The 139602-nt window shown below is 53.0% G+C and overlaps 5 protein-coding genes and 2 pseudogenes across 5 annotated transcripts in view; 4 read left to right on the top strand and 3 right to left on the bottom strand.

The window, feature by feature from the left end:
* The window catches only part of LOC134148655 (DNA polymerase epsilon catalytic subunit A-like), a 3430-nt pseudogene extending 332 nt beyond the window's left edge, over positions 1-3098 (bottom strand).
* A 35131-nt stretch (positions 3099-38229) lies between these two features.
* Positions 38230-58805, bottom strand: LOC134148787 (DNA polymerase epsilon catalytic subunit A-like). The gene is given in 29 exon segments (XM_062591283.1): positions 38230-38244; positions 38431-38537; positions 39306-39369; positions 39456-39596; positions 40009-40152; positions 41089-41271; positions 41636-41854; positions 43645-43789; positions 44099-44191; positions 44624-44772; positions 45740-45885; positions 46610-46756; positions 46896-46997; positions 47410-47542; positions 48130-48237; positions 49464-49676; positions 50077-50190; positions 50803-50935; positions 51754-51873; positions 52619-52704; positions 53023-53038; positions 53040-53131; positions 53623-53730; positions 54327-54488; positions 55115-55207; positions 55842-55887; positions 56203-56279; positions 56589-56724; positions 58801-58805. Coding segments are annotated over 29 exon segments (3297 nt in total).
* An 8949-nt stretch (positions 58806-67754) lies between these two features.
* Positions 67755-93543, bottom strand: LOC134148786 (DNA polymerase epsilon catalytic subunit A-like; annotated as a pseudogene).
* Positions 93544-98073: 4530 nt separating this feature from the next.
* Positions 98074-104533, top strand: LOC134148785 (kinetochore protein Nuf2-like). The gene is given in 8 exon segments (XM_062591282.1): positions 98074-98234; positions 100237-100313; positions 100952-101013; positions 101537-101634; positions 101876-101949; positions 102877-102973; positions 104292-104354; positions 104516-104533. Coding segments are annotated over 7 exon segments (489 nt in total). The 5' UTR covers positions 98074-98234.
* Positions 104534-112494: 7961 nt separating this feature from the next.
* Positions 112495-121279, top strand: LOC134148784 (adenylate cyclase type 10-like). The gene is made up of 18 exons (XM_062591281.1): positions 112495-112672; positions 113294-113398; positions 113525-113563; positions 114095-114238; positions 114692-114900; positions 115179-115275; positions 115603-115691; positions 115984-116175; positions 116412-116533; positions 116989-117065; positions 117389-117578; positions 117874-117926; positions 118320-118473; positions 118809-119001; positions 119564-119650; positions 120042-120325; positions 120875-121011; positions 121116-121279. Exons 1-18 carry the CDS (start codon positions 112495-112497, stop codon positions 121277-121279), a joined length of 2514 nt encoding a protein of 837 aa, XP_062447265.1.
* Positions 121280-126588: 5309 nt separating this feature from the next.
* LOC134148783 (kinetochore protein Nuf2-like) lies at positions 126589-133975 on the top strand. The gene is made up of 9 exons (XM_062591279.1): positions 126589-126594; positions 126691-126767; positions 127220-127448; positions 129449-129525; positions 130143-130204; positions 130728-130816; positions 132070-132166; positions 133636-133756; positions 133872-133975. The coding sequence occupies exons 1-7, from the start codon at positions 126589-126591 to the stop codon at positions 132112-132114; spliced, it is 585 nt and encodes a 194-aa protein (XP_062447263.1). The 3' UTR covers positions 132115-132166; positions 133636-133756; positions 133872-133975.
* Positions 133976-139225: 5250 nt separating this feature from the next.
* LOC134148782 (P2X purinoceptor 2-like) overlaps positions 139226-139602 on the top strand; it is a 10140-nt gene continuing 9763 nt past the window's right edge. Inside the window, exon 1 of the mRNA XM_062591278.1 lies at positions 139226-139335. Coding sequence (XP_062447262.1) covers positions 139226-139335 — 110 coding nt within the window. The remainder of the gene's footprint in view (positions 139336-139602) is intronic.

The following is a 139602-nucleotide window of genomic DNA, read 5'->3' as shown; positions in this document are numbered from 1 at the left end:
CAACAAAAAAAGACAGCAGGACAAGTTCATCACATCACTGCTGGAGCTGGTGGTTTGTACGGAGCAGCCACTCAATAGTTTCCAGCAGACAGGCCACGCTCTAGTGCCAAGCAATGCTCTGGAAGATGTTGATGTGCTCCATGAAGATCTGAGGGGGAAGATACCAGTGAGGGAGGGCTGCCCAGCACACCTCATGCATGAGCCAGGGAAGATGGAAGCTGGAGGGGACAGGGGGGAGAAGGCCAGGCCAGGAGAAGTTCTGCAAGCTGGTCAGGCAGGACTGCCTGGGTTGAGCACAAAGCAACGAATAAACAGCCAGAAAGCACAGAGAGATGAACTTGTGCCAGATGGGCTGAAAGGGACAAGTTATCACTGGGTTTTTCACTGGCTATTACAGAGGAGCTGCTGGCAGGAGGCTGGATCTGGTGGCAGGATGCACACATACCTGGGAAGAAATGGTGAGGGCAAAATCTCCAGCACAACCGCAGTACACAGGCATAGGTGTCTCCTTCACACCATGACACTTCTTGCACACCTAGAGGCAAAGGAGTTTTAGCTGGGATAGCAGACAAGGCTGAGCAGCTCAGTCCTTTGACAGGGCTCTCTGGGGAGACACCACTGACATCAGGTCAATGGGTCAAGCCTCAGCCAGCCAGCAAAAGGCTGCAGCTATGTGCTGAGAAGAAGTGGAGAGCGCTCGAGCCAAACTCTCCTCATCATATCTCCACTGCATCACATCAGTCAGAGAAGTAAGGTTGGGCTGCTCGGTTTCAAGGAGCAGAGAGCAGCTTCAGCCCTCCTGCTGCAGCCTGCCACATCAAGGGCAGGCTCCCGCAGCACGGCCGCCCAGCACTCATCAAGTCCTGCAGCAGGTAGGCCATTAGCTTCTTCTGCAGCGCTTCCACCAGTGCCATTTCATTGGAATCCGAGTCATACTGGGCCTGGCAGTTGGAGCATACCCAACTGGGCAGCACTGACCCATCCGAGGGGCAGAGAGAAGGGAGATGAACACCAGTGTGACTCTTCCCAAGAGAAAGCACGGTGCAGCCTCAGCCCTCGCAGCCTAACAAGAGCATTCAGAGAGCCCCGAGTGCCAGGAAGCCATAACCAATTTCGGGAGGGGATAAAGCATCAGCCAAAGCACCAGCACACCTCAAACTGTCACAGGCAGCTAGGAAAGGGGATGAGCAGAAAATAACCTTGAAGGGAGGTTTATCGCTGTCATGGAACCAAGCACACCTTCAAAGCAAAAGGACTGAGAGAGAGAGAAAGATGGACAACATGTGAGTGAATGACAGGCCGAGAGCACAACCATGCTAGGGCCTCTGGTGTCCCCAAGAGGGACTTCATGCATGCAGCCAGGGCAAAGGGGATTTCCTGGGAAAGGAAGGCTGTACCTGCAAGAGGGCAGGGTCCTTGCACAGGTCCAAGTCCCTGCAAAAATTGCACTTCCTGCAGATGACTTCAGGGAGCATGTAGGAGCAGCAAGGGTCCCGAAACTGGGCTTCTTCTGAGAACTCACCCACCTCAATGAGGCGCAGCAGGTCCCGGCGCAGTTTGTTTACTTGGTTAGTTATACTGGCATCCAGGGACAACACCTACAGGAGACAGTGTTAGGTAAGGCCACCAGCAGAGAAGACGGTCCTCACGGGGACTCACTCTGATGCGAGTGCTAGCTGGGCAAAACAAACTGATTGTAGAATTGCAACAGATTCTTAAAAAAAAAAAAAAAAAGAAGAAAAAAAAAAGAAGAAAGCACAGCCCACCCCACTAACCTTGTAGATGTATTTGATGAACTCTAGAGCTGGGTTGTTGAGTGGCAAGTAGGAGCCAGGTAGCACTGAGAACATGTCTGAGGGCTCAGTGGCATTATGGGAACCAGCCATCTTCTTCTGGATCTTCTGAGTGACGGTGAAGAAGCTCTGCGTGAGCTCGTTGGTCACATAATCCTGTGAGAAAGTGATCATGCCTGGAGAGGAGGAGCAGAGAGAGCTCTTGAGCCATATGGAAGCATATGGGGACAGCAAGGTGGGCAGCTCTCTTCCTGCTGCAGGACTGGCCCAGCAGTGCTGCACACAGCTCTCCCATGGCTAACTGTGGCTAACCGTACTCACCAGGCATGGCTCCCGTCTCTCCCAATGCCTCCTGGGACACCTGGCTCGTGGCCCTCCTCTTGATGGGAGCGCTCCCAGGGGCATTGTGCTGCAGCTCCTCGCTCCTCCTTCATGCTGTGGTACACAGCCACAATGTAGGCTGCAGAGACACATAAGAAAAGCTCCAGATGCAGTCCACGATGGGAGAGTGGCACAAGCGCGACTGTGCTTGTCGACTCTCCTGGGGCACCAATGACTAATCAGGAACTAGTGACCTTCTTCCCCTCTCTGAGAGAGTTCACACTGGTGCTGAAACCACCCAAACAATGATATTTACAGACATGGAGGTGGTTCCTTCTGTATCACATCCAGCACAGTGCAATCTTTGACTGTAAGGGGTTCTTTGGATCAACATCAGAACCTTCTCAGTAGCACAGAGAGCTTCAAGAAGCTGTGGGGAATGCTGTGCATATGGCTTGGGCAGCAGCAGGGTGGGGATAGCTCTAATCACCAGAGGTAACATTCAAAGTAGGACCAGGCGAGCAGCAGACTGCACTCACCCAACACAATCCTGAGGAAGCAGTTCTGACAGGAGGCAGCCTGGGGGAGAAACTGCACGATGTTCCAACTATTCTCTAGCAAGTCCTCCACATTTGCTTCTCCATCCTCCTCCTCTTCTTCCTTGTCCTCCTCTTCCTCACTGTCCTCATCCAATACTTGACTCTTGCTAGAGTCCTGCTGGAATGGAGCACAAGCCATGCCCAGGCTTTCGGTTGGTGATGTCGTAGCAGTTCCCTATATCCAAACCAATAGCTCCCTGCTCAACTCAACCCACTGCACCCCTGTCTCTGCAGGACTGAGCACTTCCCATCTCTTACCTCCCCAGAGTGGACGCTAGAACGCACTCTTCCCTTGATACCTTCGTAATTTGCTGGATCCATCCAGAGCAGGAATTCCCAGCAGTGGCAGAAGGAAATAGTCAGAGAGTGAAAGATCTCCTTTGAGTGGATGCTGGAGGCAAGAGACTGCAGTCACACACAATGTTGGCATCTTCCCTAGCTAATAACCTTCTCCATGGGAGGCAATGAGGAGCAGGCGATGTTAGCAAGAGAGCAGTTCACTTCTCACATCCAACCATGCTTCAGCAAATGGACTCAGTACAAAAGGCTGCAGAGCAGTCATTAGCAGAACTAAGGGCTGCAGAGGAATCATACCCACGCTTCAACTGCCTCTTGTGTCAAGATGCCTGTCTTAGGAGCCTACACATCATAGTATTCTAGAGACGCCTGCTGGATCACATCAAAACTGATACTCACGCTGGAACCTTCTTCCATGTCATTGATGTGATGGGACTGTAACACTGTGTTTACAGCCAAGCTCTGAATATCCGGCTCCAGACACACTGTGAACAAACACAACCTGTCAACGGGCAAGCAGGGCAGAGAACCAGCAAGGACACAATCCCCTCTCCAGGTATGATGAATGCACCCACTTGCCAGGACTTTCCACAAGTTGTAAGAGCTCTTTACAGGTCTTGCTGCATCTACCGAGTGCAACATCAAGATATTCATATCAGGAAATGGTGAAAGCCTATATGGTACTGCAGCAGCATGGGAAACCGTGCTGCTCTCCAGACTGCCACACACCTTGTATTACAGGCTTTAAAGGACACTTTTGGCACATGGCCAGACCTCTCCCCTCTCTGGCTGTGATGCTATGTATGGATGGCCCCATTCACTGCACAGCTAAACAGCATAGCACCTTCCAACAAAACTTGGATCTACTTCCGCTCCAGGGGCCACCAGCTTTTTCTGGAAACTGCAGCAGACGTGCTCAGAAGAACTATCAGTCAGCTTGTTTTGCATCACAGAAAGATTCATCCTAGCGACCACCAGAAGTGATCTTCTGAATGCTGCTATGAGAGGCCACAAACTAGGAAATAATCTGTATTTAAATGCCTACCTGCATTTTCTTCTATTGCATACAGGACCTTCTATCCCCAGGAGATGCCAATTGCATATATCCTGTCCAGATCATCATTGCTCAACTTCTGAAGCTGTCAGCAACTGCAGAACTGCTCAGATACTCTTCTGCCACTGCAGCCATTCTTCTCCTGAGCTCATGGAAGAGCACTTAGCTCTGCTCCCACTCAGTGCTATCCTACCTGTGGAGTAGCAGCCAGGGTTGCTTATCTCCACTGAGGCTCTCTTGTCAAACTCCATAACTAAACGGTTATCATCAGCCTCTTTACCCCCCAGCTCTGGGCGGGCCGTGGGTGAGAGCCACAGCAAATGGTTGTGGCGACGGACGTGGCGGGAGAAAAACAGGTCAGAACCAAAAGGTAGACATGTCATCAGGGAGATTCCCAATGGGGATGTGGTAATATCTGAGGAAAGGAAAGAGGTACAGTCATCGGCGTAAACACATCAACAGAAGAACTGTGCCAGCATCATATTTGCTTGTCCCAACAAGGGCAAAAGCACAGAGGGTGAAAGCATCTGGCCTCATCTTGGCCTCAGGCTCCCGCAATCTCCCTTTCCCACCCAAGCACGAACAAAGTAACCTCTCTAGGGGAATGTGGCCACCTCAGGCACCTGCCCTCCTCAAAAGCCTGGGATAGGCATGTGTCCAAGTTGAGGCAGTGGCGGATCACGCGGCAGGCTGCACGGCGCTGCCAGTCCAGGACTGAATAGCTGACGGCATCTGTTACTCGGACAGGGACCAAAGGAAACTCCTCGATGATGGGAATCCCACTTGCCAGTCGTTTCAGGTCCCAGTTAGACTGCACAGCAAGAAGTGTGGGGCCCCGGCGCTCATCCTACACAAAGGAGGAGAGGACATGCCCTGCTACATCCCTTCAGCCGGCACCTCTGCTCAGCAGGAAACCAGCTGTGTGAATGAGTGCTCACATGCCCCATTCCTGTAGTGGTCCCTGGTCCTCCACACAGTAGAGACAGTGTACTCAGAGTCTCTTGAAGCACCTCCCACTGAATAACCAGCTCCACAACTGAGAGCTGGGGTTTGGGGGTATGATCTAGCCTCACTGCTTGCATTGCGCTATGTAAGCTCACCCCAGGCAAGCCAGAGCCCGCAGGCAACATCCATTTTTACCCTTCAACTTTGGAGCACTAGCTGTGTGCAGAGAGCTATGCTTAGAGGCTGCTTGAACTGCTGGACCAATGCCTTCCATGCAATGTTTTCCTCCTCCCAGGTACCTGCGCTGACAAGGTCTCAGTGGGGACCTTCCTCATGCCCTCAGCTCATACCTTGCAGCCCTGCAGGAGCCGCTGAATGGCTCTGTAGACTGTCTTGAGGTCGGTCTCAGCACGCACTTCAAAGGTGTGCTTGTCTGGAAGCAGTAGTTCTTCGTCCACTTTTTCCAGCACAGCACTGCACAGCACAGTACATGTTGGTGAGGTTTGGCATCTGGTTGCTGCGTACCTGTACGAAATGCAAACGTGATCAGAGGGAACAGGGTTCAAAAGAGACAGGCTCCAGGCTGCAAATTTCAAGGAAGCTCTTTCCTCTACACATCACAATGCTTCACGTGACAGTTGAGGAACAGACCTGCTTGGTACACTTCAAAATACGAGAATCCCTGCTGCACAGCAGTAGACATCTGTGTCTGTGCAAAGAAACCGCTCAGCTCCAAACCGCTGCCTGATCCCCTTGCGTTCCCTCCCAAGCCTTTAAGCCCTACTCTTACCGTGTCCAGCACGAACACTGCAGCTTTGCGCTGAGAGGGGATGAAAAGACCAAAGAGAGCTTTGTTGCCCTGGGAGCTCTGGTAGAGGTAGATGTGGCGAATACTTCCTAGAGACACAGAGCAAACATGCAGCATCAATAGTATCTTCAAGCTATTTGGTCCTGGGTACACAGACAAGCCTTCTCCTAGGGTGCCTTACCTGGCTCCAGCTAAGTAAACTGAGCCAGAGAGCGCATTTCCAGGTGTTCAGTGTCAAAAGTGTCAGCCTCTCGCCCTGTGAGGTGTCTGACAAGCTGCCTGCTGACCATGCACACGCAACCCAGCTGGATCAGGGCTCAGAATAGTAACGGCACCTGTCGTGACAGGGACACTCAGATAATTCTCAAGCCACCAAGTTTTGAACTGCTTAACGAATCAATATCTTCATTAAAAGCAGGCATCCCAGCTGCCCATCTTCATTTCAGACTTACAGCATTAGAAGCACTAGTACATTTAATCTTGGTCTCACTGCTTTCGTATGTCTACTACTGAATACAGTTTAGGTTCTTCTTTGCTCTTTCTGAACTTTAAAAAGTGGTATCCTATCCTTCTTTCTGGAATACAGAGGTTTTATCACTGCACCCTGGCCTATGTACATGCCACATGCTGGGGTTTTCCTCATCTTTACTCGAAAGAACTCCCATACCTTTGCAGTTCAACTGCTAGCAAGACGGTTCTGGTTTGGTTTAGAGGAAACTCACTCTTTCCATTCAAGTGCCATCTTTTCCCAGAGTCTCCTAATTTCAAATAAATCTAAACCTCTTTCCCCTAAGGGGTTGGAAACCAAACAAGTATCTTTGCTCATATAAAACTGGGCACATTTCTGAGAAAGCTACTCGAGAGGGTCTTTCGTTTTAGCGTCTTACTAACTTGTTTCATTTTGAGCTCCCATGCCTCTACCTGTGCCATTGGTACACAGACCAGTCAGCTACCACTCAGCACTCCTTAAAGGATGAGGAAGGAAAACGAGCACCTGGAAGGGTTACCTGAGTCTCATACACTCCCTCAGCGTCTGGAGCAGACAGGTCTGCATTGATTTCATTGATGTGCTCTTGGTACATGTCTTCAGGGACTGAGTAGTCGTAGAGATTGTAAACCAAGTTTGAGCAGGGCAAGATCCAGTTCACCTGCCAGGAAAACAGACACACTCAGCAGGGCACCTTGCTTCAGGCCGTGCTCCTCCCAACAGCAGGGGAATCTTAAAGGGCAGCAAGGAGTTGTAGTTTGAGCCAGCCTTATGTTTCCAGAAACATGCTGACTCAGGAAGCAATCTAGCTGCCGGTGCTGGTCATTCCTAAGGCAGTTAGCAGGATTTATGCTTTGTCCACATTGCAGTAACTGTCAACCTGCTTTCTGGTCAGGCTGAGATTAGCAGCTGGCAAAAGGGACTGCATTAAGGCGCATTAGCAGGGCTGGACAGGGAGGTCTTGTGAGGCAAACTGCCTGTAGTATCTGCCCGCAGTGGCTAGAGCAACTTACATGAATTCAACCAGCTGTTTTCCCTTGTAGAAGCAGCAGGGTCAAAAACATGACCCCCACCTTCCTGTAGAAAGCTCCCTCCTCTGGTTTTGCAACGCGCTGATTGACATAGAACACTCTTGGGATGCTCAGTCTGATACAGTGCAGGTCGCTTCTGATCACTGCCCACAGCCTCAACAAGCCAGCCTGGCTGCTCTCAGCACTCTGCAGGACAGGGTGATTTAAGTTAGCTTTGCTGGAGAGATGCAACCCATTCTTAGCTCTTACATACACGCCATGGAGCACTTCTGGGATCTTCAAAGGCTCTACTACCTATGTCTTCGTTCTCCAAATAAGGAGCAACTGGTGACCACAAAGACAGCAGTGGACCCACAGATTCATTGCTCTCAGCTCTGGCATCTCCACATCCTGCTATTGTCCTACCGGTACAGTGAAAAAAATCATCTTGCCAGAGGAAACGTCAGAACATGAATGAAGACAGCTCTGACTGATCTGCAGGCAGCACGTTGCATTGTGCTTCTGAAGGGAAGAGGACACCTGGTAAAGGCTCAAACACATCTCTTAGCTTTGGGCTAGCATTAGCTAACAAATTCATGCCATTGTCTGACTTTAGCCAAAGCATTTGGACATGCTGGATTAGGTGTCCCATCTCCAGCTCATGGTTACACACAGAGTCAAAGGCTGCATGTGACCTTAAACCAAACAAGACTTTTCTGGAAGATGAGAAGTGTCACAACAAGAGGCTGGGTCTCAGATAGCAGAGGCAACCAAGCATAACAAGAAATTAAGAAAATGCTTGGATTGTACCATCAACTTCTTCATGCTCGCATTGACTAAATCTAGGATTCAAGGCACACTTGCCCAGCTCCTCAGCTGAGCTTGCCCCACACAGGCTCTACATAGAAGTCCCAGATTTGCAATCAAGCACGATCATTTGAGGACCTCATTTCCTTACAAAGCTTCTCTGAGCCTGAGGCTCTGCAGTCCCACATGACCTTCAAGGAGGTAAAAGTAAAGTAGGATTGAGGTTAGCTGTCCCTGAAGTTCAAGGTTTGACTACAGGTATTGCAAACATGAGGCACAGGGCACTGAACTGGCCTCTGTGAGGGGTTAAGAGTGGGCCTGCCTTGCTGCCTGGTACCTGCACAATCTGCCAGGGCAAGTCCAGGATGCCGCGTGCCGTCCTGTACACGTAGCTGCTCAGTCCTTTGGAGAGGGTATCACGGATTATGCCTCCGCCTGTCATCACTCCACCATCCTCCAGGCGCCGCTTCTTCCGATGCTCCTGGTGCTGCCGAGCCTGCAGCTCCCATTTCTTCTTGTGCTAGCACAGCCAGACCAGTTGTTCTTCCTAATCAGAGAGAGAGTACATGAACAGGAACCACAGAAATTAGCACGCATCTCCTACACATGAGGATCAAGCAACATAAAGCCAAGCCCTTCCACCTTCAGACCCTGATCATGTTACTCGCATAGCTGTGAAGTTGCCATTGGCCTGACTTTCTCTGCTAGTGGGACTCTCCCGGTAACATTTCCCTTTGTAGTTTTCAGTCATAGAAGCGCAGACGGTTTCAATAAACATACAGCTTGCTACGCCCTGTTCCCTAGCTAGCTAGGCAGATGATCATACTCCTAGGATGTTTCCTGGATTCCTCCTGCCCAGTCTACTTCACTTACCTTAGTAGTGCCCATGGCAGCAGGTGGGTCCAGGATCTCTCGCCAGGACTGCGACAGTTCCAGATACTGGAACATCTGCTGGCTTTTCTCTGCCGTACGGACCCGCTTCAGTTTATTTGCAACTGGAACCAACAGCTGAAGGGGCTTAGCAGCTCCCAAATCCTCTATGTCTCCAATCTGGGAGCTCGGTGTTCCCCCCTGGTGCTGGTTAGCAAGGACCTGAGAGAAACGACAGCAGGAAGTTTTGGGTGCTGAGGACACAGTATCAGCAAGAGAGGCCCACCAGCACAGCCAGCTCCTTTCTCTCACTCTTATTACCTGTCTCTTGCCTTCAGAAGTGAAGAGCTCATTCATTTTCTTTTGTCTGTGCACTCCCCGGAGTCTTCTAGCTTGTGAGACTTGGAACAGATCTCTGAGATCAGCTCAAACAGCTCTCAGTCAGGCATGTTGGCAGCCTGAAAAAAGGAACAAGGGGAAAAAAATCACTATCAGGAACCTAATGATCAAACCTCGTTGCTATTATATACATGGAACATTTAAACCGATTGATATGGCTGTCTTTATGAGGAGTTTGTGAGCAATCTCTGCTCCAGTTGCCAACACGACCTATGGAACATAGAGATCACGGACATGAGGTCTGCATCAAAACTCCTGCTGTGAATGCAATACTTTGAAATGATGTTGTACGGCAAACTCTTAGTGGGCCCAGCTCTGTAGTGCCAGATGCAAAATACAAAGGGGAAGTGCTCCCAATAAACTCCCAAGCAGAGCAGTCGCTCCGGCTTTTCATCTCTCCTGCTCCCCGGTTTGAGGCTCTGTTTTCTGGCATTGTCTCTGCTCTTGATGGTTATTTTAAAGCTAATCTCTTCTGGCCTCCTTAGAAAAGATTCTGCAGGCAAATGGTTCTGCCATCCTCTGTCTCAGTGAGTGGCTCTAGAGAAAGTCCTTGGTGCAAGAGGGCCACCACGCTACCTCTGTGAAAGAGGTGACTGGAGGACAACGCTTACCCACAATTAAGCGGTAACAGCTGACAAAAGTGCTGTAACAACAGGTCTGGTGCTAAAAGACCCTAAAGAGCAGCCCTAGAGAATCAAAGAGGCAGAAATTACATACAAACAGCCATCAGAGGCACAACGGACCAACCATTCTCTTCAGACAAAGTCCATCCTCCCTACAGTGTTAGGGTAGCTTTGACCTTCTCTGGCCCCAACCTGGCAAGACAGACATGCAGGGGATGCATATCCTGCAAACCCTACACTCACCTTGCTCTACAGTACATCCAACCAGTAATCAGCCACCTTGGCTACAGAGGCAGAGACCTCCTCCAGTGTGGTGCCTTTCAGAAAGGCCTCAAATACAGAAGACTGGAATATCTTCACCAACTGCAGCTCTCCCCATTGCTTCACCTCAAACCCTTTCAGTTCAGCCAAGGATCCATCTTCATTGAAGACTGCATACCTAGGATATAGACCAGCTTTTGCACAAGCTCTGTGCCAAGGAACACATCTCCCAGGATGCTGCTTACTACCCTCCTGCCAAAGTACTTCTAGTATTGCCAAACCAGGCAGCCACCAGGTAAATTAATCCAAGCTGTGGGGCTCTGGACTACCATGATCTAGGCATATTTACACAGCTAGAGACAATAACATCATGAACTACTTCACCTCCAGCTGCAAAAGCACATCAGCCTCTGCCCCCAACTTGCCAATTCTAACTGGCAAAATGTTCTTAAATGCACACAAATAAAGGGCAAGAAGTGAGAGTCAAGGTTAGAGGAGTAGAGAAGTGAAGTGAAATACTAGGAAAAGCCTTATACAGGAGAATGAAGCTTTGTTTGGAAAACAGGAGGGGACGCTGGCAAAATGGACTCAGAGGAAACCGGACATCGCTATCGAAACAACTATGACAACACACTGCCCTCTTTTTTTCTGTCGTGTTTCTTGGATTTCACATGCCTGCCAATTATTTGTATGGCTCAATACAACCATCACAGGAAGCTTCAGTGGAACAGAGGTGAGACTCAAGCGTACATTGCTTTGTCACCCCTCCTCCAGGCAGTCTTTTCTTCCTCAGCTGGCAGCGGTACCTGCCAGCCACCTCCACATTACTGCTCTTTCCACTTGGAGAGTGAGCAAGAAATAAGTGCACTTGCTGACATCCCAAGAATCACAGGAAAAAATCTAGGGCCCCTGAGATAAAGACTCCTATGAGCAGAGTTCATTCAGTGCTTGACATCCTCTTGACTTCTGTGACAGACTCCCTTGGCATGCTAAGGCACTCACAGTGGATGCTGGAGTTCATCCAACAGAGACATTCAAGCAGAAACAAACATAGTCTTGTACGAACAGAGAGTGCTGGAGGACAGTGACAGTATTTTCTGAACCCAGACCCAGGTCTGTGGGCAGTCCTCTCGTGATTGCTCGTGCTCGTATTTAAGCAGGCTGCATGAGAAAGTCAGTGAAGTCAAGTGCAATTGCTTTTCTATACCATGATGGCACTGGCAAGATCCACTCCTTCCCCTAGATGGGGATTAAAGTGGAAACCTCTGGGAAAAGTATTACTAGAGGTCTGTAAACTTGAGAGAGGGACAGACAGAGATTAGTGAATTTAAAGAGAAAAGATAGAAAGAAAAATCAAAGTTTGCCTGCGCATCTCAGAACCAAACAGGGAGACCATGACTAATCAGAAAGTTTGAGAAGTGCTGTTTTACTGTTATCTTCAGAAATTTACTGTCAGATGTGTCAATTAAGGCCAGGGCATAGCTGGATTCAAAGACTGATCTCATGCAAGGAACTTGCCGTTTAAAGACAGCATGATCTCGGTGGTATGCAGCAACAAGCAAACCAAACATGCTGCCAGCTCCAGAGGACTGGCAACATGCGGCAAGGACTAACACGCCTCAAATGTAGTCAAGGAAAAGGATCCTCAATCCCTTCCCTTGGGGAAGTGGTGATTTTTCAAGCTTTGAACTCTTACCTTTTCTTCAGCTTCTTGCCCTCCTCCTTGGACGCTGAGAGGATCATGGCCAAGTAGGGCCAAGTAGGGCCAAGTTTGAGCTATGGGCTGTGCAGGGCAGAGAGTAGCTGTGTAGCAAGCAAAGCTGTCAGCCCCAACGTCCTGCTCATTACACAGGCGACCAGAGACAAAAGACAGGCTGTCCTCTGGGCTGAAGCCAACTCCGAGAACAAAGATGCATACTCCACTGCCAGTAGAGCTACTCCCTTCACAAGAACTGCCTGATTGGCTTGCAGGCCTACAGAAGGCTAAAACATTTTCTTCCCTTTCACTGTTTTTACCAGACTGTACAGCTGGCTGGTACAGATGCCAGACTCACCTTCACAGGGATGTTCAGCATGGCACCTGGGTAGCAGATTGTCACCTTCGGCTTCTTTGCGTTGGTTGACTCGATGACAAAGTTTTCCGGGAAGCTGTTGGGAAGCACACACCAAATCCCATCTCTATCCAGTTCTAGAGGTCTCCTAAGAACGGAAGGCAAAAAAGACAATCACAGCAGCCCTCAGGAGATCATTTTCCTTTTCCTTCCCTGTGATACTTCAGGAAATCGCACACCCTGAAGAATCACCTATAGACAAACCCTGCCATTCATCGTCAATGCTACAGGGCCTTGTTTAGCAAAAGTCCCTGCTAAGGGGACTAATAAATAAGAAGTCATTAGTAGGAACAAAAAAAAAGTGTTACAGGGATCACCTATCATCCCCCTTGTGCTTCGGAAGCACGTTAACAAGGTGAGAGCCTCACTAGAACAGCTCTGGTTTACAATGCTCCTTGCTGGAGGACTCCAGCAACGACCACAGGTGAGACTCACCCTTTACGCATGACATAGCCATAGAAAGAATTGAGGACACACTTGTGTGCCAGCTGCAGGGAGTCATAGAGGATTTCCATATTCTTGCAGTGCTTCACTTCAGAGGCATCGCCTGTCTCCACAGCCGCAGACAGCTTTTTCTTCCACACCTGATGGCAAGAGGCAGAGTCAGGACAACCCTACATTCCACTACAGGCAGTACCAATAGCCAGATATTCCCCCCACCTCAATCCTAATATGACACTGTGATCCTAGAACAGTATCAGTTATTAAGATAATTCCTCTTTCTTTCTGCTCTTTCTTTTGCATTTGAGGGGGAAGCGTTGGGCACAGGCATTATGCTATATTATGGAAGAGTCTTGCAGCATCAACTGTAACTCACACCCATAGTTAGAATTACCTAATCCCAGCAGAACTGCCATCCTACATCAATTCTGTCACACCACGTATTGTGCTGGCAAGAACTAAATGCTTGCAGCAAGAGATTAGATCGAGACTAACAGCAGAACCATTTCAGCAGAAAAGGCCTCCCAGCCACCTCCGTGATTCATGACAGAACTAGCAAGAACTGCAAAGCAAATGGCTCTTTATTAAACTCTTCCAGAGACAGAGTCCCAGCGTCTTGTCATTTCTTTCAATATATTAGCAACTACATTTCAGGCTCCTCCCTCTGCCACAAGACTCCAAACATTTGAGAACTAGAACATGCTGCTTCTTTCTCCTAGAATCAATCACTTCTTAGCCTAAGATCAATTGTTTCTCTGCTTGTCTCATCTTTCTCTTTGAAAAGTACCCTACACTGAACACAAACCAGATCACAAAATAGTTGAGCTGAGGATTTTCTAGATCCAGTAAAAGCCAAAAAAAAAAAACAGCTGTTTTCTTTCCCAGCACTGAAAGTGATTGCATCAGAGAGCTAGGAACCACTGTGGCAGCAGCTGTTTAGGATTCAGCAGGGGAAAAACCTGCACTTGCACCAGAGCTGTCAGGAAAGCTAATATTTCTTATTGACCATAAAGATTGAGCAAAATGATCCTTTAGGGTTCAAGTTTTCAGTGAGAGGTGAGGACCTTCTAGCTTTGGCAGCACAAATAAAACAGAAATTCAAGCCCAGCACCTCATGCAGCCCCTTGAACTCACAGCGACGGTCTCTGAAAGCTCGTACAGTGTCTACATAGAAAGAGTTCTCTCGCTGGCAGATGGTGGTGACACGCTCCTCCACCTTGGTGACGTGGATCTGCTCATAAGCCTTGCAGCAATAATCTAGTAAAGGGAATAAATAGAGAAAGCCTTCTCAGAGATCAGTGTCCCACTATGAATGGGAAGGATGAACACAATGGCATCGGGCAAACCACACAGATCCACAGATCTGAAGCTTTCAAGGCACCAGTCTGAGAAAAATTCCATCAATGCAAATAAACATCATACCTAGGAAAGCAAGGAAGCAGACCTGCTACACAGGCAAGGGGAGGAAGATACTAATGTGGGGAGAAACAGCACCTCTCTATAGAGATGCAGAGGTGTGTGTGGGAAATAAATTGCCCATGAGGGCTCATCCACAAATTCAGGCTCTGCTCAGAGCCCCCACTAGCTAGATGCTTCTGCTGAGTAGTATCACTTTAGGAGCAAAAAGTGAAAGGATATCGAAACGTGTTTCACTGGCATGCTTAATGAGTGCTCATTAAAGAACAACAACAAAAAACCCCAAACAAAATATCACCTTTCATGTGTCTCAGCTCAAATACATGACTCTCAGTGAGAAAAGAGAAACACTGAGACAAAAAACAGCACTTGCCTCCTCCTCAAAAAACGTACAGGAATTGGTTGGGATCCTAGGGGAAAACTGTTGCAGCATGAAACTGAGATCAAATTCAGTCTGAGCCAGCAAGAACTAAGTAGCCCCAGACCTGAGAGACAAGTAATTAATGACGTGTTTGTAGTCTAGGCAGCAAAAACCTGCTCCAGATAATGCCATTTATTTTCACCTGCCAGTTGCTTCTTCTCATACTTGGCCTGCTCTTCACGGCAAAGCTCGTGGAACGCCCGGGGTGCTCCATCTGGATACAGAGGAGGAAACTTCTCAGGCTCCAGTCGTTGCTGGATGCGGTGATACTCGCTGCGGCTTGCAGGCACTGCAAAGGAACAGCAACTAGGAGCCTTCCAGGGGAGGAACAGGAAGCGGTCTCTGTGTCTTCAGCTCACGCTGCAAGCTCTATCCATGCTGCAATGCAACAGGGAACTTGACAAAGCAGACAGCAGAATTACACTTACTGAATTCTCCTCTCCACTGCCAAGTCATCCGGCGCTGACGATTAGCACCTGGCTTGTTGAAGTCACAGGCAGCACATGTGGCCTCATCCACCATTGCTGAGGGCTGGACACAGGTCAGACACACCCATGTTAGAGAAAACAGAACTGTCTCTAGTGACATATGCCAGAAGGAATCGATGTTGGGTACTAGAAGAACACAAATGTGAACATCACAGGGGTGATGTTCAGTAAGTTTTCCTTTCTAGAAGCTTTTCAGAACACAAGTTACAGCAAAAACAATGACTATTCTTTGGAAGAAGCCAGCTAAAGCTATTGCTCTACCTTGGACAGACCTTTCGGCTCTGTACACCTGGCAACTGTAACAGCCTGACTGGATTTCAAACCGAGCCTTATTTTATCCCCCTGTCCAGGGCAGAAAGTTTGTTGTTTGCCGCTAAGGGGATCAAATCGGAGGGACCTCCTAGACCATCTGCAAGACAAAACAGAAAACACCTTCCTGACTGGACTGAGGTTACCCACATGCAACCTGTTGGTCAGAATGATGTTGGGGTACATGGCCCCTACATCTAAATGGTAGATAAGGGGGCATTCAATTCCGTTAGGAACATCCTTCAAGGAATTCAGCTTGACTTTGATTTCATCACAAGCCTGCAGGGAGATGTAAAAAAGTAAAAGTCAAACAAGAAGGAATTAATGATGCAGTCACATACGCACTATATTTGGTCCTTTACTTCCGACATGCACAGAGACACCTGCCACTGATTCTGGGGAACACAGGAAGAGTATGAAGAACTAAAGGAACAGGATTAAGAAGAGTGGCAGCGGCGAGTCTTCTTTAGCCACCAATCTTTAAGGTTTTCTTTTGGACCTCCAAGGTAGGTTTCATCTACACTGCAAATGTCTACAGATAAGTTTCTCCTGTCTCTCTCCATGGAGTATAAAATGAGTCTAAACAGGCATCTTTAACATGTGGTGTCTCACCAGACATATTCAGGATGAGAAAAATCAGCCTTGCCTCCAGCCTATGCCAGTTCTTTATTAATATGGGAAATAAGGCACAGATGGACATGGGGCAGAACTCAAAGCTGAAGAAAGTTGTTATACAACACCAGGCTTGGACCTAAAGGACCCAGGCTTGCCTAAAGAAATGTGCTGCAACTCCACCCTCACAGTTCTGCTCTCCCTGGAAAGCCCAGTCATGCCTCTGGCCCTGCAGGCTGAGGCAGGACAACAGACCTCCTGGAAGTTGGTGACTTGATCCAATGGCAAACCTTCTTCCTCTTCGACAGCATGCCGGAGCGTCTTCTCCACATGCTGCACCAGGAAGTTAAAGGCAGCAGGATTCTGCAAGGATACAGGAATGATACCGAGACCTCTTCTAGCCCTGACACCCATCCTCGCACACTGCCCAGGGAAGGGGGGCAGGGGGTGACAGCTTCTGCAAGATTATCCATGCTCCAGCGTAGCTTCGGCGATCTTTGAAAACAGGCTCACTACTTAGCAGAGCATGTCTCAGTATGGGTAGAGAGCAATTCATCTCATCTGAAGGGCAGATGGCTGAAACAGGTCAGCTGAATGGCATCTTGAAATGCCCCTTCGTTCAATGATCAGCTCCATTGTCAGCAGGCAGATAATGTTGGCCAATTAGCTGGCCTGACCCCACAGCCAACTTGAGCTCTCTAGAACTGAAGGACGGTGGCTTTCTGCTAAGAACCCTACAACTCACAAAAGCCTACACCACTGGCACTAAGGCAAAACACAAAGCAGAGAAGAGATGGTGGCTGCTCCCCGGCCCTTGGAGTTCTCCTGCAAAGGAGGCTATATAGGGCAGCTAACAAGAAGAGAAGATTGCATGCATGTTCCAGAGTGCAACACTTATGGGGCTGACCTAGCAGTCAGCTGCTCACACATCTAAGGCTCTAAGGGGCCAAGGATTTAGATTTAAGATCCTTCTAAATTCACAGTGCACGTTCTCTTAAGATCATTTACGAGATTAAGGCCACTAAAATAAGCAGCACTGAGGTGTGGTGTATCACACAGCAAAGATGGAAGTTGCCTCTAAAACTTACAATCTAGACAGTAGCACCAACCAGAAACAGGTAAAAGAGGCCAAAAGAAGCTTGGCTTGAGTGGGAGAAGGACAAAGATATAATCCTGATGAGACAAAAACAGAGTCATCTCTGCCAACAACCACTCGCTCAAAGAAAATCAAAAACCAAAAAAAAAAAAACCCTCAACCAACCAATAAACAAAGTAAACAAACTCACACAAAAGCAATGAACCACTCTCCTTGCTGTAACACTGTCTTTACCCAATAGCCAGTCTGAAGTCATGAAGAGCAACTTCTCCAACCCTTCCCACCTAAACTCTAAGCAGGTTCATACACTCAAGCCATAAATTAGGTATCAGTTTTATAACAGGTATTGCTATTGGGTATCCCCCAAAAGAACAGAGGATGGTAATTCCAGTTGGAGGGTTATTCCCTACTGCCATGTTCTCCAGAAAGAAGAGAAAGAGCATCATTGCATTACCATTTTAAAGTCTCTGTCGCAACACCCTGATTGTGTCCTTACCTTTTTAAAGCGGCAAGGGATGTCACTGCGAAAAACCCCAGGTTCCAGAGCTTCCACCTGGCCTCCTACATACGTCTCCGAGTCCAGCACGTGGCCATCATCTGTAAGTTTGTTGAACTCCTGCTCCTGCTTGTTGCGGAAGATGATGTTGGCGTGATAGGCCTGAACCATCAGCAATGCCTCACACAGTGTCCCAGAACCTTTTCTTAACACCTGTAAAAGACAGACATCAAAAACTGGACTTAGAAAGAAGTGCTGTAAAGGGTGCTGCTGGAATTAGGCTGGCCTTATCACCACATCATTGAACTTAAATGTCTGATTTGGTGCCCAACATGATGTGTTTATTCAGGCAGTATTGAAGCCCAAGGCAAGAAGGAGCACAGTAAGGAAACAAAACCAACTCCTTCACTTAGGCTACCCATAACTGGTCTATGGAAAAACAGCTATGACTGCTGTACTGCAGAAAGGAAGCGCATTTGGAGACTACTTTCCCTCCTTTCCTTGGGAAAAACTATCCAAACTGTAGAAATTAGTTCTATTGCCAGTGTGTCACTGTTGCATGAAGCATGCAGCTCTCTGCCCAGAAAAGAAATTGTTTCAGGCATGCACTCACCTCATCAGGCTCCATGGGAAGGATGGTGCACAACGCGAAAATGAAAGGGTGCACATACTTCATATACATGTAATAGGTAGCAACTGCATCAGACACCAAACAGGTGGCCAGAGTCTGTTGAGGAGAAAGACAAATCAATCCCAGTCACATTTAATACAGCAGTTAACACGTACAACGGGAAACAACGAAAGGTTGAAATCAGCAGGAAGATGCAAAAGGTATATTTCTGCATACAAACATCCCAGCATGTAAAGAGTTATCAGTTGGCTTAAGACGACATTCTGCTTTAACCTGAATTACATAAGCCAGCTCCGAATTAGCAGAAATGGGGAAGATGAGCTCACTGCCACATATCCGCACAGATGCCACTCCGGAGTGGTCAGGAGGCCACTCTTGGCCTACAGAGATCTCCAGGGCTTCGGCAGAAACCTCATTAAGGTGTCTCCTGGACACTAGCAAAGTACTGCTCCGTTGCAATGCCCCGAGTACTACCGTTTTGCAGAAGTGTAAATAACACAAATATACAGTGCAACGCCAATGCCAGAAACACATCAAGGAAATTCTATTCTTCCCTAAGCTTAAGTTCTTTCAGGTGTCTGAAATTCAGCAAGATACACTGACAACTTCTCAAAGACACTGCATTAACTTAAAGGATTTCACAAAGCTCTAACTCAAAGGTTCACTAATATTGCAGATGCCCAGAGATACAGCACCGGGTGGGAACACCTGAGGCTCCTCTGTAGCCGTCCGGCACATCTCTTCAGGGTCCAGCTCCACTGCATCATAACCCAGTTTTGCTTTCGCTGCTGCTTTCAGGTTGTGACTTCCCACTGGCAGGTAACTCTCTCTCTTCACCCACCTAGACAGAATAATGAAAATGCCAGTCTACGAAGAGACAGCCCTGCACTTCAGAAAGGGCTGCTACGTACAAAAAGATCTGGATTACTCTAACAGGGAAAGGTGAGAGCAGAACATCCAAGTGCAGTGGAATAAGAAGCTGCACAGCTTTAGACAGTCTGCATATCTACCCATGCTCTTAAATCCTGACTCGTACAAATTCTGCTATTCAAATCATTTCTATTGCTCAGATTTTTCTCAACCCTCATACTTCAGAGACTTCAAAGATAAACGTTTAAACACAGGAGGAGGTATCAGCAGGACTGCAAAGAGAGGCAGTTGTTTTCCAGAGTCTGGACACTGGTCCAATGTGAAAAAACATTCAAGTCACAACTGCCAAGACAGACAGCCCTCTCCTGTACACACACACACACACACACACCCTTTCTTTTCCTCTCTGTGCTAGGCAGGCTGTTGGGTTAGAATATGGCCCTGTGCCCACTACAACGGTTTGGTCTTATCCTGTCCTTTTACCTGCTATCCAGGACAGTTCTCAAACTCCCAATGACAACCACCAGCAGACTCTATAAACAGAGTTAGTCGTTCAGGCTAGTGTGGGCAAGACGTAACTTCTGTACATAATGGCACACAACGGAGTACCGAGTAGAAGCAGCACAACCAAAGATGGGGGTGCTAGTCCTTTCCTAGTAAGATGTAACTCATGATAGCAGTGCACAGAGATGGAAAAGGGACAGTATTCAAATACATCAACTGTAGGCATTTTATACAAATTTAACAGATAAAGATGCAGTTATATGGTACAGACGCAGCATTCGGTACCTCAGACAATTCATGTGGATGCACTGCGGGGCTTTGTACTCTCCCTGGCTGCCCTTCTGAAATCCAATCTCCTGATACATATTAATTCCATGAGCTGCTGCTCTTGCTTCCACAAAAGGCCTGAGGAGAGAGACAATGCAGAAGAGAAGAAACAAAGCAGTCCCTTTCCTCCACCCCATCCCCACCCCAAGGGTTTCAGAATTGCTTTCTTGTAAGCTACTTAATGAGGAATTTTTCTTGTGAATTCTCCTTTGCTCCAGACCTTACCCGTGAGAGCTGGCCACAGGGAAAACTCCCTGTAGGGCAGAGCTACTGCAAGAAGGAAGCTGCTTGCTTACATCCTATACCAGGAGGCAGAACATTATGATCGAGTTTCCCTCGCTCCCCAAAGGCTTGGCTGCTCTGGTCTCCCTATTGTTCTGCAGTTCTCTTTTGACACTTTGCCTGTTCTCCAGTTACTGAGGTCATCCGTGTACAAACATTGCCAAATCAACAACAATCTAGAAGCAGCTCAGCAATCCCTGGACCAATTGATGGGACTCTATAGAAGTTCGTATTTCAAAGCCAATAAACATAGCTCTGCTCAGGAAAAAAAAAAAAAAAAAAAAGTTCTGAATTCCTCCTCCCCCTCTTCGACAGTCCTCTGCAGGCTGGCAATCCAAGACTCAGCCCAGCACTCCAGATAAAGAGCACATAATCAGGATGTAAACAGGTTCCCAAACTGGCTGGATAGTCTGCGTAGATAAGAACGCATGTGGCCGCTATGTGACCTCCAGACAAAGGACATACAGGCTGGTACCCAATCTCACCTCATGGCCTAGACAACATTTCCTTTTAGAAACCAGGTTAGTTTTCATTCCTGATCTTACCAGTCAAAGAAGTCTCCATCGTATGTGACAATGATAGTAGGTTTGGTCTCCTGGACATGTTCAAACCGCCTCTGCATTAAATGAGCCTAGTATGCAACAGAGGATTAAAAAAAAAAACCCAAAACAAAAAACATCTCCCCCACAAACACAAACACTCAGTAAATTCACCTCCTGCAGGCAGGCACTGGATATAATACAACTGATGCAGTCCTTCCCCTCTGCTCTTGACCTAGCTAGAACCCGATCTGCCTCATCATCACACCATGAAATGAAAGCATCACCAGCACCGTGACTGTCCGCTGTGCTCCCCAAAGATACACTCTATTGGGTGATAAGCTCTCTTTGGCCTACAAGAGACCAAGGCAGATAAAAAGCAGCCTGATTTCCCAAGTAGAACCTACTTACCTCATCTGGTTCATTAGACACAGGATGGACCCTCACACTCCGGCTTCGGAGTAAATTCAAAGTCCTCAATATCCTCACAGACAATCTCCTTGTTTGTGATCAGATAGCCCTAGAGAGTTGACAAAGGAAGAGTTACTGAGGACTCAGATCCCTGCTACACCAGGGACAGGTTCCTGAACAACCGGAACACACTGCCTAAAGGATGAAATAGTCTTCCATCGATGCGATAATCCTTGCACAGCTTGATACGTAGAGCTTTTGTCAAGTGGGAACGGCTCTTTGGAGGTCACCTTCTGAACAATTGCTTACAATCACCTAAAGGGTGCCAAAAGGGAGACAACTTAAGGACTATACTCTCCAAATTACTACTGCCCCTCAAAGGGGCACCAGTAGCCTTACCTGGGTTCTCCAACATACAAAACGAGGAAATCCTTATGCATCATTCAGACTAGACTTCAATTTTATTTCCACAGCCATTACATATAGACCAAGCAACTAGCAACAAAGCAAGCCAGGGACCAGACCGCCAAAGGTGACATGCTCGTTTGCTGTCTAGCATTTTGCTCCAAAGCATGAAGAAAAGAACTGTTGTTCCATTACCTGCCCATCAACCACGTAGGAGATCATCGTGATCCGGTCTGCCTCTGCATCAGGAAACTTCAAAGGGAGTTTGGTAGTTTCAATGTCAAAGGCGAGAACAACCGGATCCTGAATATGACCAAATACATTAAACTCAAATCAGCTTTAGAGTATGATTTAACGAGCAGTTCTCATTAGATTAACAACTAATTTACCTAAGTAGGTTTATGCACATCTCAGACCCAGCAGGCTTGACTGTAGGAGACAAGGTAGCAACAGTGGTACCCACTGATAACCAAACAACAAAATTCATTAACAGGAGAGAACGGAATAACAAAAGCTTCTCTTTAATGCAACAACCCCCTTCGAGAAAGAGAGTCATCAGGATTGACAGCACGTGAGGAAACATTGCGCAGGCAAAAAACACTTATTACCTCTATGCCTTTATAATAAAGGTTTCTTATGGCATTGGATTTATAAAGCATAACAACGAGTTTAAGAATAGTTGGGCACCCCAGGAATCACCTGGAACAAATGATGTACACCTCTCAGTTGGGCAGGAAGTGCTCACTTCACTAGATTCCTCTTCCTTTGAAATGGTTCAACTGAAATCAGACATCAGGTGTAGGAAACCAAAGAGAAGATTGGAATTCTCATTTGTACTTTTTAGTCTGTGTGACTAGGGGAATCCTAAGAAGCCCATGGGCCAACCATCCTAAGGAGACCTCTTTCCTTGACAGCATAGACGTATAGACATCGCTCGCCTGGTCTCGCTCTCTGTTTTTCCTCACAGCAGGAGAGATCTCTTTCCGCACCTTCACCAAGTCCTCCACCACGTGGAAGGATAACTTAATGTAGTTCTGCTTAAGACCCACCAAGTGATTTGGCTACAAAGCAACAAGACAGTGCCAGCTAAGGGTGGAAAAGAGTAATGAGGGAAAGGGGAAGACTGCTAACAGTAAGAAAGCGTTGGAAATGCAAATTATACTGGCACACGTGGAAGAACTGGCCAAAGAAGAGGTAGTAATTGGATGGAAAGACTAGGAGTGAGAAGAGATGCTAGCAAGCACCTAAGACAGCGAAGAACATGTGAGCTATGCCAGTTCACACCAAGGGCCATCTTGTCTTGTTGTCTGTTTCCAAGCGCAATCACCAGTACACACCCAAGAAAGAGTAAATGTATAGTATCCCCCTCTGCCACAACACTCTTAATCTCCAACCATTTCTAGCTCAGGAAGTTTCTTGAGCATCCTGTGAAAAAGACTATGTGCTGGAGCAGAACATATATTTTATTTACTATTACTATAATAAGCAATTACTATCAATAAGCAATAATTAGCCTATTCATGATATGCAATGCAAACAGTGCTTGAAGATTAAAGGTAAGCATACTGCTTCCCTTTACTGCTTAGCCCCTTTCTACTCCACTTGAGCTCGAAAGAAAGAAAGAAAGAAAGAAAGAAAGAAAGAAAGAAAGATTAGTTATTCAATAGTACAGCAGGCAGAGGAATACTGACCAGATCCAAATCTTCTTTGGGGACAGTTTCCAGCTTTGAAATGTTCCCTTGAAACTTCTTGGAGAGGAAGGATGACACTTCTCGTTCACAGCCCTGCAAAGAAACTGGAGAATGAGCAACAAAGCCAGACACTTCTCCAGAGGAGAAGACAAGCTCACAAGAGGTTCTGGCACTAGTGTCCTCAATTGTGAGGGGAGGACACGAGGCTGTCCTGAAATCCTGGCCGTCTGGAAATCTGTTCCTTCACACTGGGGCTCTCTTTGATCGTCAATTCACAGCACCGTCAGAACAAACCCAGTTTTGCAGCACGAGCAGGATCAAGATGAGATGAGAGGGGAAATTTACCCCTGTTTGGGCTTAGAAGAAGTGAAATAGGCTCCAGAGATCAATTTTAGGACAAAAAAAGAACAGGAAAAATATGACAGCTCCTTGAAGGGATAATTCATCACATAACAAACCAACCTCCCTCTAAGAAACCTTAGTGCAGCCACCATACTGATACAGCTGCTTCCCATCTCAGGTCTTCTCTAACAGCTCTGACAAAACCACCAACAGAAGCACTGGAGCTGTATTTTTCTCCTACCAACCCAAGAAGATGGTCGGTCACAAGGCCTCTCAGCTGACTGGGGGACCCTTCAAGTCAAACCTGCCCTTGTCTCTGGGACCTCGGCCACTAGTTTACTCAAGACCCCACTTGCCAGTGCGCAGCTTCCAAGTCCATACTCGCCCTCTGGGTAGCGATGTAGAAATACGGCTTATAGGGCAGGGCCACCCAGGAGAAATCAAAACCGGTGAACATTGCGCGACCCCGCAGCCAAGGTGAGAAACCAACCCAACGGTTCCCAACGGAAGCAACGGGCACCGCGCTGCCCTTGCTGCGCGTTGCTGGCATTTCTGCACCACACACACATCCCTGCATCTCTGCAGCACCCACATTGGCCCCCAAGGGTCCCAGGTGGACCCAGCGTAGGGCAGACAGCGCTGCTGCCTTGTGGGTGATGCCTGGGGCCCAGAACAGCCAAACCGGTGGGGGCAGGCAGGACGCCCAGCCCAGGCACCAGCGCTGCGCTGGAGGAACGGGATGCACCTCGAAGCGGCTCCCATCCTCCGGGATGAAGTAGTCCACAGCGCTCACCAGCCGCCGGTCCTCGCCCAGCACCTCCGTCTGCGCATGCACATGGCCTGTTACGACACACGACCCCCCCCGCCCCCTCCCACCCCAGTCCTACCGGGTGCCTGTCGGTGACACCTCCCCTGCCCCAGTCCTACTGGGTGTCTATTGGTGACACCTCCCCTCACACCCAGGTCCTACCAGGTGCCTGTCGGTGACATCTCCCCCTCTCGTCGGTGACATTCGCCCCCCGTCCTACAAGGTGCATGTCGGTGACCCCCCCATCGTTGTCCCCCCTAGTCCTACCAGGTGCCTGTGGGTGACACCCCCCGCCGGTGACATCCCCCCCCGGCCCAGTCCTACCGGGTGCATGTTGATGAGCCAGCCCGTGCGCTCGCCACGCTCCGTGGGCCGCTCGAAGCCGAACAGTGTGTCCAGCCGCTCCGTGCGCTGCGAGCGCTCCGGGCGCCTGAGGGAGGACAGCGAGGAGCCATCGTCCCTGCAGGACGCCGCGCCGCCAGCCGCCGCCCAGTCCCCGCCGCGACCCACCCCCTCCCCACACACACACCTCCCGCTGCCGCCTGGCCCCGGTGCTCACTGCCCCCCCCAGCCGCCGCCGCCGCCGCCGCCCGGCTCCGCGCCGCCCCGCAGCACCATCCCGCCGCGGCCGGAGCAGCCCCGCGCGCTGCCCCCACCTCCCGCCAGCGGGAAGCCTGCCAGCCCCGCCTCCCCAGGGAGAGCACCAATCAGAGAGCGGCACCGCAGCCAATGGTCGCTCTCTTCCTCGACCTCTGCCCCGCAGCACGGCGGCTGCGCTGGCCACGCCCCTCGCGGCACCTTCCCGGGCAGGCCCCGCCCCTGCCCCGGCTGCCGCTGCCGCTGCCGCGCACGCGCCTGCGCGGGGGCGCCCGGCGCGGCCCGACCCGGCCCGGCCCGGCCCGGCGCGGTGCGGCCTGTCGTGGGGCGGCGGCGCTGCGCGGGAAGCGGCTGCTGCTCCCGAAGCGGCGCCGTCACGGGGGCAGTTGCGGACCGGCGCCGCCGTCTTGGCCGCCTCTCCAGGTAGCCCTCCGGCTGCGAGGGAGCTGGGAGCCGGCTGCGCCCCCGAGGAGCCCTGGCCGGCCTTGAGGCGCGTGCCGGGCTCCTTGGGCCGTGCGAGTCTTCCTGCCTGGAGGCCGGACGGGCTGCGGGGAGCCGTCGGGGGCCGAGGCGCAGCGTGCGAGCTCCGTCCTTGCTGCGCTTTGGCGGGGCGGGCTGAAGCCCTGGCGAGCTGCGCGGAGCAGGCCTGGCATGGGCTCGGCGAGCCCGGCCCGCCCCGTCTCGCTGAGGTGCCGTCCGGCCGTTCAGGGCGCGGGAGGGAGCTGGCCGCTGAAGCTGGCTGGCTTGCAGTGAAACAGCAAGCAGCACTGCGGTCAGTCTGTGGAGTCACTGCCTGGGAGAAGAGAAGAGGGGCAGGTGCTCTGCAGGGACCCTAAAAAAAATGTCTCAGACGTCGGAAAACTGCACTGTGGAGGTCGTGCACAGGAAGCGCTTTCTGCACGGCTGTACGAACCGTGTGTTTGGGGTTTTAAGCATATGCAGTGTGGAAATCGGGAGGCTCCTGGGAAGTTTCTTTCTGGGCCCCAGCCAGCTGCGAGCCGGCACTGCCAGCTTGAGCAGCCCGGATTGCGTTGTCCTTCTGTGGTGCTCGGGCGGTGTTGGGAGCACGTAGGAAGCACCGCTGCCTTTTGCCCAGGCTGTGCTCTGTCAGCGGCCCCTTGGGCACAGCCCCTGCTACTAAAGCAAGCCTCTTCTGTGTTGGCCGTTGCTAAGGCTTTTGTAAATAAACTAGGAGGAGCACACTGTTTTTTTGAATTTCCTTGTTTGTATTCAGTTGAACTTCTTGAACTGGATCCTTTCTAATGACCCAATACTAGTATTATTTTAATAAGAGTGTAAATTACCAAAGTTGTTGTTTTTTTCCAGATATGAATGTCATCATTATAAGATAGATGGGATGTGCAGGGTTTGTGCTTCCTCATTATAGTTAAATAAGCAAATATTAAAATAAAGAAAAATGTGGGGAGAAAACAGGTAGTTAACATAAATCTGATTTTAACCAAAACTGTGACCATTGAGTTGCTGAGGACTTCTCAGTGGGGGATGTTTTGGAAGGAAGGGCACTTTATTTCTCTCTCCCCAAACTGTACTGCCAGCCATCTGTTGATAATTATTGTCCAGTCTCTGCTGAGAACTTGTGATAGTTAATATTTCCTCACCGCTTGAACAAATAAGCGATAATCACTGCAAGGTACTTGACCACAGGAGTAGAAAGATGAATAGCGTGGAAGAGTCAGTGTATACCTTGGTTTGTGAAAACAGCTCAGTTTTCTATAAGTGATTATGACAAATTCAAATTCTTGAGGACTTGGAGAATGAGTACATTGAGTTACATAGTATCTCTGGAAAACATAAGTCAAAAGATCAAAATTATCAAAAATCTTAAAAATTCTCCATTCCTGTTTGTTTCGTATTATTTTTAATTTACTTTATCCTTTCTCAGAGGAAATATTGAATGTTTATAGCTAAGCTGGGGATAGCTCACTTCATTGCAATGTTTATTCTCTTAACCTGTCAAATCTTTATAGTTTTATTGAGCCCTATGTAACAGGAGAGCAGAAATCATTCACTCTGGTTTAAAAATGGCCTCTGAAACTGTCCAAAATCATTGTTGTGATTTTTTCTTTTTTTCAGTTATGTTAATAATACATACTAATAGGCTATGCCTTTAGTTCAAAGACCTGTAGGTTTACAAATAACAGCTCTTTCAACTTTGTAATACTCTTGATGTGATAGCTTCTAAGTTTGTCTAAGAGTGGTCTGGGAATCTTTTTTTTTTTTTTTTTTTTTTTTTTGAGGCTTCACAGTTGGACTTTTTCTATCTCTACAGTGACAATCTCTGTGTTTTTTCCTAACACGTAAAACTCAAGATTTTAAAAACTTATTTCTGGACCCACAGAAAACTTCAGATCTTAGCTCTTTGAAAACTCACTCCCTTTCAAAATGCCACAGAGTACGTTTTGCTGATAGCAAGAAAAATGTGTGTTGCTATTGAAATGGCTTTGGGTAATTTGATCAAAATGTCATCAGGCCTGATCCATTTGAGTGTATACTTTATGCTTATTTTTTGGTTATTAACTTTCCTTTTCTTCATAGGTTTCAGTAGGTACAAGTCCTTGACGGCTTGCAGCACCTTTTCCAGAGGAAATGAACTGGGCAGCGCTGGTGTGGGCATGAGAAGCGTCTCAGGGCTCCTGGGACCTCAGAGCCCTGCCCTGAGGTGAGGTGGGCCTTGGGAAGAGGAATGGAGAGGATGGCGGGTTACAGAGATGTGTGGAGCTGCCAGCAGAGACCCCAGGACAGTCAGTGCGGAGCTGCACGTGGACGTGATGTTGGTGCCTGTAGCTCTCCTCTGCCGCTACCAGTTTGTGGCAGGGATCCCCCTGCCTGCCTTGGCCTGGGCACTGTTTGGGGGCTGCTGAGTGAGGGATCACGGGAGGGGAGATGTGTGGAGACTAAGCGGAGCTTGCTGGCGGATGCAGAGACGTGGGGAATGCTAGTGAGCACAGCTGCCCCTGGCTCAGTTCCCATGCCAGGAAATGGAGAAGAGGGTTGACTGTCTACTCCGGAGGACACACCAAGGAAAGCCATGCTAGTGTAGGGCCACCGCAGGCACGCTTAACGGCTGCTTACCCCAGGCAGCTTGCAAGGGCTGGCACCCATGCAGAGATGGGGAAGCACATGGGGTGCCCCGTCCCCTCTGCAGCCACAGCGTAGGACTACCAGGTGCATGTCCTGTTCTCATCATGTCCCCCATGACCCTGCAGGGGCTAGCAGTTTGCAGTGCTGTATGCAGCTGCGACCATGACTGCACCCCTGGCGACATGGACATGTTGGACCACAGAGAGCTGGGCATGTGCAGGGACAAGTGATCTGTGCAGCACTGCACACTGGGCAGGATCCCATTTGCCAGGAAGTTCAGCGTTGTGTGTTCGTCCTCACAGGGCAGAAGACGGCGCTGCGTGCCCAGTGCTGGCGGCACCGAGAAGAGCTCTGAAATGCTGGCTTGGTGTCCAGCAGAGGAAGTGAGTGTCTGGTATGGGCCCCAAAGATGGGTCGTGGCACTGGGGAGGAGAGTCCTCTGCTAGGATGGTACATGCACCAAAAGGCTGGCCCATCTTCGAGGTCCTGTTGGACACCAGGGGATGCTCTGGGCGGGACACCTCTGAGGGTGCTCTTGAGAGGTTTGGCCCCTTCAGCAACAGGCCATGGCCTAGGGAGGGGGTGTCATGGTGCAGGGATGCCACTTCCCAATGGCAGCATGGGAGCGGACTCTTGCCCTTTCTGCAGTGACCTGGGACAAGCCTGGGGCAGCGTGGGGCGCGTTGACACAGAGCAAGGGGCCGGCAGGCATCCTGGGCCATGGCCCGGGCACGGCCCCGCAGCAGGAGGCGCAGCTGCCCTGGGGTGCTGGGCACAGGGGCTGCAGCAGGGCCGGCAGCCCCGGGGCCTTGTGCCACGCCGACGCCGGGCCGGCAGACGGCTGGCAGGGAGGCTGCAGCGCGTCCCCGGGGCCCCCATGTCGCAGCACTGTGACCCGGCAGCGCAGTCACAGTGCTCGCGGCACGAGCAGGGCTATAAGGCGCCCGCGCCCCTGCCGCTCTGCCAGGCTCCGCAGCCGGCTCGCTGCTGGCTGCCGCCCAGGGCCGAGGCTCTCTGCACGCTGTCCTTGGGCGCAGACGCACCCACCGCCACGAGGGCAGCAGGGCTCTCGACGGCCACCCAGCGCGACGTTGTCGCAGGACGTGCGGGGGCACTGCTGCCTGCACCTCAGGCCGCCAAACGATGGACGTGCTCAGCAGCTGCACCTCCCTTTGGTATGGAGACCTCTTTGTGGCCTTCCTCTGACCTTACTGCCAGCTCTTGCTTTGCACCTTCTCTGCCCTGCTTTGGTGCTCAGAGCACTCCCTGCCGTGGCCGTGCCCCGTGCCTCGCAGGCTTGGAAAGTGCCTATGTCTGCTGCTTCACTCCCTAACACTGCCTAACGCTGCCTCCTGTGCCGGCTGCCTCTTCCCCAACACAAATAGGCACGACCAACCCCTTCCTCCTGCAGCCCTTGACCCCTTCCAGCACCGGCTCTAAGACTGGCTCTTTGGCTTGCCTCAGCCTCAGAAAGACTGTGGATCCTCTTCCTCTTCCGCCTGGCACTCCTCCAAGGACGCACAGAGCAATACCAAGTGACAGCAAGGTTTTCACAGTGTTTTCACTCTCAGGAGAGCAGAGGGAGGTCAGCATCTGCCAGCTCCAGGTCTCTTCTAAGCTGCCTCAGCTGAGCTGACGCAAAGGGGCCAAGGCAAGCAGGCTTTCTGCTTTTATTGCTGTACTCGTGTGGCGCTGCTGGGCACAGCTGGCCTGTGCATGCCTCCTGTGGGAAATGGAAGTGACCCCTGCCACCACTGTCAGCAGCCATTCTTGTGCGAGCGCAGACTGTGCCCAGGCATTTGCTCAGGGGCAGGCAGCGCGCTGAAGCTCACAGCTGATTCAGCCCTTGTGCACCATCCGATTGTGGAAGGTTTTCTGTTGGAAGAGCTCGCTGGAGGCCCTCCGATCCAATCTGTGCTCCGAGCAGGCTCGGATTCAAAGCCGGATGTAACTTTGGTCTTTCAGAGACCGGAGCAAGCCCTTGGGAGTGGGAGAAGACCCCTCACACGCACCTCAAGCTCCGCAAGGGCTCCAGGCCTTTTCAGCTGGAGATCAGTGGAGAAAGTTAACTCGATGGCCCGCAAAGAGCAAGGGCATCCATTCTCGGAGCCGGAGACCCTTCCAAAGATCCCCATGCCTATCTGCTTTGGCGCCACATGCAGCACCCAGGAAATGCAGGCCATGCGATGCGAAGATGCTCCAAGTGCTCATCATCAGTGTCATAGGTCTCAGGCAACACTCTGGAGCACCCGGCCAGCTGGTCTCCTGCAGGGCCCAGGAAAGAGCTTTTTCCCCCAGGCTCTATCAGGTCTGGTTTTTGCGTTTTATTTCTTCCTTTTTTTATTTTCTTTCTTTTTTTTTTTTTCTTAAATTTTGCCATCCTCGGGAGCCCCTAAAGTGGCTTCAGTTTGAGAGAGAGAGGAAAGGAGCTGGGCAGCGCTGGTGTGCCCCGGTGGGCGTGAGAAGCGTCCCAGGGCTGGCCGGGAGGCAGGCCTTGCTCACATGCGCAGGGAACAGCCGATCGCCAGCTTTGGGGTCAGGAAGGAATTTTCCCCCAGCACAGATTGGCAGCAGTGCCTGGGGGTTTTTCGCCTTCCTCTGCAGCACTGAGCACGGCCCACTCCCAGGGCTCCTCGGAGCCCTTGCAGGCCACTGCTTGCCTGCTCTTGCAGCACCAAGACACCAGCTGTGCCCTGCAGCTCTCTCGCTCTCTGCCCTGGGGCAAGCTCAGGCACTTCCATGCATTCCATATGCTTGGGCTGTTCTGCCTTGTGCAAAACAATGTGCGTTTGCAAAGGCTCCGGGCTTGATGCTGCATCAGGAAGCAGCTGCCGCTTGTCAGCTCTCTCTGCATGTAATAAAAGTGCAATGCTTGTAACCTCTGCTGGCTCTGCTGTGTGTGTCGTGTGAGTCGTGGCTGTGGCCTGAGAGCTTTGTTGTGCAGCTGTGCTGTGAGGAAGCGCAGGTACCCTGCTGCCTGCAGGATCTGTTGTGGGGCTTGCAGGGTTGCTCTGCACCGCAGGGAGTTTAGCCCAACTCCGCCCCGGTTGCATAACCGGGCTATGACACTGCGCGCGTGTGCAGATTTATTTTGGGGCCCACATTGACTTTGGGGTTCGCTATTTCATTACTCTTCAACTTCAGACCTTCTGGTTGACTGTTTCTCACAGTTATTCTGTGGCTGGAAGCCACCGGATCTGTTCGCTGTTCTTTCTCACAGATTTCCAGGACCTTGTTAGTTACTTATTCATATTCTGCTTAACACAGCGGTAGTGTTCTAGACACCCAAAAGTTACCGCAGGGACCGTTCCCACCAAGTATCATGTAGTATGGATACAAAAGTTGCAACACAGACCGTTCCCACCAAGTATCCCGTAGTACAGATGCAGCACTCTGGGTCCCAGAGGCGAGGAGATCTCTGATAGCGCCTTTTCCTGTCTTCCTTCAGAAGGGCTACCAGGAATGGGAGACAAGCCCGCAGAGCTCTGTCCTCACCAAAGTCAAGGGCATGACACAGTCACCAAGCAAGGTGTGCGATGTTGCGGTGTACATAGCCCACAACCACCACCACCCCCGCCTCCGCTCTCCCCACACACACACACACGGCCGAGGTGAGGCTCCGACCTGCCTTTCTCCCTCCTCTTCTCTTGTCTTGCTTGCTTTGGGTGGCCTCTTGGAGCAGTAGATGAGCAGCAGACTTTCTGCAAGGGCTTCCCAACTGCTCCTTCATCCAGATGGACCCAGCAAAGGAAGCTGTCGTGTGTGGTGGTCCCCGCTGCCTGCATCGGGACTCCTGTTTTCCCTCCTCCAGGCCCAGCACTGTCCTTGGCTCCCGATGAGGCAACCATAGCTGCGTCCCAGACACATTGGGACTGCATGTTAGGTCACCTTTGCAGTGCTGTGCGGCAGGCTCAGCGGAGCTTGGCACGTAGCACCGGGCAGGGCCCTGTGGCCTTAGCCAGGCAGGTGCGCCATGCTCTGCCTGCCCTGACAAGCAGCGTCAGGCCTCTGTGGTTTTGGATGTTCAGGGCGGGAGAGGGCACTCTCAGATCAGGTCAGGGGAGGCTCTGACATTCACCTCCTTGTTTGCCAGGGCTATTATTGCCAGCTGCAGCTTCTTGTAGCAGAGGGCAGATCAGCTTTGTATTGCCCCAAAGCTTGCGGGAAACAGATTGGACCTTGCCAGACTCTGCAAGTGAGAAGCGGGAAGAAGAACGTGCCTTTGATGCTGGGCTCCGTCGCGGAGGAGAGGCACTCTCTCAGCTTTTCGTCTTTCGAGGCAACCGCATGACTTTGGTGGGGCACTTTCAGATGTGGCAGCTGCCCCAGGCCTGTTGCGTGGCCAGAGTGGAGATGGCCTGGTGCACTGGGGCAGGATCTTAGCTTTTTCAAGGGGTGCCATGAGAGAGAGGATGAATTTGCGGTGGTTTTGGCCAAGTGCTTTTGAAATTACCAAGCTGGTCTGTGGAAGAGCTTGGGCTGGCCTCGAGCATTACCAGTGTGGACATGGCTTGCAGCCGCCACCCAGCATCACCTGGCCAGTGTGTCAGACCTGCTTGATGGCCTCTCTCGCACAGAGAGTCTCGGAGCCTTCCACTATCCCCAGAAGTCTTCTCCCAGAGATGTTGAGCCAGATGAATCCCCTCTCGGTGGCAACAGTGAGGCCACATCTGGAATGCAGTGCCCTGTGCAGGGACCATGAGAGCTGCCAGTAAGCTGGAGCAAGTGCAGCAGAGCCCATGAAGGTGGTCAGGGCTGGAGAACACAACCTAGGAGGAAAGGCTGAAGGAGCTGCATTTGTTCTGTCTCGGGAAAGGATAATGAAGGGGGATCTAAGACAGTGATCCAGCCCCCGGAGGAGGCTATGGAGGCAGACTCTTCTTAGAGGTGCTCAGTGAAGGCACGAGAGGCAGCTGGCCTGAGGTGCCCCTGGGGCAATTAGGACTGGTAGAAAGGAAACTATTCTTGTGCCTGAGAGCGGTGCAGCCCTGGGAGAGGCTGCAGAGAGGCGGGAGCCCTGTGTCCTTGGAGAGGTTCAAAACATAGCTGGACAAGGTCCTGAGCAGTCTGCTTTACGTGGAGTTAGCCCTGCCTAGAGCAGAGGGGTGGACTAGAGGCCTGCAAACCTCCTGCCCACCTCAGGCTTTCAGCAATCTGTGATTAAAAGCAGCAAGAACCCGTGGAGAAATGACTTTGAAGGCAGAATGCTTCTTGCTGTTGCACTGAAGCGGATCGGAGCTTTCAGGAGGCAGGTGATTTGGGGATAGTGGTGACCCTGGTGTGAGGACACAGCGCTGGAGTTTTTCCCTGCCACTGCCATTCTCGACAGGATTTGGTCGTTTCCAAAGAGCAAAGGTTGGCTCAAGCCGGTTGGGTACGTGGGACAGCAGCTCTGCCCTGTGTGCTGCCTGCAGAACCAGCTCCAGGTTCAGCCAAGTGCTGCCAGGGGGTGCTTTCCACAGCAGTGCAAAGTCACGGCTTGCATGTCCCTGTGTGAATAGGCATGTGTACGTGGTGGTACGAGCACAGGTGTGAACCTGTGTGCACTGTCCCAGTGTGTGTGTGTGCCCCCTGTGTGCGTGCATGTGCAAATGCATGTGTGCACAGCTGCACGTGACTCTCCATGAGAATGCATGTGGTCTCATCTCCATGTGCGTACGCTTGCATGTCCCTGTGTCAAAGCATAGCTCTGCCTTCCTACAAATACCATCATCTCTGCTGGTTACTTCGTAGGGCGGCAGCACCTTCCGCATCCTTGCGTGGGTGGAGGTCAGCCCTGCCCAGACGATAGAGCCCTGCCCTGAGGTGAGGTGGGCCTTGGGAAGAGGAATGGAGAGGATGGCGGGTTACAGAGATGTGTGGAGCTGCCAGCAGAGACCCCAGGACAGACAGTGCGGAGCTGCACGTGGACGTGATGTTGGTGCCTGTAGCTCTCCTCTGCCGCTACCAGTTTGTGGCAGGGATCCCCCTGCCTGCCTTGGCTTGGGCACTGTTTGCGGGCTGCTGAGTGAGGGATCACGGGAGGGGAGATGTGTGGAGACTAAGCGGAGCTTGCTGGCGGATGCAGAGACGTGGGGAATCCTAGTGAGCACAGCTGCCCCTGGCTCAGTTCCCATGCCAGGAAATGGAGAAGAGGGTTGACTGTCTACTCCGGAGGACACACCAAGGAAAGCCATGCTAGAGTAGGGCCACCGCAGGCACGCTTAACGGCTGCTTACCCCAGGCAGCTTGCAAGGGCTGGCACCTATGCAGAGATGGGGAAGCACATGGGGTGCCCCGTCCCCTCTGCAGCCACAGCGTAGGACTACCAGGTGCATGTCCTGTTCTCACCATGTCCCCCATGACCCTGCAGGGGCTAGCAGTTTGCAGTGCTGTATGCAGCTGCGACCATGACTGCACCACTGGCGACATGGACATGTTGGACCACAGAGAGCTGGGCATGTGCAGGGACAAGTGATCTGTGCAGCACTGCACACTGGGCAGGATCCCATTTGCCAGGAAGTTCAGCGTTGTGTGTTCGTCCTCACAGGGCAGAAGACGGCGCTGCGTGCCCAGTGCTGGCGGCACCAAAAAGAGCTCTGAAATGCTGGCTTGGTGTCCAGCAGAGGAAGTGAGTGTTGGGTACGGGCCCCAAAGATGGGTCATGGCACTGGGGAGGAGAGTCCTCTGCTAGGATGGAACAGGCACCAAAAGGCTGGCCCATCTTCGAGGTCCCGTTGGACACCAGGGGATGCTCTGGGCGGGACACCTCTGAGGGTGCTCTTGAGAGGTTTGGCCCCTTCAGCAACAGGCCATGGCCTAGGGAGGCGGTGCCATGGCACAGGGATGGCCTTGCACAGGCCATGCCAACAGGGACCATTTTGCTCCCGAAGCCATAATGCTTAGGTCTCTCCACAGTGAGTCCCTGGCGAAGATGGCACCACAGTTCCCCATCCTTATCAAGAGGAACATCCACTTCCCCTGCTTCGGCTTCTCCAAGGATGTCCATGTAGAAGAGATCAATGTGGGGCCTAGGGATGGAGCAAGTAGACCAGTGGGTACCCAGGCTGCCATGTGTGTACAGGGTATAGAACAAAGTGGAGAGCAATATAGGTGATGCTAAGCAGCTGAGTGCAGGTCAGGCCCTGCTGCTGGGACCAGGACAGCCTTGCTGCAGCAGCAGTGCTTTGTAGTCAGGTCTTTGGCATAGTGGGGAGAAGGGGGCCACCCTGGCCCTGCACTTGCATGTGTGTTGTCTGAGTGTGTGTGTGTGTGGAGTGCAGCCAGATACCTTCCTGAAAGTGCAATGGTGGATAGCACAGCCATTTCCCGTAACAATTAGGTACCAGAGGAATGAGTGTTCACTGACAGCAGGAAGATGTGGTTGAAATACGTGGACAAGCCTGAAGGATGGAGAGGCAGGAGTGGAGCTGTGCAGGAGCAGTGCCATTTGGCAGCTGGAGGAGATGCCGGCTTTTCACAGGGGATCCCTGTTCCTAAGTTGCTCCCAGAATGACGGAGGTTGGAAGCACCTCTGGAGATTGCCTAGTTCAACAGCTGCTTAAAGCGGGGTCACCTAGAACAGGATGCTCTAGGCCAAGCCAACTCGGGTTTTTGGTATCTCTGAGGGTAGAGACTCTCTAACCTCTCTGGGCAACCTGGTGCAGTGTTTGATCACCCTCACTGTAAAAAAAATGGTTGTTCTTAAGTTCAGACACAATTACTGTATTTCAGTTTATGCCCATTGCCTCTCATATGATCACGGGGCACCACTGAGAAGAGCCTGGCTCCATCTTCTTTACTCTTACCCATCAGGTATTTGTACACATTGATAAGATGCCCCCGAGCCTTCTCTTCTCCAGACTTAACAGTCCCATTTCTCTCAGCCTCTCCTTACATGAGAGATGCTTCCAGTCCCTTCATCATCATTGCTGGACTTGCTCCAGTAGGTCCATGTCTTTCTTGTACTGGTGAGACCACACCCATACACAGCACTCCAGCTGTGGCCTCACCAGTGCTGAGGAGAGGGCAGTAATCACCTCCCTCAACCTGCTGGGACAGGATGTTTTTTTGGTGCTCAGCTGCTGTCTCTGTGATACGGAGTTCTCAACCCTTACTCCATCCATCTATCCTTCACTCTTGCTTGCCCCTGCCTCCACTGAGGAAGGTGGTGATGATGAGGATGGTAATTATTGAGAAAGAAGGAGCAGGAATGCTCACACTGGTGGGTAGATATGGGGCATGTGGCCTTGCAAAGGGAGCAGTTAAAGTCTTTGGGAACAAGAATCCCTTTGAAAATGCCAGCATCTCGCCAGGTAACTACCCCAGGGTTCCTCCTCTTCCTGCTCTCCACCCTCCTGCTGTGCAGGCCATCGCCTAGTCAGTCATGTGCATTTCTGAGTGCCTGCATACATCCACGTCTGGTATGTAGTTCTCCTAGGAAATCCTTTCACCGTTCATCAGCTGGGACCATCAGTGATGACATGGATACCAATGAGCAGAGCTGGGGTTTAATGTTTCGTTTGGGTGCTTCACGATATTAGGAAGAAAATTGAGGCGTATTGGTGTGCTGCTCTATGCCATGGCTCTGGCTTTGTCTCCCCAGGGGCAACATTCAAGCTGCTGAGAGCAGTTACTTGAAAAGCTGCACCTTCAACACCACCTCTGCCCTTTGCTGCCCCATCTTCAAGCAGAGCTTCATCGTGGAGCAGGCAGGAGAGAACTTAAGGGAGCTGGCAGAGAAGGTGTCATGTCCTGGGAGGATGGTCCTCCCAGAGGGCCCAAGGTCTTGCTGGCTGGGCACAGGGCCTTCCCTCAGCACCTGCTCTAGTGCTTGGTTCCACGGGATCATCACTCACACACTGGCACTGTTGAGACTCAGAGGCAGCTGCAGGCATGGCCCCGGGCCCTGCTGCCCTGCCAGTATGCTGCGGGGGCTAGCTGGGATGGGCTGAGGGCAGTGGCAGCTTAGCCAGCCTCAACAGCTCGGAGCACAGCACATCCACTGCAGCCCCTGAGCAGTCCTTTCTGCCCACCTTGCGCATGCAGAGCCCTGCAAGGCTCCCAGGCCCAGGGTCTCTCTTACGAGGCCCCTGTGCAGAGGCTGGAGAGCAGGAGGCCAGCTGGCAGCAAAGCATAGACTGCAGGTGTGCCTGTATCACTGCCAGGACTGGCAGGTTTGCTCCCCCAGTGGTGGGGACTCATTCACACACTTCGGGAAATACTAAGACATTGCCAGGGGAGGGAAGTGCACCCAGCATTTGGTCTCCAGCCCCATCCAGCCCTGCTGCCTCTGCTGCCCTTTTGGGAGTAGATAATTCCCATCCAGGGAAGGAACTCAGCACTGTTCCATCCTCCCTCCAGGCTCTGCCTCCCTTGCTCAGCCCCAGCACCCTCCAGACCCTAGAGGTCCCCCACTCTGCATCTGGGAATGCTCCCTGATGCCTAGCCATGCTCCCAACTCAGCTGGAAAGCCCACTGCTGGGGCAGAGCTCCCCTGGGTAAGCAGCCTTGCAAGCAGTGCTGCTGGCTTCCCTGGCAGGGCCGTGTGCCCCAGTATGGTGGCATTCCCGGCCTTTCCCAGTGGGTGATGAGGATGACAGCTGTGCTAACGCCTGAGTGGGGGGAAATGCCGTGCCATGCTTGCTGGCTTATCATGCCCATGGCCAAGCTGTGTGCACAGTAGTGCTGTGCCCCGGGGTCAGCATGTCATGTAAATGAGTGCTCACATGCCCCATTCCTGTAGTGGTCCCTGGTCCTCTACACAGTAGAGACAGTGTACTCAGTCTCTTGAAGCACCTCCCACTGAATAACCAGCTCCACAACTGAGAGCTGGGGTTTGGGGGTATGATCTAGCCTCACTGCTTGCATTGTGCTATGTAAGCTCACCCCAGGCAAGCCAGAGCCCACAGGCAACATCCATTTTTACCCTTCAACTTTGGAGCACTAGCTGTGTGCAGAGAGCTATGCTTAGAGGCTGTTTGAACTGCTGGACCAATGCCTTCCATGCAATGTTTTCCTCCTCCCAGGTACCTGCGCTGACAAGGTCTCAGTGGGGACCTTCCTCATGCCCTCAGCTCATACCTTGCAGCCCTGCAGGAGCACATCACAATGCTTCACGTGACAGTTGAAGAATAGACCTGCTTGGTACACTTCAAAATACAAGAATCCCTGCTGCACAGCAGTAGACATCTGTGTCTGTGCAAAGAAACTGCTCAGCTCCAAACCGCTGCCTGATCACCTTGCGTTCCCTCCCAAGCCTTTAAGCCCTACTCTTACCGTGTCCAGCACAAACACTGCAGCTTTGCGCTGAGAGGGGATGAAAAGACCAAAGAGCGCTTTGTTGCCCTGGGAGCTCTGGTAGAGGTAGACGTGGCGAATACTTCCTAGAGACACAGAGCAAACATGCAGCATCAATAGTATCTTCAAGCTATTTGGTCCTGGGTACACTGACAAGCCTTCTCCTAGCTGGAGCCAGGTAAGGCACCCTAAGTAAACTGAGCCATAGAGCACATTTCCAGGTGTTCAATGTCAAAAGTGTCAGCCTCTCGCCCTGTGAGGTGTCTGACAAGCTGCCTGCTGACCATGCACACGCAACCCAGCTGGATCAGGGCTCGGAATAGTAACGCCACCTGTAGTGATAGGGACACTGAGATAATTCTCAAGCCACCAAGTTTTGAGCTGCTTAACGAATCAATATCTTCATTAAAAGCAGGCATCCCAGCTGCCCATCTTCATTTCAGACTTACAGCATTAGAAGCACTAGTACATTTAATCTTGGTCTCACTGCTTTCGTATGTCTACTACTGAATACAGTTTAGGTTCTTCTTTGCTCTTTCTGAACTTTAAAAAGTGGTATCCTATCCTTCCTTCTGGAATACAGAGGTTTTATCACTGCACCCTGGCCTATGTACATGCCACATGCTGGGGTTTTCCTCATCTTTACTTGAAAGAACTCCCATACCTTTGCAGTTCAACTGCTAGCAAGACGGTTCTGGTTTGGTTTAGAGGAAACTCACTCTTCCCATTCAAGTGCCGTCTTTTCCCAGAGTCTCCTAATTTCAAATAAATCTAAACCTCTTTCCCCTAAGGGGTTGGAAACCAAACAAGTATCTTTGCTCATATAAAACTGGGCACATTTCTGAGAAAGCTACTCGAGAGGGTCTTTCGTTTTAGCGTCTTACTAACTTGTTTCATTTTGAGCTCCCATGCCTCTACCTGTGCCATTGGTACACAGATCAGTCAGCTACCACTCAGCACTCCTTAAAGGATGAGGAAGGAAAACGAGCACCTGGAAGGGTTACCTGAGTCTCATACACTCCCTCAGTGTCTGGAGCAGACAGGTCTGCATTGATTTCATTGATGTGCTCTTGGTACATGTCTTCAGGGACTGAGTAGTCGTAGAGATTGTAAACCAAGTTTGAGCGGGGCAAGATCCAGTTCACCTGCCAGGAAAACAGACACACTCAGCAGGGCACCTTGCTTCAGGCCGTGCTCCTCCCAACAGCAGGGGAATCTTAAAGGGCAGCAAGGAGTTGTAGTTTGAGCCAGCCTTATGTTTCCAGAAACATGCTGACTCAGGAAGCAATCCAGCTGCCGGTGCTGGTCATTCCTAAGACAGTTAGCGGGATTTATGCTTTGTCCACATTGCAGTAACTGTCAACCTGCTTTCTGGTCAGGCTGAGATTAGCAGCAGGCAAAAGGGACTGCATTAAGGTGCATTAGCAGGGCTGGACAGGGAGGTCTTGTGAGGCAAACTGCCCGTAATATCTGCCCGCAGTGGCTAGAGCAACTTATATGAATTCAACCAGCTGTTTTCCCTTGTAGAAGCAGCAGGGTCAAAAACATGACCCCCACCTTCCTGTAGACAGCTCCCTCCTCTGGTTTTGCAACACGCTGATTGACATAGAACACTCTTGGGATGCTCAGTCTGATACAGTGCAGGTCGCTTCCGATCACTGCCCACAGCCTCAACAAGCCAGCCTGGCTGCTCTCAGCAATCTGCAGGACAGGGTGATTTAAGTTAGCTTTGCTGGAGAGATGCAACCCATTCTTAGCTCTTACATACACGCCATGGAGCACTTCTGGGATCTTCAAAGGCTCTACTACCTATGTCTTCGTTCTCCAAATAAGGAGCAACTGGTGACCACAAAGACAGCAGTGGACCCAAAGATTCATTGCTCTCAGCTCTGGCATCTCCACATCCTGCTATTGTCCTACAGGTACAGTGAAAAAAATCATCCTGCCAGAGGAAACGTCAGAACATGAATGAAGACAGCTCTGACTGATCTGCAGGCAGCACGTTGCATTGTGCTTCTGAAGGGAAGAGGACACCTGGTAAAGGCGCAAACACATCTCTTAGCTTTGGGCTAGCATTAGCTAACAAATTCATGCCATTGTCTGACTTTAGCCAAAGCATTTGGACATGCTGCATTAGGTGTCCCATCTCCAGCTCATGGTTACACACAGAGTCAAAGGCTGCATGTGACCTTAAACCAAACAAGACTTTTCTGGAAGATGAGAAGTGTCACAACAAGAGGCTGGGTCTCAGATAGCAGAGGCAACCAAGCATAACAAGAAATTAAGAAAATGCTTGGATTGTACCATCAACTTCTTCATGCTTGCATTGACTAAATCTAGGATTCAAGGCACACTTGCCCAGGTCCTCAGCTGAGTTGCCCCACATAGGGTCTACACAGAAGTCCCAGATTTGCAATCAAGCACGATCATTTGAGGACCTCATTTCCTGATAAAGCTTCTCTGAGCCTGAGGCTACGCAGTCCCACATGACCTTCAAGGAGGTAAAACTAAAGTAGGATTGAGGTTAGCTGTCCCTGAAGTTCAAGGTTTGACTACAGGTATTGCAAACATGAGGCACAGGGCACTGAACTGGCCTCTGTGAGGGGTTAAGAGTGGGCCTGCCTTGCTGCCTGGTACCTGCACAATCTGCCAGGGCAAGTCCAGGATGCCGCGTGCCGTCCTGTACACGTAGCTGCTCAGTCCTTTGGAGAGGGTATCACGGATTATGCCTCCACCTGTCATCACTCCACCATCCTCCAGGCGCCGCTTCTTCCGATGCTCCTGGTGCTGCCGAGCCTGCAGCTCCCATTTCTTCTTGTGCTAGCACAGCCAGACCAGTTGTTCTTCCTAATCAGAGAGAGAGTACATGAACAGGAACCACAGAAATTAGCGCGCATCTCCTATACAGGAGGATCAAGCACCATAAAGCCAAGCCCTTCCACCTTCAGATCCTGATCATGTTACTGGCATAGCTGTGAAGTTGCCATTGGCGTGACTTTCTCTGCTAGTGGGACTCTCCCGGTAACATTTCCCTTTGTAGTTTTCAGTCATAGAAGCGCAGACGGTTTCAATAAACCCTCAATAAACCCCCAGCTTGCTACGCCCTGTTCCCTAGCTAGCTAGGCAGATGATCATACTCCTAGGATGTTTCCTGGATTCCTCCTGCCCAGTCTACTTCACTTACCTTAGTAGTGCCCATGGCAGCAGGTGGGTCCAGGATCTCTCGCCAGGACTGCGACAGTTCCAGATACTGGAACATCTGCTGGCTTTCCTCTGCCGTACGGACCCGCTTCCGTTTATTTGCAACTGGAACCAACGGCTGAAGGGGCTTAGCAGCCCCCAAATCCTCTACGTCGCCAATCTGGGAGCTCGGTGTTCCCCCCTGGTGCTGGTTAGCAAGGACCTGAGAGAAATGACAGCAGGAAGTTTTGGGTGCTGAGGACACAGTATCAGCAAGAGAGGCCATCAGCACAGCCAGCTCCTTTCTCTCACTCTTATTACCTGTCTCTTGCCTTCAGAAGTGAAGAGCTCATTAATTTTCTTTTGTTTGTACACTCCCTGGAGTCTTCTAGCTTGTGAGACTTGGAACAGTTCTCTGAGATCAGCTCAAACAGCTCTCAATCAGGCATGTTGGCAGCCTGAAAAAAGGAACAAGGGGAAAAAAATCACTATCAGGAACCTAATGATCAAACTTCATTGCTATTATATACATGGAACATTTAAACCGATTGATATGGCTGTCTTTATGAGGAGTTTGTGAGCAACCTCTGCTCCAGTTGCCAACACAACCTATGGAACATAGAGATCACGGACATGAGGTCTGCATCAAAACTCCTGCTGTGAATGCAATACTTTGAAATGATGTTGTACGGCAAACTCTTAGTGGGCCCAGCTCTGTAGTGCCAGATGCAAAATACAAAGGGGAAGTGCTCCTAATAAACTCCCAAGCAGAGCAGTTGCTCCGGCTTTTCATCTCTCCTGCTCCCCGGTTTGAGGCTCTGTTTTCTGGCATTGTCTCTGCTCTTGATGGTTATTTTAAAGCTAATCTCTTCTGGCCTCCTCAGAAAAGATTCTGCAGGCAAATGGTTCTGCCATCCTCTGTCTCAGTGAGTGGCTCTAGAGAAAGTCCTTGGTGCAAGAGGGCCACCACGCTACCTCTGTGAAAGAGGTGACTGGAGGACAACGCTTACCCACAATTAAGCGGTAACAGCTGACAAAAGTGCTGTAACAACAGGTCTGGTGCTAAAAGACCCTAAAGAGCAGCCCTAGAGAATCAAAGAGGCAGAAATTACATACAAACAGCCATCAGAGGCACAACGGACCAACCATTCTCTTCAGACAAAGTCCATCCTCCCTACAGTGTTAGGGTAGCTTTGACCTTCTCTGGCCCCAACCTGGCAAGACAGACATGCAGGGGATGCATATCCTGCAAACCCTACACTCACCTTGCTCTACAGTACATCCAACCAGTAATCAGCCACCTTGGCTACAGAGGCAGAGACCTCCTCCAGTGTGGTGCCTTTCAGAAAGGCCTCAAATACAGAAGACTGGAATATCTTCACCAACTGCAGCTCTCCCCATTGCTTCACCTCAAACCCTTTCAGTTCAGCCAAGGATCCATCTTCATTGAAGACTGCATACCTAGGATATAGACCAGCTTTTGCACAAGCTCTGTGCCAAGGAACACATCTCCCAGGATGCTGCTTACTACCCTCCTGCCAAAGTACTTCTAGTATTGCCAAACCAGGCAGCCACCAGGTAAATTAATCCAAGCTGTGGGGCTCTGGACTAGCATGATCAAGGCATATTTACACAGCTAGAGACAACATCATGAACTACTTCACCTCCAGCTGCAAAAGCACATCAGCCTCTGTCCCCAACTTGCCAATTCTAACTGGCAAAATGTTCTTAAATGCACACAAATAAAGGGCAAGAAGTGAGAGTCAGGGTTAGAGGAGTAGAGAAGTGGAGTGAAATACTAGGAAAAGCCTTATACAGGAGAATGAAGCTTTGTTTGGAAAACAGCCAAAGCCAACTCCGAGAACAAAGATGCATACTCCACTGCCAGTAGAGCTACTCCCTTCACAAGAACTGCCTGATTGGCTTGCAGGCCTACAGAAGGCTAAAACATTTTCTTCCCTTTCACTGTTTTTACCAGACTGTACAGCTGGCTGGTACAGATGCCAGACTCACCTTCACGGGGATGTTCAGCATGGCACCTGGGTAGCAGATTGTCACCTTCGGCTTCTTTGCGTTGGTTGACTCGATGACAAAGTTTTCCGGGAAGCTGTTGGGAAGCACACACCAAATCCCATCTCTATCCAGTTCTAGAGGTCTCCTAAGAATGGAAGAAAAAAAATCACCATCAGGAAGAGAATGGAAAATATGCCAAAGAACTGTTCTCTGTCCACAAGTCAGGCAGAGGCAGTGTCCTTTCTGCAAAGGAAGTCCTAGTCATACAACACCAGTTGCATTAATAAGCCATGGCAATGTCAGAAACCTGAATCTCCAGAACACCAGAGCTTCCACTGATTAATCCCACATCTATCCCACTGCCCCTCTTCTCTGCCAGTCAAATTCTGCCCTTACCCATCTGCTCACACTACATACAGGAGAACCTTTCTTCCTCAGCTCAGCACATACTCACCCAATCTGCTCAATCAGCTCCCTAGCCTGTGTGATCATATTTGCTCCAATGAAGCACACAATCCCAGCCATTTCCATGGAGTACCAGTAAGCTCTGTGAATGGAAGAGGGACAGTCAAAAGGCTGCAGTGCTACCTCTTAAGCACAGCTGTTGGGAAGCGCATCAGGTCGTACAGAAAATAAAGTCTCAGGGCAAAAAAGACAATCACAACAGCCCTCAGGAGATCATTTTCCTTTTCCTTCCCTGTGATACTTCAGGAAACCGCACACCCTGAAGAATCACCTATAGACAAACCCTGCCATCCATTGCCAATGCTACAGGGCCTTGTTTAGCAAAAGTCCCTGCTAAGGGGACTAATAAATAAGAAGTCATTAATAGGAACAAAAAAAAAGTGTTACAGGGATCACCTATCATCCCCCTTGTGCTTCGGAAGCACGTTAAGAAGGTGAGAGCCTCACTAGAACAGCTCTGGTTTACAATGCTCCTTGCTGGAGGACTCCAGCAACGACCACAGGTGAGACTCACCCTTTACGCATGACACAGCCATAGAAAGAATTGAGGACACACTTGTGTGCCAGCTGCAGGGAGTCATAGAGGATTTCCATATTCTTGTAGCGCTTCACTTCAGAGGCATCGCCTGTCTCCACAGCCGCAGACAGCTTTTTCTTCCACACCTGATGGCAAGAGGCAGAGTCAGGACAACCCTACATTCCACTACAGGCAGTACCAACAGCCAGATATTCCCCCCACCTCAATCCTAATATGACACTGTGATCCTAGAACAGTATCAGTTATTAAGATAATTCCTCTTTCTTTCTGCTTTTTCTTTTGCATTTGAGGGGGAAGCGTTGGGCATAGGCATTATGCTATATTATGGAAGAGTCTTGCAGCATCAACTGTAACTCACACCCATAGTTAGAATTACCTAATCCCAGCAGAACTGCCATCCTACATCAATTCTGTCACACCACGTATTGTGCTGGCAAGAACTAAATGCTTGCAGCAAGAGATTAGATCGAGACTAACAGCAGAACCATTTCAGCAGAAAAGGCCTCCCAGCCACCTCCATGATTCACGACAGAACTAGCAATAATTGCAAAGCAAATGGCTCTTTATTAAACTCTTCCAGAGACAGAGTCCCAGCGTCTTGTCATTTCTTTCAATATATTAGCAACTACATTTCAGGCTCCTCCCTCTGCCACAAGACTCCAAACATTTGAGAACTAGAACATGCTGCTTCTTTCTCCTAGAATCAATCACTTCTTAGCCTAAGATCAACTGTTTCTCTGCTTGTCTCATCTTTCTCTTTGAAAAGTACCCTACACTGAACACAAACCAGATCACAAAATAGTTGAGCTGAGGATTTTCTAGATCCAGTAAAAGCCAAAAAAAAAACCAGCTGTTTTCTTTCCCAGCACTGAAAGTGATTGCATCAGAGAGCTAGGAACCACTGTGGCAGCAGCTGTTTAGGATTCAGCAGGGGAAAAACCTGCACTTGCACCAGAGCTGTCAGGAAAGCTAATATTTCTTATTGACCATAAAGATTGAGCAAAATGATCCTTTAGGGTTCAAGTTTTCAATGAGAGGTGAGGACCTTCTAGCTTTGGCAGCACAAATAAAACAGAAATTCAGGCCCAGCACCTCATGCAGCCCCTTGAACTCACAGCGACGGTCTCTGAAAGCTCGTACAGTGTCTACATAGAAAGAGTTCTCTCGCTGGCAGATGGTGGTGACACGCTCCTCCACCTTGGTGACGTGGATCTGCTCATAAGCCTTGCAGCAATAATCTAGTAAAGGGAATAAATAGAGAAAGTCTTCTCAGAGATCAGTGCCCCACTATGGATGGGAAGGATGAACACAATGGCATCGGGCAAACCACACAGATCCACAGATCTGAAGCTTTCAAGGCACCAGTCTGAGAAAAATTCCATCAATGCAAATAAACATCATACCTAGGAAAGCAAGGAAGCAGACCTGCTACAAAGGCAAGGGGAGGAAGATACTAATGTGGGGAGAAACAGCACCTCTCTAGAGAGATGCAGAGGTGTGTGTGGGAAATAAATTGCCCATGAGGGCTCATCCACAAATTCAGGCTCTGCTCAGAGCCCCCACTAGCTAGATGCTTCCGCTGAGCAGTACCACTTTAGGAGCAAAAAGTGAAAGGATATCGACACATGTGTTTCACTGACATGCTTAATGAGTGCTCATTAAAGAACAACAACAAAAAACCCCAAACAAAATATCACCTTCCATGTGTCTCAGCTCAAATACATGACTCTCAGTGAGAAAAGAGAAACACTGAGACAAAAAACAGCACTTGCCTCCTCCTCAAAAAACGTACAGGAATTGGTTGGAATCCTAGGGGAAAACTGTTGCAGCATGAAACCGAGATCAAATTCAGTCTGAGTCAGCACGAACTAAGTAGCCCCAGACCTGAGAGACAAGTAATTAATGATGTGTTTGTAGTCTAGGCAGCAAAAACCTGCTCCAGATAATGCCATTTATTTTCACCTGCCAGTTGCTTCTTCTCATACTTGGCCTGCTCTTCACGGCAAAGCTCGTGGAACGCCCGGGGTGCTCCATCTGGATACAGAGGAGGAAACTTCTCAGGCTCCAGTCGTTGCTGGATGCGGTGATACTCGCTGCGGCTTGCAGGCACTGCAAAGGAACAGCAACTAGGAGCTTTCCAGGGGAGGAACAGGAAGTGGTCTCTGTGTCTTCAGCTCACGCTGCAAGCTCTATCCATGCTGCAATGCAACAGGGAACTTGACAAAGCAGACAGCAGAATTACACTTACTGAATTCTCCTCTCCACTGCCAAGTCATCCGGCGCTGACGATTAGCACCTGGCTTGTTGAAGTCACAGGCAGCACACGTGGCCACATCCACATTGCTGAAGGCTGGACACAGGTCAGACACACCCATGTTAGAGAAAACAGAACTGTCTCTAGTGACATATGCCAGAAGGAATCGATGCTGGGTACTAGAAGAACACAAATGTGAACATCACAGAGGTGATGTCCAGTAAGTTTTCCTTTCTAGAAGCTTTTCAGAACACAAGTTACAGCAAAAACAATGACTATTCTTTGGAAGAAGCCAGCTAAAGCTATTGCTCTACCTTGGACAGACCTTTCGGCTCTGTACACCTGGCAACTGTAACAGCCTGACTGGATTTCAAACCGAGCCTTATTTTATCCCCCTGTCCAGGGCAGAAAGTTTGTTGTTTGCCGCTAAGGGGATCAAATCGGAGGGACCTCCTAGACCATCTGCAAGACAAAACAGAAAACACCTTCCTGACTGGACTGAGGTTACCCACCTGCAACCTGTTGGTCAGAATGATGTTGGGGTACATGGCCCCTACATCTAAATGGTAGATAAGGGGGCATTCAATTCCGTTAGGAACATCCTTCAAGGAATTCAGCTTGACTTTGATTTCATCACAAGCCTGCAGGGAGATGTAAAAAAGTAAAAGTCAAACAAGAAGGAATTAATGATGCAGTCACATACGCACTATATTTGGTCCTTTACTTCCGACATGCACAGAGACACCTGCCACTGATTCTGGGGAACAGAGGAAGAGTATGAAGAACTAAAGGAACAGGATTAAGAAGAGTGGCAGCGGCGAGTCTTCTTTAGCCACCAATCTTTAAGGTTTTCTTTTGGACCTCCAAGGTAGGTTTCATCTACACTGCAAATGTCTACAGATAAGTTTCTCCTGTCTCTCTCCATGGAGTATAAAATGAGTCTAAACAGGCATCTTTAACATGTGGTGTCTCACCAGACATATTCAGGATGAGAAAAATCAGCCTTGCCTCCAGCCTATGCCAGTTCTTTATTAATATGGGAAATAAGGCACAGATGGACATGGGGCAGAACTCAAAGCTGAAGAAAGTTGTTATACAACACCAATATGTGTGCACAGGACCCAGGCTTGCCTAAAGAAATGTGCTGCAACTCCACCCTCACAGTTCTGCTCTCCCTGGAAAGCCCAGTCATGCCTCTGGCCCTGCAGGCTGAGGCAGGACAACAGACCTCCTGGAAGCTGGTGACTTGATCCAATGGCAAACCTTCTTCCTCTTCGACAGCATGCCGGAGCGTCTTCTCCACATGCTGCACCAGGAAGTTAAAGGCAGCAGGATTCTGCAAGGATACAGGAATGATACCGAGACCTCTTCTAGCCCTGACACCCATCCTCACACACTGCCCAGGGAAGGGGGGCAGGGGGTGACAGCTTCTGCAAGATTATCCATGCTCCAGCGTAGCTTCGGCGATCTTTGAAAACAGGCTCACTACTTAGCAGAGCATGTCTCAGTATGGGTAGAGAGCAATTCATCTCATCTGAAGCGCAGATGGCTGAAACAGGTCAGCTGAATGGCATCTTGAAATGCCCCTTCGTTCAATGATCAGCTCCATTGTCAGCAGGCAGATAATGTTGGCCAATTAGCTGGCCTGACCCCACAGCCAACTTGAGCTCTCTAGAACTGAAGGACGGTGGCTTTCTGCTAAGAACCCTACAACTCACAAAAGCCTACACCACTCGCACTAGGGCAAAACACAAAGCAGAGAACAGATGGTGGCTGCTCCCCGGCCCTTGGAGTTCTCCTGCAAAGGAGGCTACATAGGGCAGCTAACAAGAAGAGAAGATTGCATGCATGTTCCAGAGTGCAACACTTATGGGGCTGACCTAGCAGTCAGCTGCTCACACATCTAAGGCTCTAAGGGGCCAAGGATTTAGATTTAAGATCCTTCTAAATTCACAGTGCACGTTCCCTTAAGATCATTTACAAGATTAAGGCCACTAAAATAAGCAGCACTGAGGTGTGGTGTATCACACAGCAAAGATGGAAGTTGCCTCTAAAACTTACAATCTAGACAGTAGCACCAACCAGAAACAGGTAAAAGAGGCCAAAAGAAGCTTGGCTTGAGTGGGAGAAGGACAAAGATATAATCCTGATGAGACAAAAACAGAGTCATCTCTGCCAACAACCACTCGCTCAAAGAAAACAAAAACCAAAAAAAAAAACCCTCAACCAACCAATAAACAAAGTAAACAAACCCACACAAAAGCAATGAACCACTCTCCTTGCTGTAACACTGTCTTTACCCAATAGCCAGTCTGAGGTCATGAAGAGCAACTTCTCCAACCCTTCCCACCTAAACTCTAAGCAGGTTCATACACTCAAGCCATAAATTAGGTATCAGTTTTATAACAGGTATTGCTATTGGGTATCCCCCAAAAGAACAGAGGATGGTAATTCCAGTTGGAGGGTTATTCCCTACTGCCATGTTCTCCAGAAAGAAGAGAAAGAGCATCATTGCATTACCATTTTAAAGTCTCTGTCGCAACACCTTGATTGTGTCCTTACCTTTTTAAAGCGGCAAGGGATGTCACTGCAAAAAACCCCAGGTTCCAGAGCTTCCACCCGGCCTCCTACATACGTCTCCGAGTCCAGCACGTGGCCATCATCTGTAAGTTTGTTGAACTCCTGCTCCTGCTTGTTGCGGAAGATGATGTTGGCGTGATAGGCCTGAACCATCAGCAATGCCTCACACAGTGTCCCAGAACCTTTTCTTAACACCTGTAAAAGACAGACATCAAAAGCTGGACATAGAAAGAAGCGCTGTAAAGGGTGCTGCTGGAATTAGGCTGGCCTTACCACCACATCATTGAACTTAAATGTCTAATTTGGTGCCCAACATGATGTGTTTATTCAGGCAGTATTGAAGCCCAAGGCAAGAAGGAGCACAGTAAGGAAACAAAACCAACTCCTTCACTTAGGCTACCCATAACTGGTCTATGGAAAAACAGCTATGACTGCTGTACTGCAGAAAGGAAGCGCATTTGGAGACTACTTTCCCTCCTTTCCTTGGGAAAAACTATCCAAACTGTAGAAATTAGTTCTATTGCCAATGTGTCACTGTTGCATGAAGCATGCAGCTCTCTGCCCAGAAAAGAAATTGTTTCAGGCATGCACTCACCTCATCAGGCTCCATGGGAAGGATGGTGCACAACGCGAAAATGAAAGGGTGCACATACTTCATATACATGTAATAGGTAGCAACTGCATCAGACACCAAACAGGTGGCCAGAGTCTGTTGAGGAGAAAGACAAATCAATCCCAGTCACATTTAATACAGCAGTTAACACGTACAACGGGAAACAACGAAAGGTTGAAATCAGCAGGAAGATGCAAAAGGTATATTTCTGCATACAAACATCCCAGCATGTAAAGAGTTATCAGTTGGCTTAAGACGACATTCTGCTTTAACCTGAATTACATAAGCCAGCTCCGAATTAGCAGAAATGGGGAAGATGAGCTCACTGCCACATATCCGCACAGATGCCACTCCGGAGTGGTCAGGAGGCCACTCTTGGCCTACAGAGATCTCCAGGGCTTCGGCAGAAACCTCATTAAGGTGTCTCCTGGACACTAGCAAAGTACTGCTCCGTTGCAATGCCCCGAGTACTACCGTTTTGCAGAAGTGTAAATAACACAAATATACAGTGCAACGCCAATGCCAGAAACACATCAAGGAAATTCTATTCTTCCCTAAGCTTAAGTTCTTTCAGGTGTCTGAAATTCAGCAAGATACACTGACAACTTCTCAAAGACACTGCATTAACTTAAAGGATTTCACAAAGCTCTAACTCAAAGGTTCACTAATATTGCAGATGCCCAGAGATACAGCACCGGGTGGGAACACCTGAGGCTCCTCTGTAGCCGTCCGGCACATCTCTTCAGGGTCCAGCTCCACTGCATCATAACCCAGTTTTGCTTTCGCTGCTGCTTTCAGGTTGTGACTTCCCACTGGCAGGTAACTCTCTCTCTTCACCCACCTAGACAGAATAATGAAAATGCCAGTCTACGAAGAGACAGCCCTGCACTTCAGAAAGGGCTGCTACGTACAAAAAGATCTGGATTACTCTAACAGGGAAAGGTGAGAGCAGAACATCCAAGTGCAGTGGAATAAGAAGCTGCACAGCTTTAGACAGTCTGCATATCTACCCATGCTCTTAAATCCTGACTCGTACAAATTCTGCTATTCAAATCATTTCTATTGCTCAGATTTTTCTCAACCCTCATACTTCAGAGACTTCAAAGATAAACGTTTAAACACAGGAGGAGGTATCAGCAGGACTGCAAAGAGAGGCAGTTGTTTTCCAGAGTCTGGACACTGGTCCAATGTGAAAAAACATTCAAGTCACAACTGCCAAGACAGACAGCCCTCTCCTGTACACACACACACACACACACACCCTTTCTTTTCCTCTCTGTGCTAGGCAGGCTGTTGGGTTAGAATATGGCCCTGTGCCCACTACAACGGTTTGGTCTTATCCTGTCCTTTTACCTGCTATCCAGGACAGTTCTCAAACTCCCAATGACAACCACCAGCAGACTCTATAAACAGAGTTAGTCGTTCAGGCTAGTGTGGGCAAGACGTAACTTCTGTACATAATGGCACACAACGGAGTACCGAGTAGAAGCAGCACAACCAAAGATGGGGGTGCTAGTCCTTTCCTAGTAAGATGTAACTCATGATAGCAGTGCACAGAGATGGAAAAGGGACAGTATTCAAATACATCAACTGTAGGCATTTTATACAAATTTAACAGATAAAGATGCAGTTATACGGTACAGACGCAGCATTTGGTACCTCAGACAATCCATGTGGATGCACTGCGGGGCTTTGTACTCTCCCTGGCTGCCCTTCTGAAATCCAATCTCCTGATACATATTAATTCCATGAGCTGCTGCTCTTGCTTCCACAAAAGGCCTGAGGAGAGAGACAATGCAGAAGAGAAGAAACAAAGCAGTCCCTTTCCTCCACCCCATCCCCACCCCAAGGGTTTCAGAACTGCTTTCTTGTAAGCTACTTAATGAGGAATTTTTCTTGTGAATTCTCCTTTGCTCCAGACCTTACCCGTGACAGCTGGCCACAGGGAAAACTCCCTGTAGGGCAGAGCTACTGCAAGAAGGAAGCTGCTTGCTTACATCCTATACCAGGAGGCAGAACATTATGATCGAGTTTCCCTCGCTCCCCAAAGGCTTGGCTGCTCTGGTCTCCCTATTGTTCTGCAGTTCTCTTTTGACACTTTGCCTGTTCTCCAGTTACTGAGGTCATCCGTGTACAAACATTGCCAAATCAACAACAATCTAGAAGCAGCTCAACAATCCCTGGACCAATTGATGGGACTCTATAGAAGTTTGTATTTCAAAGCCAATAAACATAGCTCTGCTCAGGAAAAAAAAAAAAAAAAGTTCTGAATTCCTCCTCCCCCTCTTCGACAGTCCTCTGCAGGCTGGCAATCCAAGACTCAGCCCAGCACTCCAGATAAAGAGCACATAATCAGGATGTAAACAGGTTCCCAAACTGGCTGGATAGTCTGCGTAGATAAGAACGCATGTGGCCGCTATGTGACCTCCAGACAAAGGACATACAGGTTGGTACCCAATCTCACCTCATGGCCTAGACAACATTTCCTTTTAGAAACCAGGTTAGTTTTCATTCCTGATCTTACCAGTCAAAGAAGTCTCCATCGTATGTGACAATGATAGTAGGTTTGGTCTCCTGGACATGTTCAAACCGCCTCTGCATTAAATGAGCCTAGTATGCAACAGAGGATTAAAAAAAAAAAACAAAACAAAAAACGTCTCCCCCACAAACACAAACACTCAGTAAATTCACCTCCTGCAGGCAGGCACTGGATATAATACAATTGATGCAGTCCTTCCCCTCTGCTCTTGACCTAGCTAGAACCCGATCTGCCTCATCATCACACCATGAAATGAAAGCATCACCAGCACCGTGACTGTCCGCTGTGCTCCCCAAAGATACACTCTATTGGGTGATAAGCTCTCTTTGGCCTACAAGAGACCAAGGCAGATAAAAAGCAGCCTGATTTCTCAAGTAGAACCTACTTACCTCATCTGGTTCATTAGACACAGGATGGACCCTCACACTCCGGCTTCGGAGTAAATTCAAAGTCCTCAATATCCTCACAGACAATCTCCTTGTTTGTGATCAGATAGCCCTAGAGAGTTGACAAAGGAAGAGTTACTGAGGACTCAGATCCCTGCTACACCAGGGACAGGTTCCTGAACAACCAGAACACACTGCCTAAAGGATGAAATAGTCTTCCATCGATGCGATAATCCTTGCACAGCTTGATAGGTAGAGCTTTTGTCAAGTGGGAACGGCTCTTTGGAGGTCACCTTCTGAACAATTGCTTACAATCACCTAAAGGGTGCCAAAAGGGAGACAACTTAAGGACTATACTCTCCAAATTACTACTGCCCCTCAAAGGGGCACCAGTAGCCTTAGCTGGGTTCTCCAACATACAAAACGAGGAAATCCTTATGCATCATTCAGACTAGACTTCAATTTTATTTCCACAGCCATTACATATAGACCAAGCAACTAGCAACAAAGCAAGCCAGGGACCAGACCGCCAAAGGTGACATGCTCGTTTGCTGTCTAGCATTTTGCTCCAAAGCATGAAGAAAAGAACTGTTGTTCCATTACCTGCCCATCAACCACGTAGGAGATCATCATGATCCGGTCTGCCTCTGCATCAGGAAACTTCAAAGGGAGTTTGGTAGTTTCAATGTCAAAGGCGAGAACAACCGGATCCTGAATATGACCAAATACATTAAACTCAAATCAGCTTTAGAGTATGATTTAACGAGCAGTTCTCATTAGATTAACAACTAATTTACCTAAGTAGGTTTATGCACATCTCAGACCCAGCAGGCTTGACTGTAGGAGACAAGGTAGCAACAGTGGTACCCACTGATAACCAAACAGCAAAATTCATTAACAGGAGAGAACGGAATAACAAAAGCTTCTCTTTAATGCAACAACCCCCTTCGAGAAAGAGAGTCATCAGGATTGACAGCACGTGAGGAAACATTGCGCAGGCAAAAAACACTTATTACCTCTATGCCTTTATAATAAAGGTTTCTTATGGCATTGGATTTATAAAGCATAACAACGAGTTTAAGAATAGTTGGGCACCCCAGGAATCACCTGGAACAAATGATGTACACCTCTCAGTTGGGCAGGAAGTGCTCACTTCACTAGATTCCTCTTCCTTTGAAATGGTTCAACTGAAATCAGACATCAGGTGTAGGAAACCAAAGAGAAGATTGGAATTCTCATTTGTACTTTTTAGTCTGTGTGACTAGGGGAATCCTAAGAAGCCCATGGGCCAACCATCCTAAGGAGACCTCTTTCCTTGACAGCATAGACGTATAGACATCGCTCGCCTGGTCTCGCTCTCTGTTTTTCCTCACAGCAGGAGAGATCTCTTTCCGCACCTTCACCAAGTCCTCCACCACGTGGAAGGATAACTTAATGTAGTTCTGCTTAAGACCCACCAAGTGATTTGGCTACAAAGCAACAAGACAGTGCCAGCTAAGGGTGGAAAAGAGTAATGAGGGAAAGGGGAAGACTGCTAACAGTAAGAAAGCGTTGGAAATGCAAATTATACTGGCACACGTGGAAGAACTGGCCAAAGAAGAGGTAGTAATTGGATGGAAAGACTAGGAGTGAGAAGAGATGCTAGCAAGCACGTAAGACAGCGAAGAACATGTGAGCTATGCCAGTTCACACCAAGGGCCATCTTGTCTTGTTGTCTGTTTCCAAGCGCAATCACCAGTACACACCCAAGAAAGAGTAAATGTATAGTATCCCCCTCTGCCACAACACTCTTAATCTCCAACCATTTCTAGCTCAGGAAGTTTCTTGAGCATCCTGTGAAAAAGACTATGTGCTGGAGCAGAACATATATTTTATTTACTATTACTATAATAAGCAATTACTATCAATAAGCAATAATTAGCCTATTCATGATATGCAATGCAAACAGTGCTTGAAGATTAAAGGTAAGCATACTGCTTCCCTTTACTGCTTAGCCCCTTTCTACTCCACTTGAGCTCGAAAGAAAGAAAGAAAGAAAGAAAGAAAGAAAGAAAGATTAGTTATTCAATAGTACAGCAGGCAGAGGAATACTGACCAGATCCAAATCTTCTTTGGGGACAGTTTCCAGCTTTGAAATGTTCCCTTGAAACTTCTTGGAGAGGAAGGATGACACTTCTCGTTCACAGCCCTGCAAAGAAACTGGAGAATGAGCAACAAAGCCAGACACTTCTCCAGAGGAGAAGACAAGCTCACAAGAGGTTCTGGCACTAGTGTCCTCAATTGTGAGGGGAGGACACGAGGCTGTCCTGAAATCCTGGCCGTCTGGAAATCTGTTCCTTCACACTGGGGCTCTCTTTGATCGTCAATTCACAGCACCGTCAGAACAAACCCAGTTTTGCAGCACGAGCAGGATCAAGATGAGATGAGAGGGGAAATTTACCCCTGTTTGGGCTTAGAAGAAGTGAAATAGGCTCCAGAGATCAATTTTAGGACAAAAAAAGAACAGGAAAAATATGACAGCTCCTTGAAGGGATAATTCATCACATAACAAACCAACCTCCCTCTAAGAAACCTTAGTGCAGCCACCATACTGATACAGCTGCTTCCCATCTCAGGTCTTCTCTAACAGCTCTGACAAAACCACCAACAGAAGCACTGGAGCTGTATTTTTCTCCTACCAACCCAAGAAGATGGTCGGTCACAAGGCCTCTCAGCTGACTGGGGGACCCTTCAAGTCAAACCTGCCCTTGTCTCTGGGACCTCGGCCACTAGTTTACTCAAGACCCCACTTGCCAGTGCGCAGCTTCCAAGTCCATACTCGCCCTCTGGGTAGCGATGTAGAAATACGGCTTATAGGGCAGGGCCACCCAGGAGAAATCAAAACCGGTGAACATTGCGCGACCCCGCAGCCAAGGTGAGAAACCAACCCAACGGTTCCCAACGGAAGCAACGGGCACCGCGCTGCCCTTGCTGCGCGTTGCTGGCATTTCTGCACCACACACACATCCCTGCATCTCTGCAGCACCCACATTGGCCCCCAAGGGTCCCAGGTGGACCCAGCATAGGGCAGACAGCGCTGCTGCCTTGTGGGTGATGCCTGGGGCCCAGAACAGCCAAACCGGTGGGGGCAGGCAGGACGCCCAGCCCAGGCACCAGCGCTGCGCTGGAGGAACGGGATGCACCTCGAAGCGGCTCCCATCCTCCGGGATGAAGTAGTCCACAGCGCTCACCAGCCGCCGGTCCTCGCCCAGCACCTCCGTCTGCGCATGCACATGGCCTGTTACGACACACGACCCCCCCCGCCCCCTCCCACCCCAGTCCTACCGGGTGCCTGTCGGTGACACCTCCCCTGCCCCAGTCCTACTGGGTGTCTATTGGTGACACCTCCCCTCACACCCAGGTCCTACCAGGTGCCTGTCGGTGACACCTCCCCCTCTCGTCGGTGACATTCGCCCCCCGTCCTACAAGGTGCATGTCGGTGACCCCCCCATCGTTGTCCCCCCTAGTCCTACCAGGTGCCTGTGGGTGACACCCCCCGCCGGTGACATTCCCCCCCGGCCCAGTCCTACCGGGTGCATGTTGATGAGCCAGCCCGTGCGCTCGCCACGCTCCGTGGGCCGCTCGAAGCCGAACAGTGTGTCCAGCCGCTCCGTGCGCTGCGAGCGCTCCGGGCGCCTGAGGGAGGACAGCGAGGAGCCATCGTCCCTGCAGGACGCCGCGCCGCCAGCCGCCGCCCAGTCCCCGCCGCGACCCACCCCCTCCCCACACACACACCTCCCGCTGCCGCCTGGCCCCGGTGCTCACTGCCCCCCCCAGCCGCCGCCGCCGCCGCCGCCCGGCTCCGCGCCGCCCCGCAGCACCATCCCGCCGCGGCCGGAGCAGCCCCACGCGCTGCCCCCACCTCCCGCGAGCGGGAAGCCTGCCAGCCCCGCCTCCCCAGGGAGAGCACCAATCAGAGAGCGGCACCGCAGCCAATGGTCGCTCTCTTCCTCGACCTCTGCCCCGCAGCACGGCGGCTGCGCTGGCCACGCCCCTCGCGGCACCTTCCCGGGCAGGCCCCGCCCCCGCCCCGGCTGCCGCTGCCGCGCACGCGCCTGCGCGGCGGCGCCCGGCGCGGCCCGACCCGACCCGGCCCGGCCCGGCGCGGTGCGGCCTGTCGTGGGGCGGCGGCGCTGCGCGGGAAGCGGCTGCTGCTCCCGAAGCGGCGCCGTCACGGGGGCAGTTGCGGACCGGCGCCGCCGTCTTGGCCGCCTCTCCAGGTAGCCCTCCGGCTGCGAGGGAGCTGGGAGCCGGCTGCGCCCCCGAGGAGCCCTGGCCGGCCTTGAGGCGCGTGCCGGGCTCCTTGGGCCGTGCGAGTCTTCCTGCCTGGAGGCCGGACGGGCTGCGGGGAGCCGTCGGGGGCCGAGGCGCAGCGTGCGAGCTCCGTCCTTGCTGCGCTTTGGCGGGGCGGGCTGAAGCCCTGGCGAGCTGCGCGGAGCAGGCCTGGCATGGGCTCGGCGAGCCCGGCCCGCCCCGTCTCGCTGAGGTGCCGTCCGGCCGTTCAGGGCGCGGGAGGGAGCTGGCCGCTGAAGCTGGCTGGCTTGCAGTGAAACAGCAAGCAGCACTGCGGTCAGTCTGTGGAGTCACTGCCTGGGAGAAGAGAAGAGGGGCAGGTGCTCTGCAGGGACCCTAAAAAAAATGTCTCAGACGTCGGAAAACTGCACTGTGGAGGTCGTGCACAGGAAGCGCTTTCTGCACGGCTGTACGAACCGTGTGTTTGGGGTTTTAAGCATATGCAGTGTGGAAATCGGGAGGCTCCTGGGAAGTTTCTTTCTGGGCCCCAGCCAGCTGCGAGCCGGCACTGCCAGCTTGAGCAGCCCGGATTGCGTTGTCCTTCCGTGGTGCTCGGGCGGTGTTGGGAGCACGTAGGAAGCACCGCTGCCTTTTGCCCAGGCTGTGCTCTGTCAGCGGCCCCTTGGGCACAGCCCCCGCTACTAAAGCAAGCCTCTTCTGTGTTGGCCGTTGCTAAGGCTTTTGTAAATAAACTAGGAGGAGCACACTGTTTTTTTGAATTTCCTTGTTTGTATTCAGTTGAACTTCTTGAACTGGATCCTTTCTAATGACCCAATACTAGTATTATTTTAATAAGAGTGTAAATTACCAAAGTTGTTGTTTTTTTCCAGATATGAATGTCATCATTATAAGATAGATGGGATGTGCAGGGTTTGTGCTTCCTCATTATAGTTAAATAAGCAAATATTAAAATAAAGAAAAATGTGGGGAGAAAACAGGTAGTTAACATAAATCTGATTTTAACCAAAACTGTGACCATTGAGTTGCTGAGGACTTCTCAGTGGGGGATGTTTTGGAAGGAAGGGCACTTTATTTCTCTCTCCCCAAACTGTACTGCCAGCCATCTGTTGATAATTATTGTCCAGTCTCTGCTGAGAACTTGTGATAGTTAATATTTCCTCACCGCTTGAACAAATAAGCGATAATCACTGCAAGGTACTTGACCACAGGAGTAGAAAGATGAATAGCGTGGAAGAGTCAGTGTATACCTTGGTTTGTGAAAACAGCTCAGTTTTCTATAAGTGATTATGACAAATTCAAATTCTTGAGGACTTGGAGAATGAGTACATTGAGTTACATAGTATCTCTGGAAAACATAAGTCAAAAGATCAAAATTATCAAAAATCTTAAAAATTCTCCATTCCTGTTTGTTTCGTATTATTTTTAATTTACATTATCCTTTCTCAGAGGAAATATTGAATGTTTATAGCTAAGCTGGGGATAGCTCACTTCATTGCAATGTTTATTCTCTTAACCTGTCAAATCTTTATAGTTTTATTGAGCCCTATGTAACAGGAGAGCAGAAATCATTCACTCTGGTTTAAAAATGGCCTCTGAAACTGTCCAAAATCATTGTTGTGATTTTGTTTTTCTTTTTTTCAGTTATGTTAATAATACATACTAATAGGCTATGCCTTTAGTTCAAAGACCTGTAGGTTTACAAATAACAGCTCTTTCAACTTTGTAATACTCTTGATGTGATAGCTTCTAAGTTTGTCTAAGAGTGGTCTGGGAATCTTTTTTTTTTTTTTTTTTTTTTTTTGAGGCTTCACAGTTGGACTTTTTCTATCTCTACAGTGACAATCTCTGTGTTTTTTCCTAACACGTAAAACTCAAGATTTTAAAAACTTATTTCTGGACCCACAGAAAACTTCAGATCTTAGCTCTTTGAAAACTCACTCCCTTTCAAAATGCCACAGAGTACGTTTTGCTGATAGCAAGAAAAATGTGTGTTGCTATTGAAATGGCTTTGGGTAATTTGATCAAAATGTCATCAGGCCTGATCCATTTGAGTGTATACTTTATGCTTATTTTTTGGTTATTAACTTTCCTTTTCTTCATAGGTTTCAGTAGGTACAAGTCCTTGACGGCTTGCAGCACCTTTTCCAGAGGAAATGAACTGGGCAGCGCTGGTGTGCCCCGGTGGGCATGAGAAGCGTCTCAGGGCTCCTGGGACCTCAGAGCCCTGCCCTGAGGTGAGGTGGGCCTTGGGAAGAGGAATGGAGAGGATGGCGGGTTACAGAGATGTGTGGAGCTGCCAGCAGAGACCCCAGGACAGTCAGTGCGGAGCTGCACGTGGACGTGATGTTGGTGCCTGTAGCTCTCCTCTGCCGCTACCAGTTTGTGGCAGGGATCCCCCTGCCTGCCTTGGCCTGGGCACTGTTTGGGGGCTGCTGAGTGAGGGATCACGGGAGGGGAGATGTGTGGAGACTAAGCGGAGCTTGCTGGCGGATGCAGAGACGTGGGGAATGCTAGTGAGCACAGCTGCCCCTGGCTCAGTTCCCATGCCAGGAAATGGAGAAGAGGGTTGACTGTCTACTCCGGAGGACACACCAAGGAAAGCCATGCTAGTGTAGGGCCACCGCAGGCACGCTTAACGGCTGCTTACCCCAGGCAGCTTGCAAGGGCTGGCACCCATGCAGAGATGGGGAAGCACATGGGGTGCCCCGTCCCCTCTGCAGCCACAGCGTAGGACTACCAGGTGCATGTCCTGTTCTCATCATGTCCCCCATGACCCTGCAGGGGCTAGCAGTTTGCAGTGCTGTATGCAGCTGCGACCATGACTGCACCCCTGGCGACATGGACATGTTGGACCACAGAGAGCTGGGCATGTGCAGGGACAAGTGATCTGTGCAGCACTGCACACTGGGCAGGATCCCATTTGCCAGGAAGTTCAGCGTTGTGTGTTCGTCCTCACAGGGCAGAAGACGGCGCTGCGTGCCCAGTGCTGGCGGCACCGAGAAGAGCTCTGAAATGCTGGCTTGGTGTCCAGCAGAGGAAGTGAGTGTCTGGTATGGGCCCCAAAGATGGGTCGTGGCACTGGGGAGGAGAGTCCTCTGCTAGGATGGTACATGCACCAAAAGGCTGGCCCATCTTCGAGGTCCTGTTGGACACCAGGGGATGCTCTGGGCGGGACACCTCTGAGGGTGCTCTTGAGAGGTTTGGCCCCTTCAGCAACAGGCCATGGCCTAGGGAGGGGGTGTCATGGTGCAGGGATGCCACTTCCCAATGGCAGCATGGGAGCGGACTCTTGCCCTTTCTGCAGTGACCTGGGACAAGCCTGGGGCAGCGTGGGGCGCGTTGACACAGAGCAAGGGGCCGGCAGGCATCCTGGGCCATGGCCCGGGCACGGCCCCGCAGCAGGAGGCGCAGCTGCCCTGGGGTGCTGGGCACAGGGGCTGCAGCAGGGCCGGCAGCCCCGGGGCCTTGTGCCACGCCGACGCCGGGCCGGCAGACGGCTGGCAGGGAGGCTGCAGCGCGTCCCCGGGGCCCCCATGTCGCAGCACTGTGACCCGGCAGCGCAGTCACAGTGCTCGCGGCACGAGCAGGGCTATAAGGCGCCCGCGCCCCTGCCGCTCTGCCAGGCTCCGCAGCCGGCTCGCTGCTGGCTGCCGCCCAGGGCCGAGGCTCTCTGCACGCTGTCCTTGGGCGCAGACGCACCCACCGCCACGAGGGCAGCAGGGCTCTCGACGGCCACCCAGCGCGACGTTGTCGCAGGACGTGCGGGGGCACTGCTGCCTGCACCTCAGGCCGCCAAACGATGGACGTGCTCAGCAGCTGCACCTCCCTTTGGTATGGAGACCTCTTTGTGGCCTTCCTCTGACCTTACTGCCAGCTCTTGCTTTGCACCTTCAAAGCAAGGTGATGCTCTGGGCGGGACACCTCTGAGGGGTGCTCTTGAGAGGTTTGGCCCCTTCAGCAACAGGCCATGGCCTAGGGAGGCGGTGCCATGGCACAGGGATGGCCTTGCACAGGCCATGCCAACAGGGACCATTTTGCTCCCGAAGCCATAGTGCTTAGGTCTCTCCACAGTGAGTCCCTGGCGAAGATGGCACCACAGTTCCCCATCCTTATCAAGAGGAACATCCACTTCCCCTGCTTCGGCTTCTCCAAGGATGTCCATGTAGAAGAGATCAATGTGGGGCCTAGGGATGGAGCAAGTAGACCAGTGGGTACCCAGGCTGCCATGTGTGTACAGGGTATAGAACAAAGTGGAGAGCAATATAGGTGATGCTAAGCAGCTGAGTGCAGGTCAGGCCCTGCTGCTGGGACCAGGACAGCCTTGCTGCAGCAGCAGTGCTTTGTAGTCAGGTCTTTGGCATAGTGGGGAGAAGGGGGCCACCCTGGCCCTGCACTTGCATGTGTGTTGTCTGAGTGTGTGTGTGTGTGGAGTGCAGCCAGATACCTTCCTGAAAGTGCAATGGTGGATAGCACAGCCATTTCCCGTAACAATTAGGTACCAGAGGAATGAGTGTTCACTGACAGCAGGAAGATGTGGTTGAAATACGTGGACAAGCCTGAAGGATGGAGAGGCAGGAGTGGACTGTGCAGGAGCAGTGCCATTTGGCAGCTGGAGGAGATGCCGGCTTTTCAAAGGGGATCCCTGTTCCTACGTTGCTCCCAGAATGACGGAGGTTGGAAGCACCTCTGGAGATTGCCTAGTTCAACAGCTGCTTAAAGCGGGGTCACCTACAACAGGTTGCTCTAGGCCAAGCCAACTCGGGTTTTTGGTATCTCTGAGGATAGAGACTCTCTAACCTCTCTGGGCAACCTGGTGCAGTGTTTGATCACCCTCACTGTAAAAAAAATGTTTGTTCTTAAGTTCAGACACAATTACTGTATTTCAGTTTATGCCCATTGCCTCTCATATGATCACGGGGCACCACTGAGAAGAGCCTGGCTCCATCTTCTTTACTCTTACCCATCAGGTATTTGTACACATTGATAAGATGCCCCCGAGCCTTCTCTTCTCCAGACTTAACAGTCCCATTTCTCTCAGCCTCTCCTTACATGAGAGATGCTTCCAGTCCCTTCATCATCATTGCTGGACTTGCTCCAGTAGGTCCATGTCTTTCTTGTACTGGTGAGACCACACCCACACACAGCACTCCAGCTGTGGCCTCACCAGTGCTGAGGAGAGGGCAGTAATCACCTCCCTCAACCTGCTGGGACAGGATGTTTTTTTGGTGCTCAGCTGCTGTCTCTGTGATACGGAGTTCTCAACCCTTACTCCATCCATCTATCCTTCACTCTTGCTTGCCCCTGCCTCCACTGAGGAAGGTGGTGATGATGAGGATGGTAATTATTGAGCAAGAAGGAGCAGGAATGCTCACACTGGTGGGTAGATATGGGGCATGTGGCCTTGCAAAGGGAGCGGTTGAAGTCTTTGGGAACAAGAATCCCTTTGATAATGCCAGCATCTCGCCAGGTAACTACCCCAGGTAACTACCTCCTCTTCCTGCTCTCCACCCTCCTGCTGTGCAGGCCATCGCCTAGTCAGTCATGTGCATTTCTGAGTGCCTGCATACATCCACGTCTGGTATGTAGTTCTCCTAGGAAATCCCTTCACCGTTCATCAGCTGGGACCATCAGTGATGACATGGATACCAATGAGCAGAGCTGGGGTTTAATGTTTCGTTTGGGTGCTTCACGATATTAGGAAGAAAATTGAGGCGTATTGGTGTGCTGCTCTATGCCATGGCTCTGGCTTTGTCTCCCCAGGGGCAACATTCAAGCTGCTGAGAGCAGTTACTTGAAAAGCTGCACCTTCAACACCACCTCTGCCCTTTGCTGCCCCATCTTCATGGAGCAGGCGGGAGAGAACTTAAGGGAGCTGGCAGAGAAGGTGTCATGTCCTGGGAGGATGGTCCTCCCAGAGGGCCCAAGGTCTTGCTGGCTGGGCACAGGGCGTTCCTTCAGCACCTGCTCTAGTGCTTGGCTCCACGGGATCATCACTCACTGACACTGTTGAGACTCAGAGGCAGCTGGAGGCAGGTCCCTGGCCCTGCTGCCCTGCCAGTATGCTGCGGGGGCTAGCTGGGATGGGCTGAGGGCAGTGGCAGCTTAGCCAGCCTCAACAGCTCGGAGCACAGCACATCCACTGCAGCCCCTGAGCAGTCCTTTCTGCCCACCTTGCGCATGCAGAGCCCTGCAAGGCTCCCAGGCCCAGGGTCTCTCTTACGAGGCCCCTGTGCAGAGGCTGGAGAGCAGGAGGCCAGCTGGCAGCAAAGCATAGACTGCAGGTGTGCCTGTATCACTGCCAGGACTGGCAGGTTTGCTCGCCCAGCGGTGGGGACTCATTCACACACTTTGGGAAATACCATGACATTGCCAGGGGAGGGCAGTGCACCCAGCATTTGGTCTCCAGCCCCATCCGGCCCTGTTGCCTCTGCTGCCCTTTTGGGAGTAGACAATTCCCATCCAGGGAAGGAACTCAGCACTGTTCCATCCTCCCTCCAGGCTCTGCATCCCCTGCTCAGCCCCAGCACCCTCCAGACCCTAGAGGCCCCCCACTCTGCATCTGGGAATGCTCCCTGATGCCTAGCCATGCTCCCAACTCAGCTGGAAAGCCCACTGCTGGGGCAGAGCTTCCCTGGGTAAGCAGCCTTGCAAGCAGTGCTGCTGGCTTCCCTGGCAGGGCCGTGTGCCCCAGTATGGTGGCATTCCTGGCTCTTCCCAGCTGGTGATGAGGATGACAGCTGTGCTAACGCCTGAGTGGGGGGAAATGCCCTGCTTGCTTGCTGGCTTATCATGCCCATGGCCAAGCTGTGTGCACAGTAGTGCTGTGCCCTGGGGTCACTGTGTCCATGGTGTGCTGGTGCTGTGCTAGGCCTGCTGGTTTCTGCTGCAGGGTGGGGTGGTCATCAACTGGAACTGTAACCTGGGCCTGCCTGAAACCGACTGCAACCCCCACTACTACTTCCACTGCCCCGATCCCAAGACCACTGTCCCAGGCAGTGGCACTTGCAGTCCTGCATCCTCCTCCTGCCCTCCCTGGTCCTGCTGTGGCTGGTCCCTATCACTGGGCCCTTCTACCTGTCTCCCCAGTAGGTCTGCGAAGTATTACAAATGGAACGGGACCCACACACGAGTGTTGATCAAGGCCTGTGGGATCCATATTGATGTCATCGTGCAGGGCCAGGTAGGATTTTGCATGGTCCATGTGCTACTGGGGTGCATATGTGCATAATATGCTGCCGTGGTGCTAGGACCGTCCTGGAAAAGCAGCTCTTCTCCACTGCTGCCTCAGAGCTGGGATGAACACAGCCAGGTCTCTTCTGCTCAGCCTTGCAGAGGAATGGGGGAATCCCAGGTGCCTCAAATTAGAACCTTTGGCAAAGTGTGCAAAGTGTGCTGGAAGGAAATGCAAGACCTCATAGTGTGTGCTGCTGCTTGGGTAGGTTGTCCACACTGTGGCTTGGGCAGAGGGAGGTCTCTGCTCAGTCTCATTCCTTGTGCCCAACCCAGAGTGAATGCAGGCCCAGGCAGGAGGCAACCTGGGCTGGGCAGCGATTGCTGATCCCATCCTTTCTGCCAGGCAGGGAAGTTTAGCCTGATCCCCACTGTCATCAACCTGGCCGTGGCTCTGACCTCGCTGGGAATGGTGAGTATTGGTGCCGGGGGCTCGGCCCAGCTGCGCACTCCCAGCACTGACCTCCCTCTCTCACCTTCCAGGGCTCCTTCCTCTGGGACTGGATCCTGCTGAGCTGCATGAACAAGGACCAGGTGTACAGCAGCAGGAAATTTGAGCAGGCACCACCCTAGATCCTGGCCCTGGAGGTTTGGTCCTCTGGGACAGAGCAGTGGCCACGCTGCCAGCAAGGCAGGGCAGGGTGCCTGGGCACGGCTGCAGGCTGGGCAGCAGCATGTGGCTGGGGCTGCCAGGGCATCTGGCCCCTCCAGCCATCTCTCACCCCCGCGGCAGGCTGAAGGTGCCTCAGAGGCTGCTCCACGACATACAGCACCTCAGGGCTCTCCAGCCTCCAGAGAGTCTGTCCCGCAGGGACCGACCGCTTGTCCCTCCCCCACCACGTACAACCACAGCTGGAAGGAGCCACTGTGCCAGGCAGCAATAACACTTCCTCCGTCCGGGCCCTGCTCGACTCTGAGCTACCTGCTTTTCCCACGCGATGATCCCTGTGCCTGGCCAGGATGCACCGGGCACCTTGCCGGCTGCTGCTGCTGGCCACCAAGAGCCACGGCCCCCTCCCTTCCCTCAGCCATGCTTCAAGCAGCTCCAGGCAGGTCCTGCCCCATGGCTGCCAGCTGCTGTGAGAGGCTGGGGGTCAAGAAAAGCCCCAGTGGCAGGGCAGACCCGTGGTGCCCTGGCTGGCTCCTGTGGGGGCTTTCAGGAGCTTTTGCTCTGGAGCAGAAGTCAGTGCCTGACTACTGGCTCTGCTTCAGCACACCGGGAATGGGCATTACCATTTTCTGGCTGGCTTGGAGCGCTGGCAGCCCCATCCTGGAGCAGCTCCTGGCTGCGGGCACCCAGGGTCCTGGGGGCAGGGGTGGGCACATCTCGAGTAGGCCTGCCCTGCTCATCCCCTGTGCCCCTGCAAAGCTGCCACAGATGGAGCTGCAGCAGTGGTGGTGGCCCTGGAGCCGTACCGAGGACTAGAGCAAGTCCTGCACTAGCCAAGCAGCCAGTACCCAATAAACTGCAACCACCCAGCCTTGCTGCCTGGGGCCTGATTGCTGCAGCATGTGCTGGGGGGAGGGGGAGGGTGACAGTGCAGCGTCATGGCTAGCGGGGTGAGAGATGGACATGTGCATCGCTCCACCCTCCACCCCAAAAGCTGTACCCTGCTGCAGTGCCAGGGCACGGATGCTCTTGCCCCGGAGCCCGGGTGGTAGGGAACATGAGTACAAGCACCTGCTTGCCCTGCACTGCAGCAGTAGGGGAGGAGGAGAAGTCCCCCCCAACCCCTGCCAGCCTGGTGCATGGACCTCTGCCAACACCAACCCTGCCCTGAGGCTGCAGCTCTCTGAGCCTATGCCCAAAAGCAATTCACAGCAGGTACCTGGCAGTAACTCACCCAGGCATAACCTGATTATTTTCTGGCTCTCAGGTTACAGCAGCTCAGCTCAGCACATCCTCCCCCAGCATAGCTCAGCCCGGGCAGAAGTTTGGGGGAAAGGGGTCTTGTCACACCGGGCAAGGGAAGACCCCAAGCCATGTCTTGAAGGCTCTCCCACAGGCTGGAGGGTGGGGATGCAGATGGAGGACATGCCAGGGGTACAGGCAGGGGACTTCTGGTGCACCAAAACCTCCTCTTGCTCCCCTTGCTGGGCTGGGGAGCATCTTCCCCCTTTGACTTGGGGTGCAATTGCTCACAGGAACAAGGTAATACCATTGCAAGAGGAGTCTACCTTGTCCTCATTCCAAGAAGAGGACCTGGCTTCTCTAGGACCAAAGAGCAACTCTGAGCAGGCAAACCTATGGGAAGGGCTTGGGGGAAGGAGCCAGCCTCTCACTGTAGAGCAGCAGGATGAAGGCAAGTGCCTGCCCCGACCTCCAGCAGCTCATTGCCCTGAGGAGAGCAGGAGCAATGATGCAGGGCTGAGAGGAGCTGCCTGGCGCAGGTTGAAGCCACTGGAGGCTCCGCTGGACCAAACCTTAACTCAATTGCACAACGCAGTGATTGCATTAGGGCCAGGTTTCTCTGCCCGTCCAGGCCAGCTCATTTCCTCCAACTCTAATATCAAGAAAACAAACACATAGGTACAGCCCCCTCAACCCCCCTTTCAGCAGTACTAGATAGAGGGAGTGCATAGCGAAGGACAGGACCACTTGCCCCATAACCCAATGCTAATAGAAACAGGTATACTATAGAAGTGAAAAAACAAAGCTCAGAAAAATATTTTCAATACAGGTATGTGTGGAGGGCATTGAATACAAATTTATATATATATATATATACATATATATTTATATGTATTTATATATATATATATATATACACACACACACATATATATATATAAAAGGAAGTGTCAGAAGTAGCTGAACACACAGTGTTTCAAAATGCCCAGAAAATTAACTGGAATCTAGTAATCTTGGCTCCCCTCATGCTTTTTCAGGCTTCTGCAAGCAGGAGTAGATGGAAAGGACCAGGAGGCCAGGCTTCAGCTAAGCACTGGCCTCCTGGGTTTCATCACACCTGTGCTGGGATTTCAGTGAGCAGGCCCCCAACCTATGATTCACTGCTGTCAACTTGAAGCTTTAGCACCCAAGTGGGACAGCTCCCTTGCTCCCCTTCCAGCCCAACAAGAAGAGTCTGGCTTTCTCCTCCCTCTAGGAATCCTGCCCCATGGCTCAGAGAATGCTCCTTTCCAGGGTGCCTACAGCTCCCTGCTGTGTGTGGGCCATAGCACGTGCTCCTCTACCCAAAGAACCAGATGCATTGTCTGTGACACATTTAATTGTCTAAAACTCCACATTAAAACCACAGAGATTCATGCACACAGGGTGCTGCCTACAGCACAAACTCCCATCCCAAACTGGGCTTCTGCAGGGCTCTGGCAAATGCAGTCCCCCCTCCCCCATAGAGAGCAGTTCCAGCCCTAGGCACCTTCTTAATTCCCCCAGCACAGCACCAGGCTGTGACCAGGACTGCCCCAACACCGCTTAGCGCCCCCACACAGTGCAAGATGGATATGTGGCTTCTCCGAGATCTATCACAGAGCACAAATGCTCTTCAGCAGAGGTGAGAGCAAGTACCCAGAGCTGACACAGCAACAAAAAAAGACAGCAGGACAAGTTCATCACATCACTGCTGGAGCTGGTGGTTTGTACGGAGCAGCCACTCAATAGTTTCCAGCAGACAGGCCACGCTCTAGTGCCAAGCAATGCTCTGGAAGATGTTGATGTGCTCCATGAAGATCTGAGGGGGAAGATACCAGTGAGGGAGGGCTGCCCAGCACACCTCATGCATGAGCCAGGGAAGATGGAAGCTGGAGGGGACAGGGGGGAGAAGGCCAGGCCAGGAGAAGTTCTGCAAGCTGGTCAGGCAGGACTGCCTGGGTTGAGCACAAAGCAACGAATAAACAGCCAGAAAGCACAGAGAGATGAACTTGTGCCAGATGGGCTGAAAGGGACAAGTTATCACTGGGTTTTTCACTGGCTATTACAGAGGAGCTGCTGGCAGGAGGCTGGATCTGGTGGCAGGATGCACACATACCTGGGAAGAAATGGTGAGGGCAAAATCTCCAGCACAACCGCAGTACACAGGCATAGGTGTCTCCTTCACACCATGACACTTCTTGCACACCTAGAGGCAAAGGAGTTTTAGCTGGGATAGCAGACAAGGCTGAGCAGCTCAGTCCTTTGACAGGGCTCTCTGGGGAGACACCACTGACATCAGGTCAATGGGTCAAGCCTCAGCCAGCCAGCAAAAGGCTGCAGCTATGTGCTGAGAAGAAGTGGAGAGCGCTCGAGCCAAACTCTCCTCATCATATCTCCACTGCATCACATCAGTCAGAGAAGTAAGGTTGGGCTGCTCGGTTTCAAGGAGCAGAGAGCAGCTTCAGCCCTCCTGCTGCAGCCTGCCACATCAAGGGCAGGCTCCCGCAGCACGGCCGCCCAGCACTCATCAAGTCCTGCAGCAGGTAGGCCATTAGCTTCTTCTGCAGCGCTTCCACCAGTGCCATTTCAATGGAATCCAAGTCATACTGGGCCTGGCAGTTGGAGCATACCCAACTGGGCAGCACTGACCCATCCGAGGGGCAGAGAGAAGGGAGATGAACACAAGTGTGACTCTTCCCAAGAGAAAGCATGGTGCAGCCTCAGCCCTCGCAGCCTAACAAGAGCATTCAGAGAGCCCCGAGTGCCAGGAAGCCATAACCAATTTCGGGAGGGGATAAAGCATCAGCCAAAGCACCAGCACACCTCAAACTGTCACAGGCAGCTAGGAAAGGGGATGAGCAGAAAATAACCTTGAAGGGAGGTTTATTGCTGTCATGGAACCAAGCACACCTTCAAAGCAAAAGGACTGAGAGAGAGAGAAAGATGGACAACATGTGAGTGAATGACAGGCCGAGAGCACAACCATGCTAGGGCCTCTGGTGTCCCCAAGAGGGACTTAATGCATGCAGCCAGGGCAAAGGGGATTTCCTGGGAAAGGAAGGCTGTACCTGCAAGAGGGCAGGGTCCTTGCACAGGTCCAAGTCCCTGCAAAAATTGCACTTCCTGCAGATGACTTCAGGGAGCATGTAGGAGCAGCAAGGGTTCCGAAACTGGGCTTCTTCTGAGAACTCACCCACCTCAATGAGGCGCAGCAGGTCCCGGCGCAGTTTGTTTACTTGGTTAGTTATACTGGCATCCAGGGACAACACCTACAGGAGACAGTGTTAGGTAAGGCCACCAGCAGAGAAGACGGTCCTCACGGGGACTCACTCTGATGCGAGTGCTAGCTGGGCAAAACAAACTGATTGTAGAATTGCAACAGATTCTTAAAAAAAAAAAAAAAAAAGAAGAAAAGAAGAATGCACAGCCCACCCCACTAACCTTGTAGATGTATTTGATGAACTCTAGAGCTGGGTTGTTGAGTGGCAAGTAGGAGCCAGGTAGCACTGAGAACATGTCTGAGGGCTCAGTGGCATTATGGGAACCAGCCATCTTCTTCTGGATCTTCTGAGTGACGGTGAAGAAGCTCTGCGTGAGCTCGTTGGTCACATAATCCTGTGAGAAAGTGATCATGCCTGGAGAGGAGGAGCAGAGAGAGCTCTTGAGCCATATGGAAGCATATGGGGACAGCAAGGTGGGCAGCTCTCTTCCTGCTGCAGGACTGGCCCAGCAGTGCTGCACACAGCTCTCCCATGGCTAACTGTGGCTAACCGTACTCACCAGGCATGGCTCCCGTCTCTCCCAATGCCTCCTGGGACACCTGGCTCGTGGCCCTCCTCTTGATGGGAGCACTCTGAGGGGCATTGTGCTGCAGCTCCTCGCTCCTCCTTCATGCTGTGGTACACAGCCACAATGTAGGCTGCAGAGACACGTAAGAAAAGCTCCAGATGCAGTCCACGATGGGAGAGTGGCACAAGCGCGACTGTGCTTGTCGACTCTCCTGGGGCACCAATGACTAATCAGGAACTAGTGACCTTCTTCCCCTCTCTGAGAGAGTTCACACTGGTGCTGAAACCACCCAAACAATGATATTTACAGACATGGAGGTGGTTCCTTCTGTATCACATCCAGCACAGTGCAATCTTTGACTGTAAGTGGTTCTTTGGATCAACATCAGAACCTTCTCAGTAGCACAGAGAGCTTCAAGAAGCTGTGGGGAATGCTGTGCATATGGCTTGGGCAGCAGCAGGGTGGGGATAGCTCTAATCACCAGAGGTAACATTCAAAGTAGGACCAGGCGAGCAGCAGACTGCACTCACCCAACACAATCCTGAGGAAGCAGTTCTGACAGGAGGCAGCCTGGGGGAGAAACTGCACGATGTTCCAACTATTCTCTAGCAAGTCCTCCACATTTGCTTCTCCATCCTCCTCCTCTTCTTCCTTGTCCTCCTCTTCCTCACTGTCCTCATCCAATACTTGACTCTTGCTAGAATCCTGCTGGAATGGAGCACAAGCCATGCCCAGGCTTTCGGTTGGTGATGTCGTAGCAGTTCCCTATATCCAAACCAATAGCTCCCTGCTCAACTCAACCCACTGCACGCCGGTCTCTGCAGGACTGAGCACTTCCCATCTCTTACCTCCCCAGAGTGGACGCTAGAACGCACTCTTCCCTTGATACCTTCGTAATTTGCTGGATCCATCCAGAGCAGGAATTCCCAGCAGTGGCAGAAGGAAATAGTCAGAGAGTGAAAGATCTCCTTTGAGTGGATGCTGGAGGCAAGAGACTGCAGTCACACACAATGTTGGCATCTTCCCTAGCTAATAACCTTCTCCATGGGAGGCAATGAGGAGCAGGCGATGTTAGCAAGAGAGCAGTTCACTTCTCACATCCAACCATGCTTCAGCAAATGGACTCAGTACAAAAGGCTGCAGAGCAGTCATTAGCAGAACTAAGGGCTGCAGAGGAATCATACCCACGCTTCAACTGCCTCTTGTGTCAAGATGCCTGTCTTAGGAGCCTACACATCATAGTATTCTAGAGATGCCTGCTGGATCACATCAAAACTGATACTCACGCTGGAACCTTCTTCCATGTCATTGATGTGATGGGACTGTAACACTGTGTTTACAGCCAAGCTCTGAATATCCGGCTCCAGACACACTGTGAACAAACACAACCTGTCAACGGGCAAGCAGGGCAGAGAACCAGCAAGGACACAATCCCCTCTCCAGGTATGATGAATGCACCCACTTGCCAGGACTTTCCACAAGTTGTAAGAGCTCTTTACAGGTCTTGCTGCATCTACCGAGTGCAACATCAAGATATTCATATCAGGAAATGGTGAAAGCCTATATGGTACTGCAGCAGCATGGGAAACCGTGCTGCTCTCCAGACTGCCACACACCTTGTATTACAGGCTTTAAAGGACACTTTTGGCACATGGCCAGACCTCTCCCCTCTCTGGCTGTGATGCTATGTATGGATGGCCCCATTCACTGCACAGCTAAACAGCATAGCACCTTCCAACAAAACTTGGATCTACTTCCGCTCCAGGGGCCACCAGCTTTTTCTGGAAACTGCAGCAGACGTGCTCAGAAGAACTATCAGTCAGCTTGTTTTGCATCACAGAAAGATTCATCCTAGCGACCACCAGAAGTGATCTTCTGAATGCTGCTATGAGAGGCCACAAACTAGGAAATAATCTGTATTTAAATGCCTACCTGCATTTTCTTCTATTGCATACAGGACCTTCTATCCCCAGGAGATGCCAATTGCATATATCCTGTCCAGATCATCATTGCTCAACTTCTGAAGCTGTCAGCAACTGCAGAACTGCTCAGATACTCTTCTGCCACTGCAGCCATCCTTCTCCTGAGCTCATGGAAGAGCACTTAGCTCTGCTCCCACTCAGTGCTATCCTACCTATGGAGTAGCAGCCAGGGTTGCTTATCTCCACTGAGGCTCTCTTGTCAAACTCCATAACTAAACGGTTATCATCAGCCTCTTTACCCCCCAGCTCTGGGCGGGCCGTCGGTGAGAGCCACAGCAAATGGTTGTGGCGACGGAGGTGGCGGGAGAAAAACAGGTCAGAACCAAAAGGTAGACATGTCATCAGGGAGATTCCCAATGGGGATGTGGTAATATCTGAGGAAAGGAAAGAGGTACAGTCATCGGCGTAAACACATCAACAGAAGAACTGTGCCAGCATCATATTTGCTTGTCCCAACAAGGGCAAAAGCACAGAAGGTGAAAGCATCTGGCCTCATCTTGGCCTCAGGCTCCCGCAATCTCCCTTTCCCACCCAAGCACGAACAAAGTAACCTCTCTAGGGGAATGTGGCCACCTCAGGCACCTGCCCTCCTCAAAAGCCTGGGATAGGCATGTGTCCAAGTTGAGGCAGTGGCGGATCACGCGGCAGGCTGCACGGCGCTGTCAGTCCAGGACTGAATAGCTGATGGCATCTGTTACTCGGACAGGGACCAAAGGAAACTCCTCGATGATGGGGATCCCACTTGCCAGTCGTTTCAGGTCCCAGTTAGACTGCACAGCAAGAAGTGTGGGGCCCCGGCGCTCATCCTACACAAAGGAGGAGAGGACATGCCCTGGTACATCCCTTCAGCCGGCACCTCTGCTCAGCAGGAAACCAGCTGTGTGAATGAGTGCTCACATGCCCCATTCCTGTAGTGGTCCCTGGTCCTCCACACAGTAGAGACAGTGTACTCAGAGTCTCTTGAAGCACCTCCCACTGAATAACCAGCTTCACAACTGAGAGCTGGGGTTTGGGGGTATGATCTAGCCTCACTGCTTGCATTGCGCTATGTAAGCTCACCCCAGGCAAGCCAGAGCCCGCAGGCAACATCCATTTTTACCCTTCAACTTTGGAGCACTAGCTGTGTGCAGAGAGCTATGCTTAGAGGCTGCTTGAACTGCTGGACCAATGCCTTCCATGCAATGTTTTCCTCCTCCCAGGTACCTGCGCTGACAAGGTCTCAGTGGGGACCTTCCTCATGCCCTCAGCTCATACCTTGCAGCCCTGCAGGAGCCGCTGAATGGCTCTGTAGACTGTCTTGAGGTCGGTCTCAGCACGCACTTCAAAGGTGTGCTTGTCTGGAAGTTCTTCGCCCACTTTTTCCAGCACAGCACTGCGCTCCGATGAGTACATGTTGGTGAGGTTTGGCATCTGGTTGCTGCGTACCTGTACCAAATGCAAACGTGATCAGAGGGAACAGGGTTCAAAAGAGACAGGCTCCAGGCTGCAAATTTCAAGGAAGCTCTTTCCTCTACACATCACAATGCTTCACGTGACAGTTGAGGAACAGACCTGCTTGGTACACTTCAAAATACGAGAATCCCTGCTGCACAGCAGTAGACATCTGTGTCTGTGCAAAGAAACCGCTCAGCTCCAAACCGCTGCCTGATCCCCTTGCGTTCCCTCCCAAGCCTTTAAGCCCTACTCTTACCGTGTCCAGTACGAACACTGCAGCTTTGCGCTGAGAGGGGATGAAAAGACCAAAGAGCGCTTTGTTGCCCTGGGAGCTCTGGTAGAGGTAGATGTGGCGAATACTTCCTAGAGACACAGAGCAAACATGCAGCATCAATAGTATCTTCAAGCTATTTGGTCCTGGGTACACAGACAAGCCTTCTCCTAGGGTGCCTTACCTGGCTCCAGGTAAGTAAACTGAGCCAGAGAGCGCATTTCCAGGTGTTCAGTGTCAAAAGTGTCAGCCTCTCGCCCTGTGAGGTGTCTGACAAGCTGCCTGCTGACCATGCACACGCAACCCAGCTGGATCAGGGCTCAGAATAGTAACGGCACCTGTCGTGACAGGGACACTCAGATAATTCTCAAGCCACCAAGTTTTGAACTGCTTAACGAATCAATATCTTCATTAAAAGCAGGCATCCCAGCTGCCCATCTTCATTTCAGACTTACAGCATTAGAAGCACTAGTACATTTAATCTTGGTCTCACTGCTTTCGTATGTCTACTACTGAATACAGTTTAGGTTCTTCTTTGCTCTTTCTGAACTTTAAAAAGTGTTATCCTATCCTTCTTTCTGGAATACAGAGGTTTTATCACTGCACCCTGGCCTATGTACATGCCACATGCTGGGGTTTTCCTCATCTTTACTCGAAAGAACTCCCATACCTTTGCAGTTCAACTGCTAGCAAGACGGTTCTGGTTTGGTTTAGAGGAAACTCACTCTTCCCATTCAAGTGCCATCTTTTCCCAGAGTCTCCTAATTTCAAATAAATCTAAACCTCTTTCCCCTAAGGGGTTGGAAACCAAACAAGTATTTTTGCTCATATAAAACTGGGCACATTTCTGAGAAAGCTACTCGAGAGGGTCTTTCGTTTTAGCGTCTTACTAACTTGTTTCATTTTGAGCTCCCATGCCTCTACCTGTGCCATTGGTACACAGACCAGTCAGCTACCACTCAGCACTCCTTAAAGGATGAGGAAGGAAAACGAGCACCTGGAAGGGTTACCTGAGTCTCATACACTCCCTCAGCGTCTGGAGCAGACAGGTCTGCATTGATTTCATTGATGTGCTCTTGGTACATGTCTTCAGGGACTGAGTAGTCGTAGAGATTGTAAACCAAGTTTGAGCGGGGCAAGATCCAGTTCACCTGCCAGGAAAACAGACACACTCAGCAGGGCACCTTGCTTCAGGCCGTGCTCCTCCCAACAACAGGGGAATCTTAAAGGGCAGCAAGGAGTTGTAGTTTGAGCCAGCCTTATGTTTCCAGAAACACGCTGACTCAGGAAGCAATCCAGCTGCCGGTGCTGGTCATTCCTAAGACAGTTAGCGGGATTTATGCTTTGTCCACATTGCAGTAACTGTCAACCTGCTTTCTGGTCAGGCTGAGATTAGCAGCAGGCAAAAGGGACTGCATTAAGGCGCATTAGCAGGGCTGGACAGGGAGGTCTTGTGAGGCAAACTGCCTGTAGTATCTGCCCGCAGTGGCTGGAGCAACTTACATGAATTCAACCAGCTGTTTTCCCTTGTAGAAGCAGCAGGGTCAAAAACATGACCCCCACCTTCCTGTAGACAGCTCCCTCCTCTGGTTTTGCAACACGCTGATTGACATAGAACACTCTTGGGATGCTCAGTCTGATACAGTGCAGGTCGCTTCTGATCACTGCCCACAGCCTCAACAAGCCAGCCTGGCTGCTCTCAGCACTCTGCAGGACAGGGTGATTTAAGTTAGCTTTGCTGGAGAGATGCAACCCATTCTTAGCTCTTACATACACGCCATGGAGCACTTCTGGGATCTTCAAAGGCTCTACTACCTATGTCTTCGTTCTCCAAATAAGGAGCAACTGGTGACCACAAAGACAGCAGTGGACCCAAAGATTCATTGCTCTCAGCTCTGGCATCTCCACATCCTGCTATTGTCCTACCGGTACAGTGAAAAAAATCATCTTGCCAGAGGAAACGTCAGAACATGAATGAAGACAGCTCTGACTGATCTGCAGGCAGCACGTTGCATTGTGCTTCTGAAGGGAAGAGGACACCTGGTAAAGGCTCAAACACATCTCTTAGCTTTGGGCTAGCATTAGCTAACAAATTCATGCCATTGTCTGACTTTAGCCAAAGCATTTGGACATGCTGCATTAGGTGTCCCATCTCCAGCTCATGGTTACACACAGAGTCAAAGGCTGCATGTTACCTTAAACCAAACAAGACTTTTCTGGAAGATGAGAAGTGTCACAACAAGAGGCTGGGTCTCAGATAGCAGAGGCAACCAAGCATAACAAGAAATTAAGAAAATGCTTGGATTGTACCATCAACTTCTTCATGCTCGCATTGACTAAATCTAGGATTCAAGGCACACTTGCCCAGCTCCTCAGCTGAGCTTGCCCCACACAGGCTCTACATAGAAGTCCCAGATTTGCAATCAAGCACGATCATTTGAGGACCTCATTTCCTTACAAAGCTTCTCTGAGCCTGAGGCTCTGCAGTCCCACATGACCTTCAAGGAGGTAAAACTAAAGTAGGATTGAGGTTAGCTGTCCCTGAAGTTCAAGGTTTGACTACAGGTATTGCAAACATGAGGCACAGGGCACTGAACTGGCCTCTGTGAGGGGTTAAGAGTGGGCCTGCCTTGCTGCCTGGTACCTGCACAATCTGCCAGGGCAAGTCCAGGATGCCGCGTGCCGTCCTGTACACGTAGCTGCTCAGTCCTTTGGAGAGGGTATCACGGATTATGCCTCCGCCTGTCATCACTCCACCATCCTCCAGGCGCCGCTTCTTCCGATGCTCCTGGTGCTGCCGAGCCTGCAGCTCCCATTTCTTCTTGTGCTAGCACAGCCAGACCAGTTGTTCTTCCTAATCAGAGAGAGACTACATGAACAGGAACCACAGAAATTAGCACGCATCTCCTACACATGAGGATCAAGCAACATAAAGCCAAGCCCTTCCACCTTCAGACCCTGATCATGTTACTCGCATAGCTGTGAAGCTGCCATTGGCCTGACTTTCTCTGCTAGTGGGACTCTCCTGGTAACATTTCCCTTTGTAGTTTTCAGTCATAGAAGCGCAGACGGTTTCAATAAACATACAGCTTGCTATGCCCTGTTCCCTAGCTAGCTAGGCAGATGATCATACTCCTAGGATGTTTCCTGGATTCCTCCTGCCCAGTCTACTTCACTTACCTTAGTAGTGCCCATGGCAGCAGGTGGGTCCAGGATCTCTCGCCAGGACTGCGACAGTTCCAGATACTGGAACATCTGCTGGCTTTCCTCTGCCGTACGGACCCGCTTCCGTTTATTTGCAACTGGAACCAACGGCTGAAGGGGCTTAGCAGCTCCCAAATCCTCTATGTCTCCAATCTGGGAGCTCGGTGTTCCCCCCTGGTGCTGGTTAGCAAGGACCTGAGAGAAACGACAGCAGGAAGTTTTGGGTGCTGAGGACACAGTATCAGCAAGAGAGGCCCATCAGCACAGCCAGCTCCTTTCTCTCACTCTTATTACCTGTCTCTTGCCTTCAGAAGTGAAGAGCTCATTCATTTTCTTTTGTCTGTGCACTCCCCGGAGTCTTCTAGCTTGTGAGACTTGGAACAGATCTCTGAGATCAGCTCAAACAGCTCTCAGTCAGGCATGTTGGCAGCCTGAAAAAAGGAACAAGGGGAAAAAAATCACTATCAGGAACCTAATGATCAAACCTCGTTGCTATTATATACATGGAACATTTAAACCGATTGATATGGCTGTCTTTATGAGGAGTTTGTGAGCAATCTCTGCTCCAGTTGCCAACACGACCTATGGAACATAGAGATCACGGACATGAGGTCTGCATCAAAACTCCTGCTGTGAATGCAATACTTTGAAATGATGTTGTACGGCAAACTCTTAGTGGGCCCAGCTCTGTAGTGCCAGATGCAAAATACAAAGGGGAAGTGCTCCCAATAAACTCCCAAGCAGAGCAGTCGCTCCGGCTTTTCATCTCTCCTGCTCCCCGGTTTGAGGCTCTGTTTTCTGGCATTGTCTCTGCTCTTGATGGTTATTTTAAAGCTAATCTCTTCTGGCCTCCTCAGAAAAGATTCTGCAGGCAAATGGTTCTGCCATCCTCTGTCTCAGTGAGTGGCTCTAGAGAAAGTCCTTGGTGCAAGAGGGCCACCACGCTACCTCTGTGAAAGAGGTGACTGGAGGACAACGCTTACCCACAATGAAGCGGTAACAGCTGACAAAAGTGCTGTAACAACAGGTCTGGTGCTAAAAGACCCTAAAGAGCAGCCCTAGAGAATCAAAGAGGCAGAAATTACATACAAACAGCCATCAGAGGCACAATGGACCAACCATTCTCTTCAGACAAAGTCCATCCTCCCTACAGTGTTAGGGTAGCTTTGACCTTCTCTGGCCCCAACCTGGGAAGACAAACATGCAGGGGATGCATATCCTGCAAACCCTACACTCACCTTGCTCTACAGTACATCCAACCAGTAATCAGCCACCTTGGCTACAGAGGCAGAGACCTCCTCCAGTGTGGTGCCTTTCAGAAAGGCCTCAAATACAGAAGACTGGAATATCTTCACCAACTGCAGCTCTCCCCATTGCTTCACCTCAAACCCTTTCAGTTCAGCCAAGGATCCATCTTCATTGAAGACTGCATACCTAGGATATAGACCAGGTTTTGCACAAGCTCTGTGCCAAGGAACACATCTCCCAGGATGCTGCTTACTACCCTCCTGCCAAAGTACTTCTAGTATTGCCAAACCAGGCAGCCACCAGGTAAATTAATCCAAGCTGTGGGGCTCTGGACTACCATGATCTAGGCATATTTACACAGCTAGAGACAATAACATCATGAACTACTTCACCTCCAGCTGCAAAAGCACATCAGCCTCTGCCCCCAACTTGCCAATTCTAACTGGCAAAATGTTCTTAAATGCACACAAATAAAGGGCAAGAAGTGAGAGTCAAGGTTAGAGGAGTAGAGAAGTGAAGTGAAATACTAGGAAAAGCCTTATACAGGAGAATGAAGCTTTGTTTGGAAAACAGGAGGGGACGCTGGCAAAATGGACTCAGAGGAAACCGGACATCGCTATCGAAACAACTATGACAACACACTGCCCTCTTTTTTTCTGTCGTGTTTCTTGGATTTCACATGCCTGCCAATTATTTGTATGGCTCAATACAACCATCACAGGAAGCTTCAGTGGAACAGAGGTGAGACTCAAGCGTACATTGCTTTGTCACCCCTCCTCCAGGCAGTCTTTTCTTCCTCAGCTGGCAGCGGTACCTGCCAGCCAGCTCCACACTACTGCTCTTTCCACTTGGAGAGTGAGCAAGAAATAAGTGCACTTGCTGACATCCCAAGAATCACAGGAAAAAATCAAGGGCCCCTGAGATAAAGACTCCTATGAGCAGAGTTCATTCAGTGCTTGACATCCTCTTGACTTCTGTGACAGACTCCCTTGGCATGCTAAGGCACTCACAGTGGATGCTGGAGTTCATCCAACAGAGACATTCAAGCAGAAACAAACATAGTCTTGTACGAACAGAGAGTGCTGGAGGACAGTGACAGTATTTTCTGAACCCAGACCCAGGTCTGTGGGCAGTCCTCTCGTGATTGCTCGTGCTCGTATTTAAGCAGGCTGCATGAGAAAGTCAGTGAAGTCAAGTGCAATTGCTTTTCTATACCATGATGGCACTGGCAAGATCCACTCCTTCCCCTAGATGGGGATTAAAGTGGAAACCTCTGGGAAAAGTATTACTAGAGGTCTGTAAACTTGAGAGAGGGACAGACAGAGATTAGTGAATTTAAAGAGAAAAGATAGAAAGAAAAATCAAAGTTTGCCTGCGCATCTCAGAACCAAACAGGGAGACCATGACTAATCAGAAAGTTTGAGAAGTGCTGTTTTACTGTTATCTTCAGAAATTTACTGTCAGATGTGTCAATTAAGGCCAGGGCATAGCTGGATTCAAAGACTGATCTCATGCAGGGAACTTGCCGTTTAAAGACAGCATGATCTCGGTGGTATGCAGCAACAAGCAAACCAAACATGCTGCCAGCTGCAGAGGACTGGCAACATGGGGCAAGGACTAACACGCCTCAAATGTAGTCAAGGAAAAGGACCCTCAATCCCTTCCCTTGGGGAAGTGGTGATTTTTCAAGCTTTGAACTCTTACCTTTTCTTCAGCTTCTTGCCCTCCTCCTTGGACGCTGAGAGGACAATGGCCAAGTAGGGCCAAGTAGGGCCAAGTTTGAGCTATGGGCTGTGCAGGGCAGAGAGTAGCTGTGTAGCAAGCAAAGCTGTCAGCCCCAACGTCCTGCTCATTACACAGGCGACCAGAGACAAAAGACAGGCTGTCCTCTGGGCTGAAGCCAACTCCGAGAACAAAGATGCATACTCCACTGCCAGTAGAGCTACTCCCTTCACAAGAACTGCCTGATTGGCTTGCAGGCCTACAGAAGGCTAAAACATTTTCTTCCCTTTCACTGTTTTTACCAGACTGTACAGCTGGCTGGTACAGATGCCAGACTCACCTTCACGGGGATGTTCAGCATGGCACCTGGGTAGCAGATTGTCACCTTCGGCTTCTTTGCGTTGGTTGACTCGATGACAAAGTTTTCCGGGAAGCTGTTGGGAAGCACACACCAAATCCCATCTCTATCCAGTTCTAGAGGTCTCCTAAGAACGGAAGAAAAAAAATCACCATCAGGAAGAGATTGGAAAATATGCCAAAGAACTGTTCTCTGTCCACAAGTCAGGCAGAGGCAGTGTCCTTTCTGCAAAGGAAGTCCTAGTCATACAACACCAGTTGCATTAATAAGCCATGGCAATGTCAGAAACCTGAATCTCCAGAACACCAGAGCTTCCACTGATTAATCCCACATCTATCCCACTGCTCCTCTTCTCTGCCAGTCAAATTCTGCCCTTACCCATCTGCTCACACTACATACAGGAGAACCTTTCTTCCTCAGCTCAGCACATACTCACCCAATCTGCTCAATCAGCTCCCTAGCCTGTGTGATCATATTTGCTCCAGTGAAGCACACAATCCCAGCCATTTCCATGGAATACCAGCAAGCTCTGTGAATGGAGGAGGGACAGTCAAAAGGCTGCAGTGCTACCTCTTAAGCACAGCTGCGGGGAAGCGCATCAGGTCGTACAGAAAATAAAGTCTCAGGGCAAAAAAGACAATCACAGCAGCCCTCAGGAGATCATTTTCCTTTTCCTTCCCTGTGATACTTCAGGAAATCACACACCCTGAAGAATCACCTATAGACAAACCCTGCCATCCATTGCCAATGCTACAGGGCCTTGTTTAGCAAAAGTCCCTGCTAAGGGGACTAATAAAAAAGAAGTCATTAGTAGGAACAAAAAAAAAGTGTTACAGGGATCACCTATCATTCCCCTTGTGCTTCGGAAGCACGTTAAGAAGGTGAGAGCCTCACTAGAACAGCTCTGGTTTACAATGCTCCTTGCTGGAGGACTCCAGCAACGACCACAGGTGAGACTCACCCTTTACGCATGACATAGCCATAGAAAGAATTGAGGACACACTTGTGTGCCAGCTGCAGGGAGTCATAGAGGATTTCCATATTCTTGCAGTGCTTCACTTCAGAGGCATCGCCTGTCTCCACAGCCGCAGACAGCTTTTTCTTCCACACCTGATGGCAAGAGGCAGAGTCAGGACAACCCTACATTCCACTACAGGCAGTACCAACAGCCGGATATTCCCCCCACCTCAATCCTAATATGACACTGTGATCCTAGAACAGTATCAGTTATTAAGATAATTCCTCTTTCTTTCTGCTCTTTCTTTTGCATTTGAGGGGGAAGCGTTGGGCACAGGCATTATGCTATATTATGGAAGAGTCTTGCAGCATCAACTGTAACTCACACCCATAGTTAGAATTACCTAATCCCAGCAGAACTGCCATCCTACATCAATTCTGTCACACCACCTATTGTGCTGGCAAGAACTAAATGCTTGCAGCAAAAGATTAGATCGAGACTAACAGCAGAACCATTTCAGCAGAAAAGGCCTCCCAGCCACCTCCGTGATTCACGACAGAACTAGCAAGAACTGCAAAGCAAATGGCTCTTTATTAAACTCTTCCAGAGACAGAGTCCCAGCGTCTTGTCATTTCTTTCAATATATTAGCAACTACATTTCAGGCTCCTCCCTCTGCCACAAGACTCCAAACATTTGAGAACTAGAACATGCTGCTTCTTTCTCCTAGAATCAATCACTTCTTAGCCTAAGATCAATTGTTTCTCTGCTTGTCTCATCTTTCTCTTTGAAAAGTACCCTACACTGAACACAAACCAGATCACAAAATAGTTGAGCTGAGGATTTTCTAGATCCAGTAAAAGCCAAAAAAAACCCAGCTGTTTTCTTTCCTAGCACTGAAAGTGATTGCATCAGAGAGCTAGGAACCACTGTGGCAGCAGCTGTTTAGGATTCAGCAGGGGAAAAACCTGCACTTGCACCAGAGCTGTCAGGAAAGCTAATATTTCTTATTGACCATACAGATTGAGCAAAATGATCCTTTAGGGTTCAAGTTTTCAGTGAGAGGTGAGGACCTTCTAGCTTTGGCAGCACAAATAAAACAGAAATTCAAGCCCAGCACCTCATGCAGCCCCTTGAACTCACAGCGACGGTCTCTGAAAGCTCGTACAGTGTCTACATAGAAAGAGTTCTCTCGCTGGCAGATGGTGGTGACACGCTCCTCCACCTTGGTGACGTGGATCTGCTCATAAGCCTTGCAGCAATAATCTAGTAAAGGGAATAAATAGAGAAAGCCTTCTCAGAGATCAGTGCCCCACTATGGATGGGAAGGATGAACACAATGGCATCGGGCAAACCACACAGATCCACAGATCTGAAGCTTTCAAGGCACCAGTCTGAGAAAAATTCCATCAATGCAAATAAACATCATACCTAGGAAAGCAAGGAAGCAGACCTGCTACACAGGCAAGGGGAGGAAGATACTAATGTGGGGAGAAACAGCACCTCTCTATAGAGATGCAGAGGTGTGTGTGGGAAATAAATTGCCCATGAGGGCTCATCCACAAATTCAGGCTCTGCTCAGAGCCCCCACTAGCTAGATGCTTCTGCTGAGTAGTATCACTTTAGGAGCAAAAAGTGAAAGGATATCGAAACGTGTTTCACTGGCATGCTTAATGAGTGCTCATTAAAGAACAACAACAAAAAACCCCAAACAAAATATCACCTTTCATGTGTCTCAGCTCAAATACATGACTCTCAGTGAGAAAAGAGAAACACTGAGACAAAAAACAGCACTTGCCTCCTCCTCAAAAAACGTACAGGAATTGGTTGGAATCCTAGGGGAAAACTGTTGCAGCATGAAACTGAGATCAAATTCAGTCTGAGCCAGCACGAACTAAGTAGCCCCAGACCTGAGAGACAAGTAATTAATGATGTGTTTGTAGTCTAGGCAGCAAAAACCTGCTCCAGATAATGCCATTTATTTTCACCTGCCAGTTGCTTCTTCTCATACTTGGCCTGCTCTTCACGGCAAAGCTCGTGGAACGCCCGGGGTGCTCCATCTGGATACAGAGGAGGAAACTTCTCAGGCTCCAGTCGTTGCTGGATGCGGTGATACTCGCTGCAGCTTGCAGGCACTGCAAAGGAACAGCAACTAGGAGCTTTCCAGGGGAGGAACAGGAAGCGGTCTCTGTGTCTTCAGCTCACGCTGCAAGCTCTATCCATGCTGCAATGCAGCAGGGAACTTGACAAAGCAGACAGCAGAATTACACTTACTGAATTCTCCTCTCCACTGCCAAGTCATCCGGCGCTGACGATTAGCACCTGGCTTGTTGAAGTCACAGGCAGCACATGTGGCCTCATCCACCATTGCTGAGGGCTGGACACAGGTCAGACACACCCATGTTAGAGAAAACAGAACCGTCTCCAGTGACATATGCCAGAAGGAATCGATGTTGGGTACTAGAAGAACACAAATGTGAACATCACAGGGGTGATGTTCAGTAAGTTTTCCTTTCTAGAAGCTTTTCAGAACACAAGTTACAGCAAAAACAATGACTATTCTTTGGAAGAAGCCAGCTAAAGCTATTGCTCTACCTTGGACAGACCTTTCGGCTCTGTACACCTGGCAACTGTAACAGCCTGACTGGATTTCAAACCGAGCCTTATTTTATCCCCCTGTCCAGGGCAGAAAGTTTGTTGTTTGCCGCTAAGGGGATCAAATCGGAGGGACCTCCTAGACCATCTGCAAGACAAAACAGAAAACACCTTCCTGACTGGACTGAGGTTACCCACCTGCAACCTGTTGGTCAGAATGATGTTGGGGTACATGGCCCCTACATCTAAATGGTAGATAAGGGGGCATTCAATTCCGTTAGGAACATCCTTCAAGGAATTCAGCTTGACTTTGATTTCATCACAAGCCTGCAGGGAGATGTAAAAAAGTAAAATTCAAACAAGAAGGAATTAATGATGCAGTCACATACGCACTATATTTGGTCCTTTACTTCCGACATGCACAGAGACACCTGCCACTGATTCTGGGGAACAGAGGAAGAGTATGAAAAACTAAAGGAACAGGATTAAGAAGAGTGGCAGCGGCGAGTCTTCTTTAGCCACCAATCTTTAAGGTTTTCTTTTGGACCTCCAAGGTAGGTTTCATCTACACTGCAAATGTCTACAGATAAGTTTCTCCTGTCTCTCTCCATGGAGTATAAAATGAGTCTAAACAGGCATCTTTAACATGTGGTGTCTCACCATACATATTCAGGATGAGAAGAATCAGCCTTGCCTCCAGCCTATGCCAGTTCTTTATTAATATGGGAAATAAGGCACAGATGGACATGGGGCAGAACTCAAAGCTGAAGAAAGTTGTTATACAACATCAGGCTTGGACCTAAAGGACCCAGGCTTGCCTAAAGAAATGTGCTGCAACTCCACCCTCACAGTTCTGCTCTCCCTGGAAAGCCCAGTCATGCCTCTGACCCTGCAGGCTGAGGCAGGACAACAGACCTCCTGGAAGTTGGTGACTTGATCCAATGGCAAACCTTCTTCCTCTTCGACAGCATGCCGGAGCGTCTTCTCCACATGCTGCACCAGGAAGTTAAAGGCAGAAGGATTCTGCAAGGATACAGGAATGATACCGAGACCTCTTCTAGCCCTGACACCCATCCTCGCACACTGCCCAGGGAAGGGGGGCAGGGGGTGACAGCTTCTGCAAGATTATCCATGCTCCAGCGTAGCTTCGGCGATCTTTGAAAACAGGCTCACTACTTAGCAGAGCATGTCTCAGTATGGGTAGAGAGCAATTCATCTCATCTGAAGGGCAGATGGCTGAAACAGGTCAGCTGAATGGCATCTTGAAATGCCCCTTCGTTCACTGATCAGCTCCGATGTGAGCAGGCAGATAATGTTGGCCAATTAGCTGGCCTGACCTCCACAGCCAACTTGAGAGCTCTCTAGAACTGAAGGACGGTGGCTTTCTGCTAAGAACCCTACAACTCACAAAAGTCTACACCACTGGCACTAAGGCAAAACACAAAGCAGAGAACAGATGGTGGCTGCTCCCCGGCCCTTGGAGTTCTCCTGCAAAGGAGGCTATATAGGGCAGCTAACAAGAAGAGAAGATTGCATGCATGTTCCAGAGTGCAACACTTAGGGGGCTGACCTAGCAGTCAGCTGCTCACACATCTAAGGCTCTAAGGGGCCAAGGATTTAGATTTAAGGTCCTTCTAAATTCACAGTGCACGTTCCCTTAAGATCATTCACGAGATTAAGGCCACTAAAATAAGCAGCACTGAGGTGTGGTGTATCACACAGCAAAGAGAGAAGCTGCCTCTAAAACTTACAATCTAGACAGTAGCACCAACCAGAAACAGGTAAAAGAGGCCAAAAGAAGCTTGGCTTGAGTGGGAGAAGGACAAAGATATAATCCTGATGAGACAAAAACAGAGTCATCTCTGCCAACAACCACTCGCTCAAAGAAAACCAAAAACCAAAAAAAAAAAAACCCTCAACCAACCAATAAACAAAGTAAACAAACCCACACAAAAGCAATGAACCACTCTCCTTGCTGTAACACTGTCTTTACCCTATAGCCAGTCTGAAGTCATGAAGAGCAACTTCTCCAACCCTTCCCACCTAAACTCTAAGCAGGATCATACACTCAAGCCATAAATTAGGTATCAGTTTTATAACAGGTATTGCTATTGGGTATCCCCCAAAAGAACAGAGGATGGTAATTCCAGTTGGAGGGTTATTCCCTACTGCCATGCTCTCCAGAAAGAAGAGAAAGAGCATCATTGCATTACCATTTTAAAGCCTCTGTCGCAACACCCTGATTGTGTCCTTACCTTTTTAAAGCGGCAAGGGATGTCACTGCGAAAAACCCCAGGTTCCAGAGCTTCCACCTGGCCTCCTACATACGTCTCCGAGTCCAGCACGTGGCCATCATCTGTAAGTTTGTTGAACTCCTGCTCCTGCTTGTTGCGGAAGATGATGTTGGCGTGATAGGCCTGAACCATCGGCAATGCCTCACACAGTGTCCCAGAACCTTTTCTTAACACCTGTAAAAGACAGACATCAAAAACTGGACTTAGAAAGAAGCGCTGTAAAGGGTGCTGCTGGAATTAGGCTGGCCTTATCACCACATCATTGAACTTAAATGTCTGATTTGGTGCCCAACATGATGTGTTTATTCAGGCAGTATTGAAGCCCAAGGCAAGAAGGAGCACAGTAAGGAAACAAAACCAACTCCTTCACTTAGGCTACCCATAACTGGTCTATGGAAAAACAGCTATGACTGCTGTACTGCAGAAAGGAAGCGCATTTGGAGACTACTTTCCCTCCTTTCCTTGGGAAAAACTATCCAAACTGTAGAAATTAGTTCTATTGCCAGTGTGTCACTGTTGCATGAAGCATGCAGCTCTCTGCCCAGAAAAGAAATTGTTTCAGGCATGCACTCACCTCATCAGGCTCCATGGGAAGGATGGTGCACAACGCGAAAATGAAAGGGTGCACATACTTCATATACATGTAATAGGTAGCAACTGCATCAGACACCAAACAGGTGGCCAGAGTCTGTTGAGGAGAAAGACAAATCAATCCCAGTCACATTTAATACAGCAGTTAACACGTACAACGGGAAACAACGAAAGGTTGAAATCAGCAGGAAGATGCAAAAGGTATATTTCTGCATACAAACATCCCAGCATGTAAAGAGTTATCAGTTGGCTTAAGACGACATTCTGCTTTAACCTGAATTACATAAGCCAGCTCCGAATTAGCAGAAATGGGGAAGATGAGCTCACTGCCACATATCCGCACAGATGCCACTCCGGAGTGGTCAGGAGGCCACTCTTGGCCTACAGAGATCTCCAGGGCTTCGGCAGAAACCTCATTAAGGTGTCTCCTGGACACTAGCAAAGTACTGCTCCGTTGCAATGCCCCGAGTACTACCGTTTTGCAGAAGTGTAAATAACACAAATATACAGTGCAACGCCAATGCCAGAAACACATCAAGGAAATTCTATTCTTCCCTAAGCTTAAGTTCTTTCAGGTGTCTGAAATTCAGCAAGATACACTGACAACTTCTCAAAGACACTGCATTAACTTAAAGGATTTCACAAAGCTCTAACTCAAAGGTTCACTAATATTGCAGATGCCCAGAGATACAGCACCGGGTGGGAACACCTGAGGCTCCTCTGTAGCCGTCCGGCACATCTCTTCAGGGTCCAGCTCCACTGCATCATAACCCAGTTTTGCTTTCGCTGCTGCTTTCAGGTTGTGACTTCCCACTGGCAGGTAACTCTCTCTCTTCACCCACCTAGACAGAATAATGAAAATGCCAGTCTACGAAGAGACAGCCCTGCACTTCAGAAAGGGCTGCTACGTACAAAAAGATCTGCATTACTCTAACAGGGAAAGGTGAGAGCAGAACATCCAAGTGCAGTGGAATAAGAAGCTGCACAGCTTTAGACAGTCTGCATATCTACCCATGCTCTTAAATCCTGACTCGTACAAATTCTGCTATTCAAATCATTTCTATTGCTCAGATTTTTCTCAACCCTCATACTTCAGAGACTTCAAAGATAAACGTTTAAACACAGGAGGAGGTATCAGCAGGACTGCAAAGAGAGGCAGTTGTTTTCCAGAGTCTGGACACTGGTCCAATGTGAAAAAACATTCAAGTCACAACTGCCAAGACAGACAGCCCTCTCCTGTACACACACACACACACACACACGCACCCTTTCTTTTCCTCTCTGTGCTAGGCAGGCTGTTGGGTTAGAATATGGCCCTGTGCCCACTACAACGGTTTGGTCTTATCCTGTCCTTTTACCTGCTGTCCAGGACAGTTCTCAAACTCCCAATGACAGCCACCAGCAGACTGTATAAACAGAGTTAGTCGTTCAGGCTAGTGTGGGCAAGACGTAACTTCTGTACATAATGGCACACAACGGAGTACCGAGTAGAAGCAGCACAACCAAAGATGGGGGTGCTAGTCCTTTCCTAGTAAGATGTAACTCATGATAGCAGTGCACAGAGATGGAAAAGGGACAGTATTCAAATACATCAACTGTAGGCATTTTATACAAATTTAACAGATAAAGATGCAGTTATACGGTACAGACGCAGCATTCGGTACCTCAGACAATCCATGTGGATGCACTGCGGGGCTTTGTACTCTCCCTGGCTGCCCTTCTGAAATCCAATCTCCTGATACATATTAATTCCATGAGCTGCTGCTCTTGCTTCCACAAAAGGCCTGAGGAGAGAGACAATGCAGAAGAGAAGAAACAAAGCAGTCCCTTTCCTCCACCCCATCCCCACCCCAAGGGTTTCAGAACTGCTTTCTTGTAAGCTACTTAATGAGGAATTTTTCTTGTGAATTCTCCTTTGCTCCAGACCTTACCCGTGAGAGCTGGCCACAGGGAAAACTCCCTGTAGGGCAGAGCTACTGCAAGAAGGAAGCTGCTTGCTTACATCCTATACCAGGAGGCAGAACATTATGATCGAGTTTCCCTCGCTCCCCAAAGGCTTGGCTGCTCTGGTCTCCCTATTGTTCTGCAGTTCTCTTTTGACACTTTGCCTGTTCTCCAGTTACTGAGGTCATCCGTGTACAAACATTGCCAAATCAACAACAATCTAGAAGCAGCTCAGCAATCCCTGGACCAATTGATGGGACTCTATAGAAGTTCGTATTTCAAAGCCAATAAACATAGCTCTGCTCAGGAAAAAAAAAAAAAAAAAAAAAGTTCTGAATTCCTCCTCCCCCTCTTCGACAGTCCTCTGCAGGCTGGCAATCCAAGACTCAGCCCAGCACTCCAGATAAAGAGCACATAATCAGGATGTAAACAGGTTCCCAAACTGGCTGGATAGTCTGCGTAGATAAGAACGCATGTGGCCGCTATGTGACCTCCAGACAAAGGACATACAGGCTGGTACCCAATCTCACCTCATGGCCTAGACAACATTTCCTTTTAGAAACCAGGTTAGTTTTCATTCCTGATCTTACCAGTCAAAGAAGTCTCCATCGTATGTGACAATGATAGTAGGTTTGGTCTCCTGGACATGTTCAAACCGCCTCTGCATTAAATGAGCCTAGTATGCAACAGAGGATTAAAAAAAAAAAACCCAAAACAAAAAACATCTCCCCCACAAACACAAACACTCAGCAAATTCACCTCCTGCAGGCAGGCACTGGATATAATACAATTGATGCAGTCCTTCCCCTCTGCTCTTGACCTAGCTAGAACCCGATCTGCCTCATCATCACACCATGAAATGAAAGCATCACCAGCACCGTGACTGTCCGCTGTGCTCCCCAAAGATACACTTTATTGGGTGATAAGCTCTCTTTGGCCTACAAGAGACCAAGGCAGATAAAAAGCAGCCTGATTTCCCAAGTAGAACCTACTTACCTCATCTGGTTCATTAGACACAGGATGGACCCTCACACTCCGGCTTCGGAGTAAATTCAAAGTCCTCAATATCCTCACAGACAATCTCCTTGTTTGTGATCAGATAGCCCTAGAGAGTTGACAAAGGAAGAGTTACTGAGGACTCAGATCCCTGCTACACCAGGGACAGGTTCCTGAACAACCGGAACACACTGCCTAAAGGATGAAATAGTCTTCCATCGATGCGATAATCCTTGCACAGCTTGATAGGTAGAGCTTTTGTCAAGTGGGAACGGCTCTTTGGAGGTCACCTTCTGAACAATTGCTTACAATCACCTAAAGGGTGCCAAAAGGGAGACAACTTAAGGACTATACTCTCCAAATTACTACTGCCCCTCAAAGGGGCACCAGTAGCCTTAGCTGGGTTCTCCAACATACAAAACGAGGAAATCCTTATGCATCATTCAGACTAGACTTCAATTTTATTTCCACAGCCATTACATATAGACCAAGCAACTAGCAACAAAGCAAGCCAGGGACCAGACCGCCAAAGGTGACATGCTCGTTTGCTGTCTAGCATTTTGCTCCAAAGCATGAAGAAAAGAACTGTTGTTCCATTACCTGCCCATCAACCACGTAGGAGATCATCATGATCCGGTCTGCCTCTGCATCAGGAAACTTCAAAGGGAGTTTGGTAGTTTCAATGTCAAAGGCGAGAACAACCGGATCCTGAATATGACCAAATACATTAAACTCAAATCAGCTTTAGAGTATGATTTAACGAGCAGTTCTCATTAGATTAACAACTAATTTACCTAAGTAGGTTTATGCACATCTCAGACCCAGCAGGCTTGACTGTAGGAGACAAGGTAGCAACAGTGGTACCCACTGATAACCAAACAGCAAAATTCATTAACAGGAGAGAATGGAATAACAAAAGCTTCTCTTTAATGCAACAACCCCCTTCGAGAAAGAGAGTCATCAGGATTGACAGCACGTGAGGAAACATTGCGCAGGCAAAAAACACTTATTACCTCTATGCCTTTATAATAAAGGTTTCTTATGGCATTGGATTTATAAAGCATAACAACGAGTTTAAGAATAGTTGGGCACCCCAGGAATCACCTGGAACAAATGATGTACACCTCTCAGTTGGGCAGGAAGTGCTCACTTCACTAGATTCCTCTTCCTTTGAAATGGTTCAACTGAAATCAGACATCAGGTGTAGGAAACCAAAGAGAAGATTGGAATTCTCATTTGTACTTTTTAGTCTGTGTGACTAGGGGAATCCTAAGAAGCCCATGGGCCAACCATCCTAAGGAGACCTCTTTCCTTGACAGCATAGACGTATAGACATCGCTCGCCTGGTCTCGCTCTCTGTTTTTCCTCACAGCAGGAGAGATCTCTTTCCGCACCTTCACCAAGTCCTCCACCACGTGGAAGGATAACTTAATGTAGTTCTGCTTAAGACCCACCAAGTGATTTGGCTACAAAGCAACAAGACAGTGCCAGCTAAGGGTGGAAAAGAGTAATGAGGGAAAGGGGAAGACTGCTAACAGTAAGAAAGCGTTGGAAATGCAAATTATACTGGCACACGTGGAAGAACTGGCCAAAGAAGAGGTAGTAATTGGATGGAAAGACTAGGAGTGAGAAGAGATGCTAGCAAGCACGTAAGACAGCGAAGAACATATGAGCTATGCCAGTTCACACCAAGGGCCATCTTGTCTTGTTGTCTGTTTCCAAGCGCAATCACCAGTACACACCCAAGAAAGAGTAAATGTATAGTATCCCCCTCTGCCACAACACTCTTAATCTCCAGCCATTTCTAGCTCAGGAAATTTCTTGAGCATCCTGTGAAAAAGACTATGTGCTGGAGCAGAACATATATTTTATTTACTATTACTATAATAAGCAATTACTATCAATAAGCAATAATTAGCCTATTCATGATATGCAATGCAAACAGTGCTTGAAGATTAAAGGTAAGCATACTGCTTCCCTTTACTGCTTAGCCCCTTTCTACTCCACTTGAGCTCGAAAGAAAGAAAGAAAGAAAGAAAGAAAGAAAGAAAGAAAGATTAGTTATTCAATAGTACAGCAGGCAGAGGAATACTGACCAGATCCAAATCTTCTTTGGGGACAGTTTCCAGCTTTGAAATGTTCCCTTGAAACTTCTTGGAGAGGAAGGATGACACTTCTCGTTCACAGCCCTGCAAAGAAACTGGAGAATGAAAAACAAAGCCAGACACTTCTCCAGAGGAGAAGACAAGCTCACAAGAGGTTCTGGCACTAGTGTCCTCAATTGTGAGGGGAGGACACGAGGCTGTCCTGAAATCCTGGCCGTCTGGAAATCTGTTCCTTCACACTGGGGCTCTCTTTGATGGTCAATTCACAGCACCATCAGAACAAACCCAGTTTTGCAGCACGAGCAGGATCAAGATGAGATGAGAGGGGAAATTTACCCCTGTTTGGGCTTAGAAGAAGTGAAATAGGCTCCAGAGATCAATTTTAGGACAAAAAAAGAACAGGAAAAATATGACAGCTCCTTGAAGGGATAATTCATCACATAACAAACCAACCTCCCTCTAAGAAACCTTAGTGCAGCCACCATACTGATACAGCTGCTTCCCATCTCAGGTCTTCTCTAACAGCTCTGACAAAACCACCAACAGAAGCACTGGAGCTGTATTTTTCTCCTACCAACCCAAGAAGATGGTCGGTCACAAGGCCTCTCAGCTGACTGGGGGACCCTTCAAGTCAAACCTGCCCTTGTCTCTGGGACCTCGGCCACTAGTTTACTCAAGACCCCACTTGCCAGTGCGCAGCTTCCAAGTCCATACTCGCCCTCTGGGTAGCGATGTAGAAATACGGCTTATAGGGCAGGGCCACCCAGGAGAAATCAAAACCGGTGAACATTGCGCGACCCCGCAGCCAAGGTGAGAAACCAACCCAACGGTTCCCAACGGAAGCAACGGGCACCGCGCTGCCCTTGCTGCGCGTTGCTGGCATTTCTGCGCCACACACACATCCCTGCATCTCTGCAGCACCCACATTGGCCCCCAAGGGTCCCAGGTGGACCCAGCATAGGGCAGACAGCGCTGCTGCCTTGTGGGTGATGCCTGGGGCCCAGAACAGCCAAACCGGTGGGGGCAGGCAGGACGCCCAGCCCGGGCACCAGCGCTGCGCTGGAGGAACGGGATGCACCTCGAAGCAGCTCCCATCCTCCGGGATGAAGTAGTCCACAGCGCTCACCAGCCGCCGGTCCTCGCCCAGCACCTCCGTCTGCACATGCACATGGCCTGTTACGACACACGACCCCCCCCGCCCCCTCCCACCCCAGTCCTACCGGGTGCCTGTCGGTGACACCTCCCCTGCCCCAGTCCTACTGGGTGTCTATTGGTGACACCTCCCCTCACACCCAGGTCCTACCAGGTGCCTGTCGGTGACATCTCCCCCTCTCGTCGGTGACATTCGCCCCCCGTCCTACAAGGTGCATGTCGGTGACCCCCCCATCGTTGTCCCCCCTAGTCCTACCAGGTGCCTGTGGGTGACACCCCCCGCCGGTGACATCCCCCCCCGGCCCAGTCCTACCGGGTGCATGTTGATGAGCCAGCCCGTGCGCTCGCCACGCTCCGTGGGCCGCTCGAAGCCGAACAGTGTGTCCAGCCGCTCCGTGCGCTGCGAGCGCTCCGGGCGCTTGAGGGAGGACAGCGAGGAGCCATCGTCCCTGCAGGACGCCGCGCCGCCAGCCGCCGCCCAGTCCCCGCCGCGACCCACCCCCCCCCCCCCACCTCCCGCTGCCGCCTGGCCCCAGTACTCACTGCCCCCCCCAGCCGCCGCCGCCCGGCTCCGCGCCGCCCCGCAGCACCATCCCGCCGCGGCCGGAGCAGCCCCGCGCGCTGCCCCCACCTCCCGCGAGCGGGAAGCCTGCCAGCCCCGCCTCCCCAGGGAGAGCACCAATCAGAGAGCGGCACCGCAGCCAATGGTCGCTCTCTTCCTCGACCTCTGCCCCGCAGCAGGGCGGCTGCGCTGGCCACGCCCCTCGCGGCACCTTCCCGGGCAGGCCCCGCCCCCGCCCCGGCTGCCGCTGCCGCGCACGCGCCTGCGCGGGGGCGCCCGGCGCGGCCCGACCCGACCCGGCCCGGCGCGGTGCGGCCTGTCGTGGGGCGGCGGCGCTGCGCGGGAAGCGGCTGCTGCTCCTGAAGCGGCGCCGTCGCAGGGGCAGTTGCGTGTCATAAGTTACTCTCTTGAAGGTCAATTCATACAGAGAGTTTGTTAAATCATGTGAACAATTTATTTAATTAAGTAAGCAGCCACAAGCAAAACAGCGCTGGGCGGCCGGGGAGTCTCAGCTCCGCCAACGGCGCGCACCTCCCTCACACACAGTCCCCCCTTATAGTCTGCGTTGTAATCTCCTGGTGCGTTTTGCGCATGTGTGAGTTGCTGGGGGGGTCGTCTGAAGCTCTCTGGTGGTCGTGGAGAGGAAGGCCGTGCTCTTCTTCTGCCTCTTTATTTTGGTTTGTCTCCTTGTGAGTGATCACAGGGGTTTGCTTATCTGTTGTGTTGACTCCCTTTTGGGATGCTGTTCTGTGAGAAAATTACAGGCGCCTGCTTATCTTTTCTTTATCCTTTTACCTTCAAAACCTCTGAGCAGCTTGTTGCTTACTTCAGCTCTTCATAGTCCTGCAAGATAGCTAGGGCCCCGACACCGGTTCCACAAGGGGTCATATAAGCTTTTGTGCTTACCATAATTTATTTGTCTGACACCATGTCTCAACCCTGATTGTTGTAAAACCTCCTCCTCCCCCTCCATCGGCTTATTCCTCCTTCTAAACAATGAACAAAGAGTTACAATTTATTACACAGAGGAAGAAGAGGCGCCGTGCCCCAAAGCACTGTGTTAGGAGTAGCACAGGCTTTGCTTGGAGCCGGGCGAGAGCGCGGCTGCTGCCGCGTGGGGCAGCGAGAATAACTGGGCAGTGCTCTCCGCGCCTGGGGAGGCTGTGAAACGCAGCGCAGCCGCGCGAGGCAGCCGTGCACGCGGCCGTGTGCCGCGCTGGAGCGCGGTGTTAGTGCGGGCGGCCAGGGCAGTGCGGGGGTGCTAGCGTGTCTCTTCTTTCTCCGTGCCCTCGTCTCGGCGTAGGGAGGCAGAGCGGTTTCTGGCGCAGGCGGAGCAGCTGCCTGCGGTGCCCGGCCAGAGCAGAGGGACGCCCGGGGCCGCGCGCTCCTGCGAGTGCAAGGCCGTCGTGGAGCTGGTGCTCGTGCCCCTGGCTCACCACCACACGGCAATGGGCAACGATTCCAGAGCCCTCTACTACCTGCTGGAGAGCGCGGCTGCCTGCTTGCACGTCTCCGACAACTACCTGGTGAGTTGTCCTGCGTGCCAGAGGCCGCTGCACGTGGAGGCCTCTCGGTGGCCTTGCCCAGGGCAAGCCCATTTCCCCCCTGCACTAGGACCGGCCTCTGTGGGCCCTTGGGGGCGAAGGGCTGGGGTCGGAGCCGGGGTTTTCTTCCTGCTTGCCTGTCCCGGGGCAAGAGCCGCGGGGCAGGGGAGCGGGACCTTCGTGCGAGGCGCCCCAGCAGGGAGGCGGTGCGGAGGAGCGCTCGTGCCCGCGGCGTGCGCTGGGGTGGCATCGGCAGGGGCAGGGGCACGGCCTCCGCGGGGAGCTGTGCAGGCGGGTGGGAGTGCTGGGGCTGGAGGCGGGCTCCGCAGCGCCGCTCACCCGCTCTCCGTGCGCTTGCTCCAAGGCCTTCACGAGCCTGCGCAAAGCAGAGGCCCTGAGGAGCTCGGCGGCTCAGAAAGCCCCGGTGCCGGCCTGCTTTGAAGAAGCCACCTTCCTGAGCCTGCAAGGGGAGGTAAAGCGGCAGGGCGGCCGCGAGGGCTCTCGGGGCGGGAGGAGCGGGATGCCGCGGTGGCGTGGGGCAGCCGGCGGGGGCGGCGGGGGGGACACCTCTGGCACTTTGAGGCCCGGCCGCAGTGAGCAGCCCTGCCTGCGACCGCCGCGTCCTCCGGCCCCAGCCGGTCGAGGCCCTCGGCCTCACGTCGGGCAGGGTCGGGAAATGTGGTGGGAGCTCAGTCGGAGCCCTCGGGCACCGCCTGAAGAAGCCTTCTCCTGGGCAGGTGTGCTACAACGTGGGACGCGTGGATCTGGCCAAGACGACCCTCAGGAAGGCGCTGAGCCTGCTGGGCCGGAAATTCCCGGGCACCTCGGCTGCCGCCTTCTTTCAGCTCCTGCTGGAGCAGTCGGCGCACGCCTCTCACCAGAAGAGCAGAGGCTCCTGCCCTCCCGCAGAGGCGGGGTAAGGAGCTCAGGGGGAAGAGAAGGGCAGAAAGAGCCCTTTCCTTGCTGGTGCTGAGCCCCTCGGCCACCAGCTGCCTAGGCTTAGGGCTAGAGTCAGGTCCTGGTGAGGGCGACGCTGCGCAAGGCGCTGGGGGCTGCTGTCGGGGGAGGCGGGCTGTGTCGTCTCGAGGGGGACGGCACGGGTGAGAGCAGAGGGGTGTTAGCGGGGAGCACAGGCTGCAGAGGGAAAGGGAGTGTGCAGGAGGGAGCAGGCGGTGGGCCCGGGGGGAAGCGGAGGCGAGGGGCGAGGAGGAGGGAGCTCAGGGCTCGCAGCCGGGTGCCAGCCTGCCGCACAGCACCCCTTCTGCTGCCGGTGCCCGGCTTTGCTGGGCGGCGCGGGCTGTAGTGCCGTCGCGTCCTTGCGAGCAGTCACCTTTCCCCGGGGTGCTTCTCGGTGCTCCTGCATCCGCCCCTGCAGCCCTGCCCGCCCCAGCCGCCTCATGGGCCCCGCGCCTCCCCGGCCCTGCCGGACTCGGCCCCGCGCGGCTCGCGGCTGCGGCTCAGCAGTTTCTCTTGCGTGGCAGGACGGAGAGGCTGCCCTGGCTGTTCCAGCAGAGCCGCTGCCTTTCCTTGCTGCGGCAGCTCTTCAGCCTGGAGAACACTTCCAGCGGCCGGAGGCTCTCGCTCCTCGCAGCGCTCATGAGGGTCAACGCGGCCGAGGAGTCCGAGGACGCGAGTCACGTGAGTGCCTTCTCCGCGCCGCAGCAGCCGCAGCAGGCGGCTGCGCGTCCGACATGGCTCCTTTCCCCTGGCCCGGCAAGAGCAGCCGCAGGGTCTGCCCCGGCAAGGAGAGGCCAAACAGGACGGGGATGTCCCCGTCCCGGGACTTCTCTCTGCGAGCTCCCAGGAGACGGGGCTTGCTGTTCTTCTGGGCTGCTCCTCTCATTGGATTTGTGTCGTGACTGTCACCCTTGGGCAGGCTGTGGCTGTGGGAGGCGTGCGAGTGAAAGAGAAGAGCAAAAGTGGCGGTGGGGTTTGTGGCCCTCTAGGCCCGAGAGTCACCCTGGCGAGATCCAGTCTTGTGCATTCTGCTGTCTGGACCTTTCTAGATCCTCGCGTCCTACCTGGAATATGTGCAGTGCTGCTAGGAGCTGGGCCGCCAGGAAGAGCGGCTGGAGAGCGGGCGGGCGCGCGGCCGTCCAGCTTAGCTCCGGCGTCGAGCCCTTTGGAGGAGGAGGGGCGTTAACCGTGGCAGAACTGGCCCAGGCCCTGTCCCGTCTGCACCTCAGCCTGGGAAATCTGCCCCTCTCTGTCGACGTCGGTAGGTGCTGCCCCGGCTCCCTGGGAGAGGAGATCTCTGCGGAGAGAGCCTCTGCGAGTCGGCTTTATTCACTCATTCATTTATTTCCCTCTGCAGTGCACGGAGCTGGAGAAGCCCGACCTGGACCGGGAGCTTCCAGGCACGCTCTTCACGGCGCTCTTTCTCCAGATGAGGTAATGCTGCCGCTGGGCACGGTGCGGTGTCGGGGGGCCACCGGAGATCCTTTGGGCCAGGGTCACGGGAGCCTTTCCCCGGAGACTTGTTGCCAAAAGATGAGTGGGTGAAAAGAAGAGCGATGGGAACTCCCCTGGAGGTTCTCCAGGAGGAGCACAGAAGGGGGAGAGACGGGTGAGGAGAAGCGGGGTGGGACGCGTGCCAGGGTGCGGAGTTGAATCCCACCGCGCGGAGCTGCTCCCTGGGGCTCACTGCGTGCCTCCCCAGTGCCCGGAGCGTGCAGGAGCGCTCTCCAGGCTGGAGAAGCAGGTGGCTGGAGAGCCCGGGATCGCCGGGCAGGCGCGCTGCTCCTCCTGCTGCCGGGACCTCGCAGCGCGTGGAGGGGGCCGGGGCCGGGGGGCGGTCCCGCCGCGCACGGCTGCCGCTGATTGGCTGCGGGGGCGGGGCGGAGCGCGGGGATTGGTCCGGGCGTGGAGGAAGTGACGACTGGGCGGGGCGGGGCCGGCGCCGGGTTCAAAGGGCGGCGGCGGTTGGCGGCGGCGGTTGGCGGCGCCGCCGTGGAGGTGCTGACGTTCCGGCGCTGCAGCCCCGCCGACATCGCTACCTGCCTCCGCGGCCGCGTCCGGGCCGGCTGCGAAGCCCGCAGCCTGGCCAAGGGCGACCTGTTCCCCGGCCCGAAGGTGCGGCGGGGCAGGGCGGGGAGGGCGCTGAGGCGACGCGCGGGCTTTGGCCCCCCGCGGCGCGGGCGGGCGGGGGGGGCCGGTGCCCCGCAGCTGCCAGAGCGCGCGGTGCCGCCGCTCGTGTTGCGGAGCGCGGCGGAGCGGTGCCGCGCGGCTCCCTCGCCTCGGGGCGGTAGCGGCGGGGCTGCTTTTCCGGGCGGCCCGGGAGCCCTGCGCGGTGCGGGTGACACGCTGGTTTGTGTCTTTGCTTTCGCAGCCTGAAGTCTTGCACGTGATTTTCATGAGAAGCCTGCAGAAGGTGTACGGGATCCGCCCAGAGCATTTCTTCGTGGTTCGTGTGCAATGTCCTGGCTCGCGTGCAGCGGAACACGTGGGGCAGATAATAAATGTTGGCCGTAGAGATGAAATGTTGAAGCATTGCTCTCCTTTGCGTGACGTGAGGTCAGGAGGATGCCGCCAGGAAGGTACGGTTTTCCACGTGCTGACAGAGTGAGGAGGAGCTTGGAAATCCTGCCTGTGCTGCAGAAAGCCCAGAGCATTGGAGGCACTGTGCAGCGTGGGGATTTGCTGTGTGCGTGTCCAGGGAAGCGGCTGCTGTGTGTGTGTAGGCAGGGATGCGAGTGCAGTATTGCGGCATAGTCCTTGCAGTAGGTCCTTTGCTAGAGACCTCTTTGAAGCAGGAGTATGATGTGTGTGCGGACAGTTGCTGTGGCACGGCTGACTGCACCTGAGAATCAAAGAAGATTCTGCCTGTTTTCTGGGAGTTTGGTTCAGGTCAAGGCGCTTCTCAAAAGAGTGGGCTTTGAGTGTGCTGCATCCGAGTTGCTCTTTTTTCTTAAATAAAAAAAAATCTTTGTTTTGATGGGTTTGTTTTTTGGGGCTGGTTTCTTCTAGGGGGTGGGGTGGGGTGAGGGTTCCTCCTCGCTTCCTGTCCTGTCCGGGCCTCTGCCTTTGGCCCCGGTGGGAGGAGGGTGCCAGCTCAGAGGGGCCGTGGAGAAGGGCAGTGAACGCTGCCTGCGGAGCGTGGCCCACTGCAGCCGTGCGTTTGCCGCGCAGCGTCCGAGGGCGGCTGTGGCCGGTGGCCTCGGCAAACGGATGCCGTGCTGAGGTGAGGCCAAGCGCGTCTTGTGCCTCCGCCACGCGGGAAGTTATTCCTGGAAGCCCGTGGGAAATGGTAGTCTCGGGGCGTTTGTGGATAGCACGTGCTCGTGGCAGCTCAGCTGTTCGTGCGCTGTCACGTTGATTGTCGTCGTCCTCTTACGGCGCGACCAGCCCAGAGCGGTGCTCGAGGCAGTCTGCTGGCAGAAGCGAGGGCAGCCTTCGGCGTCCGTTGAGCAGAGCTGTGAGTCAGCTCGCTGGCCAAAAGGTAGCAGAGGAAGAGCTGGGACTCGTGGTGTTGTGGGGGGAGCCAAGCAGCTCCTCTTGCCAAGGGGTTCGTGTTTGTGCGACTCGGGCCTGAGCTCCGCCGCGAGAGGCGGCCTGCGTGCGGGGCGCCTGACGTGGCCGCAGCGCGCTGTCTCCTTAGGGTCGGCTGCGTTTCCTTGCCCTGAGAGGGAGAGGTTTTTAAGCTGAAATGTGCAGGCTTAGGGAGCAGTTCTGGCTTCTGGGTGGCACTGTCCGGGGAGCATTTTTCCAACGGCCTTGTTTTGCAGCCTCTGGACAAATCCTAGGACGTGTCTCTCCAGGGTGAGTTTCTGTTACTTGGCAGTGACTATGTGGAGGTTTTCTTTCCTTCCTCTCTCCCTCTGTACTCCTCCCTCCCTCCCTCCCTCCCTTTTTGTGTGTGTTTCTGGAGGGGAGGGTGTTTCATGCTTGGAATTTACTAGAGAGAAGATGCATGTCCCGCAGATGGAGCCTTAGCAGCTTGTGTTCCCCAGGGGTGCAGAGACCATCAGGTGTGTCTTCAGTCTGTCTGAGTGATGTTCTGTTGTGGAGAAAACCTGCCTGTTTTTCTGGAAGTCTGCTGTGCCTGCGTATTCACTCTGCTCTCTTTCCTCTTTAGATGCCTGTCAACATTGACATCGTGTATCCCCAAATATTTGAAGGCTTTCTCCCTGTTTGTAACTTGTTTATTCACATGTAAGTACACAAGTTTGTATCCGTTTGGTTGTTACTTCTTCCAAGGCTTCAGTTCAGAGGGAATGGGGGGGGTGGGGTTGGGGGCGGGTTGTTTTTTTTTTTTTTTTTTTTTTTTGAGCACCTGTGAGCTGGTGGTGGCTGCAGCGCTCTCTGTGCTCTCTGGTTTGGAGCAAAATGAAATTTGCAGGCGAGCAAGAGGCAGCAAGGTTGTAATAGAAAAGAAAAACCTTGGCAGCTGTCTTTTGTCTAAATCGATGCGTTACCTTTACTGTGAGGACTAGGAGGCTGCGTTAGTGACTTGATTTAGAGGGTGGGGGAGTGAAAGGGCGGGTTGGAGCGCCTGGGGGTACCGCGAATGGCCAGTTCATCATCATCATACCCAAAAGGGGGTTTGAAGCCCTTGTTAGGTGAACTTGCCCCCCGAATTCGAGATACCTTTGCTGCAGGGATGGGAGCGTTAAACACTAATCTGTGCAGGCGATCGTACTGTGTTAGTCTCCTGAGAGGACTTGTTGTTGTTGCGTGCTTACTGCACCTGGGCTCTGGGGTAAGAGGAGAAAATCTCTTTTGAGTGAGCGTCTATAGCACAAAAACTGCAATGGTGACTGCAGATAGATCTATGTTTTGCTTCCTTGCAGGGAGCGCTTTCTCCCGGTGTGCCGTGTTAATGACTTTGAGATTGCTGATGTTCTAAGTCCAAGTAAGCAAGTGCTTGTGATGCTGTCTGTCCTGTGTGGGAGTGTAGGGGGATTGGGGTGGTGGCACTTGACAGGCAGACTGCTTTCCTGCCCGCTTGGCACTCGACTGCTAGTAGTTTGTCCATCAAGCTGTGGCACTCTTGAAATGGTGTGGGAATACGTGGCCGTGGAAAGTAGCCTGAACTCTGTGGAGTTCTCTCTGGAGTCCTTAGGCAAATACCTCCGCAGGGAGCGGTTAGATGGTGAAAGCTGCTCTTCCGTCTCCACGGTTCCCAGCTGTGGCGATTCTGCTGTGCCGCACAGCTTAGGACAGGCTGTTGGGAAGAACGCTTTCACTTCTGGGTCTGTCTTAGCTTGTGAGAGTGTTGCCCGTTACTGATGTTCCTGCTGGGGGGGCAGAGGAAGACAAGCCCTGTTTCTGCGATCCCTTGCCTCCTCTGTGAATTATGCTTGGCCCACCTTTTCCTAAGTGATTGCAATATGCATGGAGACCAAAACAGTGATGACTTGCAATTCTAATTTCAGAAGCAAAGAGGACAGCTTGCTTCTTGAGTGGCATTCTCAACTTTATACATTTCCGAGAATCACGCTGTGGAGTCTACTTGGATTTACAGGCGAACTATGTAAGATTCGGGGCTGTGTTACTCCTGATGCTTGCTAAAACATAAGGAATGTTAACCTCAGTTTGAGAACATAGAGGTTGTACTTCTTAATTGCATGTTTTAGAAACACGCTGGGGTTTTCCTGTGGGTTTAGAGATGGTGTGTTTCAAGTGAAATACGTGATTAGCAGAGCTCAGAGAGAACCCAAAATGTAAACCGTGTTCCCCTAGAATAAAAACATCTCCACGTAATTAACTTGCAGAAATGAGCTGTGGAGTAACTGCAACAGCTGGAGACAGCAAATCAAGAGGCAGCAGTGAAGCTGGAGAAGCTGAAGTGAGTATAAGGAGTAGGAGCTGAGTTGCACTAACCTTCTTGGCTAGCTCTCCTGTTCCCAGTGCATGTGTGGGGTGTGCAACTGGGAACTTACTAGTTGAGCTTTGTGGTTTGATAGAGCAGACCGAGAACAACAGGCTTCTCTGCACCTGGTGTAGATAGTGGACAGCCCAACCGGTGCTCAGAAGTTTGGCCCCTCTACCTCCCTTCTGCTTGTCTGTGACAGCTGAGGTGGTAGTTCCTCTTGGACTAGAAGAAAAGTACTTGCTTTGAGTAACGGGTGTGGGCTTTGGTGTGTGTGGGACTAGCTTGCTGTGAAGGGCAGACGGTGTAGAGGCAGTAAGTTGAGACAGTAGTTAGCTTTGTTTCCTGGCAGTGAAACATATCTTGCTTTCCTAGGAGAGTTTTCTTTCAAACTGTCCACCTTCTCTCCCTTACCCCATCACACGTTCTCAGCATGTGCACCTCCATGCTTTGTAGCTTGGTTCTCAAAGCGAAGTAATATTTTTGAGCTTTCCTCCAAGCCTGTTTAGCTTAGTCTGGGCAGACTCAGCTTCTCCACTGGCACTTGACTTTGCTGTTTAGCCTCTTTGGGAAGCAAGCCCGGAAGCATAAAGCAGTTTCTGCTGGGTTGTGCCCTGTTAGAGGAGGGGCTTGTCTGGTGAGAGGCCAGAAGAGCTGTTGTGAGCAAAGAATAAGACTTTGGGAGTGCCTGGTTGCTGTGAGAGGAAAACTGTATTTTGTAGCTCAGAGACTGTGGTGGATCTTTAATTTGAAACCATCATTTTGATCGTCTAAGCTCTTAAGGATGAATTCTTTCTGGAGTGGTTGTTCTAGCCTCACTAATCTATCGATTTCACTAATAATGCTGAAACTGTCAATATCTCAGTGTGTGGTTGTGTTATTTATTTATTTACGTTTGCTTAGCACTGTTCCTGTAGAAGAGCAAGCAGAGTTCAGGCAGCTGTCTGATGACATTCAGGAATTGCAGCAACTGCTAAACCACGACTGTCGTCGGAAAACGGTATGATCTCTCTACCCCTTTCTCTGGAATGCTGCTGTAGCTTCTGATCACAGGTGTTCCTTATTTTTGTGTTGGTTTTGTTTGTTTTGTCCCCTTCCCCTACTTTTGTGAAGGATAAAGAGGACTTTTCTGATTTAAGACAAAAAAGGTATTACAACACCACATTCTTTTTAATCCCTCCCCTTACCTCTTTGTTTACCCATAAGTGATGTGAAACATGCTTGGAATCAGAGCTAGGGTCTTTTCTTTTGAAATACATTGTTGTGGTGAATGGAGAGGCACCTCTTTTCTTGTTGAAAGGAACAGAATATGAAGGGTTTACTCAGAACTGAGGGTGAACTATGTTGGGAAATAGACTGAGGCCTAAGAAGGGTTACCCAAGGAAAGACTCTTAAAAAAAAAAAAAAAAAAAAAAAAGAAAGAAAGAAAGAAAAAAAAATAAGCCAAGGTGGTGTTGGTAGGGAAGAGTGCTACTTTCCAGCAAGGGCAGCTTTCTTCTAGGTCTCACAGGTAACCTTTTCTGTCACTTCAGAGAAATGAAAATCTGGTTAGTATTTTTTTCGGAGGTGCTACTGTAAGCCGTCTGTCTGCTTTTAATGTTAACCATGTTTCACCTTGTTATTACTGGAGACCTGGTGTATTAATGTAGGCCTTCTCAAAGTAAAAACATGACCTCTGGCAAGGAAGATTGGGTGTGTGTAACAAACCACAAGGGCTGATGAGAATAGAGGAAGTAAAATGGCACCAGTATTTGCTGGTTGGGATGGAGCTGGGATGGCAAGTGAGACATGCAAGCATGCCGAAAAGGCTTTGGCGTGGTAGTACAGAGAAGGGTGCTGATAGCACTGCGTAGTACAGAGGTAGCTGTTTTGGCTCTTGGGAGCTATGGGCTGTGTTCTTGTTTTCTGCGCTGCCTGCCCACGCTGATGGAGAGAACCTTCCGAAGTTAGTGCCATCTGTCACCCCTACTCCAAGTCACCTACGGCTGCCTGCCTCCTCGATGCTCCCAGTGGCTTTTCAACAATGTTTTCCTTCCCTATATTTTAAGTTTCTACAGACTGCTATTTTATCTGCTAGTTGTGGCATTCCAGAGAAACTATCAGTGAGATTTAAATAGCAGTGAGGTGTACGACCTTAACTGTGGCTTGCATCTGGGAGATTAGCTTAGTATAAGGTAGCTCTTCCCCTGAAAGAGTCTTAACCCACACTAGGGCAATTGTCTGTTCTGTTGACAGATCTAAGCTGGAAGAGTAAAGGAGGTAGCAGTTGAAAAGATGTTCATGTTGTAAGTTTGTTGCTTTGTTTCTTTTTTTGTTAGACAGCTTTGCAAGAAGTGATCTCACAAAAAAAGTCAGATATTGCAGAGAGGACCCGAAAATTGGTGAGTGTACCTTGATATAGGCTATAGTTTAAATTCCAGTTCAGCTAATTGATCATCTTTCTGCCTTTAAGATCAGGTTAGTCTTGGAGCTCGGTAACGTGATAGTTCAGGAGATGATTTTTAGCTTTTTAAAAACTGTTTCAGCTTTGCTTTTCCCACAGAAGCTTTACTGCAACTAACTGGTGATTTTTTTTTTTTTTTTTTTTAGCCTTTACAGACTTCTCTGGTATACGCGTGCCCAAACACACGTCTGTCGCCCGTTAGACTGCGCCTCTGCGTCCACTCTTGCCTATTTGGGGCCTATGGATTAGAGGCAAGATCACTTCTTGGTAATTTCACTTTTGATTCACAGTCTGCAGACAGGTCACACTGTAATGGTTATAAGATAGCCTGTTTAGCATGCTTAATGGAATTTTATCATGCTTTTCCCTTATATTTCACCAGATCCAGCTGGTGTCGGACGAAGAAGCCAGCGTCTGGCACGTGGAGTTGCTGTGTGTTTTCATGCAAGCAGATACCTCCCTAGGCAAATGGCAGTGTTAGGCAAATGACAGGATTTTATTTGCCCCTCCCTTTATTCTGGTCTGTATATACACTTTGGTATCAAAACACAAGTCATTTCCAAGAATACTTTGATAATGTGTAGGCAATACGTTTTATGTTAAAAGATTCCAGCTTCAGCGATATATGATACAAACCTTAAAATTCAGGAGGATTTTCTAGGTCTGTAAGGGGACAAACATGCAAAATGTTCCTAAACCAGTGGCGGTGTAGCGGGGTCCCACTGCAGGAGGACAGATGGCATCTTTTCACCGTTGCTGGTGTAAGAAAGGAAGAAAACAGGACCCGGTGGGATCCCAGGTTCCTGAAAGCCCTAAATGAGCAAAAAGCTTCAGCCCGTGCTAATCCAGCATGATTGAGGCCCGCTCCGAGCAGTCCTTAGGGTCGGGACCAAACCTACCTGCTGATGCCAGTTGTGGCGCATGAAGGATCTGGGTGCTCGTCTGCGCAGGGCAGGTGTTGGCATTGCCCCTCGCTGGCCTGCAAGGGGCTCGTGGGGCGCTCAGGAGAATCCGAGAAGTACCTGCTACAGGAATTAGACGCCTCTGGAATTTTAGCGACTGGTCAAAATCCTCATTTAGGCCATTAAATTGATTTTTGGATCCAACCGAGGGGCGTCTTTTTTTTCAACAGTTACAAAAATGCCAGATTATTTTTCCCCCAAAGTGTCAGTCTCTGCATTTAACTGCGACATGTGGATGCTTCTTCTTTATAGTTTCTCTGGGGAGAAAATTTGTTTCTTTCTTATTGAGCTGCCCAGGTTTAAGGGTGGGGGGGGCACATGGAAGCTTTTCAGAAACTCAGAGCTTAAACTTAAACTCTTGTGCTTGCATTAAGGCTTGGAAACAGGTGACCTGGTTTCCAGCAGCCTTTGGCCCCCACTACTGCTCACCAACTGGAGCCCTGGGCTTCTGGTGACAGGAGCACCCTGCTTTAGAGCCTAGATGTAAATATAAGATCCTGACTTGACAACCCTGTTTTTAATCTCTTGGCTCATATACCTGCCTTTGCACAGCAGAAGATTCTCAGATTCTTTGGGGCACCAGTGAGCTCTCGGGGCTGGTCCCAGCAAGCTCTGCTGGGTTTTGTGGCCCAAAGACCTTGGTAAAGGTAAACTCCCTGGCTACAGCACAGTTCTGGGGCCTTTCCTGTGCATGGGACAATTCCTCAAGCCTGTTTGTGGGACGTGGTAGGCCCCATGCTGATCCTGCTTTTCAGCGGGTGTCATATGGTACAGGAGGAGTGCTAATGCTCCTGGTTGGCAGATAGGCACTGTCCACAGTTCTAGTGGCCACTCGCTATTTTGCCAATGATGTCCTGCGCCCCGGTGGAAGAATAAATGTGGAGGCCGCAGAGTGAGCAAAACTGTAACACAGGGACTTTGTTCTCCTGTAGTTTTATTTTGGTTCACAAAAATCACTTCTGGAGGGGGACGCTCAATTTGCAAAATTGGACAGGAAGGACCTGGTTTCAGGTCTCGGGACAGGCATTCAGAAGCTTCTCCAGGGCCCGTTCTAAGTGGTTGTGTCTTCCTCTTCATCCTCCTCCCCTTTTGCAGTGTGGAGTTCATCTATCACTGCACAGATGCCAGCCAGCCAGGCTGCCACAGTGCCAGCTGAGAATATACAGAAGCCAACGAGACACAGAAAGATGTAGTCCTGCTTGTGCAGTTGGATCAGGCAGTCCAGCTGGAGCTGTGCCTCCACTGCGGGCATTTTCAAGCCGCGTAGACCTTCTGGCACGTAGCAGGTGATGTTCTCGGCACCTGCAGAGGGAAAAGCAGAAGCAAGACTAACTTGTCCGTGCCCTGAGCAATAGTGGATAGGAGTCCTGCTAGAAAAGCAGTGGAGGAGTTTCCTAAAGCCTTTGAAAAATGTCTCCGCACTTCACACTCCTTTCCCTGAACAGCCTGGGTGAAAATACGTAGTCCGTCCCTTGCCAAACCAGGTAGCCAGAATGATCAGAACAATTTCTGTGTTATTGTCGCGATAGGAAAATACTGCCGGTTGGATTATACCGCAATGGCAAGCTGCTGTACCTGCGCTGTTGAGTTCTGCTAACTGAGCACCTTCATTTTAATATAAAAGCACTTGTGATTTTTTTGAAAAAACCTTAAACATTTTCTGCCATGCCATAGGCTAAGCTGAAAGAGGTTGTTTTATGCTGGCATAGTGAGGTCTGCATCCACAGAGTCAAGCTGTGAAACTTGGGTTGTTTGCAGTTAGGGGTCACCGAGCTTGTTGTGTGGAAGAAAAAGAGGAAAGTCCTCAGTAATTCAGTTTCGCCGAAATAATGACTGTGCTCTGCCGTATTGTAGTCTAGGCCACGAGAAAACAGATGCTGGTTTTTCCCTCTGGAGCTAGTGAAGGCTGGGCGTAGTAGGAAGCAATGTCTCTTCCTGGTGTTTGTAGAAGGCCAGTGTGGCCTCCAGCACAGCCGCCTCCTTCCCCCGGGGGTTTTGAAATCAGTGCGACAGACTCGGTTACTGCGACAGAACCGTGTCGGTCGCTGCTGGAAGTGCTGGATGGGTGGTCCTTAGGGAAAGGGAGCAGGGGAGAGGGACGAGCAACAATTTATACTGTATTATGTTATGTTGTATTTTGTTATCCGTTGACGAGTGGATACAGCTGCAGAGACCGTTGGTGCTGTTATCGCTCGCTGTCAGGAGCGTAACTGCGGGGCTCGTTCACCCTTACCCCAAGCCGTCGAGCTGTGGGAACTTCCCGCCTGCGCCTCGACCGTGCGCAGCTCCAGCTGAGCATAAAACACTGGCACAAAGTGGTCTGTGAAGCTGCAGTGGCTCTCTAAAGGCCGGGACAGGGATCTGCTTGCAGCAGATTTCAGTGCTCTGCATTGCCCCTCAGTTCCGTCTGTCCCACCGTCCCTCTGCTAGAGCTGTCAGCTCCTGGGACAACCCTCGTTTTAGGGCCGCCTAGGCCTGACAAACAGGGAGTTGCTTTTCCCTGCCTGGATGCAGATAGGCGCACGTGATCCGGGGTTCCCAGCATGGATACACTTAGCTGCAGCATTAAAGTTTACCCAGTTCTCACACCAGTTCCAGGAAATACAACACCTCGTGCTGACTCACCCGCAGCACCTGGCTGGGACATAGCAGCAAAGTCTGACAGAGGAGGAAACTGGAGCTGCCTCCGCTGGCTGCTGCTGAGTCTTTCTGCTCTTTCTCCCCTGCCCTGACACGTGGAAGCAGGGAGACGGGTCGTTTCTTCCCAGCCCTGGCGCAGTCTGTTCCATCTCCTCCCAGCCTCATCAGAAAGGTTTCAGTAGGTGCCTTGGTCTCTTTCCCATCCTTCCCGGGATTGTGCAGGGACCCACACGAATGCGTCCAGTCCTCGCTGCCACTTGCTTTTCTGCTCGTAGCCTTTCAAACCGCCTGCAGTGAGCTTTACTCTCCTGTTCAGGGCTTCCACGTGTAATCTCCAAACTACCTGGCGGCTGCTAGGGGTAGGACTTCTCTACACTGTTCCATAACTGTCTGTAATCTGTATGAGGACAATAAGTACCTTTACAGGCATTTACTACGCCTATTAAGACACTCAGACATCCCTAATTCTGTTCTGTCCTAACACCAGCTTCCTTTGCCCTTCCTTACTGTTCTTTTGTGCCTTTTTCTTACTTGATGTACAGGTTTTCTCAAATTTCTTTTTTTTCTTCCCCAGCTCTCCTTCAGTATTTTATTGTGAATTACTGAGGATCAAGCTTTTTTCATTGGTGCAGTGATGTGTTCCTTTTCAATTTGGAAAATCAAATACAAATTTCATAGCTGCATAACAATTTTTTACCCTCGGCACTAGTGTTTCTGTGAAAAAGGGAACCAGTGATTACTTTGCCTCATGAATATTCAATATCTGTGGTCCAGCTGTAGACTCTCTCAATAAGATGGAAAAGAGCTGGATTTTGGTGAGCCAGATGATGTAAGGAAAGAAGGCTCCTGCCTTCAGTAAACTGCTCTTACTCGGGAGTAAGTGCCTTTCTGCTGCAGAAGTCAGGGGAACTCAAGCGAACGCTCATCTGCAATGCATGTACATTGATTATTTTGGATAACTTAAAACAAAAGCGAGCCAATTTGCTCTGGGATGCTGGCGGAAGAGTGGGAACATATGAAGCCCGTCAGTCATAAGGATACAGAGACACTTTTCTGACCACAGTCTTAACTTGCATTCTGTTTCACCCTGTCAATCGCATTTCACCGGTACCCAAACCAGAACCCGCCATGGGAACAGCAAAAGTCTTTTGCCGAGTTCAGAGCATTTGGATCACGGCTTGATCCTGAGAACCTGTCAAATGTACCTGCTTTGCCAGCTAGAAGCACTGTGATAGCTGGAGGTTATAGGAACTGTCGTTTTGATCTGCTTTAGCACAACAGCTGCCATATTTTTTATGGAAAAAGGCATTGCAGGAGGGGTTTGAGGTGAAGGGGACACTGGCAGAATGGTGGGCAGCTCAGGGCTGGAGAGGCTGAGCAGAGCAGGACAGAACAGAGGCAGGAGCAGAGTACTTCACGCATCTCCACGGAGAGAGGGGTTTTTAACGGACTGTTATGGACGCAGCGATACTGCAGCAGCAACAAAAAGATACAGTCTATCGAGCAGCTGAAGAAAAGGCAGGAAAATCAGAGCAGTAGCCTTCTCTGCAGCTCTCCCCAGAGCCTCCTCGGGCTCCTCACTCTTGGCACTGTAGCTGTAAGGTGCTTGTGACTCGCAGTGACAAAAGTGATAACAAGCTCGCAGTGATACCGCCTGCAGCTGGGGCAGGCACTTTATAGAAGTAGCAATATCCTAGCTACTGGTTACGCTTCCCGATGCGTAAAGTGAAATCCAGATCATCCCCCAAGAGGTTCTCCCGGCAGTCCAGATAGACCAGGTCAGCGAGGAAGCTCAGTTCCACTGCAGGCAGGTATGAGATCTTGTTTGCTGCCAGAATCAGCTGCCTGGTATCCAGTGGGATGGTCACAGGGAGCTCTTGCAACTGTTGCCCTGTGCAGTTCACTTCCAGGTACTGACAGCTGCACCTGCTTGGGCAGTTGATAGTCTCTGATGCCAGCCCCAGCCCCAAAAGAAACATGAGGCTCAGGGGCTGGTGTCCACCTGGAAGAGACATGATCTAACACCTCCCAGAGTGCACGGCCCCTTAGGGAGTACAGACAGACAGGCACGGAGGAGCTGCAAAGGAGGGGACCTAGGGAAGTGGTTTCGTCATTGCAGCCATGCCGACGAGATGTCCAGCGGCAAGGCTGTTGGGAAGCGCTCTGCTTCTGTGGCTCACCTGGCTCCTTGGCAGCCTGCCTGGCTGGAAGCGGAGCCGGGTTTCACCCACTTTCTGGATCTGCAAGTGCAGGGCGGTGGCTAGAGTGTCTCCATGTCACGCTCATTGCCAGCTGACACCTCCGTGATGTCAGCAGCTTGCAAAAGCCACCTAGTTTGGGGACACTGACATGACCGGCCTTGCTGAGCCCGTGCTGCTTTCGTCGGAGTGAAAGCGCACGCCTGTAGGCCTACGAGGCAGGTGCGCCCTGGATGAGGACACCAAGTGTGTGCAGGGCGGGTGTGAGCAAATGTCACAAATGTCACAAAAAGTTGCTGTCACAAATAATGTCAAAAGCCGAGGCGTGGTCATCTGCACTGAATAAACTGAATAAGTGAGCTCTGCACAATGCTACACGGCGTGTATTGGCTTTATCTCCTTTGGGGAGAAGACAACTAAAGAAGCTCTTTCAGAGGTGGTTTTACCCAGGTGTTGGCTCTGTGCCAGGCAGAGCTTAGCATAATGAGCCAATCTGTTGATGGCCTTTAAAATACCTGGGGATGCAGGTGTAAAGCAACATTGGGGGCAGTTAAGTGAGGAATCTCAGGATTTCAGAACCAAGTGCTCACAAGGTAGCAAGCACTTGAGCTTAGGCAGATGGTGCAACCTCCTCTCCCCCTGGCTGTCCAGATCCTGTTGGAGCCCAGTGAGGAGCATGCATGCCTGGGGAGCTGCAGCACAGTGCTCTGAGCCCTCTTGCAGTGTGGGAAGGGACAGACTGTGCTGGGCTGAGCAATGACTTCCTGTGGGGCAGGAGCTTGGAAAGATCACTGCTGTGATCCTGACTTGGTTCTTTTGCAGTGTCTTTTCCCAGTTTTCTGTCCCTGCCCTGGATCTGTGATGCTTTGCAATAGCTAAATGGCAACCCACAACTCTGAGATCAGGACTTTCCACAGCAAACCCCCTCTGAAACCAGATTTCTTGAAGGTATGAAGATACTTTTACTGGGAGAGGAAGCTGCTTTTAGGGCCCTGAGGGCCTAATGGCCCTGACAAGGCTCACCTGAGGGCACAGATCCACCCAGCTGCCCCCCCTGCCCATTGCAGCCCCATTTCAGCCCAGGCCTGGGTTTTCAGTCCCTGCCTGAACTACACTGCAGATGTACCTGGCGCTTTTTCTGCCTCCTGAACGAACCTCAGGCTGACAGCGTAAGCAATTGATTTCCTGGACAGACCTGCTGTAAGTACATTGCAGCTTGTCTCCAGTCCTGTCTCTGGCCCCGTTTTGGTTTGGTCCTGAGGGGCCCATCCAGGTCTCCCTGGAGGGACCCTGGTGCTGGCTTACGACTTGCCTTGTCTGGACTGTTGCTGGGCCCTGTTACCAGCACCCGGCTGCGGGTGCCGCGTTCGGCCCCCGCAGGACCGTGCCGTGTGGGCAAGAGCACTGCCTGCGCAGAGGTTGCCCTCGGCTCCTAGTTCACCTTCCCTTGGGGAACAGGCAGCTGCAGACTGTGTGTGCGCCGGGGTGCCTAGTGTGGATACGGTTCCCTACAGCACGAAAGCTTAACACAGCCCTGGCAACTACAGCAGGGAACTGGGGCTGCCTCCTGCCAAGGCTTCCAACTTTTCCTGACTCTCTCTGATGTGCCTGGGATGGACCCAGTGGTTTCCTTTGCTGCCCTGCAGTGCTGCGAAAGCCCCCCGCCTTCTCCTGTATTTGCACGAAGGCTCTGTCCTGTTTGAGCCGTGCTGTCTGGGCGCAGCGTGCGTGCACAAATTAGGAAGCGGCCTTGCAGCTCCGTCGGGTGTATTGCTGCGGAGCTGCGTGTTCGCTGTTTGCTGAGCCCTGCGGCTGTCGTGAGGCTGCCTGCGCGGTGTGCCCCGAGCGCCCTTCTCACGGCGAAGCCCGCGCGGCTGCTAGGCCGCTTGTGCCGGGCAGCGTGGGAGGCAGCTGCTGTTCGGGCCCCGGGGGAGCGCAGTCCCCGCGCGGGCCTCCCCGCAGCCCTGCCCGGGAGGGAGCTGCGCCGCGCTGGCCCCGTCTGGGCAGCGGGCGCGGGGCAAGGAGGGAGCTTGGGCAGCTCCCCGGCGCGCGCTGGGGCAGCGACGCCTCGCAGAGGCCGTCGGCCGGGCCTGGAGCTGGGTGGCAGCGTGCGGGTCACAGCCGACGGGCGGGTGACGGCGCTGGAGCCGGTTGTGACGCCCCGCTGGCGGCAGAGGGTCACCCGTGCCTCACAAAGGCTGGGGCTCAGTGCGCGAGTCTGCGCGGTGCTGGCTTGTCCTCCTCCCTGCTGGGCACGGGCGTCTTCTGCCGGGGCACCATGGGGAGCCCAGGGCGCGTGACGACGCCTCGTGCTTGGGAGCCGAGGTCGAAGCACTGCTCGGAGCTGGGGGAAGTGGCGGCTTACGTCCCCGACCTGCTTTTGTCTGAGGACTTGAAGCAGGAGAGCCGCTGCGTGGAGAACTTCCACGGCGTGCTCCTCTTCGCGGATGTGTCCGGTGGGTCAGCGAGCCGAGCCGCGGGGACGTGGCGGGCCTCCCGGGGTGCTGCTCATCCCGCCGGTGCTGGAGAAGGGCTCGGGGGAGACCTCCTGGCTGCTGAGGGCTTCCGCCTCGGGCGAGCGGCGCTGGGACGGAGCGGCGGCCGCGGCACGGGCATTTCGCCCGCTGGCAGCGGCACCGTGGCGTGCTTGCGGCCGCCCGCCCGCCGAGAGCGGTGCGCGTAGGACACCGTGAGGCCCCGGCGCAGCAGCCTGGGGCTGAGCCGCTGCGCGCAGAGCTCTCCCTGGAGCTTTGGTGCCGTGCGAGCGGGGCCGGGCCTCCTCCCGCCTCCCTGGCCCCGCGGGCGGCCTGGCCGCGGGCAGGAGGCGAGGCGGCGGCGGGATGTGCCGGAGGGCCCCAGCCGGCCGCAGCCGCCGGGCGTAACGTGCCGGCGTGGGAAGGGGCGAGCGGGCGCTGCGCGAGCGCGAGGAGGCGCGGGAGGGTTCAGGCGGCCGCGCTCGCTGCCGGAGGCCGTCCTGCGTCCTCCCGGCCGCGCGTCTCTCGGCCGGGGAAGCTGCCGGGGCCGCCGGCCGTGTCGGCGCTGCCTGACGCCTTTGCGCCCGCGTGTCCCCGTCGCAGGTTTCACTGCTCTGACGGAGAAGTTCAGTCAGAGCATCAACCTGGACCAGGGCGCGGATGAGGTGGCGCAGACCCTCAACCGGTACATGGGGGACATCCTGGAGGGTAAGTGGCGCCCCGCAGGGGCGCGTGGCGCCGGGCCGCAAGAGCGGAGCGCGGCCGGGCAGCCTGCCGCTGCCTCCTTGCGCCAGGCCCAGGTGCAGCGCTGCTTCTGCTTTCTTTTGTGTGCAGAGCTGCTGGCTTTTGGAGGGGACGTCCTCAAGTTCGCAGGTCTGTCCGCGAGGGAGAGCCGTGGCCTGGGGCGCTGCAGCTGCCGGGGAGCGCTGGAGAGAGGGGAGACGGAGGCGGGAGGCGGCCGAGCGCGGAGGGGGGGCCGCGTGCTCAGCCCGGTGCCCGGGGGAGCCGCCGTGCGGGGCGCCAAGCCGGGAGCTGCAGCGGGGCGGCGATGTGGCGCGGGGGTCGGGCAGCGCGGGAGCTCGGGGCGCGGGGCAGTACGGGGGGAAGGAGGGGGCTTGGGAGAGGCCGCGCGTCCGTGCGCTGGGTGGGACGGGCGGGGGTGTCCGGGTTCCCGCAGCCCCCTGAGCCCCTCCTGCGCTGCCAGCGTGGCCGCTGTCGCGGCCGGCCCGCCCGCGGGGAAGGTGGCCCTGTGCCCAGGGTGCGTCGGGCGGGGAGGGGAGGGCGCCTCCGCGCCGGGGCGTTTCCCGCGGCACGCCTGCCGGTTCCCGCCGCCCCCGCGGGCGGGCGCGGGTCCGGGGGCGCCCGGTCTCGCGGGAGCCGTCCTCACGCCCCCGCTTTCCCCAGGGGACGCCGTGCTGGTGCTGTGGCGCGTTCGGCAGACACAGCTGCGGGACACCGTCGGCCTGGTGCTGCAGTGCAGCCAGCAAATCCAGGCCAAGCACGGCACCCGCGACACGGACGTGGGCCTGAAGCTCCGCCTGAAGATAGGTACGGGCCGTGCCGCGCTCGCCGCGCCGCGGGCGGCCGCAGCTGCAGCCGCGGGGCCCCGGGCAGGGCCGGGGGGCTCTGCAGCCCCGGGCGGAGGGCGCGATCCGCGCGGGGCCCCGCGGGGCTCTTCTGCGCGGAAGGCGGCTGCGCGGTCGCACGCAGGCGGTCGCGCGTGGGGAGGCGGCCGCCGGAGGGGGCTGCCCTGCGAGCACGCGGGCAGCGGCAGCCCTGCCGGCCCCTCGGCAGACACCCCGGGCAGGGCCCTGTGTCCGCAGGGCCCCGCTTAGGCCCCGCGGCCCGTCCCTGGTCGGTCTCGAACGCCTCGAGACAGAGGCCTCCGCTCGCCGCGGTCGGACGAGGAGCCCGCGCGCAGGGCCGAGCTCCGGGCTCGGAGCTGCGGGGGCTGCGCGGGCAGCAGCGCGCTCTGCCGCAGCCGTGCTTGTGTCTCGCCAGGCATCTCTGCAGGGCACATGTCCTTGCTGACGGTCGGAGACAAACAGGAGCAGCGCTTCCTGATCGTCGGCCAGGCCGTGGGGGACGTTTGGCAGGCCCAGAACCTCGCCAGCGCCGGCGACGTCATCCTGTCCGCCGGCTGCTGGGAGCTCTGCAACCAGAGCAGGGTCAAGGCCAAGTGCCTCAAAGGCCAGAAGGCTGCTGTGAAGGTGAGCAGGACGGCATCCGGAGCGCCGCTGAGGAGCCGGCCGTGGGCGTGAGGGGGAAGGAGGGAGAGGGCTGCGGAGGTGAACGTGGAGGGAGCTGCAGGGGTTGGCGCAGGTGGGGAGCTGCAGCTGCGGCCCTGCCGTGCGAGGGCTGGCTCTGGAGTCCGCTTGCTGGCTTGGAGGAGGGGGCGGTGGGCCCTGGGAGGGTTTGGCTCGGCGGGCGACGGCTTCCGTGGGCCGTGGAGCTGTTGCGGAGCCCCGTTTGTTCGGGGGGCCTCTAGGTTACAGGCGTGGAACGGATGTCTCTCTCCGAGCGGGAAGACATCTCCTCCAAGGTCGCCCGAGCGCGGCTGAGCTCCTGCTCCCCTCAGCAGCCAGGTGAGCCCCACGCTCCTGCCGCTCTGCGGCTGCCCAGGCGGGTCGGGGCTTCGGCAGGGCGCAGCGGGGAGCAACGCCCTGCGCCCTCTCCCGCTCGCGCTGCAGCGTCCGTGGCCGCGCTGAGCTCCGGCGCGGGGGCTTGCTGCCTCCTCCTCCCCCTTCGAGGGGGCTGCTCTGGCCGAGCGCGTGCGAGAGGAACCGGCGTGCGGGTGGAGGAGCGCCCTTCTCGCGGAGCGCCAGCGGCAGCCCCTGCCGTGCGGTGCCCCCGGGGCAGCTCGGCCGTGCCGTGCCGTGCCGCCAGCGAGCGCCTGGCTCTTCCTTCCTTAGGCGTCCTGAGGCCTGCCATTACCCTGGCCCCTCGTCGTGCCCTGGGGAAGCTGCTGCGCAAGTACCTGCCAGCAACGGTGCTGAGGAAGGTATGGCCACGGCTGCCGGCGGCCGCGTCCTTGGCGGGCGGGAGGAGCCGCGCGTGGCCGAGCGGGAGCTCGCGAGAGAGCGGACGTGCTGAGACGGGGCAGCCTCGGGCGAGGAGCTGGGGCAGCCGGCGGGGCGCGCTGCCCGCGGCAGGAGCCTGCCCGCCGCGTGCTCGTGCGGGGAGAGGGGCGGGCGGCGGGGGGCGGGTTTCCCTCTGCCCTTTGCAGGGGGTTGTTCGGGCGCGACCGTGGGGGATGAGAGAGCCCCCCGCGGAGTCGCGCTCCTGTCTGCCAGCTCGACGACGGACAACCCCTGGAGTACTTGTCTGAGCTGCGGCCGGTCACCTGCCTCTTCGTCAAGCTGCAGTTTGCTGCCCGCGTCAACCTGACGCACATCTTCAAGGCCATCCAGGACAGCAGCGTGCTGATGTCGGAGATCCTCCGTCCGCACAAGGGCGAGATCAACAAAATCTCCATGTTCGACAAAGTGAGCGTGGGGGCGCGGGGCACCGCGCAACGGGTGGGCAGCAAGGGAGAGGGGAGCGTGTCCGTGCGCTGGGCAGCGGGGAAAGGAGACGCAGCTCTGGCTCGGCGGAGGGACGAGCGGCCTGCGGCCTGGGGCTGCCGCGCAGCTCTGCCGGCCTCGCAGGAGGCCGGGGCGTCCCGGCGCGAGCCGTGTGCCGCCGGCGTTGTAACGGGGCGTGCTGCCTGTGTCCTCGGCAGGGCTGCACGTTCCTGTGTGTGTTCGGACTGCCCGGACAGAAGGTGCCCTGTGAAAGCGTTCACGCCTTGGAAAGCGCCGTTAAAATCTCCAGGGCGTGCTTGTCGAGGCCGCGGAAGATCGAGTGAGTGGGGAGGCGTGCTGCGCGGGCCGTCGCCGGGGCGGCGGGGGTGGTTTGCCAGAGAGAGGTGCCCTCTCGCTCGGCCCGCTCGGTGGCGGGGAGGAAGGAGGCAGAGCCCTGAGCAGCGGCAGCTGCCCGTGGGGCTTCGCCGGCCACGGCCGGGGCAGTTTCTCCAGCGCGCCCAGGCCAGCGGGGGCCCCGGCAGGAGCCCTCGGAGGGCGGCAGCAGGAGGGCACGAGGCCCGGGAGCTGCCGGGCCCGAGGGGAAGGGTTGGGCCCCGCCTGGCTGCTCCGGGCAGCCCGTTCCCGCTGCGGGCTCACGCTCGCGAGCTCCGCGCGCCCGCAGGGTTTGGGCTGCCGGGGGGCTGGCGGGGCGAGGGGCGAGGGGGTGGCGGTGGGCGGGCAGGCGGGGCTGCGCGCGGGCGCTGCTGACCGCCCGCCGCTCTCCGTGCGCGGCAGGGCGGTCTCCGTCGGGGTCACCAGCGGCACCGTGTTCTGCGGAGTCGTCGGCCATCGCGTGAGGCACGAATACACAGGTACGGCGCGGGTGTGCGAGGAGCGGGCGTCTGGGCCGGGTCTGTCCGACCAGAGCCGTGCGCCGAGGGCAGAGGCGGGGCGGCGGGGAACAGGCCGCTGCCCGCGCGCGCCGGGCTCGGCCGAGGGCTCGGCCCGTGGCCCGCGGGGAACGACCGGGGCGGAGCGGGTGCCGCCGCGGGGCAGGGCCAGGGGCTCCGAGCCGTGTTGGCTCGCGAGGGTCCGGGGCTCGTCCGAGCTGCAGGCGACGCAGCCGTCGGCCTCGGAGGGTGCGGCGGGCCGCTCGCAGAGGCGCGTGAGCGTGTGCTCTCTCTGTCTGCGGCAGTCATGGGCCAGAAGGTGAATTTGGCAGCTCGGCTGATGGAGCACTACCCCGGGGTAGTGTCGTGTGACGCCGCAACCTACGCCGCCTCCCGGCTGCCCCGCTCCTACTTCAGGGAGCTGCCGGAGGCCAAGATGAAAGGGGTTGTCGATCCTGGCGCCGTCTACCAGTACCTGGGGATCTCGGAGAAGCCGTGAGTGTGCTCGTTGAGCAGGGTTGCTTGGCTGGGGCCCGGCGGCCTGGTGGCCGCACTCGGGGTCCGGTCAGGGTCGGCAAAGAGCAGCCGCTGCCCTGGCCGGGCTTTGGCGGTCTCCCGGGATGACCTTTGCAAGGCCGACTTTGCCGTCCCCCGGGAACTTCGGGAGAGGTTCCGTTGCAGGGCTCAGCCTCCGTGAACTGCTCCCCGGGAGCAAAGCCTGGGAGCGCGACTCTGCGTCCTCCAGCTTCTGCCTCCCTGCCTGACTCTCGTGTTTCTCTCCCCCTGCTAGGGTACTCGGCACGGGTGTCCCGAAGGCGAGGTCCGAGTATTCCCCGTTGCTCGGTAGGTGGAGACCGCCTTGGTCTCCTGGAAGCCCGTTTCTTGCCCTCGGTACCTGTTAGCGCTGCGCCGGGAACGGAGCAGCTTCGTGCTCTGGGGCGGCGCTGCCTGCAGTGGCCGTAAGGGGTTGGTGCAGAGCTCGGCTCCTGGCTGGTGCCGGCATTTGGGGCTGGGCCACAGCTGGGGCCGGGAATCGGGATGAAGCGGCGGCTGCTTGCTGCCGTGCTCTGTGGGTTGCACGGAGGGAGCTTCCAAGTGGGAGGGAGGAGCGCTGGGTGGGGGCGGGCTTGTCGATGGGGTGGAGGGAAGGCGACTTGGCGGCGAGAGGGAAGGGTGCGGAGGGTTCTTTGCTTTTCGGCTCACTGCAAGAGCTTGCTTTCTGGTTTGCCTTCCCAGGTCGGGAGAAGGAGCTCGCCCTCTTTGAAAGCCACCTGAACGCCTATGTGGCTAGGAAAGAAAGCCACATCCTGGCGTTTGAGGGCGCGATAGGCTCCGGGAAGAGCCACCTCTTTAGTGAGCTGGCCTGCTTAGGGCAGGCCGCTGGGCACAGGTGAGCGTTGCGGAGCGGTACCTGTGGGTGCCTTCCCCCGGCCAGCCCCTGATGTTCTTGGGGTGCTGGAGCCCCTCTGCCAGTGCGCCCGGCCCTTGCGCTGCAGCAGCCCTGAAAAGCCTCGTGGAGACGCTGCTCAGGGGCAGCAGCGCGCTGTTGTCCGAGGTGTCGAGGGAGGGCGAGGCGTCTTTGGGGCTGGACACAAAGCAAAGTAGAGCCCGTGCTGAGGGCTCGTTGTGCCGCTCCAGAGCGAAGAGAGAAAGCCAGTGGCCTGCCGGGCAAATGGTGTTTGGGCGGCTCTCTGGATCTCACTGCCTTTTGCTTTTGCCTGGCAGGGTAGTGGCTGTGGAGCTGACGGAGCTAAACCAGCGGCAGGTCTTCTCGGCCGTGCACATGGTGCTGGCCATGGCCATGGGCCTCCAGGCCTGTAAATCCTGCAGTGCCAGACAGCTCGTCCTGCAGGAAAAGCTCCGAGGGCTCATGGAAGAGAGCAGCTACTGCCTGCTCAATGTGCCCTTCCTGGTTAAGGTGAGAGGGGGAGCCGTGCCTGGCGCCGGCGAAGACTCGCTTGTGCGCTGCCCTGCGGCCGCTCTGGTGGGGAGTGGGCTTAGCTGGCTGGTGGGGAGAGCAGGGGGGCAGCACAGGCTTCTGTTTGTGGGCGCAGCAGGGGGCTGCCTGTTGGGGGTGAGTCCCGGTGGCAGGCTGCTGCAGGCAGCTCCTGGGGTCTTGCGCAGTGGCCTGGAAAGGGCATTGCGGAGAGGCTTTGAGCACCAGCTCGTGGGCCCCGTCTGAGCTTGCTGCTGCGTGAGTGGTCTGCTCCATGGCGAGGGAACAAGCTCTTCCCCCTCCCCACCCCAAACGCCTCCCTCCCATACCCCAACAGCTCTGCCGCAGACCCCCAGCAGAGGAGCCCTGTTCGAGGCTCAGGGTGACATCCACGCTGTCTCCCCCGCCCGCGGCACTGTGTGGGGGAGAGGCGTAAGGTGCTGAGGGCAGCTGAGGCGTTTGGCTCAGTTGGACTTGTGTGGTGGGCAGGTGTGCTGAAACGCCCTGAAACTCTCTTTCTCTGTGCCTGTGCTTTTCTGGCCAGTTCCCACTGTCGGAGCAGGTGTCCAAGATGAGCGGTGCTCAGAGGACAGTGGAGTTGGAGTCGATCTTCAAGAAAGTGCTGCAGAAGGTGAGCAGTTCTCTGCGTCCTGGGTCGGAGGAGGAAAGCAGGCTGAGGGCTGTGCAGGAGAGCGGTGGGAGGTGTCGAGAGGATAGCGTACCAGAGCCCTTGCCCTTCAGAGGCTGGACTGCCCGTGCCGTGCCCCCTGGTTGCTGTCCCCCTGCCAAGTTGGAGGGCACGTGCGCAGGAGGAGGCGGAGGGACGGTGTCTTTGTGCACCAGCTTGCGCGAGAGACCTTGAAGTCTCGGAGACAGGAAGAGCCGGGGAGATTCTGAGCGGGGGAGAGGAGAGAGACTTTGGAGCGCGCCGTGTCTGGAGAGAGGCCGGCCAAAGCTGCTGCCGCGCAAGGTGCTAGAGAACGGCTCCGACTCCCCCAGCCCAAACAAGCTGTTTGTTTCAGACCGTTGAAGAAGACGTTGCCCTGTTTTTCATCGACAACGCGCAGTACATCGATCCTACCTCCTGGGCTGCGATGTCGCACGTGCTCAGGGACGTCCCGATCTTCCTGGTCGTGGGCTTTGCTCCCGGGCGCTGTGGAAGGGAGAGGCTTTGCAAAGCAGCTGCTGACATCGTGAAGCTGCAGCAAACGACCTACGTCCAGCTGGAAGAGCTGCAGCCTGCAGCTGTCGTGCAGAAAGCCTGCCACGACCTCGGAGTGGTCAGCGTGCCCCGGGACCTGGAGACGTAAGTGCCGGGTAGGGCCTCTGAGCTCTCTCCGACGGGTGGAGCCTCTGCCGAGGGCGGAAGGGAGCGGACGCCCAGGAAAGGATGCGGGCGGCTCCTCGGAGCACCGCCGCGTCTGTGACCGTCGGCTGGCGGTTGTGAGCCGGGAGCGGGCAGCCGCCTGTGCTGGCGGACATGGAGCGTAGGTGGTGTCGGCCCGTCCGCGTCGCGCTGCCAGGCAGGGAGGCGGTGGTGCTGGGCCCTGGGGTGGCTGAGGTGTGGCAAGGCGCAGGGGGTGATTTGGAGGGGCCCAGGTTCTCGCTGGTGCCGGCGAGGACGGAGGCTGCTGGGGACAGGAAAGGAGGAGGCGGCTTGCTGCCCTGTGCCTTGGGCACTGTCCGCAAGCGCTTTCCTGCAGGTTGCAGCAACTGCTGCGTCTTCAGGGCAGCTCGGCTGGCAAAGGCCGTGGGAGTCGCGGCCCCTCGAAAAGGGAGGTGCAGCTGTGGCGAAGACGCTGGCCTCCGGCGCGTCCGTCCTGCGCCAGTCCCTGCTGGATCTGCTCCTTTGCAGGTTCCTGATGCAGAGAAGCTACGGGATCCCGTATTACTGCGAGGAGCTGCTGAGCTACCTTCGTCGGCACGACCTGCTCCTCTTCCAGCAGCAGCGGAAGCAGGAGAAAGCCGAGGCCAAGTGGGAGAATCTCTTCAGTAAGCATCTTTGTGGCTGGCTGCCTCGGTGCTGTGGTGCCTCTCCCACAGCCCTTTCTTGCCCTGGAGTTGCCCCGCACCTTTGGCACGGTCGCGTGTTGCAGCAGTGCAGAGCGAGGTCTGGCTCGGGCGTGGGTTCCCGTGCCGCTGGCCGCTGGGACGGGTGGAGCAGAGGCTGGGGGTTTTGTTGGCTTTGAGAGGAGCAGCGGTGCCGCTGTGGCGGGAAGTGGCGGTCGAGGAGAAGAGGCGCTCCCTGGCGCTGAGCTAAGCCCCGGTGCGGCTGGGAAGGAGCATGGAGTGGGGGGTTACTGCGGAGCTGTGCCGGGAGTCGCGTGGCCACAGCGTTCCTCGTCCGCGGCTGGATTTGTGCTGCCGCCAGGTCCAGGAGCCGCCGGACGTGCTGGGGGGTGACTGCTCGAGGGTGGAGGATGGAGGGAGGGGAGGAGCAGCGACGTTTGCGAGCGGGAAGTCGGGGCTCGCACGGTCTCCGCGGCTAATCGCTTCCTGCTGCTCTCTTGCTGCGCTCAGCTTCTGGGACGGAGGCTTCAGCAGCGGCCGCGTGCTGGCGCGCCGGGGCGGGGAAGGAGCGCAGGGTCTGCGCCGTGAGACCTGGCGTGGACCTGCAGAACACCGTGCTTCCCCCGACCCTGAAAGGTGAGGGGCCGAGCCCCGCCGGGGCGGCTGCTGGCCGCACCGGCCGTCTTTCCGGGGCCTCGCCTAGAGGGAGGCGGCGTGTCCGGCTGCTGCAGCTTCCCCTGCCAGCTCTGGGGCTCCGCTGGGAAGGGGGCCGTGGTCCCGCTGGAGCTCCCCGTTTCCAGGGGTGCTGCCTGGGAGGGTGTGAACGAGCGTCCCTGCCCTCTAGCCGTGTCCTTGCATAGTGAAGCTGGTGATGCAGCCCTGCCCACGCCTTGGAGGAAGGGGGGGGGGTGGGTCGTTCCCTGGAGCGTTTCTGCTTTTCCCGCTCCTTGCTTCCCGTGATTGCCGGAGGAGCAGGGCCACCTTGGAGACGTGTGCCCTGCCCAGCAGCTTTGGTGCCTGGGAAGCAAGGCTAAGGCCTGCCGCCTCGAGCGTTGCAGCTAACGCAGCCTCTGCGGCCTCAGCCTTGGCCGGGGCCGAGAGAGAGACCTGTGCCTTGTTTTTTTGGCAGGGATTGCGCTGGCTGAGCTGGACAGCATGAAGCCCTCCGAGCGGATGGTGTTGAAGTGCGCAGCCATCATCGGGCGGACGTTCACCCCCGAGCTGCTCTTCCACGTCCTTCCCAGGTGGACCAGGACAAAGATGTACAAGACCTTGGATGTCCTGGTGAAAGGCAACCTCCTGAAGTGGCTGAGTGCTGACGAGGTGGCAGAGGACGGCAGCGTTGCCACCAAGGGATCCTCCAGCTCTCTGCAGGAAGAAAGCGGTAAGTGTTGCTAAGGCGTCCCCGGGAGCGTGGTGGGAGGCTGGGCACGTCTTGCTGAGCGGGAGGAAGGAGCTGCCCCTGGCTTGCTCCTGCTGCCGGCAGCACGGGCGGCTTCTTCGCGTGCGGGCTGTGGCGGCCCTGAGGTGCGCCCAGCGCCAGCTCCAGCTGCTGCAAAGCCCCGTTGCCTTTCAGATGCCCCGAAGGGGTCCGCGGGCGAGAGCGAGACCGCGAGGCTGCGGCGCGGCGTCCTGGCCTTCTGCGCCCCGCTGCTGCGGGAGGCTGCCTACGAGCTGTGGCCCAAGGCGCAGAGGGTGGCCATGCACGGCAAGTGCACGGCCTTCCTGGAGAGGCGGGCGCACAAGTGCCGGTGCTGCGGCGGGGGGGACTTTGTGCCCTTCCACCGCTTGGCCGTCAGCAGCAGCAGCAGCAGCCAGGAGGGAGAGAGCTGCGACGGCACCGCCAGCGAGCGCTGCTCGCCCCGCCGGGAGGCCTCCTTGGCGGCAGAGGAGGAGCTGAAGAGGGCCGTGCTCCGCACCGCTCCAGGTATGCTCTGTGCTGTGCTCCGGGGCCCGGGCCCTGCCCGCCGCGGTGGCCCAGCGAGCAGACGCGCTCCTCCGTGCGAAGCCCCGTCCGCAGAAGCGTTTCCCCGAAGCCTCGGGATGCTTCCGGCGCAGGGCGGACGCTTCCCCAAGACTAGCTTAGCCCTGCGCCGAGCGCAGCGGCCCACCCAGAGCCGCGCTGCGGACACAGCGTGGAGCCTCTGTCCCCTCGAGCGCCCTCTTGCCTCTGCCTGGAGCTCCGGGAGCCGGGGGCGCAGCTCCCAGCTCCGCAGGCCGAGGGGCGTCTCCGCGTGGGTCTGCTCCACCTGCCCAAACCTAGCAGCCCTGCAGTGAGGGCAGGTCTCGGGGGAAGGGGCCAGCAAGAGAGCTGCTGCCAGTGCCTTGACCCCCCTCCCCTCTCCTCCCCTCCCCGTCCCTCCGCTCCCGTGCTCTTACTGATGCAGCCTGCCCGCAAGGTGCAGCTCTTGCCCCTGGTGAGGTGAGCGGGGGTTAACTTGTGCTTTGTTTGCAGATGCCGCAAAAGGTGCGGAGGAAGAGGAGAGCTGCACGGAGGAGACCTCTGGGTGAGGAGAGGGGGTTTTGAGTATTGTGGGGAGTCTGCGGGCTGAGGGTGCGCAGAGGGGGCGAGCGGAGTTGCCAGCATGGCCTGGCGGCTGTGAGCGTAGCCCGGGGAAGAGCCGGCCTGTTGGGTGGGAGGTGGTCTGCGCAGGCCCCGGAGAGGAGCATCCTTGCGGAAGCCAGAGGGATCACCGTGCTGATGGTGGCGCTCAGGTGGAGCCGTTGTGGTTGTGTAGCTGTGAGAGAGCAGTGCTGCAAGCTGGGCAGGGGCAGAGCAGCTGCTGGGAGCAGGGTGGCTGGTGGAAGGTGCGCGGTGCAGGGCCGGACATTGCTGCAGAGGAAGAAGAGGTGCCGTGCCCCAAAGCACTGTGTTAGGAGTAGCACAGGCTTTGCTTGGAGCCGGGCGAGAGCGCGGCTGCTGCCGCATGGGGCAGCGAGAATAACTGGGCAATGCTCTCCGCGCCTGGGGAGGCTGTGAAACGCAGCACAGCCGCACGAGGCAGCCGTGCACGCGGCCGTGTGCCGCGCTGGAGCGCGGTGTTAGTGCGGGCGGCCAGGGCAGTGCGGGGGTGCTAGCGTGTCTCTTCTTTCTCCGTGCCCTCGTCTCGGCATAGGGAGGCAGAGCGGTTTCCAGCGCAGGTGGAACGGGTGCCTGCGGTGCCCGGCCGGAGCAGAGGGACGCCCGGGGCCGCGCGCTCCTGCGAGTGCAAGGCCGTCGTGGAGCTGGTGCTCGTGCCCCTGGCTCACCACCACACAGCAATGGGCAACGATGCCAGAGCCCTCTACTACCTGCTGGAGAGCGCGGCTGCCTGCTTGCACGTCTCCGACAACTACCTGGTGAGTTGTCCTGCGTGCCAGAGGCCGCTGCACGTGGAGGCCTCTCGGTGGCCTTGCCCAGGGCAAGCCCATTTCCCCCCTGCACTAGGACCGGCCTCTGTGGGCCCTTGGGGGCGAAGGGCTGGGGTCGGAGCCGGGGTTTTCTTCCTGCTTGCCTGTCCCGGGGCAAGAGCCGCGGGGCAGGGGAGCGGGACCTTCGCGCGAGGTGCCCAGCAGGGAGGCGGTGCGGAGGAGCGCTCGTGCCCGCGGCGTGCGTTGGGGTGGCATCGGCAGGGGCAGGGGCACGGCCTCCGTGGGGAGCTGTGCAGGCGGGTGGGAGTGCTGGGGCTGGAGGCGGGCTCCGCAGCGCCGCTCACCCGCTCTCCGTGCGCTTGCTCCAAGGCCTTCACAAGCCTGCGCAAAGCAGAGGCCCTGAGGAGCTCGGCGGCTCAGAAAGCCCCGGTGCCGGCCTGCTTTGAAGAAGCCACCTTCCTGAGCCTGCAAGGGGAGGTAAAGCGGCAGGGCGGCCGCGAGGGCTCTCGGGGCGGGAGGAGCGGGATGCCGCGGTGGCGTGGGGCAGCCGGCGGGGGGGACACCTCTGGCACTTTGAGGCCCGGCCGCAGTGAGCAGCCCTGCCTGCGACCGCCGCGTCCTCCGGCCCCAGCCGGTCGAGGCCCTCGGCCTCACGTCGGGCAGGGGCGGGAAATGTGGTGTGAGCTCAGTCGGAGCCCTTGGGCACCGCCTGAAGAAGCCTTCTCCTGGGCAGGTGTGCTACAACGTGGGACGCGTGGATCTGGCCAAGACGACCCTCAGGAAGGCGCTGAGCCTGCTGGGCCGGAAATTCCCGGGCACCTCGGCTGGCGCCTTCTTTCAGCTCCTGCTGGAGCAGTCGGCGCACGCCTCTCACCAGAAGAGCAGAGGCTCCTGCCCTCCCGCAGAGGCGGGGTAAGGAGCTGAGGGGAAAGAGAAGGGCAGAAAGAGCCCTTTCCTTGCTGGTGCTGAGCCCCTCGGCCGCCAGCTGCCTAGGCTTAGGGCTAGAGTCAGGTCCTGGCGAGGGCGACGCTGCGCAAGGCGCTGGGGGCTGCTGTCGGGGGAGGCGGGCTGTGTCGTCTCGAGGGGGACGGCACGGGTGAGAGCAGAGGGGTGTTAGCGGGGAGCACAGGCTGCAGAGGGAAAGGGAGTGTGCAGGAGGGAGCAGGCGGTGGGCCCGGGGGGAAGCGGAGGCGAGGGGCGAGGAGGAGGGAGCTCAGGGCTCGCAGCCGGGTGCCAGCCTGCCGCACAGCACCCCTTCTGCTGCCAGTGCCCGGCTTTGCTGGGCGGCGCGGGCTGTAGCGCCGTCGCGTCCTTGCGAGCAGTCACCTTTCCCCGGGGTGCTTCTCGGTGCTCCTGCATCCGCCCCTGCAGCCCTGCCCGCCCCAGCCGCCTCGTGGGCCTCGCGCCTCCCCGGCCCTGCCAGGCTCGGCCCCGCGCGGCTCGCGGCTGCAGCTCAGCAGTTTCTCTTGCGTGGCAGGACGGAGAGGCTGCCCTGGCTGTTCCAGCAGAGCCGCTGCCTTTCCTTGCTGCGGCAGCTCTTCAGCCTGGAGAACACTTCCAGCGGCCGGAGGCTCTCGCTCCTCGCAGCGCTCATGAGGGTCAACGCGGCCGAGGAGTCCGAGGACGCGAGTCACGTGAGTGCCTTCTCCGCGCCGCAGCAGCCGCAGCAGGCGGCCGCGCGTCCGACACGGCTCCTTTCCCCCGGCCTGGCAAGAGCAGCCGCAGGGTCTGCCCCGGCAAGGAGAGGCCAAACAGGACGGGGACGTCCCCGTCCCGGGGCTTCTCTCTGCCAGCTCCCAGGAGACGGGGCTTGCTGTTCTTCTGGGCTGCTCCTCTCATTGGATTTGTGTCGTGACTGTCACCCTTGGGCAGGCTGCGCCTGTGGGAGGCGTGCGAGTGAAAGAGAAGAGCGAAAGTGGCGGTGGGGTTTGTGGCCCTCTAGGCCCGAGAATCACCCTGGCGAGATCCAGTCTTGTGCATTCTGCTGTCTGGACCTTTCTAGATCCTCGCGTCCTACCTGGAATATGTGCAGTGCTGCCAGGAGCTGGGCCGCCAGGAGGAGCGGCTGGAGAGCGGGCGGGCAGGCGGCCGTCCAGCTTAGCTCCGGCGTCGAGCCCTTTGGAGGAGGAGGGGCGTTAACCGTGGCAGAACTGGCCCAGGCCCTGTCCCGTCTGCACCTCAGCCTGGGAAATCTGCCCCTCTCTGTCGATGTCGGTAGGTGCTGCCCCGGCTCCCTGGGAGAGGAGATCTCTGCGGAGAGAGCCTCTGCGAGTCGGCTTTATTCACTCATTCATTTATTTCCCTCTGCAGTGCACGGAGCTGGAGAAGCCCGACCTGGACCGGGAGCTTCCAGGCACGCTCTTCACGGCGCTCTTTCTCCAGATGAGGTAATGCTGCCGCTGGGCACGGTGCGGTGTCGGGGGGCCACCGGAGATCCTTTGGGCCAGGGTCACGGGAGCCTTTCCCCGGAGACTTGTTGCCAAAAGATGAGTGGGTGAAAAGAAGAGCGATGGGAACTCCCCTGGAGGTTCTCCAGGAGGAGCACAGAAGGGGGAGAGACGGGTGAGGAGAAGCGGGGTGGGACGCGTGCCAGGGTGCGGAGTTGAATCCCACCGCGCGGAGCTGCTCCCTGGGGCTCACTGCGTGCCTCCCCAGTGCCCGGAGCGTGCAGGAGCGCTCTCCAGGCTGGAGAAGCAGCTGGCTGGAGAGCCCGGGATCGCCGGGCAGGCGTGCTGCTCCTCCTGCTGCCGGGACCTCGCAGCGCGTGGAGGGGGCCGGGGCCGGGGGGCGGTCCCCCCGCGCACGGCTGCCGCTGATTGGCTGCGGGGGCGGGGCGGAGCGCGGGGATTGGTCCGGGCGTGGAGGAAGTGACGACTGGGCGGGGCGGGGCCGGCGCCGGGTTCAAAGGGCGGCGGCGGTTGGCGGCGGCGGTTGGCGGCGCCGCCGTGGAGGTGCTGACGTTCCGGCGCTGCAGCCCCGCCGACATCGCTACCTGCCTCCGCGGCCACGTCCGGGCCGGCTGCGAAGCCCGCAGCCTGGCCAAGGGCGACCTGTTCCCCGGCCCGAAGGTGCGGCGGGGCAGGGCGGGGCGGGCGCTGAGGCGACGCGCGGGCTTTGGCCCCCCGCGGCGCGGGCGGGCGGGGGGGGCCGGTGCCCCGCAGCTGTCAGAGCGCGCGGTGCCGCCGCTCGTGTTGCGGAGCGCGGCGGAGCGGTGCCGCGCGGCTCCCTCGCCTCGGGGCGGTAGCGGCGGGGCTGCTTTTCCGGGCGGCCCGGGAGCCCTGCGCGGTGCGGGTGACACGCTGGTGTGTGTCTTTGCTTTCGCAGCCTGAAGTCTTGCACGTGATTTTCATGAGAATCCTGCAGAAGGTGTACGGGATCTGCCTGGAGCATTTCTACATGGTTTGCGTGCAATGTCCTGGCTCGCGTGGGGCAGATAATAAATGTTGGCCGTAGAGATGAAATGTTGAAGCGTTGCTCTCCTTTGCGTGTCGTGAGGTCAGGAGGACGCCGCCAGGAAGGTACGGTTTTCCACGTGCTGACAGAGTGAGGAGGAGCTTGGAAATCCTGCCTGTGCTGCAGAAAGCCCAGAGCATTGGAGGCACTGTGCAGCGTGGGGATTTGCTGTGTGCGTGTCCAGGGAAGCGGCTGCTGTGTGTGTGTAGGCAGGGATGCGAGTGCAGTATTGCGGCATAGTCCTTGCAGTAGGTCCTTTGCTAGAGACCTCTTTGAAGCAGGAGTATGATGTGTGTGTGGACTGTTGCTGTGGCACGGCTGACTGCACCTGAGAATCAAAGAAGATTCGTCCTGTTTTCTGGGAGTTTGGTTCAGGTCAAGGCGCTTCTCAAAAGAGTGGGCTTTGGGTGTGCTGCATCCGAGTTGCTCTTTTTTCTTAAATAAAAAAATCTTTGTTTTGATGGGTTTGTTTTTTGGGGCTGGTTTCTTCTAGGGGGTGGGGTGGGGTGGGGTGAGGGTTCCTCCTCGCTTCCTGCCCTGTCCGGGCCTCTGCCTTTGGCCCCGGTGGGAGGAGGGTGCCAGCTCCAAGGGGCCGTGGGCGCTGTGGAGAAGGGCAGTGAACGCTGCCTGCGGAGCTTGGCCCACTGCAGCCGTGCGTTTGCCGCGCAGCGTCCGAGGGCGGCTGTGGCCGGTGGCCTCGGCAAACGGATGCCGTGCTGAGGTGAGGCCAAGCGCGTCTTGTGCCTCCGCCACGCGGGAAGTTATTCCTGGAAGCCCGTGGGAAATGGTAGTCTCGGGGCGTTTGTGGATAGCACGTGCTCGTGGCAGCTCAGCTGTTCGTGCGCTGTCACGTTGATTGTCGTCGTCCTCTTACGGCGCGACCAGCCCAGAGCGGTGCTCGAGGCAGTCTGCTGGCAGAAGCGAGGGCAGCCTTCGGCGTCCGTTGAGCAGAGCTGTGAGTCAGCTCGCGGGCCAAAACATAGCAGAGGAAGAGCTGGGACTCGTGGTGTTGTGGGGGGAGCCGAGCAGCTCCTCTTGCCAAGGGGTTCGTGTTTGTGCGACTCGGGCCTGAGCTCCGCCGCGAGAGGCGGCCTGCGTGCGGGGCGCCTGACGTGGCCGCAGCGCGCTGTCTCCTTAGGGTCGGCTGCGTTTCCTTGCCCTGAGAGGGAGAGGTTTTTAAGCTGAAATGTGCAGGCTTAGGGAGCAGTTCTGGCTTCTGGGTGGCACTGTCTGGGGAGCATTTTTCCAACGGCCTTGTTTTGCAACCTCTGGACAAATCCTAGGACGTGTCTTTCCAGGGTGAGTTTCTGTTACTTGGCAGTGACTATGTGGAGGTTTTCTTTCCTCCCTCCCTCCCTCTGTCCTCCTCCCTCCCTCCCTCCCTCCCTTTTTGTGTGTGTTTCTGGAGGGGAGGGTGTTTCATGCTTGGAGTTTACTAGAGAGAAGATGCATGTCCCGCAGATGGAGCCTTAGCAGCTTGTGTTCCCCAGGGGTGCAGAGACCATCAGGTGTGTCTTCAGTCTGTCTGAGTGATGTTCTGTTGTGGAGAAAACCTGCCTGTTTTTCTGGAAGTCTGCTGTGCCTGCGTATTCACTCTGCTCTCTTTCCTCTTTAGATGCCTGTCAACATTGACATCGTGTATCCCCAAATATTTGAAGGCTTTCTCCCTGTTTGTAACTTGTTTATTCACATGTAAGTACACAAGTTTGTATCCGTTTGGTTGTTACTTCTTCCAAGGCTTCAGTTCAGAGGGAATGGGGGTGGGGGATGAGGGCGGGTTGTTTTTTATTTTTTTGAGCACCTGTGAGCTGGTGGTGGCTGCAGCGCTCTCTGGTTTGGAGCAAAATGAAATTTGCAGGCGAGCAAGAGGCAGCAAGGTTGTAATAGAAAAGAAAAACCTTGGCAGCTGTCTTTTGTCTAAATCGATGCGTTACCTTTACTGTGAGGACTAGGAGGCTGCGTTAGTGACTTGATTTAGAGGGTGGGGGAGTGAAAGGGCGGGTTGGAGCGCCTGGGGGTACCGCGAATGGCCAGAAGTTCATCATCATACCCAAAAAGGGGTTTGAAGCCCTTGTTAGGTGAACTTGCCCCCCGAATTCGAGATGCCTTTGCTGCAGCGATGGGAGCGTTAAACACTAATCTGTGCGGGCGATCGTACTGTGTTAGTCTCCTGAGAGGACTTGTTGCTGTTGCGTGCTTACTGCACCTGGGCTCTGGGGTAAGAGGAGAAAATCTCTTTTGAGTGAGCGTCTATAGCACAAAAACTGCAATGGTGACTGCAGATAGATCTATGTTTTGCTTCCTTGCAGGGAGCGCTTTCTCCCGGTGTGCCGTGTTAATGACTTTGAGATTGCTGATGTTCTAAGTCCAAGTAAGCAAGTGCTTGTGATGCTGTCTGTCCTGTGTGGGAGTGTAGGGGGATTGGGGTGGTGGCACTTGACAGGCAGACTGCTTTCCTGCCCGCTTGGCACTCGACTGCTAGTAGTTTGTCCATCAAGCTGTGGCACTCTTGAAATGGTGTGGGAATACGTGGCCATGGAAAGTAGCCTGAACTCTGTGGAGTTCTCTCTGGAGTCCTTAGGTAAATACCTCCGCAGGGAGCGGTTAGATGGTGAAAGCTGCTCTTCCGTCTCCACGGTTCCCAGCTGTGGCGATTCTGCTGTGCCGCACAGCTTAGGACAGGCTGTTGTGAAGAACGCTTTCACTTCTGGGTCTGTCTTAGCTTGTGGGAGTTTTGCTTGTTACTGATGTTCCTGCTGGGGGGGCAGAGGAAGACAAGCCCTGTTTCTGCGATCCCTTGCCTCCTCTGTGAATTATGCTTGGCCCACCTTTTCCTAAGTGATTGCAATATGCATGGAGACCAAAACAGTGATGACTTGCAATTCTAATTTCAGAAGCAAAGAGGACAGCTCGCTTCTTGAGTGGCATTCTCAACTTTATACATTTCCGAGAATCACGCTGTGGAGTCTACTTGGATTTACAGGTGAACTATGTAAGATTCGGGGCTGTGTTACTCCTGATGCTTGCTAAAACATAAGGAATGTTAACCTCAGTTTGAGAACATAGAGGTTGTACTTCTTAACTGCATGTTTTAGAAACACGCTGGGGTTTTCCTGTGGGTTTAGAGATGGTGTGTTTCAAGTGAAATACGTGATTAGCAGAGCTCAGAGAGAACCCAAAATGTAAACCGTGTTCCCCTAGAATAAAAACATCTCCACGTAATTAACTTGCAGAAATGAGCTGTGGAGTAACTGCAACAGCTGGAGACAGCAAATCAAGAGGCAGCAGTGAAGCTGGAGAAGCTGAAGTGAGTATAAGGAGTAGAAGCTGAGTTGCACTAACCTTCTTGGCTAGCTCTCCTGTTCCCAGTGCATGTGTGGGGTGTGCAACTGGGAACTTACTAGTTGAGCTTTGTGGTTTGATAGAGCAGACCGAGAACAACAGGCTTCTCTGCACCTGGTGTAGATAGTGGACAGCCCAACCGGTGCTCAGAAGTTTGGCCCCTCTACCTCCCTTCTGCTTGTCTGTGACAGCTGAGGTGGTAGTTCCTCTTGGACTAGAAGAAAAGTACTTGCTTTGAGTAACGGGTGTGGGCTTTGGTGTGTGTGTGGGACTAGCTTGCTGTGAAGGGCAGACGGTGTAGAGGCAGTAAGCTGAGACAGTAGTTAGCTTTGTTTCTCGACAGTGAAACATATCTTGCTTTCCTAGGAGAGTTTTCTTTCAAACTGTCCACCTTCTCTCCCTTACCCCATCACACGTTCTCAGCATGTGCACCTCCATGCTTTGTAGCTTGGTTCTCAAAGCGAAGTAATATTTTTGAGCTTTCCTCCAAGCCTGTTTAGCTTAGTCTGGGCAGACTCAGCTTCTCCACTGGCACTTGACTTTGCTGTTTAGCCTCTTTGGGAAGCAAGCCCGGAAGGATAAAGCAGTTTCTGTTGGGTTGTGCCCTGTTAGAGGAGGGGCTTGTCTGGTGAGAGGCCAGAAGAGCTGTTGTGAGCAAAGAATAAGACTTTGGGAGTGCCTGGTTGCTGTGAGAGGAAAACTGTATTTTGTAGCTCAGAGACTGTGGTGGATCTTTAATTTGAAACCATCATTTTGATCGTCTAAGCTCTTAAGGATGAATTCTTTCTGGAGTGGTTGTTCTAGCCTCACCAATCTATCGATTTCACTAATAATGCTGAAACTGTCAATATCTCAGTGTGTGGTTGTGTTATTTATTTATTTACGTTTGCTTAGCACTGTTCCTGTAGAAGAGCAAGCAGAGTTCAGGCAGCTGTCTGATGACATTCAGGAATTGCAGCAACTGCTAAACCACGACTATCGTCGGAAAACGGTATGATCTCTCTACCCCTTTCTCTGGAATGCTGCTGTAGCTTCTGATCACAGGTGTTCCTTATTTTTGTGTTGGTTTTGTTTGTTTTGTCCCCTTCCCCTACTTTTGTGAAGGATAAAGAGAACTTTTCTGATTTAAAACAAAAAAAGTATTACAACACCACATTCTTTTTAATCCCTCCCCTTACCTCTTTGTTTACCCATAAGTGATGTGAAACATGCTTGGAATCAGAGCTAGGGTCTTTTCTTTTGAAATACATTGTTGTGGTGAATGGAGAGGCACCTCTTTTCTTGTTGAAAGTAATATGTATGTTTTGCCGTGAAATTTTTGATTTGTCTTGCGATTGAATTTGAAGGGTTTACTCAGAACTGAGGGTGAACTATGTTGGGAAATAGACTGAGGCCTAAGAAGGGTTACCCAAGGAAAGACTTTTTTTTTTTTTTTTTTTTTTTTTTTTTTTTTTTTTTTTAAAAGAAAAGAAAAAAAGCCAAGGTGGTGTTGGTAGGGAAGAGTGCTACTTTCCAGCAAGGGCAGCTTTCTTCTAGGTCTCGCAGGTAACCTTTTCTGTCACTTCAGAGAAATGAAAATCTGGTTAGTATTTTTTTTGGAGGTGCTACTGTAAGCCGTCTGTCTGCTTTTAATGTTAACCATGTTTCACCTTCTTATTACTGGAGACCTGGTGTATTAATGTAGGCCTTCTCAAAGTAAAAACATGACCTCTGGCAAAGAAGATTGGGTGTGTGTAACAAACCACAAGGGCTGATGAGAGCAGAGGAAGTAAAATGGCACCAGTATTTGCTGGTTGGGATGGAGCTTGGATGGCAAGTGAGACATGCAAGCATGCCAAAAAGGCTTTGGCGTGGTAGTACAGAGAAGGGTGCTGATAGCACTGCGTAGTACAGAGGTAGCTGTTTTGGCTCTTGGGAGCTATGGGCTGTGTTCTTGTTTTCTGCGCTGCCTGCCCACGCTGATGGAGAGAACCTTCCGAAGTTAGTGCCATCTGTCACCCCTACTCCAAGTCACCTACGGCTGCCTGCCTCCTCGATGCTCCCAGTGGCTTTTCAACAATGTTTTCCTTCCCTATATTTTAAGTTTCTACAGACTGCTATTTTATCTGCTAGTTGTAGCATTCCAAAGAAACTATCAGTGAGATTTAAATAGCAGTGAGGTGTACGACCTTAACTGTGGCTTGCATCTGGGAGATTAGCTTAGTATAAGGTAGCTCTTCCCCTGAAAGAGTCAGATATTGCAGAGAGGACCCGAAAATTGGTGAGTGTACCTTGATATAGGCTATAGTTTAAATTCCAGTTCAGCTAATTGATCATCTTTCTGCCTTTAAGATCAGGTTAGTCTTGGAGCTCGGTAACGTGATAGTTCAGGAGATGATTTTTAGCTTTTTAAAAACTGTTTCAGCTTTGCTTTTCCCACAGAAACTTTACTGCAACTAACCGGTGATTTTTTTTTTTTAGCCTTTATAGACTTCTCTGGTATACGCGTGAACAAACATACGTCTGTCGCCCGTTAGACTGCGCCTCTGCGTCCACTCTTGCCTATTTGGGGCCTATGGATTAGAGGCAAGATCACTTCTTGGTAATTTCACTTTTGATTCACAGTCTGCAGACAGGTCACACTGTAATGGTTATAAGATAGCCTGTTTAGCATGCTTAATGGAATTTTATCATGCTTTTCCCTTATATTTCACCAGATCCAGCTGGTGTCGGACGAAGAAGCCAGCGTCTGGCACGTGGAGTTGCTGTGTGTTTTCATGCAAGCAGATACCTCCCTAGGCAAATGGCAGTGTTAGGCAAATGACAGGATTTTATTTGCCCCTCCCTTTATTCTGGTCTGTATATACACTTTGGTATCAAAACACAAGTCATTTCCAAGAATACTTTGATAATGTGTAGGCAATACGTTTTATGTTAAAAGATTCCAGCTTCAGCGATATATGATACAAACCTTAAAATTCAGGAGGATTTTCTAGGTCTGTAAGGGGACAAACATGCAAAATGTTCCTAAACCAGTGGCGGTGTAGCGGGGTCCCACTGCAGGAGGACAGATGGCATCTTTTCACCGTTGCTGGTGTAAGAAAGGAAGAAAACAGGACCCGGTGGGATCCCAGGTTCCTGAAAGCCCTAAATGAGCAAAACGCTTCAGCCCGTGCTAATCCAGCATGATTGAGGCCCGCTCCGAGCAGTCCTTAGGGTCGGGACCAAACCTACCTGCTGATGCCAGTTGTGGCGCATGAAGGATCTGGGTGCTCGTCTGCGCAGGGCAGGTGTTGGCATTGCCCCTCGCTGGCCTGCAAGGGGCTCGTGGGGCGCTCAGGAGAATCCGAGAAGTACCTGCTACAGGAATTAGACGCCTCTGGAATTTTAGCGACTGGTCAAAATCCTCATTTAGGCCATTAAATTGATTTTTGGATCCAACCGAGGGGCGTCTTTTTTTTCAACAGTTACAAAAATGCCAGATTATTTTTCCCCCAAAGTGTCAGTCTCTGCATTTAACTGCGACATGTGGATGCTTCTTCTTTATAGTTTCTCTGGGGAGAAAATTTGTTTCTTTCTTATTGAGCTGCCCAGGTTTAAGGGTGGGGGGGGCACATGGAAGCTTTTCAGAAACTCAGAGCTTAAACTTAAACTCTTGTGCTTGCATTAAGGCTTGGAAACAGGTGACCTGGTTTCCAGCAGCCTTTGGCCCCCACTACTGCTCACCAACTGGAGCCCTGGGCTTCTGGTGACAGGAGCACCCTGCTTTAGAGCCTAGATGTAAATATAAGATCCTGACTTGACAACCCTGTTTTTAATCTCTTGGCTCATATACCTGCCTTTGCACAGCAGAAGATTCTCAGATTCTTTGGGGCACCAGTGAGCTCTCGGGGCTGGTCCCAGCAAGCTCTGCTGGGTTTTGTGGCCCAAAGACCTTGGTAAAGGTAAACTCCCTGGCTACAGCACAGTTCTGGGGCCTTTCCTGTGCATGGGACATAATTCCTCAAGCCTGTTTGTGGGACGTGGTAGGCCCCATGCTGATCCTGCTTTTCAGCGGGTGTCATATGGTACAGGAGGAGTGCTAATGCTCCTGGTTGGCAGATAGGCACTGTCCACAGTTCTAGTGGCCACTCGCTATTTTGCCAATGATGTCCTGCGCCCCGGTGGAAGAATAAATGTGGAGGCCGCAGAGTGAGCAAAACTGTAACACAGGGACTTTGTTCTCCTGTAGTTTTATTTTGGTTCACAAAAATCACTTCTGGAGGGGGACGCTCAATTTGCAAAATTGGACAGGAAGGACCTGGTTTCAGGTCTCGGGACAGGCATTCAGAAGCTTCTCCAGGGCCCGTTCTAAGTGGTTGTGTCTTCCTCTTCATCCTCCTCCCCTTTTGCAGTGTGGAGTTCATCTATCACTGCACAGATGCCAGCCAGCCAGGCTGCCACAGTGCCAGCTGAGAATATACAGAAGCCAACGAGACACAGAAAGATGTAGTCCTGCTTGTGCAGTTGGATCAGGCAGTCCAGCTGGAGCTGTGCCTCCACTGCGGGCATTTTCAAGCCGCGTAGACCTTCTGGCACGTAGCAGGTGATGTTCTCGGCACCTGCAGAGGGAAAAGCAGAAGCAAGACTAACTTGTCCGTGCCCTGAGCAATAGTGGATAGGAGTCCTGCTAGAAAAGCAGTGGAGGAGTTTCCTAAAGCCTTTGAAAAATGTCTCCGCACTTCACACTCCTTTCCCTGAACAGCCTGGGTGAAAATACGTAGTCCGTCCCTTGCCAAACCAGGTAGCCAGAATGATCAGAACAATTTCTGTGTTATTGTCGCGATAGGAAAATACTGCCGGTTGGATTATACCGCAATGGCAAGCTGCTGTACCTGCGCTGTTGAGTTCTGCTAACTGAGCACCTTCATTTTAATATAAAAGCACTTGTGATTTTTTTGAAAAAACCTTAAACATCTTCTGCCATGCCATAGGCTAAGCTGAAAGAGGTTGTTTTATGCTGGCATAGTGAGGTCTGCATCCACAGAGTCAAGCTGTGAAACCTGGGTTGTTTGCAGTTAGGGGTCACCGAGCTTGTTGTGTGAAAGAAAAAGAGGAAACTCCTCAGTAATTCAGTTTCGCCGAAATAATGACTGTGCTCTGCCGTATTGTAGTCTAGGCCGTGAGAAAACAGGTGCTGGTTTTTCCCTCTGGAGCTAGTGAAGGCTGGGCGTAGTAGGAAGCAATGTCTCTTCCTGGTGTTTGTAGAAGGCCAGTGTGGTCTCCAGCACAGCCGCCTCCTTCCCCCGGGGGTTTTGAAATCAGTGCGACAGACTCGGTTACTGCGACAGAACCGTGTCGGTCGCTGCTGGAAGTGCTGGATGGGTGGTCCTTCTTAGGGAAAGGGAGCAGGGGAGAGGGACGAGCAACAATTTATACTGTATTGTGTTATGTTGTATTTTGTTATCCGTTGACGAGTGGATACAGCTGCAGAGACCGTTGGTGCTGTTATCGCTCGCTGTCAGGAGCGTAACTGCGGGGCTCGTTCACCCTTACCCCAAGCCGTCGAGCTGTGGGAACTTCCCGCCTGCGCCTCGACCGTGCGCAACTCCTGCTGAGCATAAAACACTGGCACAAAGTGGTCTGTGAAGCTGCAGTGGCTCTCTAAAGGCCGGGACAGGGATCTGCTTGCAGCAGATTTCAGTGCTCTGCATTGCCCCTCAGTTCCGTCTGTCCCACTGTCCCTCTGCTAGAGCTGTCAGCTCCTGGGACAACCCTCGTTTTAGGGCCGCCTAAGCCTGACAAACAGGGAGTTGCTTTTCCCTGCCTGGATGCAGATAGGCGCACGTGATCCGGGGTTCCCAGCATGGATACACTTACCTGCAGCATTAAAGTTTACCCAGTTCTCACACCAGTTCCAGGAAATACAACACCTCGTGCTGACTCACCCGCAGCACCTCGCTGGGACATAGCAGCAAAGTCTGACAGAGGAGGAAACTGGAGCTGCCTCCGCTGGCTGCTGCTGAGTCTTTCCGCTCTTTCTCCCCTGCCCTGACACGTGGAAGCAGGGAGACGGGTCGTTTCTTCCCAGCCCTGGCGCAGTCTGTTCCATCTCCTCCCAGCCTCATCAGAAAGGTTTCAGTAGGTGCCTTGGTCTCTTTCCCATCCTTCCCGGGATTGTGCAGGGACCCACACGAAGACGTCCAGTCCTCGCTGCCACTTGCTTTTCTGCTCGTAGCCTTCCAAACCGCCTGCAGTGAGCTTTACTCTCCTGTTCAGGGCTTCCACGTGTTATCTCCAAACTACCTGGCGGCTGCTAGGGGTAGGACTTCTCTACACTGTTCCATAACTGTCTGTAATCTGTATGAGGACAATAAGTACCTTTACAGGCATTTACTACGCCTATTAAGACACTCAGACATCCCTAATTCTGTTCTGTCCTAACACCAGCTTCCCTTGCCCTTCCTTATGGTTCTTTTCTGCCTTTTTCTTACTTGATGGACAGGTTTTCTCAAATTTCTTTTTTTTTCCCAGCTCTCCTTCAGTATTTTATTGTGAATTACTGAGGATCAAGCTTTTTTCATTGGTGCAGTGATGTGTTCCTTTTCAATTTGGAAAATCAAATACAAATTTCATAGCTGCATAACAATTTTTTACCCTCGGCACTAGTGTTTCTCTGGAAAAGGGAACCAGTGATTACTTTGCCTCATGAATATTCAATATCTGTGGTCCAGCTGTAGACTCTCTCAATAAGATGGAAAAGAGCTGGATTTTGGTGAGCCAGATGATGGAAGGAAAGAAGGCTCCTGCCTTCAGTAAACTGCTCTTATTCGGGAGTAAGTGCCTTTCTGCTGCAGAAGTCAGAGGAACTCAAGCGAACGCTCATCTGCAATGCATGTACATTGATTATTTTGGATAACTTAAAACAAAAGTGAGCCAATTTGCTCTGGGATGCTGGAGGAAGAGTGGGAACGTATGAAGCCCGTCAGTCATAAGGATACAGGGACGCTTTTCAGACCACAGTCTTAACTTGCATTCTGTTTCACCCTGTCAATCGCATTTCACCGGTACCCAAACCAGAACCCCCCATGGGAACAGCAAAAGTCTTTTGCCGAGTTCGGAGCATTTGGATCACGGCTTGATCCTGAGAACCTGTCAAATGTACCTGCTTTGCCAGCTAGAAGCACTGTGATAGCTGGAGGTTATAGGAACTGTCGTTTCGATCTGCTTTAGCACAACAGCTGCCATATTTTTTACGGAAAAAGGCATTGCAGGAGGCGTTTGAGGTGAAGGGGACACTGGCAGAATGGTGGGCAGCTCAGGGCTGGAGAGGCTGAGCAGAGCAGGACAGAACAGAGGCAGGAGCAGAGCACTTCCCGCATCTCCACGGAGAGAGGGGTTTTTAACGGACTGTTATGGACGCAGCGATACTGCAGCAGCAACAAAAAGATACAGTCTATCGAGCAGCTGAAGAAAAGGCAGGAAAATCAGAGCAGTAGCCTTCTCTGCAGCTCTCCCCAGAGCCTCCTCGGGCTCCTCACTCTTGGCACTGCAGCTGTAAGGTGCTTGTGACTCGCAGTGACAAAAGTGATAACAAGCTCGCAGTGATACCGCCTGCAGCTGGGGCAGGCACTTTATAGAAGTAGCAATATCCTACCTACTGGTTACGCTTCCCGATGCGTAAAGTGAAATCCAGACCATCCCCCAAGAGGTTCTCCCGGCAGTCCAGATAGACCAGGTCAGCGAGGAAGCTCAGTTCCACTGCAGGCAGGTATGAGATCTTGTTTGCTGCCAGAATCAGCTGCCTGGTATCCAGTGGGATGGTCACAGGGAGCTCTTGCAGCTGTTGCCCTGTGCAGTTCACTTCCAGGTACTGACAGCTGCACGTGCTTGGGCAGTTGATAGTCTCTGATGCCAGCCCCAGCCCCAAAAGAAACATGAGGCTCAGGGGCTGGTGTCCACCTGGAAGAGACATGATCTAACACCTCCCAGAGTGCACGGCCCCTTAGGGAGTACAGACAGACAGGCACGGAGGAGCTGCAAAGGAGGGGACCTAGGGAAGTGGTTTCGTCATTGCAGCCATGCCGACGAGATGTCCAGCGGCAAGGCTGTTGGGAAGCGCTCTGCTTCTGTGGCTCACCTGGCTCCTTGGCAGCCTGCCTGGCTGGAAGCGGAGCCGCGTTTCACCCACTTTCTGGATCTGCAAGTGCAGAGCGGTGGCTAGAGTGTCTCCATGTCACGCTCATTGCCAGCTGACAACTCTGTGATTTCAGCAGCTTGCAAAAGCCACCTAGTTTGGGGACACTGACATGACCGGCCTTGCTGAGCCCGTGCTGCTTTCGTCGGAGTGAAAGCGCACGCCTGTAGGCCTACGAGGCAGGTGCGCCCTGGATGAGGACACCAAGTGTGTGCAGGGCGGGTGTGAGCAAATGCAGTTGCTGTCACAAATAATGTCAAAAGCCGAGGCGT

This window comes from Rhea pennata, chromosome 18 (assembly GCF_028389875.1).
Source record: "Rhea pennata isolate bPtePen1 chromosome 18, bPtePen1.pri, whole genome shotgun sequence".
NCBI classification, from domain to species: Eukaryota; Metazoa; Chordata; class Aves; order Rheiformes; family Rheidae; genus Rhea; species Rhea pennata.
This window is presented reverse-complemented; position numbering and strand designations above follow the sequence as displayed.

What these genes read in the sequence shown, in the direction of transcription:
- LOC134148784 (XM_062591281.1), top strand. Translation starts at nt 112,495, where the DNA reads ATGGGGAGCCCAGGGCGCGTGACGACGCCTCGTGCTTGGGAGCCGAGG. An exon ending in AAATCTCCATGTTCGACAAA is followed by an intron (nt 116,176 to 116,411) that starts GTGAGCGTGGGG and finishes TGTCCTCGGCAG; the next exon opens with GGCTGCACGTTCCTGTGTGT. An exon ending in GTGCCCCGGGACCTGGAGAC is followed by an intron (nt 120,326 to 120,874) that starts GTAAGTGCCGGG and finishes GCTCCTTTGCAG; the next exon opens with GTTCCTGATGCAGAGAAGCT.
- LOC134148783 (XM_062591279.1), top strand. An exon ending in TGTAACTTGTTTATTCACAT is followed by an intron (nt 129,526 to 130,142) that starts GTAAGTACACAA and finishes GCTTCCTTGCAG; the next exon opens with GGAGCGCTTTCTCCCGGTGT. An exon ending in TGCTGATGTTCTAAGTCCAA is followed by an intron (nt 130,205 to 130,727) that starts GTAAGCAAGTGC and finishes TTCTAATTTCAG; the next exon opens with AAGCAAAGAGGACAGCTCGC.